The sequence below is a fragment of the Toxorhynchites rutilus genome, chromosome 3 (genome assembly GCF_029784135.1).
Source record: "Toxorhynchites rutilus septentrionalis strain SRP chromosome 3, ASM2978413v1, whole genome shotgun sequence".
NCBI classification, from domain to species: Eukaryota; Metazoa; Arthropoda; class Insecta; order Diptera; family Culicidae; genus Toxorhynchites; species Toxorhynchites rutilus.
Window position 1 is genome coordinate 189,546,286 of NC_073746.1, and position 144,179 is coordinate 189,690,464.

The 144,179-nt window shown below is 40.2% G+C and overlaps 11 protein-coding genes across 18 annotated transcripts in view; 8 read left to right on the forward strand and 3 right to left on the reverse strand.

Annotated features, from left to right (window-relative positions):
* Positions 1 to 7,263, forward strand: part of LOC129776391 (alpha-1,3-mannosyl-glycoprotein 4-beta-N-acetylglucosaminyltransferase B) — an 18,169-nt gene extending 10,906 nt beyond the window's left edge. For all 3 annotated transcript variants that reach the window (XM_055782013.1, XM_055782012.1, XM_055782014.1), the window contains exons 6-8: positions 6,298 to 6,511; positions 6,574 to 6,832; positions 6,900 to 7,263. In XM_055782013.1, coding sequence (XP_055637988.1) covers positions 6,298 to 6,511; positions 6,574 to 6,832; positions 6,900 to 6,929 — 503 coding nt within the window. In that variant the 3' untranslated portion in view covers positions 6,930 to 7,263. The remainder of the gene's footprint in view (positions 1 to 6,297; positions 6,512 to 6,573; positions 6,833 to 6,899) is intronic.
* Positions 7,264 to 30,385: 23,122 nt separating this feature from the next.
* Positions 30,386 to 47,146, forward strand: LOC129779593 (probable cytochrome P450 303a1). Its single transcript, XM_055787155.1, has 5 exons — positions 30,386 to 30,664; positions 44,252 to 44,293; positions 44,350 to 45,448; positions 45,968 to 46,085; positions 46,813 to 47,146. Exons 3-5 carry the CDS (start codon positions 44,385 to 44,387, stop codon positions 47,131 to 47,133), a joined length of 1,503 nt encoding a protein of 500 aa, XP_055643130.1. The 5' UTR covers positions 30,386 to 30,664; positions 44,252 to 44,293; positions 44,350 to 44,384; the 3' UTR covers positions 47,134 to 47,146.
* LOC129779594 (uncharacterized) lies at positions 38,882 to 39,733 on the forward strand. Its single transcript, XM_055787156.1, has 3 exons — positions 38,882 to 38,952; positions 39,014 to 39,321; positions 39,383 to 39,733. Exons 1-3 carry the CDS (start codon positions 38,916 to 38,918, stop codon positions 39,533 to 39,535), a joined length of 498 nt encoding a protein of 165 aa, XP_055643131.1. The 5' UTR covers positions 38,882 to 38,915; the 3' UTR covers positions 39,536 to 39,733.
* Positions 47,147 to 47,896: 750 nt separating the features above from the next.
* On the forward strand, positions 47,897 to 52,858 carry LOC129773746 (uncharacterized). Its single transcript, XM_055777392.1, has 2 exons — positions 47,897 to 48,104; positions 50,682 to 52,858. Exons 1-2 carry the CDS (start codon positions 47,897 to 47,899, stop codon positions 52,856 to 52,858), a joined length of 2,385 nt encoding a protein of 794 aa, XP_055633367.1.
* Positions 52,859 to 54,360: 1,502 nt separating this feature from the next.
* LOC129773747 (uncharacterized) lies at positions 54,361 to 55,014 on the forward strand. The gene has a single exon (XM_055777393.1). The coding sequence runs from the start codon at positions 54,361 to 54,363 to the stop codon at positions 55,012 to 55,014; it is 654 nt and encodes a 217-aa protein (XP_055633368.1).
* Positions 55,015 to 64,488: 9,474 nt separating this feature from the next.
* Positions 64,489 to 70,243, forward strand: LOC129773748 (uncharacterized). Its single transcript, XM_055777394.1, has 4 exons — positions 64,489 to 64,963; positions 65,544 to 67,231; positions 67,357 to 69,383; positions 69,460 to 70,243. Exons 1-4 carry the CDS (start codon positions 64,489 to 64,491, stop codon positions 70,241 to 70,243), a joined length of 4,974 nt encoding a protein of 1,657 aa, XP_055633369.1.
* A 4,843-nt stretch (positions 70,244 to 75,086) lies between these two features.
* LOC129773750 (uncharacterized) lies at positions 75,087 to 77,621 on the forward strand. The gene has a single exon (XM_055777395.1). It carries the CDS (start codon positions 75,087 to 75,089, stop codon positions 77,619 to 77,621), a length of 2,535 nt encoding a protein of 844 aa, XP_055633370.1.
* A 2,988-nt stretch (positions 77,622 to 80,609) lies between these two features.
* LOC129776805 (ubiquitin carboxyl-terminal hydrolase 38) lies at positions 80,610 to 113,479 on the forward strand. Of its 6 annotated transcripts, none has more exons than XM_055782666.1 (9): positions 80,610 to 80,819; positions 80,891 to 81,070; positions 81,120 to 81,495; positions 88,666 to 88,992; positions 89,376 to 89,575; positions 89,632 to 89,787; positions 89,851 to 89,997; positions 90,050 to 90,231; positions 111,880 to 113,479. In XM_055782666.1, exons 4-9 carry the CDS (start codon positions 88,674 to 88,676, stop codon positions 113,219 to 113,221), a joined length of 2,346 nt encoding a protein of 781 aa, XP_055638641.1. In that variant the 5' UTR covers positions 80,610 to 80,819; positions 80,891 to 81,070; positions 81,120 to 81,495; positions 88,666 to 88,673; the 3' UTR covers positions 113,222 to 113,479. The 6 variants fall into 6 exon arrangements, with proteins under 6 accessions (XP_055638641.1, XP_055638642.1, XP_055638643.1 ...); XM_055782667.1 differs by having other exon boundaries at positions 81,128 to 81,495; XM_055782663.1 differs by lacking the exons at positions 80,610 to 80,819; positions 80,891 to 81,070; positions 81,120 to 81,495 and adding exons at positions 84,408 to 84,583; positions 86,004 to 86,172; positions 86,238 to 86,425.
* A 10,181-nt stretch (positions 113,480 to 123,660) lies between these two features.
* On the reverse strand, positions 123,661 to 126,846 carry LOC129773751 (uncharacterized). Its single transcript, XM_055777396.1, has one exon. It carries the CDS (start codon positions 126,844 to 126,846, stop codon positions 123,661 to 123,663), a length of 3,186 nt encoding a protein of 1,061 aa, XP_055633371.1.
* Positions 126,847 to 128,403: 1,557 nt separating this feature from the next.
* On the reverse strand, positions 128,404 to 129,006 carry LOC129773752 (uncharacterized). Its single transcript, XM_055777397.1, has 2 exons — positions 128,886 to 129,006; positions 128,404 to 128,807 (listed from the first exon to the last, which is right to left on the reverse strand). The coding sequence occupies exons 1-2, from the start codon at positions 129,004 to 129,006 to the stop codon at positions 128,404 to 128,406; spliced, it is 525 nt and encodes a 174-aa protein (XP_055633372.1).
* Positions 129,007 to 143,827: 14,821 nt separating this feature from the next.
* The window catches only part of LOC129776808 (complement component 1 Q subcomponent-binding protein, mitochondrial), a 17,845-nt gene continuing 17,493 nt past the window's right edge, over positions 143,828 to 144,179 (reverse strand). Inside the window, exons 4-5 of the mRNA XM_055782674.1 lie at positions 144,095 to 144,179; positions 143,828 to 144,025 (exon numbers count right to left, since the gene is read on the reverse strand). The exon at positions 144,095 to 144,179 is cut by the window's right edge and continues 4 nt beyond it. Coding sequence (XP_055638649.1) covers positions 143,873 to 144,025; positions 144,095 to 144,179 — 238 coding nt within the window. The 3' untranslated portion in view covers positions 143,828 to 143,872. The remainder of the gene's footprint in view (positions 144,026 to 144,094) is intronic.

A 144,179-nucleotide genomic window follows, 5' to 3' on the forward strand; every position in this document is an offset into this window, starting at 1 on the left:
GATATCACGCGAATGAAATCACGACCTACATTCAATCCCTTGAACCATGCACTCGTCGACACCTTAGGGATAATCGTGTGTAACCAACGACCGAACTCATCACCACTCCACATGCGCTGCCAACTTACGAGCGTATACTGACGAGGAATGTGGAAAAATTCATTATAAGCAATTTGCCTTTCAAAAAGTGTGCCTTCTAAAGCGCCCACCTTAGCTAGCGAGTCCGCTTTCTCATTCCCCGGGTCCTTTTCAGGATCACAAAATTATCTTCAATCTAAAGAGTTTATTGTTTTGTTATCACTCGATATCCCCATCTTGTTCGGCTAAACCTTCCTGTTTAGCGATTTGTTGCCACTCGCCACAGCTTTCACAGTTGGAAAATTTCTTCCCATCCAGCTTTGTGACATGTTTTACAGTAAATTACATTCAATGCGACGTGCCGAAGCACCACTCATTGTCGCATTGGAGGCGATTTTAACCTGTAATTGAACATTTGCGATGACAGTGGTACAGTGTCGACTTTCAATGTGGGGTCATAATTTGGACCCCGAACTCTATGTTTACAAAAATGTCCAACTAAATATGTCGCATTACATGTCCGTCCAATTAGCTAAATGTCAAACTAATTGTAAATTACTGTACTTTCAATCTGGAAGCAATTTAAGAATTGGTGAAAATTGAATAATCAGGAAAGTCCCCAACTATCAATAAGCTCAGAACAACTGCCAAATTCACATACTCATCAGATCCTGGCAAACAAATTATGAAAAAATCAATTTATGTTTTATTATTATTTTGGATATTATTTTAGAAAGCATTGAACTGTATTTCGTAAACTCTTTTTTGAAAGGTTTAATGGCCCTGATAAGCGGCTTGTTTTATGGAATGGTTCCAATTTAGAAAACTTTGTACTCGTGGTTTTGAAAAAAACCACTTCGAACGCCCTCGATGCCGCCTTGTTCTGGATTTGCCACCAAAGTAAAAAGAATAAACTTTTTTATTCTGCTACCAGCTGCCGTTTTGCGATTGCGTTTGCCACTCGCCACTCACTGCAACTGCCTGTTGTCTTGATGTCCACCGAAGGTATAAAAAAGGTGCTGGCATACTATTACTGCTCGACTTTTCTAAGGCTTTCGATACTATTCCACATAGCAAATTGCTTGGCAAATTAGCTTCTCAGTTTAACTTCTCTTCTACTGCCGTAAACCTGTTGGAATCGTACCTGCGTGGGAGAAGACAGACAGTTTTCTGTGGTGACCGCTGTTCAAGCAGTGTCGAAGTGTCGTCAGGAGTACCTCAGGGCTCAGTTCTCGGTCCTCTGCTTTTCTGCTGCCATATCAACGACCTACCGACGGTGCTTACATACTGTTCCATCCAGATTTACGCCGACGATGTACAACTATACGTTGGTAGGCTTGGTCCATGTACTCGGGATTTAATCAGGATGATGAATGCTGATCTTGAACGGGTTTCGAATTGGTCGCGACGGAATGAACTCCAAGTGAATCCTGCTGGAAGCTTTATTTCCCCAGAATCTGAACTAAAACTGGACGGGCAGAGTATAGAATTGTCGGAAAGTGTCAACAACCTAGGATTTATCTTCCAACATGATCTCCAATGGGACGAACTCATAATTCAACAATGTGGAAAGATCTATGCTAGTCTTCGAATGCTTTACTGCTGTACCCGCACTGCCCCGACCGCCACCAGACTGAAACTGTTTAAATCACTGATCCTGCCGCATTTTTTGTTTGGCGACGTCCTCCACGTCCGCCCCAGCGCAACATCTTTCAACCGGCTGCGTGTCGCATTAAACTGCTGTGTGAGATATGTATATGGGCTGAACCGCCTTGATCACGTGAGTCACCTGCAACAGCACCTCATTGGGTGCTCTTTACAAAACTTTTACGCGCACCGATCCTGTGTTTTTTTATGGAATCTATTGAAGACAAAGTCTCCTGGCATACTTTATCGGAAACTTATCCAAACTCGTGGACGCCGCTTGCAGAACCTGGTAATACCTGCCAACAACACCGCATGCTATGCTAATTCATTGTTCGTTCGAGGTGTGGTAAACTGGAACTCATTACCCCCCGCTGTGAAGCGTTCCCCTTCGGAAGCAATCTTCAAGAGTGGCTGCATAAATTTTTGGAATCGAGTAAATTGAATTTTATTATAACGATAGTAAAGAATAGGATAGATTATAATTATGTCTGTGCCAATTTTAAAACCGGAGGTAGCAAATTATTCATAAGATTCATATCTTACGCTACTAGACAATAAACAAACAAACAAACAAACAAACAGGAAGGTTTAGCCGAACAAGATGGGGATATCGAGTGATAACAAAACAATAAACTCTTTAGATTGAAGATAATTTTGTGATCCTGAAAAGGACCCTTTTTAGCCTGTATGTGAATCCAACAAGCGAACAAATCGTAATGAATGTATTTTTTTGCCATCGCTGCCTTTTAACGCTCATTCGTTCGTCTCGTTGGACTCGCCCCTCTGGCTGAGTCTGCCGATTTTTCTCTATCCTGTGAGCGTGTACCGCTAAAGTACAAAACGTGCGGATCCGCTGAAAAATATATCATTCTCTTCCAAACCGTAAATCAGTGTGGTTGTATGGCATCGTTCCACATCACATCGCATCAACGGATTGGTGCCGGAGCACCAGTATACCTAATAGCGGTTATAGAATTTCGGCCGCCGGAGTGCTCGAGTTGGCTTGCAAAGCTGCTCACGACAACAAGAAAACTCGCCTACAGAACAGAGCACATTCGGTTCGGTGGCAACAACTAGTTTCAGCGAGTGGCAAACGCAATCGCAGAACGGCAGCAGGTAGATGAAGGAAAAAGTTTGTTTATACAGACTGCTTTGGTGACAAAACCAGCCACCGTAAAACACCGCGCTTTTCAGGGCCATTAAACCATTCAAAGAAGAGTTATTAAAAGTTATTCAAAATACCAATGCATTCTAAAGTGACATAATATGACATATAATATAAACTGATTTATTTTGTTTATGCTTGTTCTTGAACTTATTGGTGGTTGGGGCCTTTTAAATTGATCATTCAGTTTTCACAAACCCATGCTTGGTTTCCGAATTAAAAGTGGCTTCAAATTACAACACATTGTATGCAGGATGGCATTGACGAATTTTCTCGGTAGCAAGAACTGCTTTCTTTGGTTGATAACTGGTGTTGAAAATTGACTGACGTTACATCTGCATTGCATAGAAAATTAACTAAGGAGCAACATGATGAGCTATGTATTTCCTGCTGCTCTGTTCTTTTTGTAAAAGGACTTTAATCCGAAGGTCATCCGTCGCTGTATTCACTGTTGGTTTTTCAGAACGCTTCTAGCTCGTTTATTTCTCGACAGATCGTAGAGTTCGTCTCCAAAACCTCAGCTCTTTTTCATTTGTATTTACTTTGTTTGCGGAGACTACAAATCTTACAATTCATTCGTCTCCGAAACCACAGTTTAAGGTACGGTAATGTGCTCAATAGTGAAATATATGATAGTGAATGAGCTGATAACCACCTATGCATTCCCTATCACAGCCATCATTTTGATTGTACGATATGTGTATACGCCGAAAGATGCCCGGCGTTGAACATTTAATAAGTACAAAGCCTTCAGAAAAAAACAATAATCAAGTTTGTAAAAAAAACGCAAAAAACACAACACCAAAGGTTCTTTTCAGAACCCCCAACATGTTCATGAAGAGTAAACAGTAAACTAATCCATTTTTCAGGTAGATAGGTAGGTATTCACGTAGCAGAAAAAAATAAAAAAAATATATTCGAAATATATATTTAGCAATAGCTGTCCCCTTTGTATAGTCCTACGTCACTCCGGTTATGTCCCCGACATTACCCACCCGTCTTTTTTATTCTGCTACCAGCTGCCGTTTTGCGATTGCGTTTGCCACTCGCCACTCACTGCAACTGCCTGTTGTCTTGATGTCCACCGAATGTGTTCTGATCCGAATTCAGTTTTTCTTATTGTCGCGAGCAGCTTTGCCAGCTAACTCGATCACTTCGGCGGCCGAAACTAAACACGGTTCGAGCGGGATTTTGCCTTTCTCTTCACTTTTCCTCCTTTGCCATGTCCAGACATGTCTGCTTGGGTTGGTTTGTTGATGTGTTGAGATGCGAACCGATGTGGTGTACGGTTTGAATAAGAATGATCGTTACGGAAGGAAGGAAGGAAGGTATTGTATTATAGAGACTTTAAACTTTTGCAGTTCATTCGTCTCTAGCCTTAAAAAGGCCCTTTGAAAACTCTACTCTACTTTACTCCAGCGCTACCACCTCCGCCCTCTTGCCTTGAGAAAGGCACTCGATCCCTCGCCGTCCAGCCCGTCCAGCAACGATGTTGTCCAGTCGGTGTCCACACAAAGAATGATCGTTACGGCAGCGGAGCGGGGATTTTTAAGCTGACTGGCTGGCTCGAGAATTACGCATGTGTGAGACTGCGACCAATGTTTTGTTAATTTTTTTCTTTTTCCTTTCCAATCGTGCTTCATTCTATTTCGCTGCTGCTCTGGTTGCCCGTTTTGGTCGGTACGATTTGAGGAGCACAAAATGGACCAATCAAAAATGGGCACATAGTGCATTTGGACAATGCTTGATATTTCACAATTATTCAATTATTTATCTCAAGAAAAATGAAATGTTATTCGTTATGATAGATGCGTAGATATATTTCCTATCAATTGATGCAAAAACCTTTGCGATCTATTGAGAAACGTTCGAGTTATAAGCGTTCCAAATCTTGCATTTTTTCCTACTTGTTCAGTGCCTAGATTTCCATTTCACCCCCTATATCTTCCGGTTAGACGTAGTCCTACGTCAAAACTAGAATAGTTTAGGCATGATTTTACTATAGGAATATGAAACAATCGGATAATGTGTATGATAAAAATCATTACAGAACTTAACATTACAACTTAAAAATGTAGAACCCTAGATCGATCACTTGAAATGTAGTATTATATTATAATGTAAACTGAATTAAGAAATAAAAGGAGTTAAAGTAAAAAAAAGGAACAAAAGCATGTTGTCGCTGTTGTGGTGAAGCTAACATCGTTCATCATGAAAGCGCTGATGAACGGTGTCACCAAGAACCTGTTTGTGCCCCTCAGGTCAGACGGTAATCCATCAAGAGGAGTGTGATGCCACTGAGAAGGCAACCAAGAAAGTAACGGCATCGAAAATTGGTTCCGTTTGAGGCATCGGAGCAGCCGCCACACACATACACGCACGCAACTCTTTTCGTTTGGTAATTATCGAGCAATCGAGAAGATTCCGGAAAGATGTCATCTTTGCTGCAAAATAATCTGCCAGTTCCCCTTGGAATCGGAAATTACATTCAAGCGAAAGAGTTTATTTTAATGTTTTATATTCATATAATAATGCGACCAAATACATTTTGTTTTGTGATTTTTCAATCAAATGCAATTAGCAGGAAAGCTTCTGAAGATTATTTTTCTCTATCAGTATCCATTCGTATCCAATATTGGATGCGCGTGCAACGGAAAATGTTTCAAAAATCATATAATTTTCAATCGATCATTGCTCAGTCGCTAAAAGTTTCAAACTCAGAGAGTTCATTCGCCTTTAGTTTGCCTTTCAAATTGCCATAGTAAACCACACCTTCTCTCGATTCAATCATGAACAAAAGCATACGTAAGCGATATTCTGGTGGTGAAACATATTCAGTATGTTTCGAACTGCGAGGGAGCACAGAAAAGCCGATCCATCAGGAGGAGAAGAGAAGGCGACCAAGAGAGCACCAGCATCGAGAATTGGTTCTGGTCGAGGCATCGGAGCAGCCGCCACAGACAAATACACATACATGCGCGCAACTGTTCTTTTTGGTGGTTATCGAGTAATCGAGAAAAATTCGGAAAGATGTTATCGTTGCTGAAAAATAATTTGCCAGTTCCCCTTGAAATTGAAAATTATATTCAAGCGAAAGAGTTTATTTTAATATTTTCTATTCATATAATACTGCGATCAAATGCATTTCGTTTTGTGATTTTTCAATCAAGTGCAATTAACAGGAAAGCTTCTGAAGATTATTCTTCCCCATCAGTAGAATATTTTCGTATTCAAAATTGGATGCATAAAACCTTGTACCACCAACGTAACGCTCTCGTTTTCGAAGTCCCCCAAATATTCATTTATTCATCCATTCAGAATGGATTTCGATTCAACTTCAAACAAATGATAACTGAATCAACCACAGGTATAACCCACTTCCTGTTTTTAACACATAAATCCATCAGGTAAAGTGCAAAAGCTGAAGGATAAACAATTTGGAAAAATTCCCACATTCTATCCCCATAATAATCCACCCGCGTTAGTGAAAACTGGAATTCAGCATTACAGGACCTATACTATTCAGAAAGCATATACAGGGGAAAGCTTCTTTTGGGGTCTAATGCCACAACCAGGAGATTTGATTGAGTTCAAATTTAAACAACCAGTTACTCTTAAGAGGTGATATGATTGAGTTGACAGCACTACCATCAACATGTTCAGCCAACGAAATATTCTTGCAGATATTTGTTCCGAAGTGGTAACTTTGAACAGCCGTCAGACCGCTTCTATAATACGACAATCGAAGTACTACCATTCAACCTGCCCGAAGATTCACCATTGTGGAGCAGTTACAACACAACCAGTGATGGATTTTTAGTTTTAGGCACGTTCAACGATTTTGGAATTGCAGACGGTGTTGTTGATGCAAAAATAGGAGACCTTAAGGAACTTCGATTGCACGTTTACAGTGATAGCCAGAACTGGGTCATTTTACGTGAGGTGACATATAAGTGACATTATAAGCTTATTTATTGATTACATTAACAATGCGCATTTTATTTCACAGATATTATTGCAGGATAATACAGTTCGGTGACGAAAGCGTTATCGTATCATAGTTCATCCAAAGAGTCCTATTTCACAAAGAAAGTCGATAAACAAGTGAATCTCAAAACTATTGAACGTAAAATATCAACGCAGTACTCACAGAAAAGCAAGATCTTTAGAATTAACTAAACTATTATGAAACGAGTTTTTCATTGTTTTTGTACCATTTACATGACAGGTATTACTGCTTTAACGTTACCATGATTATTGTTTAGTAAATGTTTAAGGAAGGAGGGATTCAAACGTAAAAATAAGATAAGCCGTGTCTATGCAAAAAAGTTAAGATCGAAGAATATATGGTGTATACAAAATATCAAAAAATACCATGGTGAATGTTATTGTAATAAGAAAACATCTCAATTTGAGAGCACGAATATTTATTATGAAAAGGCTCCCCTTCGGCTATAGCAACTCAGGATGGAAAAAAAACATAATTGGAGAACAAAATACTCGCATGTATGGATTATTTGACGTCAACGATTTGGCGCTTGAGGAACTGTTCCAAGTGTTCTCTCTGGAGCTGAAACTGTATCGAAGACATTGCTGGAGTTGCTGAAGGTGCTGAACACAAAATAATATAATTTATTCTGAAACCAAAACCCAGAACTTCTTTGCGATGAAACACGCGCATCGGGCTTTACATCGAAATCTACCATTCCTACTATCCCAGCAAAAAAGCTATCACAAAAGAAGAAAACAATATTTCTTTGAAAAATTGACCCAATTCTTTGTTATGTACCTCTTATTCAATAAGTTTATTAACCGTTGATCACAAATATACATTTGTTATGCTTTTACCATACATTTTCCAATATTTCATACAACTTGAAAAGTTCTATAATCCGAAAAAAAATTTTTTTTTCTATGATGGCCCGCCTCATACCCATACACCCATACCCACGTTTGGAGTGTGGAAGGCTTACGAGCAGATCATCCCTATTCTGTATTTCGATCGATTCGAAATATTTCGACGAATTGATAAAATTTCATTCTGTATTCCGTTCGAGTAGTTTTTGCATTTCGTTCGATCTGTTTCTCTCCGAGCATTAAATGAGCAAAATGGAACGCAAAATTATAACTTCAACGAAATAACGGTTTCGAACGAAATGGAACTGGTTCCTTTTTTTTATCTCGCTTCACTTCCGTGTATTCCATCATTTTCTCTCAATCCAAGGTTCGCTGTGCAACAAACATTTCACCAATATTTTAAAATTCTCTTAAATTATGTGTCCGTTTTGTGGCTTCTGGAAGCTGGTTGAATAAGTGGTAACCCTTATAGAATAATGAATATTGTGTGCAGGTCTTTTTCAAATTTCGCAATCTTAGATCTCCAGCTTGTCTCGTTTCGTAGCGATGCACATCCCTTCCATACACTACCGTACTTCTCAAGTACTGTGGCGCCATTCCTTTTGTCAAACGATATACAAAAACTAATGTGTTAAATTCGACTAGTTGACGTACAGACATCCATTGAAGACAGTTCAACGTACTTATTCTTGGTGTCGCTGATCGCGACACAACATAAATCGCATCATCTTATTCTGGAGGATCTGCATCCGTCTCCTTTGTTGTTTCGTTGCGAGGAACAACATGGAAGCATAATAATCAAAATGGGGAGCGATAATTGATTTGTAAATCAAAATTTTCGCATCTGTTGTCAGGAAGCGATTGATTCTGCACAGTACACCAAACTTTCGGGCGGCCTTGCGCATTGTATAGTAAATTTTTTTTTTTATCCAAAATATATATTTTTATTAAGGCTCATATGGCGTCAACCTGACGGGGCCGGGAGTTCAATATTTCGACAATGTTTGCCTTATAACTATGTTAGTAATATGTAACCGATTACTCGCGGTTGGCTCGAGGTTAGTATTACAAGTGTTTTCGTAATTGTGATGTTGCTGTCTCCAATGCTCTGTACCTGTGCCCGACACGGGATACTTCCTTTTGGGATGCAGCTGACCATTAATCAGCAACGCCCCCTAGTCTGTACCCCATATCTAGCGTGGTGCGTCTTCTCGACTCGAGGAATCCAGGATAGCATGGTCACTAGCCGGCGCACACATCAGCTCGTGTAGAGTTGTCATGAGCGGTACAACCTTTTGCTCTTGTTGAATGATCAGTGGACTGCACAACCTTTGGCCCGTGTATCTGTAAAGAGTGTGTGTATGTATTGCCGCGACTAAGTAAAGGTTTATCGATCGGATAGGAGGGATATAAAACGGGGACACAACGAAGGAAACATCATTAAACGTTGACATCGGCGTTTCTGAGGAACAGGTATAGATGAAGCAGAAGATCAGGATCACGGCTACCTAAGATATCCCGGACGGGGATCTCCGATTGTCTGCCTTGTGCTCTCAGTACTCTAGAGAGCTGAGAGCGAGCAGTATGGAACCGGATACACGACCAGACAACATGCTCGATGTCGTGGTAGCCATCGCCACAATCACAAAGATTGTTTGCTGCGAGCCCAATGCGATAGAGATGCGCGTTTAGGTTGTAGTGATTGGACATGAGCCGAGATATCACGCGAATGAAATCACGACCTACATTCAATCCCTTAAACCAAGCACTCGTCGAGACCTTAGGGATAATCGTGTGTAACCAACGACCGAACTCATCTTCACTCCACATGCGCTGCCAACTAATGAGTGTGTGCTGACGAGGAATCTGAAAAAATTCACTATAGGCAATTTGCCTTTCAAAAAGTGTGCCTTCTGAAGCGCCCACCTTAGCTAGCGAGTCCGCTTTCTCATTCCCCGGAATCGAGCAATGAGAGGGAACCCATGCTAAGGTAATCTTGAATAATTTTTCGACCAAAACACTCAATAGATGTCTTATTCTTGTTAGGAAATAAGATGAGCGTTTATCAACTTTCATAGAACGAATTGCCTCTATTGAGCTGAGACTGTCTGAAAATATAATATAATGGTCGATGGGCAGTGTTTCAATGATCCCTAGTGCGTAGTATATCGCATCCAGTTCTGCGACATACACGGAACAAGGATCTTTGAGTTTGAAAGAGGCACTGGAATTTTCATTGAAGATGCCGAAGCCAGTGGACCCGTTTATGAATGAACCGTCAGTAAAGAACATTTTATCAGATCTAACTTTCCCATATTCTGCCGAAAATATCGGCGGAATAGAATCGGAGCGTAGATGATCTGGGATTCCATGGATTTTTTGTCGCATGGACAGATCAAAATTGACAGAGGAATTGCAAAAGTATGGGAAGCAAACTTGGTTGGAGATGCCCGGTGAAGGGTGCACTTCATGGGTAAGGAAATCATGGTCGAAGACATAAAACTTGACTGAGGAGTCAGTTGGAGTAGATTATTGAAGTTATCAATCACCAATGGATTCATGATCTTGCAACGGATGAGAAATCTGTAGGATAATTCTGTGAATCGAAGAGTAAGCGGGGGTACTCCTGCCAAGATTTCGAGACTCATCGTATGTGTCGAATGCAAACACCCCATTGCTATACGCAAGCAACGATATTGTATTCTCTCCAGCTTGAGAATATGAATCCTGGCAGCTGATCGGAAGCAAAAACTGCCATATTCTAACACTGATAATATCGTTGTTTTGTACAACTGAATGTGGTCTCCTGGATGGGCGCCCCACCATGTTCCGGTTATTGTTTGGAGAAAATTGATTCTTTGCTGGCATTTCTGTTTCAAATACGCAATGTGTATTCCCCAGGTACATTTAGAGTCAAAATATACTCCAAGGTATTTGAAAAACATCGAGTGCCTGATCGCTTTACCGGATAGGTGAAGCTGGAATTGGGCGGGTTCGTGCTTCCTAGAAAAAACGACCATTTCGGTTTTCTCCGTAGAGAATTCGATACCCAGCTTGAGAGCCCACGTGAACAGGTTGTTCAGGGTATCTTGCAAGGATTTTTGCAGAATGGGGGGATTAGTACCCGTGATGGAAATAACTCCATCGTCTGCAAGTTGTCTCAGCGTGCAGTTTCTAGTTAGACAATCATCCATATCATTGACGTAAAAACTATACAAGAGGGGGCTTAGGCAGGAGCCTTGTGGTAGGCCCATAAAACTGTATCGAGAAGATTTCAATCTGCCATGATTGAAAAACATGTGCTTTTCTGAGGGTAAATTGTACAGGAAATTATTCAGAATTGGCGAAAGTCCACGATTATGAAGTTTCTCTGAGAGAATTTCCATGGAAACTGAATCAAATGCCCCTTTGATATCGAAAAAAACGGAAGCCATTTGTTCTTTACGAGCAAATGCGATTTGGATTTCAGAAGATAGCAGCGCGAGACAATCGTTCGTCCCTTTACCTCGGCGGAAGCCAAACTGCGTATTTGACAGCAAATTGTTCGCTTCAACCCACTTGTCCAAACGAAGTAGAATCATTTTCTCCAACAATTTACGAATACAGGATAACATTGCAATCGGCCTATACGAGTTGTGATCGCAAGCCGGCTTGTTGGGTTTTTGTATGGCTATCACTCTCACTTGTCTCCAGTCATGCGGGACAATATTCAGCTCCAGAAACTTGTTGTACAAGTTCAGCAAACGCTGTTTCGCCAAGTCGGGAAGATTCTTCAACAAGTTGAATTTAATCTTGTCCGACCCCGGAGCTGAATTGTTACACGAGAGGAGGGCAATTGAGAATTCTACCATCGAAAAATTCTCATCGCATTGGAGCGGAATATCGCGTACGACGCTTTGTGCAGGAACAGAATCGGGACAAACCTTCCTTGCAAATTTGAAAATCCAACGGTCAGAGTATTCCTCACTTTCATTGGTATGGTTCCAGCCACGCATTCTTCTAGCCGTATTCCAAAGAGTACTCATAGCGGTCTCCCTTGACAAACCATTGACGAATTTCCGCCAATATCCACGCTTTTTTGCTTTAATCGGACCTTTTAGTTTGGCTTCTAGAGCTTGGTACTTTCGAAACCATTCCACTAATCCAATTTTCCTGAATTTTTTGAAAGCGGATGATTTTTCAAGGTAGACCTTTGAACACTCCCTGTCCCACCAAAGTGATGGAGGACGACGTCTATAGTAAATGTATAGTAAATATATAGATATATAGTATAGTAAATGTATAGTATAGTTAATTAAATTACTTCACATTTATTTAAAAAAAAGTATTTTTTATTATTCACTTTTCCCTACTACACAGTTTGAACTTAGAATTATAACTAACTGATGAACCGCTGCTCCCTGGTTTTATATTGTCAATTTGGAATGCGCCAGTTGGTTTCCCCGAAACGCAAGTGGCGCGCGTTGTCGCTCGTCGGTAGTGTTTTGTGTTTAATTTCTCCGGTATTGGCAGGTGTTTCTGGAACTGGTGCTGCATGTTTTGGCTGGCATCGCTGGGTGCATCGGTGGATTTTCTAGAATTAGATGTTGCGGCTGGAACTGGTGCTAGCTCTTGTTAACTCTTCCCCCTTCTAAATTCTTTGTCCTCAAAGATTGATTTTTCTCTCTGAAGTTACCATACTGAAGTAGTTATTTAATTCTTCCAATCTTTTGTCGGGAATATCTGGGTATGATTTTTTTTCTGCATTCGTAGGATTTTCTTCTGGTGCTGAAGGTTTTTGTTGATTTGGTAAGATGATCTGCATTTTTAATCTGAATATCGTTGATGTAACTAAATACATCGCTCCTATGATTATTATGATACATATCATGCCAATGCTTAGGGAACCAAACAGATTCAATCTCCATTTGAAGGATTCATTTTGTAAGTATACATGTTGTAACATATTTCTGTGTTTTAATGTTAAATTCGTTAGATATTCTGGTGACGGTACTTCGATGATATTCTTTTCTTGAACTGATAATCCAGTCGTTGGTCGATAAGAATTCTTATCAATTTCGATGATGAAGTTTGCGTAGATATTATGGTCCAGATGTATTTCACAATGCTCGAATTGTATTAGGAAAGATCCATTAAGGTTTTGTGTGTGATTGCTGCAATTAGATTGTAGTTTTGTATCGACGTTATTAAGTAGAATAGTAGCATCATTAATTCGTTTGATTATTCCGGTTGTATGAACTATTTCATAGTTGCAGTCTGCATGTTGAATATGAACCAAATTGTTGATACATTGGTTAGGTAATTGTAATACATCAGTATCACATATGAACATATTGGATTCTGCAGAACATTTCTTTGAAGTCTCGTATGAGAATCATTTTTAATAATATAGTTATTTTTCACTGATACTCTCTTTTTGTTCTGAATAAGGGGCTCTATGTATTCATAATCATATTGTTCATTTGATAATTGCGGTATTTTCAACATATACATTATGTGTGTTTTGTTCATAATGATATGTACGATTGATTTTGATAATAAGTCTTCATATGAATCAACATAGATATTTGCTTGTTCCAAAAATGTCTTTGTTTTTAAATAGTCTTTGATGGATAAAATTCGACTGCTCGGAATTCCATGTTTGGCTAGCAAAATGGCATCTTCTAGTATTTCAATTTGATGTTGGATGATATCAATATTCAGTATTATTGTCAAAAGATTCAATTCTATTACATGTTGTTGTTGAGATTTGTAGTCCAATTGCAGAAGATCATTAGTTATTTTACTGATGTGTTGTATTCTTCCATTAATAGCATGATTGATGAGTATTTGATCATTATTATTTGTAATCAAATCATTCATAGTTTTGTTAATCATTCGGAGGTCGCTCGCATCAGGGTTCCCTGCTATCCATTTCCAAAACGTTCCTATTTTGTCCCATCGTTTAGTGCGTTGTTTTTCTGGATTGATCTTCGAAAATGTTTGTTGTAACAATAGGTTTTTATTTCTAAGGAGTGCATACAATTGATTGTTATAAACTTTTTGGTTTACTAGTTTATCAAAGTTATCTATTATATCTTGGAATTGAAATAATTCAATGGGTTGTATTACTCTTACATATCCTAATTTTAATTTTACTTTTCCTAAACTAATAATTGCGATTGGATTATTATTTAAATCATGAATTTGAATATTTCCATATACGAAGGATAAACTAACATATCTGTAAAAAAAAACAAAAAAAAAATATATTGTTATTCATTGTTATTAATTTTTACATATTTTATTACCGGGAGTTCAATATTTCGACAATGTTTGCCTTATAACTATGTTAGTAATATGTAACCGATTACTCGCGGTTGGCTCGAGGTTAGTATTACAAGTGTTTTCGTAATTGTGATGTTGCTGTCTCCAATGCTCTGTACCTGTGCCCGACACGGGATACTTCCTTTTGGGATGCAGCTGACCATTAATCAGCAACGCCCCCTAGTCTGTACCCCATATCTAGCGTGGTGCGTCTTCTCGACTCGAGGAATCCAGGATAGCATGGTCACTAGCCGGCGCACACATCAGCTCGTGTAGAGTTGTCATGAGCGGTACAACCTTTTGCTCTTGTTGAATGATCAGTGGACTGCACAACCTTTGGCCCGTGTATCTGTAAAGAGTGTGTGTATGTATTGCCGCGACTAAGTAAAGGTTTATCGATCGGATAGGAGGGATATAAAACGGGGACACAACGAAGGAAACATCATTAAACGTTGACATCGGCGTTTCTGAGGAACAGGTATAGATGAAGCAGAAGATCAGGATCACGGCTACCTAAGATATCCCGGACGGGGATCTCCGATTGTCTGCCTTGTGCTCTCAGTACTCTAGAGAGCTGAGAGCGAGCAGTATGGAACCGGATACACGACCAGACAACATGCTCGATGTCGTGGTAGCCATCGCCACAATCACAAAGATTGTTTGCTGCGAGCCCAATGCGATAGAGATGCGCGTTTAGGTTGTAGTGATTGGACATGAGCCGAGATATCACGCGAATGAAATCACGACCTACATTCAATCCCTTAAACCAAGCACTCGTCGAGACCTTAGGGATAATCGTGTGTAACCAACGACCGAACTCATCTTCACTCCACATGCGCTGCCAACTAATGAGTGTGTGCTGACGAGGAATCTGAAAAAATTCACTATAGGCAATTTGCCTTTCAAAAAGTGTGCCTTCTGAAGCGCCCACCTTAGCTAGCGAGTCCGCTTTCTCATTCCCCGGAATCGAGCAATGAGAGGGAACCCATGCTAAGGTAATCTTGAATAATTTTTCGACCAAAACACTCAATAGATGTCTTATTCTTGTTAGGAAATAAGATGAGCGTTTATCAACTTTCATAGAACGAATTGCCTCTATTGAGCTGAGACTGTCTGAAAATATAATATAATGGTCGATGGGCAGTGTTTCAATGATCCCTAGTGCGTAGTATATCGCATCCAGTTCTGCGACATACACGGAACAAGGATCTTTGAGTTTGAAAGAGGCACTGGAATTTTCATTGAAGATGCCGAAGCCAGTGGACCCGTTTATGAATGAACCGTCAGTAAAGAACATTTTATCAGATCTAACTTTCCCATATTCTGCCGAAAATATCGGCGGAATAGAATCGGAGCGTAGATGATCTGGGATTCCATGGATTTTTTGTCGCATGGACAGATCAAAATTGACAGAGGAATTGCAAAAGTATGGGAAGCAAACTTGGTTGGAGATGCCCGGTGAAGGGTGCACTTCATGGGTAAGGAAATCATGGTCGAAGACATAAAACTTGACTGAGGAGTCAGTTGGAGTAGATTATTGAAGTTATCAATCACCAATGGATTCATGATCTTGCAACGGATGAGAAATCTGTAGGATAATTCTGTGAATCGAAGAGTAAGCGGGGGTACTCCTGCCAAGATTTCGAGACTCATCGTATGTGTCGAATGCAAACACCCCATTGCTATACGCAAGCAACGATATTGTATTCTCTCCAGCTTGAGAATATGAATCCTGGCAGCTGATCGGAAGCAAAAACTGCCATATTCTAACACTGATAATATCGTTGTTTTGTACAACTGAATGTGGTCTCCTGGATGGGCGCCCCACCATGTTCCGGTTATTGTTTGGAGAAAATTGATTCTTTGCTGGCATTTCTGTTTCAAATACGCAATGTGTATTCCCCAGGTACATTTAGAGTCAAAATATACTCCAAGGTATTTGAAAAACATCGAGTGCCTGATCGCTTTACCGGATAGGTGAAGCTGGAATTGGGCGGGTTCGTGCTTCCTAGAAAAAACGACCATTTCGGTTTTCTCCGTAGAGAATTCGATACCCAGCTTGAGAGCCCACGTGAACAGGTTGTTCAGGGTATCTTGCAAGGATTTTTGCAGAATGGGGGGATTAGTACCCGTGATGGAAATAACTCCATCGTCTGCAAGTTGTCTCAGCGTGCAGTTTCTAGTTAGACAATCATCCATATCATTGACGTAAAAACTATACAAGAGGGGGCTTAGGCAGGAGCCTTGTGGTAGGCCCATAAAACTGTATCGAGAAGATTTCAATCTGCCATGATTGAAAAACATGTGCTTTTCTGAGAGTAAATTGTACAGGAAATTATTCAGAATTGGCGAAAGTCCACGATTATGAAGTTTCTCTGAGAGAATTTCCATGGAAACTGAATCAAATGCCCCTTTGATATCGAAAAAAACGGAAGCCATTTGTTCTTTACGAGCAAATGCGATTTGGATTTCAGAAGATAGCAGCGCGAGACAATCGTTCGTCCCTTTACCTCGGCGGAAGCCAAACTGCGTATTTGACAGCAAATTGTTCGCTTCAACCCACTTGTCCAAACGAAGTAGAATCATTTTCTCCAACAATTTACGAATACAGGATAACATTGCAATCGGCCTATACGAGTTGTGATCGCAAGCCGGCTTGTTGGGTTTTTGTATGGCTATCACTCTCACTTGTCTCCAGTCATGCGGGACAATATTCAGCTCCAGAAACTTGTTGTACAAGTTCAGCAAACGCTGTTTCGCCAAGTCGGGAAGATTCTTCAACAAGTTGAATTTAATCTTGTCCGACCCCGGAGCTGAATTGTTACATGAGAGGAGGGCAATTGAGAATTCTACCATCGAAAAATTCTCATCGCATTGGAGCGGAATATCGCGTACGACGCTTTGTGCAGGAACAGAATCGGGACAAACCTTCCTTGCAAATTTGAAAATCCAACGGTCAGAGTATTCCTCACTTTCATTGGTATGGTTCCAGCCACGCATTCTTCTAGCCGTATTCCAAAGAGTACTCATAGCGGTCTCCCTTGACAAACCATTGACGAATTTCCGCCAATATCCACGCTTTTTTGCTTTAATCGGACCTTTTAGTTTGGCTTCTAGAGCTTGGTACTTTCGAAACCATTCCACTAATCCAATTTTCCTGAATTTTTTGAAAGCGGATGATTTTTCAAGGTAGACCTTTGAACACTCCCTGTCCCACCAAAGTGATGGAGGACGACGTCTATAGTAAATGTATAGTAAATATATAGATATATAGTATAGTAAATGTATAGTATAGTTAATTAAATTACTTCACATTTATTTAAAAAAAAGTATTTTTTATTATTCACTTTTCCCTACTACACAGTTTGAACTTAGAATTATAACTAACTGATGAACCGCTGCTCCCTGGTTTTATATTGTCAATTTGGAATGCGCCAGTTGGTTTCCCCGAAACGCAAGTGGCGCGCGTTGTCGCTCGTCGGTAGTGTTTTGTGTTTAATTTCTCCGGTATTGGCAGGTGTTTCTGGAACTGGTGCTGCATGTTTTGGCTGGCATCGCTGGGTGCATCGGTGGATTTTCTAGAATTAGATGTTGCGGCTGGAACTGGTGCTAGCTCTTGTTAACTCTTCCCCCTTCTAAATTCTTTGTCCTCAAAGATTGATTTTTCTCTCTGAAGTTACCATACTGAAGTAGCTATTTAATTCTTCCAATCTTTTGTCGGGAATATCTGGGTATGATTTTTTTTCTGCATTCGTAGGATTTTCTTCTGGTGCTGAAGGTTTTTGTTGATTTGGTACGATGATCTGCATTTTTAATCTGAATATCGTTGATGTAACTAAATACATCGCTCCTATGATTATTATGATACATATCATGCCAATGCTTAGGGAACCAAACAGATTCAATCTCCATTTGAAGGATTCATTTTGTAAGTATACATGTTGTAACATATTTCTGTGTTTTAATGTTAAATTCGTTAGATATTCTGGTGACGGTACTTCGATGATATTCTTTTCTTGAACTGATAATCCAGTCGTTGGTCGATAAGAATTCTTATCAATTTCGATGATGAAGTTTGCGTAGATATTATGGTCCAGATGTATTTCACAATGCTCGAATTGTATTAGGAAAGATCCATTAAGGTTTTGTGTGTGATTGCTGCAATTAGATTGTAGTTTTGTATCGACGTTATTAAGTAGAATAGTAGCATCATTAATTCGTTTGATTATTCCGGTTGTATGAACTATTTCATAGTTGCAGTCTGCATGTTGAATATGAACCAAATTGTTGATACATTGGTTAGGTAATTGTAATACATCAGTATCACATATGAACATATTGGATTCTGCAGAACATTTCTTTGAAGTCTCGTATGAGAATCATTTTTAATAATATAGTTATTTTTCACTGATACTCTCTTTTTGTTCTGAATAAGGGGCTCTATGTATTCATAATCATATTGTTCATTTGATAATTGCGGTATTTTCAACATATACATTATGTGTGTTTTGTTCATAATGATATGTACGATTGATTTTGATAATAAGTCTTCATATGAATCAACATAGATATTTGCTTGTTCCAAAAATGTCTTTGTTTTTAAATAGTCTTTGATGGATAAAATTCGACTGCTCGGAATTCCATGTTTGGCTAGCAAAATGGCATCTTCTAGTATTTCAATTTGATGTTGGATGATATCAATATTCAGTATTATTGTCAAAAGATTCAATTCTATTACATGTTGTTGTTGAGATTTGTAGTCCAATTGCAGAAGATCATTAGTTATTTTACTGATGTGTTGTATTCTTCCATTAATAGCATGATTGATGAGTATTTGATCATTATTATTTGTAATCAAATCATTCATAGTTTTGTTAATCATTCGGAGGTCGCTCGCATCAGGGTTCCCTGCTATCCATTTCCAAAACGTTCCTATTTTGTCCCATCGTTTAGTGCGTTGTTTTTCTGGATTGATCTTCGAAAATGTTTGTTGTAACAATAGGTTTTTATTTCTAAGGAGTGCATACAATTGATTGTTATAAACTTTTTGGTTTACTAGTTTATCAAAGTTATCTATTATATCTTGGAATTGAAATAATTCAATGGGTTGTATTACTCTTACATATCCTAATTTTAATTTTACTTTTCCTAAACTAATAATTGCGATTGGATTATTATTTAAATCATGAATTTGAATATTTCCATATACGAAGGATAAACTAACATATCTGTAAAAAAAACAAAAAAAAAATATATTGTTATTCATTGTTATTAATTTTTACATATTTTTCTTAAATTCGATTTATGAACTTTTCTTCCCTGTTCATCTATAATATATGTTTTATGATTTTCTAAAACTTTTATTAACTTGTAACGTGGTTCTCTTTTCGATATAGAATTGGTTTTTTCATACAGATAGCTTGATATAGGAAAATCTATATAAATTGGATCATTGATTTTATTATCTTTGTTCTCATATAATTTTATTATTCGATCTATATTCTTTTGTTTTTGTTTTGCGAAGTCTTGCATTGATAAATTCTCTATATTAACTCCTGTATATACATTTTTAGGAGTATCATTAATGAATGAATGAACTGTATTATTATATTTATGAACGGCTATTTGAACTAAATCATTAATTGGTAATTCATTAATTGTACTTGTATTTCTGATACATCTTATTATTTCTCTAATTGTAGAATGAACTCGTTCGACCTGACCATTCGTTTCTGTATGATTTACTGGAGTTTTGAATATTTGTATCCCTAGATTTCGTATTTGTTGTTCTATAATTTCAGATGTAAATGTTTTTTCATTATCTATTACAATAGTTGCTGGAACATCCCAGTCATATATTAAATCCATTAAAGGTTCTTGGACATCTAATATTGATCGTGATTTTATTGGTTTAACTTTAACAAATTTGGACAGTTTGTCTATTGATGGTAAAAATATATTATTTTGATTAAAAACAAAAATATCTATGTGTACTATCTCGGCTGGATAGGAAGGAATTGGTGTTTTCACTGGTAAATTTCTTTGAGGTTTCCTATCGTATTTTTCTATCTTACATATTTCACATGTATTGACAAATTGTTTTGTTTTTTTTGTTCATTTTAGGGAAATAACATATTTTAATTAATTGTGCAACATTTTCTTTAGCATTTCGATGAGCGAATTCATGTATAATTTTGATTTTTACAATTTGTTCATTTTCATCAGTAATATTTTCTACCTGTTTTTGTGAAAATCTAATTTTCATTCTTTGTGGATTATATGTATCTTTATAAATTTCTTGAATTAAACCCATTATTGGTTCTGTAGTCATTATTTCATTTAATATACTTGGTAAAAGAAATTCTTTTAATTTTATTTCTAAATATTGCCTTGAAAAGTGTGGTTCAGTAAAAGTATGTCTTTTATGGTTTCCAAAATATGTTGTGAAATTATAGTTTGATTGAGATCCAATTTTGAATGCAAGTTGATTTTTAAATACATTAATTGGAGATTCTGTAGATGGAATATAGCAATTATCATCGTTATCGGATGAGTGTAGTGTTGGAGTGAGTAAGTTTATTTGTGTAGAATGAATTAATACATTGTTTTCTGTAATTTTGTTATCAATTTTGACCCTTGATGAAGCATCAGCAACCACATTTGCTTTACCTTTTTTATAGAAAATTTCATGGTCGTGCTCTTCAATATAAGCTTTGCATCTTTTTAATTTGGCATTAACATTTCTAGGAGAAATAGCAAAAGTTAAAGGCATGTGATCTGTGTAGATAAGAATTTTTGCGCCATATATAAAATTTCGAAGTGAGTTCAAAGCCCATACTATAGCTAACATCTCTTTTTCATTGGTTGCATAATTTTCTTCGGTTTTAGATAGTGTTCGTGAAATGAATGAAATGGGTCTATCTCCATTATCTGTTTTTTGGGATAAAACTGCTCCAATTGCTTTATTTGAAGCATCAGTTGTTAATATAAATGGTTCTTTGAAATTTGGGAAAATTAATACATCATTTGAAGATAAGATATTTTTCAATGTTTCAAAAGCTTTAACTGCTTCTTCATTAAATGAAATAGGAAAATTTCTAGATTCATGTTTCGAAATTTTTCGATGACCATCTTCGCCTCTTAGAAGAATTGTTAATGGTTTTGCCAATTTTGCATAATCTTTAACAAAACGTCTATAATAGCCAGATAATCCTAAAAACATTCTTAACTCTTTCAAATTTGTTGGTTGGGGATATTTTTTTATTGCTTCAACTTTTTTGGGATTTGGCATTAAACCATTTTCTGAAACGATAAATCCTAAAAATTCTACTTTAGTTTTAAGAAATTCTGATTTATCAGGTTGTATGCTAAAATTTGCTTTTTTCAATGTTTCAAATATGGTTTCTAAATTTTTTAAATGTTCCTCAAAAGTTTTGCTGAAAATAATTATGTCATCAATATAGACATGACATATTTTACCAATATGTTCCCTAAGAACATCATCCATAACTCTTTGAAAAATGCTAGGTGCATTTTTTTAGGCCAAATGGCATACGAACGAACTCGTATTTACCATTATTAATTGAAAAAGCGGTTTTTTCTATATCTTTTTCACTCATGGGAATTTGATGAAAACCTGAAGCAAGGTCTAAAGTGGTGAAGTATTTATTTCTTCCTAAATTTGCAAGAACTGTTGATGTATCAGGTATAGGATACCGATCACTAATTGTTTTTGAATTAATTTTTCTATAATCAACTACTAAACGGTATTTTTTTGTATTAGAAGCATCGGATTTTTTTGGAACAATCCATATTGGTGAATTATAGGGAGATTTTGAAGGCCTTATAATTCCATCACTTAATAATTTTTCAATTTGTTTTTCCACTTCACCTCTAAGTGCCTGTGGATATGGATATGATTTTGAATAAATAGGATTGTCATCATTCATTCTTATTTCTGCTTTTATTCCTGTAGTGAAAGACAACTTACCATCCGGTTGTTGAAAAAGATCCTGAAATTTAAGTATTAGATTATTAATTTGACGTTTTTCTATCTCCGACAAGTGTTCATTTTTAATAAGCTGATTTACTTCCTGAATCCTGTGCTGTAATAAAGGAATAGTATATTTATTATTTATCAATAATTTTTCATTGGATATGTCAATTATGGCCTTTAGATCTTTCATAGTATCATGACCAATAATAGCATCAAAAGTTTTTAGGTTATTCATATGAAACAATTCTACCATTTTATCGGAATAAGGTTGAAATAATCGAGCTTGAGAATATTTTTCAATTTTAATATTTCCTCCAACAGATGACACTTCAAATGGTTTCTCTAAATTGTGTGAAATTGTGGTATACTTAGGATGAATATAATTTTTATTCGATCCTGTATCGATTAAAATTTTCAAAGGATTAACACATTTGCCATAATATAAAAAATATGGCAATGTAGATTTTACACTAAAAAATTAAGTTCGGCATTTTCAGTAGCACATTCTGGGGCTTCGTAATTTATATTGTCTAAATATCTATCGAAACTTGTACCATTAAATTCTTCATTGGCCAAATATGGCACTTGTTCAAAATATTGTTCAGTATCAATGTCGGGTTGGTCATTTGTTTGTATATTGAAATTTTTATTAGTCTATTCACATAATTTATGTGTTTAGATCTAAGAGATTGATCTACTTCCATTGGTACAGGTTTATCGAAATTATTAACTTGTTTTGGTATAAATGGATTTCTTGGGATTGGAGGTGGCATTATTGGATGTCTGGGTGTATTCCAATTAGGTTTAGGTATAAAATTTTGGCGAGGTATAAAATGTGGCTGATTGTTGCTTGGTACATAGTTCGGTTGAACATATCGTGGTTGACGAGTAAAATTTGGTCGAGGTGCAAAATTAGGATTAAAATAAGGTCGTGGTGTGAAATTAGAATGTGGCATAAATTTTTGCTGATTTGAAGGTTTAGCAGGCAAAGGAATTGAATTCTTTGGTCCAGTTGATTCATAGTGTCTTGGTTTAATTAAAGATTTTCTAAATTCGATATTCTGAAAAGTTATACAATATGCATACGCTGAGGCTAAAGAATCAGGATTATGATTCTTTAGGAATTTACCAACTTCTCCGTCAAGTCCCTTTATAAAGGAATCTATCGCTTTCTTATTAAACATATTGATCATTGCCTTTGATGCCTCTGGATGTTTATATTGCGAATCGTTTTTTATTTGTCCAGCAATGAGTGACAATAAATTATTAATTTCGTCGTAGAAAATTTCCAAACTTCTTCCTTTTTGAGTTGTATGAGATAGAATATCATCTAGCGTTGTTAGATCTCTTTTTTCTCCGTAGTATGTGATAAGTGTTCTTTTGATCGCATTCCAATTTAAATTGACGTTAGAGTCAACCAAAGCATTATTGGCTTCTCCCCTAATTTTTCGCCTGATTGTGGTGCATATTGCGTAAAATTTATTTTTTTGAGTTACAGTACTTGATAAATTCGGCTGATACGCCTTAACTAGCGCGTCAACGTCTCTTATCCAATTTGTGAGTTCGTCATTGTTTCCCGAAAAAATCGGAATTTCTTTAATTAAATCCGGAATTTTTTCAATTACAGATGGATCTGCTGGAGATCCATCACTATTTTGATATATTAAAATAGGATCTCTATAATCGATAATTTCCAAGTCCGTGGTCTGTCTGTTTTCCAAAGTTTCAATCCTTTCTAATATTTCTCGAATTTGTTCCGCCATACTGATATTTAAATTTCGAAAATTAGATATTAGGTCCTCAATTTTTAAATAATTTAATTTCCAAAGAATAAATTAAATCGATACAAAATATATATATTTCAAAAAATAGTTCACCTTTTTTATCACTTTATAATAAATGTTTATTTCTTTTTTTAAATAAATTAACTCATTTATTTTTTTCTTCACTTTATTTATACACTTTTATATAAAAAAATAATAATAAATATTAACTTACAATATTATCCTTATATACATGGAGATCCGTCGTGGTGTTACACTTTCCCGACACGGATGTATTCTTCACGTTCCTCCACGAGCGAGTTATTGGCTGTCGTGGTTACTGGTGTACAAATCGTGCGGCTGCTACTGCGGTCAAGTGTCCCTTTTTCGTGTTTAAATAACTTAGCACTCGCGAACTTTTTCGTGGCGATTTCACTTTGCTATTTTCAACACTACTTACACACGGCGGTCCCTATTCGGGCGCCAGTTAAATCAATTACTTCACATTTATTTAAAAAAAAAATTTTATTATTCACTTTACCCTACTACACAGTTTGAACTTAGAATTATAACTAACTGATGAACCGCTGCTCCCTGGTTTTATATTGTCAATTTGGAATGCGCCAGTTGGTTTCCCCGAAACGCAAGTGGCGCGCGTTGTCGCTCGTCGGTAGTGTTTTGTGTTTAATTTCTCCGGTATTGGCAGGTGTTTCTGGAACTGGTGCTGCATGTTTTGGCTGGCATCGCTGGGTGCATCGGTGGATTTTCTAGAATTAGATGTTGCGGCTGGAACTGGTGCTAGCTCTTGTTAACTGTATAGTAAATGTGCACGTTTAAATTCAATTTTTCGTCCAACGTTACCCCGAGGTACTTCATTGAATCTACTTTCTGAACTTCCTCATCGTCAATTCGGACCAATTCTCAACCGTCTAGTGACAACCATGTATTTTGTTTTGGTAACGTTTAGCTTAAGCCTCCTCCATTTTACTTACTCGGAAAACATATTTAGCTCATGATTTTTTATTGAAGCACTCGTCGAAACTATTTGCAACGACAAACAGCACAGTATCGTCGGCAAAAAGATTAATTTTAGCTCCTTGCAGGATTTGTTTCACATCGTTCATATATAGTACAAACAGCAATGGTCCAAGTACGCTACCCTGAGGAACACCAAGCTTCACTGTTGCTGCCAAGGGGTTGCTAAGATGGTCGCCTTTTTGTAGCAAGCATAGAAAATCTTGAGCATAGAAATCATAACCTAAAATTGAAAATGAAGTGCACCGCGCTATTCTCCAGCAGTGATTTTAATTGCAAATCGCAAAGAATGCTTCTGGGTGGGTATCCAAACATCGCTTGCCAAAGGAAAGTATCCAACGTAATCAAATATTAACATATATGACTCCAAACATTAAACAATACGTGAGCTCCCTAAGCGCGAGCACTGTTTTATGTTGCCTACGCTCAATTTGCATTGGTTAGGATAGGGTTGCCAGAGCCCCGGTTGCTGCAGGTGATACGCAACCGTTGTACTTCGTCACTTGTACACATCCGATGTATGTTTTAACACTAAACCTATCACGAGGTGTCAAATGACCCATTTTAAGCTTTTAGTCGAAAATTTCTTGCAAATCACATTGTCACATAGAACAAAAAGAGAATGCAATAGTTCAATATTCTTCCTTTCACTTTCCATCATGCATTGGATGTAATTATGGATGTGACTGTCCATTTCAACCCCTAGTGCAATTATTTCAATAATTTAAATTTACCACTTACGAATGCATTTACTTTTCCGTACATACCTAATATCGCTTCTCTGTCAACTCACAAACCGAAATATAACCATCAGCGAATTCAATTTTGCAATTAAACCACTCAAAATGCTTAATATCGAAGCCACGAAAGTTACATCCACACGCGGAATCATGTTCGATTTTCGGTTTTTGTTTCTCTATTCCACTTTTGATCAGTAATAGCATGTAGAAGGGTTTCCCATCAACAGAAATTTGTAATTCATAATGCAACTATACAAATCATCCACCTGTCCATTATACCCCCACTGTCCGTCTTACCCGCGGCTTCGGGTACGTTTCCATGTGCGACTTTCGTCCTTCGTAGGTTGGCTCAATACCAGCTCTGCAATCTTTCAAGTCTCAAATCGACTATATCTGTAAGTTGTTTTACCGCGGACACTAGTGAAACACTGAGTTGTTCAGCCGCATCGTGTACCGAAGCATTGGTCCTTGCTAGCGCCCTATCAGCTCGTAGAATAGCCTGTATGCGTTCTCTCGAATAACGCTTCCAAGATACGATCTGTTTCTTTCGCTCAGGCAGATTAACTCCAATTATATTACCAACCTGAATGCAAATGGTTTCATGTCAATTCGCTTGCACTTGAGTTGACTTTTGTCAAACAATTCTATCTTCTACTTCAACCGTCTTCTGTCGTCACTCGCCTTATTGATGGGTTCTGGTTGAAGATGGTGTACCGAATCGTTTGTTGATCACTATGTGTATAGGTATCGTAGACTCTCTAGTTCATATTTGATGTCAGTGCCGAGGTGCAGAACGCGACATCAACAATGGACTCCCGACCATCTCTGCGGAAGGTGCTGATGGAACATTTATTTACAAATTTTACATTCAGGTTTTCCTGGACGTCAACCAAGTTAAAGCCTCTTGCGTTGGTGAGTCTATTCCTCCACTCCACTCTACTGCCCAGGTGTTGAAGCCCCATCGATGACAAATGGGCCCCGTCCGACGAGTTGTTCGGTTGAATTAAATAGCATCTGGTCGAGCTGCTCTATCGTTCATCACGGAGGTGCATTACAATTGCAAATGAAGATTCCGGGGCAATCACGAACTCTTCATATGCATTAGATACCACTTCTTGCATGGGGTACCTCCCAATTATCATTAATGCGTTAATCTATGTATTTAAAAATGGATTTCTGTCTGTCTGTCTGATTCTTATGGACTCGGAAACTACTGAACCGATCGACATGAAAATTGGTATGTAGGGGTTTTTGAGGTCGGGGAAGGTTCTTATGATAGTTCGAGACCCCTCCCCCTTCTCTAAGGGGGGGGGGGTGGTGGACTGCCACACAAATGAAACACAAATTTCTGTATTATTCGAGAATTAATCAAGCAAACGAAACCAAATTTGGCATGTAGAAGTTTTAGTAGAAAAGAAACATTTTTAAGGTGATTCGAAACTTCTCCCCCCTCTTTAAGGGGGGCTGCCATACAAACGAAACACAAATTTCTGCATAACTCAAGAACTAACCAAGCAAACGAAACTAATTTCGGCATGTAGAGATTTTAGGAGGCAAGAAATGTTTTTATGGTGATTCGACACTCCTCTTTCCACTTTAAGGGGAGGCTGCCATATAAAAAAATACAAATTTTTGCATAACCCAAGAACTAAGCGAGCAAACGGAACCAAATTCGACATTAGAGATTTTAGGAGGCAAGAAATGTTTTTATGGTGATTCGACACTCCTCCCTCCTCTTTAAGGGGGGGCTGCCATACAAACGAAACACAAGTTTCTGCATAACTCAAGAACTAATCAAGCAAATGGAATCAAATATGTTATGTGGAGATTTTAGAGATCACGATACGTTTCTATGGTATTTCGACACTCTCCTAGGGAGCGGCTATGCATAACTCGAGAACTAATCAAGCAAATGGAACCAAATTTGACATGTGATAGTTTTAAGGGGCAAAAAATATTTCTATGGTGGTTCGACACTCCTTCCCCTCTCTAAAGTTGGGGGGGGGGGCTGGGGTCATTTGTATGACACAAATGAAATATGAAGTTCTGCATATCCCGAGAACTAATCAAGCAAAAGGGTAGGCGCAAAACTCGAGGAAGGAATCGTCGATTAAAATGTCATCATTTTATTATATTTTCTGTATTACATGTAAGGGAGAAACATGTTATTTGCAAGTGATTGGAAAATCTTGAATGAGTATTGTGTCTGAAAATAATTTGATATTACAAAGACGAGTTTAATATAGAAGTACTAGGAAATTTATAGTAAAAAAAAATTGTAAGGGGTCAATTAGAAGATCAGTTGGACCCATGACCGTTCGCTAAGCCAGGAAACGTGAATGTGAATAATATTGATAACAAAAAAAACCATTATGGGCAGAACGAAGTTTGCAGGGTCAGCTAGTTAAAAATAAGTTGACTTTATCGGCCAGCCAATTTCCATTGTATGACGGCACTTGGTACGGCTCTGCTATGATCGCTAAATTGCGTTTTGTTCCTACTGCAGTCTGTCATAGCAGTTTTTGTGCCGTGTCATAGTGATATAGAATAATTTCTGTTACCTTCAGCTAGCCATTGCCACCATCGCCCTTTTAGAAATCGGTCATCTGGGGCCTCCTGAAGTGTGATCGTTTTATGACTCCGTCGAGCAGAGCATGCATCTCGGTATCTCCAAACGCTTTTCTCAGTCGTGTATTCAACGAGATATCTCATAAAATATTAAATTTTATAATATTTTCTATTTAAGCTACGACTGATGTGATGTTCACAAGACTTTGTCTTGAAATTTTATTGATAATTTTATGAAATATTTCATAAAACGATCACGCTCACGATCACGATCAGTTTAAGCTAAAACTGATGTGATGTTCACGAGATTTTTTCATGAAAAAAACGAATCTTGGGCGGCAAACTTCGTCCCGCCCAAGATTTCTCGCGTAACTTTTGAAAAGGTCCAATGTAACATTTTCGCCAACTCGAGAAAAACGTAGTTGAAGACCCGAACATTATTTCGCGAATTGTCTTAAAAGCTATCAATTTTTATCACTGTTTTCACCACTAGCTGTCAAGAATAACTCCGTAAAACCAATCGTAACTATTGGTCCGTGATTTGAGATTAAGGTTGAAGCCTCGGAGCGAAAAATGTTACATTGGACGTTTTGACTGCCCGCGTTTGCACATTGGACATATTACGTTGCACTATAAAAATTTGAAACTAACTAATAAACAACAATCCACTTATCAGCATTTCGTTCTAAAGACTGATTATTATTGTTATCACTCGTTGAATTGCACTGAAATCGATAACAACACCTGTAAGAAACAAATTCCAAAACGACCGAAGTACGACTGCGAGTTGTTTTGACTGCTTTGTTACGTCGGACGTTTCAGCCATCGGAGGAAAGTGGCGTCCGAAGTAACAGCCGGGTGCTTAAAATTCGAATCTGTACATTGGATATTTTTTAAATAGATAGATAGATACGTGAACGATTGTTTTTGTAATACATTCAATGATTGAAAACTAATAGCGTGCATCCATTAACTCGATGTGTTTACATTTGTTACATAGGACCTTTTCAAAAGTTACGCGAGATTTGTTTTTTGTTATCAATACCTTCAAACATTCACGTTTTCTTACTATGAGCAAGTTCATGAGTCCAATCGCAGAACTGTTCATTGATTTATCTTTTAATCGATCCCGTTGAATTTACCTTTTACTATAAAATTCCTAGTGTTTCTAACAAAACTCATCATTATAATATCAGATTATTTTAAGACATAATTCTCGTTCAAGATTTTTCAACCACTTGCAAATAACATGTTTCTCCGTTACATGGAATGAATGTTTTATACAGAAAATATGATAGAATGAAGACAGCCCTAAATCGGACAATTCCTTCCTCGAGTTCTGCTCTTACACATCCGGCGATCCTTTTTTTTTGTATAGATAGAAGAAGATATATGCGTGCGTTTCATCACATTAAAATCCATTTCCAGTTTCGTACAAAGATCAATTTCGCTAGCGCAAACATCAAATGGACTAACAGCACTTGTCACTATGTAATTGTAGAACATATGGGAATTAAATTTTCCGAATTTTCCCTTTTTCCTTCAGAGTTTTCCGAAAATTTTCAATTGTCATGTTTGGAGGGGTGTCATACCACCATAGAAACATTTCTCGTACTCAAAAACCCTCACAACCCAAATTGTGCTTGATTAGTTCTCGAGTTATGCAGAAATTTGTGTTTCATTTGTATGACAGCACACCTTTAGAGAGCAGCAGGAGTGTCTAACCACCATAGAAACATTTATTGCATCCTAAAACCTCCACATGCCAAATTTGGTTTCGTTTGCATGATTAATTCTCGAGTAATTCAGAAATTTGTGTTTCATTTGTATGGCAGCCCCCCCTTAGAGAGGGGGATGGAGAGTCTGATCATCATAGAAACATCAAACATCATCACAGAAACATTTCACTTAGCAGAATCTAATTTCTGGAAAATGGGAATGAGTGAATACACTTCATCTTTATGAGAATTGTTATTTATAACAAGATTCCGTCTTGTATAATTAACACAAACTGTTAGGAATTCACCAATTGCTGATGTTAGAAGTAGCCAAAAAGAGATAGGTTATTTTGGCTGGTTCCACGCAACGACATATCAAATTAGAATGAAGACTATCCGATGGCTAAACTTGCATTTGCAATATATAGATACTCCTACAGCAGCTAAATCGTCACTCAACCGTTCCACAAGAAAAACTTGTCTATGCGGGTATCAATGCTTCGCCTGGAAAGTAAAAGTGGGGAAAACCTTATATTAGAAGAAACTAACCATTGAATTGGCTTAGTACATATTTGAAAATTGCAGGAACGAGTGAAAAACCGGGTAAACAATTACGCGCACAAGAAGTGAGTTACGTGAACTAAGTGTGGAAAAGAGCGGTTATTGATTAATGAATATATCAAGTGGCATTGCGGTAACCAACGGAGTAATATGAAATCACATATTGTGTTGTTACCAGCGTAAAAAAAGTGTTCTAGTGAAGCTTCTGATTCATATGAAAATTTCGGCAAGTATGTATTACAGATAGTATTTCCTGGTTTCAGGATGTTCCGAGATCCATTAAACTAATGTATTATGTAACGCACAATAATCATCACAATTACGAAACGTGTGAACCCGGGCCATATTGTTATGGCATTCTATGTATTGCTAACTGGAAATTCAAGTGAGCGAATAGTAACGATGCTATTCGTATTTAAGTTCAACAATTTACTAGAAGTATCATATTCAGTGACTAGCAGTATCTTCAATATTAGATTCTATCCGTTTAACTATAAAATTCATTTGGGAACGATGAAATTCGTCTAATGTCCATTTGGCAGTGGTTATGTTGCACCTATCCACCTATCCACAGTTATATTTAAATTGTGGTTATTATGATTCGTAATAGACTCACAATAGACCTCGTGATGAGATTAATAACTAATTTTAACTAACTTTAATTCAATTCAGTAAAGGTGTATTAGATTTTCACATCTCACAGTCTGAAAACTTTAGTCTGTGCAAACTTTTTGGATTTTCCTGATCGATCGTGGATTTTCCCGAATATGATGGTTAGTTATTCTGTTAGAATAAGTGTCCTTGTAAAAATCTAAAATAATAACTAGATTTATTTATTATGAATAACTTTCTTGTCTTTCTTGAAATCATTGGATAATAACATTTCATCACATCGATTGATTCATACGAATGGTAAACATTAACTGAACATCAAACGTGTTTGCACTTCCAAAGGTATCTTTACACATACGTAATAATTGCATCAGAGCCTAGTCGCGCTCCGTTCTGTCTGTTGGTATATACCTCCTCTCACCTACCATTTTTCAGCCTGCAATAAATTGTTCCGCGTGTTAACCGAGTGTATCGCTGCCTCTACTAGGTCGTTCAGAGGACTTGGTCAATGCCATCCGCATTGCTTGTTCTTTTTGAACCTTTATTTTCCCTAAACACATTTTCCAGCATCCAGTGGCATTCAACTGGAAGTTCCATGTTAGTATGTTAGGTTGATCATAAAATTCGCGGAGCAAGTTTATGGTACAAAAAATAACTTCATTCTCCAACATTTTTTGCTATAAGTTCAATACAATTTTGTCAGGGGATTCCAATTTCCATATCCCGTTTCTGAAAAGATTTTCCAAACTTTCGTACTTTAAATCGACAATTTCGCTGATTTGGGAATTGAAGATGTCATCATCGTGATCAAGGATTTTTTTTATTCTTAACTGCAGGTATTTTCCACGTTTTTAGAGCCTTTGAAAAGGGGTTTTAAAATATTCCTCTATTGTTTCATCGATTTCATTGTAATTCCTTAATAAAATTCATCATAATATAACCTTTTTGAACGATTTTAACGATTTTTTAAGGCTTGCTTCGAAGTTGAACAACAGAGTCCAGTCCCTGCATTTTGTGCAGTAATGCAAAATGCACTCGAATCGTAGTGGTAAACAGAAATTTCACCCATAGTTACAAGCTCACGACGAAATCAGTTTTATTTTTTCGATACAATACGGTTCTGATCCAAAGTTCACCCTCTACCGCCCAAGTTTTTATGTGTCTAGAAAAACCTACTCCACCTTTATCTCGAATTTCCGACTTTCAACTTAAAATACTCCTAGCAGAAAGCTGCCAGCATAAAAACAATGTGTATATGTGATAGATGAAAATATTCTGAAGACGTTCTAGTGGGGGTGAACATTGAAAATAATGGTTGAATAATTTCGAATAGAGAATCCGCAAAGCCCGTCTAAAGGCGGACTTGGGCTGTAGAGGGTTAATGGAGACGGCACTCATATTGTAATTAGCTTTCTCGGATCTCATATGACTTATCTTTAGATTTTTAACCAGCTTAGTATGTGAACTAATATGGTACGAACTGATTCTCAATCGATAATTACAACAGATTCTCTCCCCTTTGTACTAACTTATTGTGGTACAAATAGCTGGCGGTTTTATCGACCATGATTCAAGTATTCTTCAAATAGTGTTGCCATAGGCGTGATCGAATTGCCTATGATTACTCGCAGCTTTCTGAAAGCCAAAGATCCAGCAATTAATTTGTTTCGAGATGCCATAAAAAACACGTGCAAGCAAAGCAGCTGTCGAAATGTAAACTGTATATTCAAAATGATTCAAAGTGAGAGACATGAATACCAACATAACGTCACGAAAATGAAAATCGAATATAAGCGGAAACCCGCGGAAATCCGAAATTCGCGATACTTCATGTACAGACCTCATATTATTCATGCCTTTTTTCAATTGACAATAACTGATAGTAGGGTAAGTGGGGGCAATTTGGACCCCCTAAAAAATGGTCACGCGTTTTCTAGAGCTTGCCACTCAGAATGCATTCAAGGCGTGATATTTGGCATAGAAATCTCAACTAAGTACTTATAAAAATGACGCAAGTAATACTACGTTGAGACGGCGAAGTTCCTCTAGGATCGTTAGTGCCATTTAAGAAGAAGAAGAAGAAGAAGAAGAAGAAGCAAATCGTCTAATTCCAAACCAATACGGTCTAAATAAAAAATGTCACATTGAACACTAAGCTACACTTGTTTTCTCTAAATCAATAATGTTTTACCATTATATCAAGCTTCAAACTACCAAATCTCTCTCTATATATAAAAATAATCTGTTCGTTTGTATACGCGTCAAAAACTCGAAAAGTCCGGAACCGATGAGCTCAATATTGGACAAAAATATACGATTCACTTCAAGGAATGTTGTTACATGGCCATAGTGCCATATGCCATAGTTATATTTGTTATATGGTCATAGTGCATTTCTGAAATTAAGTGTTTGGTCCAGTGTGTGCTTCATCGGAATAAAACGTACTTATGATTGTGTAAAGTAATTTGAGATAAAATTACAATCAGTAAGTGTGTTCTGGGGTCGATACCAGATGTCTTGGCAAGATTTCAGAACAGAAAAACTGCATTGAGACCATTTCGAATTCTGCATGGATTTTGCACTGTTATTCGAGTATTTTCAAACTCTTTCGATGCTTACTCAAAGGAATTCCGTCCTCGATGACATGCGTTGCTCTTTCAAGCTCCTCCTTCTTCCAACATTGTTTGTCCATCCTTTTTTTGTAATCCTCTGTAAATCTGGAATCAATTAGATCAAAAACCTTAAAACCGATATCGAAAAAGTTATATTTTCTTACAATCGAAGTGCTTGCTTTGTTCATGCTTCCGTTTCCCTCCAGGTACATACGGTTCAACAATAAAAGGAGATGAAATTATAAAAATTCAAGTCAAATCGTACTTTTCGAGATAAAGGGATGGTCCGAATCACCCACTATGTCCAAATCACCCCAACTTACCCGATATATGGATGCTTCAATTGCCAAATCGATTAACTCCATAAAAGCTTCTTAGGTTTCACACAGTTAACTGCGCCATGTGACATATGAGAGTTTCCGATTTTTTTGCTCCGTCGAGTGGTCGATAGTTCGCCTTTACATAATCACATCACTAAACTCAGTGAATCTTGATTCTTACCTCTCCCCACTAACAACTATCCCTCCCATGATAAATGCTAGGGAACCACTCTATAGAGGCGACCCTTCTGGCCTTCGGGTGGCGAATATCATACTGACATTCCTTCCCTTCCCCTGGTGACTGTAAGGACGTGGCCTGCGTCGTTATTGACTATTTAAAGTTCGAATCACCGAAACTTGCACAATGAGAATGATTCGCTACTCCCAAGCGTCATTCGGTGTGTTTTTTGTGCAATTTCAATACTTGGTAAGTTTAAAGCCCCTTTAAAACAAAGAAGAAGAAGAAGAATAAACTTGGAGTATTTGTTATTATTTCTACAATTTTCATTCATTATGTTATGCTTTTGGACATTTCGGTCCCATTTATCAGGATTATGGCTTCTTTTTCGTCCAGTCGAATTTTTTGCTGCGATTTTTTCATTGTTGTGATCAGATGACGTTTCCGAAAAAAAAGGCGTGTTATTTGGCTTAAGAAATCTCAACTAAGTATTAGGCTGTCAAAAAAGTCCTGCGGTATTTCCGCAAGGTGTCGTTGTAAGCGCGTAGTTCTAGTTGTATTCATTGTATCGAGTCATACTATAGCTTGTTGGAAAAAAAAACCTTTCGCGCTATAATATAGTCTTTGAAAGTGTTTTGTTTGGTAAAGTCGTTCGTGAGTTATAGTGTCGCAATTATGGAGCAAAATAAAGAGAAAATCCGACATATTTTACAGTACTACTATGACAAAGGCAAAAATGCATCTCAAGCTGCCAATAAAATTTGTGCAGTTTATGGACCCGATACAGTTTTCATTTCCACCGCACAACGATGGTTTCAACGTTTTCGTTCTGGTGTAGAGGTCGTCGAAGATGCGCCACGCTCCGGAAGGCCTGTCGTCGAAAATTGCGACAAAATCGCTGAATTAGCCGAGAAAGACCGGCATAGTAGCAGCCGTAGTATCGACCAAGAGCTGGGGATAAGTCATCAAACCGTTATTAACCATTTGAAGAAGCTTGGATTCACAAAGAAGCTCGATGTATGGGTGCTACACACGTTGACGCAAAAAAACATCTTTGACCGTATCGACGCATGTGAATCGCTGCTGAATCGCAACAAAATCGACCCGTTTCTGAAGCGGATGGTGACTGGCGATGAAAAGTGGGTCACTTACGACAACGTGAAGTGCAAACGGTCGTGGTCGAAGCCCGCTGAAGCGGCTCAGACGGTGGCCAAGCCCTCATTAACGGCCAGGAAGGTTCTGCTGTGTGTTTGGTGGGATTGTCAAGGAATAATCTATTATGAGCTGCTTCCCTATGGCCAAACGCTCAATTCGGACCTGTACTGCCAACAACTGGACCGCTTGAAGGTAGCACTCATGAAGAAGAGGCCATCTTTGATAAACAGAGGCCGCATTGTCTTCCATCAGGACAACGCCAGGCCACACACTTCTTTGGTGACGCGCCAGAAGCTCCGGGAGCTCGGATGGGAGGTTCTTTTACATCCGCCGTATAGTCCGGACCTTGCACCAAGTGACCTGTTTTTGTCCATGGCGAACGAGCTAGGTAGTCAGAAGTTAGCCACAAAAGAGGCCTGTGAAAATTGGCTATCCGAGTTTTTTGCCAATAAGGAAGCGAGCTTCTATAACAGGGGTATTATGAAGTTGGCATCTCGTTGGGAACAAGTCATCGAACAAAACGGCGCATATAATTGTAACTAATTTTATGAACAAATGAAAATTAAAAAAAAATACCGCAGGACTTTTTTGACAGCCTAATATTAATAAATGACGCTAGTTAATGCATACGTTGAGACGGCAAAAGTTCCACAGGGAACGTTAACGCCATCCAAGAAGAAGGCAAAAAAGATTTTCATTCACATAGAGTACTAATTTGATTTGGGAAAAATAATTTTCATTCAAAAATAACTAGATTTTCATTATGATACAAACACATTATACAGGGTTTTCCATTTCGGGCTCCCGAAAGTATACAGCCCTGCGCTGACAACCGTTTGACATAGCTGTCAACCAAAGCGTCATATCGTTAGTTGAATGTCTGCCATTTTACAATATGGATCGTTTCAGCATCGCACAACGTGTCAATTTTGTTAAATTATACTATAAAAATGATGAAAAACCGGCAAATGTTTTTCGATCATTACGGACGGATTTTGGTCGTCATGGAGGGCCTCAGAGCACACAATCGCTAATGTACTGCGTAAATTCGAACAAACTGGATCCGTAGCGGATATTGTGAAACCTGTGCATCATCGTAATGTGCGTTCGGCCGAAAATATTGCTGCTGTTGCTGCCAGTGTGGAGGATGACCCGAATGTTTCGATTCCACGGCATGCTCAGCAATTGGGCTTGTCAAACACATCATTGTGGCGAATTTTGCATTTGGACTTGCACCTACATCCATATAAAGTTCAACTGGTACAAAAATTAGAGCGTGGTGACCATGGAATGCGTCGGGCATACGTCGATTGGGTGAACTAACAACAGCAGCAAAATGCTGAATTTTCGCATCAAATTTTCTTCAGCGATGAGGCACATTTCGAGCTCGTTGGCTATGTGAACACCCAAAATTTCCGTATATGGGGCTCAGAAAATCCACACGTGATTGTTGAGAGGCCATTGCATCCGCCAAAAGTCACTGTTTGGTGCGCATTATGGTCTGGTGGAGTCATCGGGCCGTATTTATTTGAAAATGAGGACGGCGAGACGGTAATTGTGAATGGTGAGCGCTATGGCCGCATGTTAACCGTTTTTTTTGCTCTCGAACATTTGAAAGACATTCGTGAAGTTATGACCCCATATGTGCCGAAAAGTCATCAAAAATTATATTGCATACGCGACGAGATTGTCATTCGGACGTTGGGTAAGATTTTGTTTGAGTACATAGCTACACAAACAAAATCTTACCGTTAAAGAAAAGCTTCATATTATAGGCATACTTGAGATCAAAGAGAGTCAGACTGCCAACATACTGAAACAAAAAACAATGGATACGTTGACAAGCTACGGAATGACCCTCGACCAAGTATTTTCAATGGTAGTAGATAACGGTGCCAATATGTTGGGAGCCGTCAGAAAACTGAAGGAGGAGTTGGTCATGTTATATTTGCGAGAAGTTGATGATAGCGAAGAAAATTTCGAGACAAACGACACACTTACGGCCAGCCTGTGCGAGGCGTTCAGAGAGCGATTAAATCTCATCAGGTGTGCGGCACACACGTTGCAGCTAGCTGTTCTGGACGTAGTAAATAAAAACAACGATTCTATTAAGGAAATAACGGAAATAGCGAAAAAATGCAAAACATCAAATACACAACAAGTTTCGGTCATCACAATGCCTCTTATCCGCCAACCTGGTGCCAGACGCGGTGGGGCGGTATTTATGAAATGGTAAGCAGCTTTCTAAAGCAGAAACAGTTTTTTTTATCCAAAATATATATTTTTATTAGGGCTCATATGGCGTTTTATTAAGGCTCATATGGCGTCAACCGTTCAATATTTCGACAATGTTTGCCTTATAACTATGTTAGTACTATGTAACCGATTACTCGCGGTTGGCTCGAGGTTAGTATTACAAGTGTTTTCGTAATTGTGATGTTGCTGTCTCCAATGCTCTGTGCGTGTGCCCGACACGGGATACTTCCTATTGGGATACAGCTGATCATTAATCAGCAACGCCCCCTAGTATGTACCCCATATCTAGCGTGGTGCGTCTTCTTGACTCGAGTAATCCAGGATAAAATGGTCACTAGCCGGCACAAACATCAGCTCGTGTAGAGTTGTCATGAGTGGTACAACCTTTGGCTCTTGTTGAATGATCAGTGGACTGCACAACCTTTGGCCCGTGTATCTGTAAAGAGGATGTGTATGTATTGCCGCGACTAAGTAAAAGTTTATAGATCGGATAGGAGGGATATGAAATAGGGACACAACGAAGGAAACATCATTAAACGTTGACATCGGCGTTTCTGAGGAACAGGTATAGATGAAGCAGAAGATCAGGATCACGGCTACCTAAGATATCCCGGACGGGGATATCCGATTGTCTGCCTTTTGCTCTCAGTGCTCTAGAGAGCTGAGAGCGAGCAGCATGGAACCGGATACACGACCAGACAATATGCTCGATGTCGTGGTAGCCATCGCCACAATCACAAAGATTGTTTGCTGCGAGCCCAATGCGATAGAGATGCGCGTTTAGGTTGTAGTGATTGGACATAAGCCGAGATATCACACGAATGAAATCACGACCTACATTCAATCCCTTAAACCAAGCTTTCGTCAAAACCTTAGGGATAATCGTGTGTTACCAGCGACCGAACTCATCTTCACTCCACATGCGCTGCCAACTAACAAGTGTGTCCTGACGAGGAATGTGAAAAAAATCGTTATAAGCAATTTGCCTTTCAAAAAGTGTGCCTTCAGAAGCGCCCACCTTAGCTAGCGAGTCCGCTTTCTCATTCCCCGGAATCGAGCAATGAGAGGGAACCCATGCTAAGGTAATCTTGAATAATTATTCGACCAAAACACTCAATAGTTGTCTTATTCTTTGTTAGGAAATAAGATGAGCGTTTATCAACTTTCATTGAGCGGACTGCCTCTATTGAGCTGAGACTGTCTGAAAAAATAAAATAATGGTCGATGGGCAGTGTTTCAATGATCCCTAGAGCATAGTATATCGCACCCATTTCAGCGACATACACGGGACAAGGATCTTTGAGTTTGAAAGAGGCACTGGAATTTTCATTGAAGATCCCGTTTGTGCATGAACCGTCAGTTGGCTGAACAGTTTGCTGAACTAGGTATTATCAGGTTCGCTACTGAAATATTTGTAATTTACCTGCAAGATTTTATTCGTTACAGATCTTTCTAGCCATTGGGAGTTTATTCAAAATTATACAGAAGCGTTCAAGCCAGTGTACATATGTTCTCAAAATCTGCAGGGCTCACATGTGTCACTTTCAGATTTTTACATAACATGGTTGATTGCCATAGGCAAAGTTCGTCGATTTCATAAAAATCCGTTGGCTATCAAACTCGCTGAAACTCTCCAGAGCAGGTTTTCCAAACTACGACTGTCTCAAGCTTTCAGAATGGCTCTGTACATGGATCCAAGACTGAATTTTGTCAATTCAGCTATTTTCAATGTCGAAGAGAAGGAGCTCATTCAGGTAAGTCAAAATGAATAATAAATTATATGCAAAATTGTACTGATGCATTCGATTATTCTAGGGTTTCATTACAGAAACATGGAACCGTATATGTCGACTCAACAACGCTGACGCTAATGCTGCCTCTTCAACTACTACGTCATCATCATCTGATGCCATGGATGAAAGCGATAGCTACATCACCGAGCTTTTCGGGGGGTTCAATTACTACTGAACTCGACACTCAATCAGCGAATGAGCGATTAATCGGTTGATAGCGAAAATAGACACTTGGTTTTTTGTACACATTTTATATTTACAGCAAATTTACAAAATCAAACATTACCACTTTCTTTTTAGCTTCTTGCTTTCCAATGTTTTAGCACGCGAAATAAACCTCTTCCTTTGGCGGTTGAAATAGAAGTCCTTTCTCCCTGCACGCAGTGCAGGTTGCTTGCGTTCGCAATGCACTCTCCACACGGGTGGGGCGTATGTTGGTATTTGTATCCTTTGCTTGTATCCTTATTCTCGTCGTTCCTCTCGTTGTTTTCCTTCCTCCGCCATGCTGTCGCTCGTCCCTTCAGTGCGCTGCGCTGAGCGGTGGACTGAACATACTCCCACGGCAGATGGAAGGCTAATGATCAACATCATTTTTGTCTCCAATCGATGCGTTGTCCAAAATTTGTAGTGGCGCTAGTTTATGTATCGGTCTTCTAAAAGTTGAATCGCCAACACCTATATCCACGACTTGAACTAGGCCTTCAAATCAAAGGTCGGTTTGTGCGACTCGGCCTATCTCTCTTTGTTGAATTGGAACCATGTATTTCTTTAGGAGGACGACTGTATTAATAACCACGTTGAATTCCTTTCTTGTCCATTTTGCTCTCAATAGGAGCTCTACCAAATGTTCATGAGACCAGCGATTCCAGAGATGCTCTTTCAGCTGATGGATGCGTTGCAATCGGTACAATGGATTTATGGAGAAGTCTTTAGAAGAGAGTTCGGGTATGACTATTAGAAGCCTGTCAATTATCATGTGTCTAGAGATCAAAACTTCTGGATCTTTTAGGTCAGAACAATGGAAAAATAGGGGTCTTGAACTCCAAACTACTTCATTTTTACATAAAAAAAAATCGCAAATTCCATTTTTGTAAGGTGAGTTGGTTTATAAACGTGATTAAGAATGATCTTAACCAGCCTCTCAATGAGGTTCACTTGAGACAGATTGTCCACTTCAATTCTTTCGTTTGAAAGGAAGTCCTTTCTCCCTGCACGCAGTGCAAGTTGCTTGCGCTCGCAATGCACTCTCCCCACGAGTGGGGCGTATGTTGGCATTTGTATCCTTTGCTTGTATCCTTATTCTCGTCGTTCCTCTCGTTGTCTTCCTTCCTCCGCCATGCTGTCGCTCGTCCCTTCAGTGCGCTGCGCTGAGCGGTGGCCTGAACAACTTCAATTCTCATCCTCAAATTGAAATAAAATCGATTTATATTTAATTTAATTGTTTCGCAAATATTTTCATTTCAATTGTTACTGAATTCACTTTTTGTTTAGTTACGTGATCTTACACCGCTGGTCTTTTTTAAACTGTTGTTCAATTGTCATCATAAAACTAAAAAAAATAACTTTTCACAAAAGAATTGGAGTGTTTTCTAAGACATGTGGATTTGGAATTGTATAAGCACTATGTAAAATGAAATCACTTTAACTGAAACGGAGATCTTGTTTGCTTGAACTATATAAAATCCTCTTCCTCGGCTTACGCTGTCGATTTCTTCACATTTCGCAACGAAAGTGTTTTCGTTTTGAACTTAATTCTTCATTTTTATTCAAAAGAGGTGGATCTCGTTTTTCAATTTCTTGTTCTAATATCCAAAGAGGTGATGGTGATAGTACAAAGTACACATACTATAAATATTATGGTTATTAAGAAAACACAGCTCTAACATGACCACCGAGTTTTCCAATAACCTTTTCATCCCAGTCGATTTCTCCCAATGAGTACCCCATGAATCCGCCTAAATCAGCCATTATTGTGAAAGTAGACAATCCTCTTGAATGGTCTTCAGATAAAGTCACATCTCTAGAAGGACTTTGACAGACATCGACATCAAAATCCAGAAGTACTGTTCTTTATATTGCGAAAAAATATTCCCCACGGATACCCTAGTGGCAGTGTTATATTCGAAGCCACATATCGCTTATAAATTTCTACCTGACCAATTGATTTGTACGGGAGAGTGATATATGTTTCGTTCATATAAGGATTTGGATCACCAACCATGTAGCCTAGATCTTCATTCTTCCGAACAAGTAATACTTTTACTGGGTGTATTACCCAGAAATAGAAAAATTATGCAAGGTCTCCGACGTCCAAAGTTGTTCCTCCATTTCACTAATGGAACCAAGAACGGAGAAAAATTCCTATCATACACCAAACTAATGTCAACGTCATGTTTTTACATCCACACTGTATTTCTTTAAACTTGTCACCCATAAATATTAGGCTGTCAAAAAAGTCCTCCGGTATTTTTTTTGAATTTTCATTTGTTCATAAAATTAGTTACAATCATCTGTTTTAAGTCAAATATGCGCCGTTTTGTTCGATGACTTGTTCCCAACGAGATGCCAACTTCATAATACCCCTGTTATAGAAGCTCGCTTCCTTATTGGCAAAAAACTCGGATAGCCAATTTTCACAGGCCTCTTTTGTGGCTAACTTCTGACTACCTAGCTCGTTCGCCATGGACAAAAACAGGTCACTTGGTGCAAGGTCCGGACTATACGGCGGATGTAAAAGAACCTCCCATCCGAGCTCCCGGAGCTTCTGGCGCGTCACCAAAGAAGTGTGTGGCCTGGCGTTGTCCTGATGGAAGACAATGCGGCCTCTGTTTATCAAAGATGGCCTCTTCTTCATGAGTGCTACCTTCAAGCGGTCCAGTTGTTGGCAGTACAGGTCCGAATTGAGCGTTTGGCCATAGGGAAGCAGCTCATAATAGATTATTCCTTGACAATCCCACCAAACACACAGCAGAACCTTCCTGGCCGTTAATGAGGGCTTGGCCACCGTCTGAGCCGCTTCAGCGGGCTTCGACCACGACCGTTTGCACTTCACGTTGTCGTAAGTGACCCACTTTTCATCGCCAGTCACCATCCGCTTCAGAAACGGGTCGATTTTGTTGCGATTCAGCAGCGATTCACATGCGTCGATACGGTCAAAGATGTTTTTTTGCGTCAACGTGTGTGGCACCCATACATCGAGCTTCTTTGTGAATCCAAGCTTCTTCAAATGGTTAATAACGGTTTGATGACTTATCCCCAGCTCTTGGCCGATGCTACGGCTGCTACTATGCCGGTCTTTCTCGGCTAATTCAAAACCATCGTTGTGCGGTGGAAATGGAAACTGTATCGGGTCCATAAACTGCACAAATTTTATTGGCAGCTTGAGATGCATTTTTGCCTTTGTCATAGTAGTACTGTAAAATATGTCGGATTTTCTCTTTATTTTGCTCCATATTTACGACACTATAACTTACGAACGACTTAACCAAACAAATCACTGTCAAGGACTATATTATAGCGCGCAAAAATACATTTCCAACAAGCTATAGTATGACTCGATACAATGAATACAACTAGAACTACGCGCTTACAACGACACCTCGTGGAAATACTGCAGGACTTTTTTGACAGCCTAATATTACAGTGAAGTTCAACTATATCTTATTCTATTCAGATAGTCTTTAAGCATTGACCTTGACATGGTTACATCAATTATTTCACTGTGTTCGTTACAGTGGCTCATCATACGATTAATAGGACTATATTTGGCATTATTCGTTCTTCGGTAATCTATGTAGAAAATGTTAGGGTTTCTCAGGTGCCTAATCGGTGCGTAAAAATTTAGTTTTCCTAATATTTCTTCTGAGTACAATCGTTGTGATATGATGTCAATAATAAATAGAATCATGGCAGAGTTCTTTTAGGCTTCTAATATTGATTAGCATACAGCGTGCCGCATATGGAGGGGGATGATATGAAGACCAGCATAGTTTACGAAGTGCAAATAATAAAAATTGTTTTTGTACAAATTCAATGCTGTCTTTTTATTGTGTAGGGATCGTGGAAATGGTAAGTAAGGAGTTTGATGAAGCTCAGCATATTATTTGCTTTATGGATAATTGTATGATAATGATCAACGAAGGTTAGTTTCGAATCTAAGACCACGCCTAAGTCTCATACACGTTGACATCTATTGATGGGTTGATTTCCCAGCTTAACAGTATTGTTCAAGTGTGCTCTTTTTCTTGTAAAAGTCAACAAAGTGCATTTCCCAACATTGAGCTGTAAGATTTATTCCTACTCTTGAAGCAGGTGACGTCCACGATGTGCAAAATTACAGAGGAATATTTATTCTGAGCTGCATGCCGAAAGTTTTTGAAAGTATGCTGCTGGATCTCATATACCCATCTGTCCGCTACATCATCGTGAACGAACAACATGGGTTTGTTGAAAAACGGTCTACTACAAAAAAATCTCATGAGCTACGTGTCTCTGCTGATTGACAAAATTGAGAAAAGGCAGCAGGTTGACGCCATTTACGTGGACTTTTCGAAAGCTTTCGACCGTGTTCCTCACGCCCTTGCTGTGGAAATAATCCCTTGGATGTTTGTTGCCAACGTTTCAATGAAGTGTATTATTTGTTTGAATTCGATATATCTAGAAATGTATTTGTTATAAGGATTCAAAAATTGAATTTTAGTCTGTCCGACAATTTTTTGGCGAAGACTGGATAAATAAAATAAATAAATAAATTAGAAAATAGTATAGTTTCAGAAATTTATAATTCCAGTGATGGATAAGTTACTTGATCGAATGAGAAAACTAAATATACTAACTATAACCTGATAATTTGGATTAATTCCGTCAAAACTAATCTTATTTTTCGTTTCAGAAACACTTCCCACGCTACAAACTGCCTTCAAGAGTTCAATGCGTAGGTCTGAATTATTAATGTGTGAACACAAATGAAAATATTTCCTCTATTTACAGATACATCCTTTCTTCAATTCAAGAGTTGAAAATCAATGTTTTGGTACTACTTTGTATGTTGCGTTGTATTATTTGTTATAATTTTATACCGTGACTGTAAAAAGCCGGAAAACTTTCCACCTGGACCAAAATGGTACCCTTTCATTGGCAGTGCATTGGAAATAGCTATTGTTCGTCAGAAAAAAGGCATGTTATGCAAAGCAATAGAATCAATAGCATCCCGTTACAAACACAATGGCTTGATCGGTTTCAAATTTGGCAAAGACAAGACCGTGATTGCCGTTTCTGGCGCTTCATTACGTGAAATGATGAGTAACGAATACTTAGATGGCAGACCAACGGGAATCTTCTATGAAACGAGAACCTGGGGATTGCGGAGGGGCGTTCTTTTAACTGACGAGGAGTTTTGGCAAGAACAAAGACGATTCATTGTACGTCATTTGAAGGAATTTGGATTCGCCCGGAAAGGGATGGCCGCCATAATCGAAAATGAAGCAGTGTGTTTACGTGAAGAGTTTCACAATTTGGTCAATCATGGAAATGGAACTGCAATCGTCCAGATGCAGAGCGTATTTTCGGTATACATCCTGAATACGCTATGGCTGATGATGGCTGGTATAAGATATAATAAGAATAATAAAGATCTGAAATGCCTTCAAGGTTTATTGCATGAGCTGTTCACGAAAATTGATATGATGGGAGCCCTTTTTAGTCACTTCCCATTCCTGCGATTCATCGCTCCCGAATTCTCTGGTTATAAACAATTTGTCGAAATACACGAACATATGCATAAATTTGTGGGGAAAGAGGTAGAAAATCACAAAAAGACATTCAATATCAATGATGAACCAAGAGATTTAATGGACGTGTATCTGAAAATACTGCAGTCAGATCAACCGAAAGGAGAAAGTTTTTCTCAAGAGCAACTATTAGCTGTTTGCCTCGACATGTTTATAGCCGGATCGGAAACAACTACCAAAACCCTTGGTTTCGCATTCCTTTATCTAATAAGACAACCTGGAACGCAAAGGAAGGTACAAACTGAAATAGATGAAGTAATTGGCCGAGATCGTTGCCCAACTTTAGAAGACCGAACAAGGTAAAATGTATAAGATGTGGGAAAAAGTTCTTAGCGTTTGTTATACTGAATGTTCACTAGTTTGTTCTATCCTATGAAAAGATACAATCCTTCATAATTTAGTCGTTCATCGAATACATTTCAGTGACTTATGTAAGAAGATTAGATCACACTTCCAAAGACTTAATTTTTTCCTGAATCCTGGCTTCGGAAACCGTTGAGAAGGATTTGCAGTCTGGCCATATTCTTTTATGTATCCTTGAAATTCCAAAATTGCAAACAGATTCTATGCACTGATATTTATGTTTACCATAGAGAGTATATTTTTCACAAGCTACCTGAACGTTAATAACTCGATTGAAACCGGAAAAACTCTATGAACTTTATCTCTCATATATATAAATGCCTCATATATATATAATAATAATAATAATAATATATATATATATATATATATATATATATATATATATATATATATATATCTTACGTTAGCTATTATAATGTATAACGTATAATGAACACATTGTTTATTTCCAGCATGCCGTTTACTGAAGCCGTGGTTCTCGAAGCCCTGCGCATGTTCATGTCAAATACTTTCGGTATTCCTCATCGAGCGCTGCGTAACACCAAATTATGTGGATACGACATCCCCAAAGTAATAATAACATAATTAACATGACACATGATTTTTCATTTTAGCCTAGCATTGTGCACACATGTGGTTCTCAATGAGAATGAGTTATACAGGTTTAATTACTAATCATTTGCGCCTGATATAGCAGTATTTCTTCTAAACCAGCTTCGTTGTGAAATGGGTTCATGCAACGCCAGAGGCATATGTATAAATTTTGCAAGACCTTTTCTAAGCAATCTATCCGTTCTCTCAATTCTCGTAACTTAGGAAGACAAACGTCTCAGCTCTGGTATATTCGATATGAGCTCCGTACAAAATCGCTATGAGCTCTGTACTAAATCGCTTCTGTGAGCTTGCACTGACGCGCAGAAGTAACGCACGAGAGAAATTTTGGCCTTTATTTTGTATGGTGATTGATTTCAGATGGGTCGTAACTATAGTTTGTCATTGGATTGTAATTGTGCCTCGCCATTGCGTTAGGTGCTCATTATTGACGGCGCTGATCCACATCAAAAAAGGTTATTAATGTTAGTCACTACTTCGTAGAAACGTGACATATTTCCTAATTTGGCACCATTAGACACAGACGTAGTCCTACGTAGTCAAAATAATTCAGATTGGATCTGAAACCGCTTGGATTACCGTTCGTATGGATTACCCTAAGAGAATTTACATTTTTATCAATGTTTTATTGTTTATTTTGCATTTCGTTATTTATAATTCATTCATATTTTGTGTTTATTTTCAGGATACAATGCTAGTGGGAATGTTTCGCGGAATGATGTTAAATGAGTGGGACGATCCCCATACATTTAAGCCCGAGCGTTTTCTCAAGGACGGAAAAATTATAACACCACCCCATTTCCAACCATTCGGCGTAGGTAGACACCGTTGCATGGGAGAGATGATGGGCAGAGCGAATCTTTTCCTGTTCATTACCATACTGTTGCAATCGTTCTATTTTCTCGTCCCGGAAGGTGATCCAATACCATTAGACGAACCTATAGATGGAGCAACACCGAGTGTGCGACAATACGCTGCTCTTGTAGTCCCTAGATGCGCTTCGTAATATAAGTTATCTGCTAACAGTATAACTAATCTTTTAGTTTTTTACATATGATGACTTCCTTGCTGATCAGTCGTTCCTCATTCCTAGTATTACTTTACACAAATTCATATTCATTGGGCACCAATCGTTTGGTTCAGTGCTTCAGAAAATAAAGTAAAAAGCCGTAATTAACTTAATTATCGTCAGGAATTATTTTTACACATTTTATACACTCCGTTCTATAACTATAGAACCATCGTTTTTTGTGCTGATTGATCACAACAAAAATATGCCATCAGGGACAAGCGTAACGCTTATTGTTCAGAGCTTTTGACGTAGGCTGAAGTACTTTGGTGTTCCCAACCATTGCTGCTGCTCTACATCATCATTCACGTTGCTGAATATTGGAGGTGTTCCTAACCATCCATTGTTGTTGCTGGACATTCTACTGCTGCATATTACGAGTGGTGTTCCAGGCTACCTGAGCCACTAGCGTCGCTGGAACAATCGCATTGAGTTTCCCTAGGCTTAGGAATATACTAGGACGAATATTTGATTGCTGAGGATAATTGATAATTTTCAAGGCTCATTTTTTTTCCCGGCCCCGTGAGGCTAACGCCATATGAGCCTTTATAAAAATATATATATTGGAAAAAAAAGGCTCATTTTGCCTTGGAATAGGTGAGTACCATTCCAAGTTGCTAAGCATCGTCTGGTCGGGTCTATCGTGGTCTTTTTTGGTAGGATTGATTCTCATCGTTCATCGTTCATCGATCGTCGGAACATGGCGGAAGAGCTTGAAAAGGAGCGATTGCAGTCACGAAGGAGGACTCTTCTCACGACACTGGGTCGGGCAGAGGCATTTGTGGAAAATTATGATGCGGAACGGGATCAAGCACAGGTGCAAATGCGAATAACACATCTGGACAACATGTATTCGAATTTGGAAAGCATACAACAGGATTTGGAAGACCTAGAGGATGAGGGTGAAGGTATGGCACTGCATGACGAAACTCGGGCACAATTTGAGACGAAGTTTTTTCAAATAAAATCAAAACTTTTAACTATACTACCGCTTCCTGATAACGCTCAACTCCCTCAACACTCTCAATCTAACTCTGCTCTCTCTGGTATAAAGCTTCCAACAATCGCTCTTCCCGAATTTGATGGGGACTATAAAGAATGGCTCGCATTCCACGATACATTTCTGGCTCTTATACACTCGAACATCGACGTACCAAATATTCAAAAATTTCATTATTTAAGGGCAGCTCTCAAGGGGGAGGCTGCTCAGTCTATAGAGTCGATTTCTCTTAGCTCAGCGAACTACTCTGTGGCTTGGCAAGCCCTTGTGAATAGATACTCCAATGAATATCTTTTGAAAAAGAGGCACATACAGGCTCTGTTTGACATTCTACCGATGAAAAGAGGAAGCGCATCAACTCTACATTTGTTGGTGGACGAATTTGAACGTCATATAAAGATTTTGAAACAACTAGGTGAGCCAACGGATCAATGAAGCAGCATCCTCGAACATCTTATGTGTACACGTTTAAATAATGACACTCTGAAAGCGTGGGAGGACCATGCATCAACGGTGGAAGATCCGAACTATTTCTGTTTAATTGAGTTTCTCAATCGGCGGACACGGGTCTTAGAGTCGATATCTTTTTTTTTTTTTTTTTTTTTTTATAGAGGTGAGGAACGCTCTTCCAGCCTTATCTGGGAAAGGAATAACCCAGACGTCGAGTGGGGATCGCACCCACAAAAACCAAGCCCTCTAGCGTTGATCCTTCCCTTTTTCTCTATATTCTTATTCACCATTCGTTGCTCTCCACTGCGCTTATGACCATTTTGCAGGCATCCATTTACCCGTCGAGACGTGCACCGATTAGGAAATGCCCTCCAACTTGACGCGCGCCCCGTCACAGCCACCCTCGCAGGATTTCGCTTCCCAACGGAGCGCCGATTAGGTAGTGCCCTCCAACATGACGCGCACTCCGTCACAGCTACTCTCGTGGGGTATGCACCAGTTTGTCGATGGCTTCCTCCATGATGCTCGCTCCTTCGAAATGTTCGCAGTGTTCCTCCATCCAGGCCACGATAAGGCGTTGACAGGCAGGCATTTTTCTGTTCTTCGCGACAGTATCCGTTTACCTGTCGAGACGTGCACCGATTACGAAATGCCCTCCAACTTGACGCGCGCCCCGTCACAGCCACCCTCGCAGGATTTCGCTTCCCAACGGAGCGCCGATTAGGTAGTGCCCTCCAACATAACGCGCACTCCGTCACAGCAACTCTCGTGAGGCACACACCGATTTGGTGACGCCTTCCTAGGCGTTCGCTTCGTCGAAGTCCTCGCAGTATTCTTCTTTACAATCCACCATGAGGCATTGCCAGCAATTTGTCAATCCTTCTTGCCAGATTCCGCTTACCCGTCGAGACGTGTACCGATTAGGAATTGCCCTCCAACTTGACGTGCAACCCGTCACAGCCACCCTCGCGGGATTTCTCACCTGTCGAGACGTGAACCGATTAGGAAGCGCCCTCCAACGTAACGCGCGCCCCGTCACAATCACCTTCGCAGGATTTCTCTTCCCAGCGGAGCGCCGATTAGGTAGTGCGCTCCAACATAACGCGCACTCCGTCACGGCCGCTCTCGTGGGGTACTCCGGTGCTTCAGATCTCACTGTGGTTCATCTTTTATAGTCAGGCGTTATCCGCACGCTGGTCGGCCCTCCACTTCCGCTGTAGCTCGGACATGATGTGGACGATTGCACTGTTCACTGCGTTCCAGGTGCCCTCGTCACGACACATTTCCTCTACGATGTTCCCAGCATGAAGGGTAGGCAGCCCCTCGCGCCTTGTGGTGAATCTTGGACATACAGATACGACGTGTTCCGGTGTTTCCTCCACATCTCCACACTCCGGACAAAGAGGCGATCTTGCATGTCCAAACCGGTGCAGATACTGCCTGAAGCAGCCATGCCCAGACAGAAACTGCGTTAGGTGAAAATTCACCTCTCCATGTTTCCTGTTTACCCAGCCCATTAGTGTCGGTATGAGCCTGTGCGTCCATCTGCCGTTTTGAGCCGCACTCCACTCTTGCTGCCACCTAGCCATCGACTCTGCCCTCATTAGCTTCCGGATTCCTCTGGTTCCCCTCCTCATATAGCACTCTTCCGCCTTCCGTCTTCCGCCAAGATGATATTGATAGGGACCAACCTGGCTATGACGCAGACCGCTTCTGTTGATATGGTTCTGTACGCACTCGCGACTCGCATCGCCATGAGCCGGTACGTACTATTCAGCCTCCTCGTTTTCCGCTGAGTTTCTAACGCCGCGATCCAGGCTGGACCCCCGTATCGTAATGTCGATGAGGAGACACTAGCCAAAAGGTGCCTCTTGCTGCTGCTTGGGCCAAAGTTGTTGAGCATGATTCGTGTCAGTGCATTGATTGTCTTCGTTGCTTTTTTACAGGCGTAGTCGACGTGACTGTTGAAGTTCAGTCGATCATCGATCTGCACCCCCAGAGTCGATATCTGTAAATCATCATAATGATCAAGCAGGCTCCGGCAGTTCCATCAATCATTCGAAGAAACCATATCGCCTCCAGCTTTCATGTTCGACGACATCAGGCTCTAACGACAAATGTCCCGCGTGTAATCAACAACATCTTTTAATGAAATGCTTAAAATTCAATCGCCTTTCGCTTGTCGGACGTCAGCAATTGGTCAATTCCAAACGCTTGTGCAGCAATTGTTTGAAGAGAGACCACTTTGTGCGCGAATGTCCATCCACATTCAATTGTAAATTCTGTAACCGCCGTCATCATACGCTTCTTCACCAGGCCAATGCTAATGGAGTTCGGACAACAGCAAACACCAGTCGAATTTCTGGGCCCACTGCTACACCATCAACGGTTCGTCGATTCGATAATTCGAATGAATATTCGCAGCAAGCACTAGTTACCGCGACGGAGATTGCCCCTCTAGTTGAAGTCAGTACACCACTCCATCAACCTACCGAAAACGTTTTCATGTTGACTGCTGTAGTACAGATCGTCGATGCATATGGTCAGACCCATCTTGCACGGGCCCTTCTAGATAGTGCCTCGCAGCCGAATTTAATCACCGTGCGCATGGCACATATGCTGAGATTGAAGAGAAACAACGTAAATGTTACCATCCAGGGGGCAGGTCAAATGTCTAAACTTGTCCGTGAATCGGTTTTCACACAAATAAAGTCAAGGAAAGAAAACTTCTGCTGTGGAGTAAACTTCTTAGTTATGGATAAGGTCACTGCGAACCTCCCATCACAAAATATATCTACTACAGGATGGAAAATTCCCAGCGAGCTATTTTTAGCTGACTCCTCGTTCAATGAATCTCAACCCATCGACATGGTGTTAGGTGCAAAACACTTCCACACATTTTTCCCTAAAGCAACCCGCGTTCAGTTGGGAAGTCAACTTCCAATGCTAATAGATAGCGTATTCGGATGGATTGTTGCCGGTTCCGCCAGCTCAACTATGTGTACAGATTCAACCCCACATTCCTATAGGGTTGTTGCTGTATCTATGTTATCATTAGAAGAGAGCCTAGAACGTTTTTGGAAAACGGAAGAACTGGCTGTTAGAGACAAATATTCAGTCCAAGAACGACAATGTGAGTCGTTTTACAAATTGACCACCACGAGAAACAATGAAGGGAGATACATCGTTCGTTTGCCGCGTGTACCAGACTTCGAAGTTATGCTGGGGGAATCCAAATCTTCCGCTTTAAGGAGATTCGAGCAGCTAGAAGGAAAGCTTGAGCGAGAACCAAAATTGAAAGAGGGCTACCATGAGTTCATGCGAGAATATATCGACCTTGGTCACATGCGACAAATTGAGAATTCCAAAAACGATGATTTTCCGGTGTACTATCTCCCCCATCACCCCGTTATTAAAGATTCGAGTAGTACAACCAAGCTTCGGGTTGTGTTTGATGCATCGGCAAAGACGTCAACTGGGTTTTCCCTAAACGATGCCCTCCGCGTGGGTCCTGTGGTACAGGACGAATTGCTCACACTCATCCTTCGCTTTCGCACATATCAAGTCGCTTTGGTTAGCGATATTGCGAAGATGTATCGCCAAATACTAGTTCATCGAGACGATATATCATTGCAACGCATTTTATGGCGATTTTCACCTCATTCTCCGATACAGATTTTCGAGCTTTTAACCGTCACTTATGGTCTCGCGCCGTCATCATTCCTGGCAACGCGAACGCTTCAGCAGCTAGCATTGGATGGCATGAATCATTTTCCTATCGCCGCTACTGCTTTGCAGAACAATTTTTATATGGACGACTTCATAGGAGGAACTCAGTCCATTGAAGACGCAATTCATTTACGAAAACAACTAACCAAATTACTCGCTAAGGGGGGTTTCGAGCTACGAAAGTGGACCTCCAACAAACTAGCCGTTCTATCCGGTTTAAGAGGTGACCAAATTGGCACACAATCTGTTCTCACATTTAGTCCCAACGAAACTATAAAAACTCTCGGTATCTGTTGGGAACCAGAACCAGATTCTCTACGTTTCGATTCGGAAATAATTAGCAACGATGAACAGGCAACGAAACGTACGATTTTGTCAACCATTGCGAAACTTTTTGATCCCTTGGGATTGATCGCCCCGGTCGTAATAAAAGCGAAAATTATTATGCAAGAATTATGGAGAATTATGGAAAACGTATTGTAGAGAGTTACCGAACATTTCTGCATACCGTGTGGATCGCTATGCATTTTTGCCCAACGCCACTGTGATGTTGCATACATTTGCTGACGCCTCAGAAGCCGCCTACAGAGCGTGCACATATGCCCGAAGTGAAGACGCTGAAGGAAATATAAAGGTACAATTGCTTGCCTCAAAATCCAGAGTTGCACCGCTGAAACGATTGTCAGTAGCCCGTCTGGAATTATGTGCTGCTGTATTAGCTGCTCATCTACATGTCCGTATAAAAGAAGCCATTAATGTGAATATTGGTGCCTCTTTCTTCTGGTCGGATTCGGCTGTCACTCTTCAATGGCTGCGGTCGTCGCCGAACACATGGAAGACTTTTGTGGCGAACAGAGTATCCGAGATACAGTACCACACACACGGCTGCCGCTGGAACCATATTTCGGGTCGAGAAAATCCAGCTGACCTAGTATCTCGTGGTATGTCAGTGACAGAATTCCTTCACAGCGAGCTTTGGAAACATGGTCCTCCCTGGTTAATACGCCCTGAAACAGACTGGCCCATCTTTACTCCATCAGGTGTCTCAGAGGAACATTTGGAGTTAAAAGTCATCGTAGCATCAGTTCAAACGACTTCCACCATCCACCCTTGGTTTCTTCGTTGGTCTTCCTATACAAGATTGGTCCATGTCGTCGGATACTGTATGCGCTTCATTGCTAACGTGCGCATGTAGAAGTCTGTCTATCGAGCAATTGAACAAAGCCAAATTATTTCTGATACGCTTGGTACAGAAGGAAGTGTTTAACAATGAAATCAACGAATTAGAAAAGGGAAAGATATTGTCCAGAAAATCACCAATTCGTCAAATGAGCCCATTCCTAGATACAGAGAGAGTCTTGAGAGTTGGCGGTCGTCTAAATCTGTCACAGTTGCCCTATCAATCTAAACACCCCGCTTTACTACCTGGATTCCATCCTTTCACCCGACTTCTAATCGAATACTACCAGAAAACACCTTCATGGCGGCGGGCGTCTCCTGCTGACCGCAATTCGCGAGGAATTTTGGCCACTGAATGGCCGTAGAATGGTACGAAGCGTGGTGCGCAGTTGTTTCAGGTGCGCACGATACAATCCAGTCCCTACATAACAACAAATTGGTCAGTTGCCAGCCCACCGAATTATTCCAAATCGCCCGTTTAATGTCACAGGGATCGATTATGCTGGCCCAATCTATCTCAAACCGATACATAAACGTGCCGCTCCCACAAAAGCTTATTTCAGCGTATTTGTGTGCTTTACGACGAAAGCTGTACACCTAGAGCTGGTTAGTGACCTGTCCACCCCCGCTTTCCTTAATGCACTTCGTCGCTTTATTGCTCGGAGAGGCCGGCCCTCTCACATTTATTCTGATAATGGAAAAAACTCCGTGGGTGCTAGAAATGAAATAAAAGAACTTTTCCACATCCTACAAGATCAGATCGAGCAACAACAAATCTATTCTTGGAGCACTGAGGAAGGCATATCATGGCACTTTTCACCACCAATGGCCCCTCACTTCGGTGGCTTGTGGGAGGCAGCGGTAAAAGTGGCCGAGAAGCATTTGTTCCGTCAGCTAGGCGCTTCTCGTCTTTCCTTCGAGGATTGACGCAGATCGAGTCCCAAATGAACTCGCGACCATTAGTGCCACTTTCAGAAGACCCCAACGATCTGTCCGCACTAACACCCGCCCATTTCCTCATCGGTACTACGATGAATGCTCTGCCCGACCCAGATCTACATCACATTCCTACCAATCGTCTTGACCACTATCAACAGCTTCAAATGCACACACAAAAATTCTGGGATCATTGGAAACGCGAGTATATTCAGGAGCTCCAGAAAGATACGAAGCGGTGTAACCTGAATAACGAGATCCAGCCAGGTCGGATGGTCGTAATCGTCGACGAGTTCCAAGCACCGATTCGTTGGCCGCTGGCCCGCATTGCTGAAATTCATCCCGGAAAAGACAACATAACTCGGGTTGTCTCTCTACGCACATCGAAAGGTATCATAACTCGTCCCATCACAAAAATAGCTCTCTTGCCGTTGATTGACGCTACAAATTCGAATGAGGACTCATCCATGGTGAACAATCAGCAAACTGTCCAACCTCCAGCGCACTATCATCATAGGGAATGAAAATTGAAGATAAATTAAATTATAAGAATTGTAATTAGTTAGTTAGCACTCTGTTATTCTGTAGCTATGTAATGTTGTAATGTTATTCTGTAGCTATGTAATGTTTGAAGTTAATTCAAGGCGGCGGGTATAATTGATCACAACAAAAATATGCCATCAGGGACAAGCGTAACGCTTATTGTTCAGAGCTTTTTGAACACACTATTGACCCAGCCTGTCACGTTCTCAAACTCACAGAACACAGTCCAGTTTAATAGTTCGTGGTATCATAATATACAGTGCAGAGCACAAAAATTTGAACTAGTTAGTTCTATTGCGGAATTTAATTTCGCTGGAAAACCAGGAATCCGAAACGGAAAACATCTCGGTCACAACAGTGCAATTCATGATTTTTGCGACTCTCTACGTGCGAATTCATTATTAAACGAACAAATCAATAATAAAATCATTCCAAAAAAATCACACAAAAAAAGGTTTGACTGTATAAAAAATATCTTCGTTTATAAAACTAGCTTTACAATGCTCATTGTTTAATCAAGTGCGACAAAGATGCATCATTTATATCTGAAATCGTATAAAATGCAGAAACACGATTTTCTATAGCATTGATGGATTAAGTCGTATATCAGTATGATAGTCATCCTTATATCGCGATGTGCGGTATTATATATATACATATATTATACATACATTATATGGTATTGTCAGGTCAAATTGCATAACAGCGTAATAAGTATCGTATATCGCCTTCACTTGTGCATGTATATGCCAGTTACACGCATCATATATCATTTTTTTGTATTGTTCTTCAACTTCTTTCGAATTCCAGATGACCTTGCCAAAATAACGTACGTTACGATACTGATTTACGATGTCAACTCCTTTACACAAAATATATAACATTTAAAATTTTTTTTTTCTCCGAATCGGCGTCGAAAAAGCGGAAATCATGGAAAGCCGAAACTGTGAATAAAACCCGTACCTTCTGAGTTTTCCAGTTAAGGGAGTATTCTAGTCCAGAAATTTGAAAAAAATAAAAAAAAAATCCTTCATATTTCTTTAGTTTAGGCATTCAAGAATATACTCTAGAAAGGACTTATCGAAAATTCTATTATTTACCGAGTTAGAGCCATTTGAGTGATGTGGTATCTAACCTGTTACGGCCATAACAATGAACTTCAAACACGTTTTTCTCGGAACTAGTTTTTTTCAAACTGGCGTACCCGATATCTCAAGTTCTACTGAACCGATTAATGTCGAAATTATATGGATACAATCTGCAGGCATCTCTCTATTGCATGTACCTCTAAACAATAATATTTTGTAAGTTTAATCATTTTTAAAAAATCGGGAAACGTAAAAAAAACGTTTTATACCGCATTTTGTTTTTCAAACGGCCGTCATTTTGGCAAAAAACATGTTTTTGATTTGTCCGGGCTTAATGCGATAGTGACATCTTTACTGATTCAGAATCTGTTCGATTTTTTTTTGATTCAGATAACCAGAAGGGCTGGAATCGTGTACGCCATGGCACAACTTATTTTGAACCCTCTCACTTCATCAGCTTTTAACTATTAAAGTTATGAATATTTTAATTCAGTTCAATTTTTGTTTTATTGTTAAAAGATAGATGCACAAATAATGATATAATGGATAGTAAAAATATTCTTTGTTTTATTTTACGGAGCTCGAAAAAACGTCCGAAATTCGTGTCTCTGTCACTAGAATACCCCCTTAAAGCTTTGTTTTGCAAAATTTCCAGTACCGCTGTATACACTTGCCATTTCTTATGTTTTGAGTCACTCTATAGCTGTTGAAACACACTTTCAATGAAAAAAATAATTAATTGCTGACATTTCTAGACCGGAATCCAAATCATTCGTTCCTCAAAACTAAAACTAATAGAAGCACCGGTAAGTTTCTTCATTTTTTTTTTCAAAAAATAATGCTTTATTCTTCAAAAATGGTTACAAATTTAATATTCACAGTATTGCCCATCGCTAGTCACAACTTTTTCCCATCTTTCTGGCAATTCACGGATCCCTTTACGGAAATAATCGGCCGGTTTGTCGGCCAACCAAGAATCGAACCATTTTTTGACTTCATCAGAATGGGAGAAGTGCTGGTCAAACAAATGTTGAATAGATCAAAAAAGGTGGTAATCGGACGGAGTAATGTCTGGAGAATACGGTGGGTGGGATAGGACCTCCCATTTCTAAGTATGTCTTGACCGGTTTCGTGACATGCGGCCGAGCATTGTCGTGCTGCAAAATAACTTTATCTTGTCTTTGCTCGTATTGTGGCCGTTTTCCCTTCAGTGCACGGTTCTTCCCTTCAGTGCACGGCTCAAACGTATCAATTGTCGTCGGTAGAGGTTCCCCGTAATGGTTTCATTCGGTTTCAGCAGCTCATAGTACACCACACCTAGCTGGTCCAACCAAATAGACAGCTTCTAGCCGAGAATATTCCGCGCGGCCTTCGATGTTGATGCATGGTCGGGGTATCCATCCGTTGTCCGACGTTTAGGATTTAGGTAATGGACCCACTTTTCATCGCCTGTAACGATTCGATGCAAAAAACCTTTTCTTTTAGGTCGTTGGAGCAGTTGTTCACACGTGAAAAAGCGGCGTTCGACGTCTCGTGGCTTCAATTCATACGACACCCAATGTTCTATCTTTCGGATTATTCCGATTGCTTTGAAACGATCGGATATGGTTTGCTAAGCTATTCCAAGTGTTTCTGCAAGTTCTTGTTGCGTTTGTGACGGATCTTGATCGAGTAAAGCCTCCAATTCTTCATCTTCAAACTTTTTTGACGGTCCGGAACGTTATTCGTCTTCCAAGTCAAAATTATCACTTTTAAACCGTGCAAATCACGTCTGACACTTTCGCTCAGTTGGAGCACAAGTCACAAACGCCAGCGGCGTAATAAGGGTAGACAGCCCTTCGGCAAACTATGAAAATGACGCCCCAAAAAGTACCACTTTTTTTTGTTTTTTTTTATTTGCGCGCTTTAGCTGAAGCGAAATGATCTACAATTGCATCTAAATCAAGGTCTTAGCGAATGTCGATCGAACGAATTACCACGACATTGAGTCGGGCTTGGTTCATTTAAAAACGCAAATATTTTTTAATCAATTTAAATTTGCTGAAACTGCGTTCACACGATGCCACTGTAACTGGAAGCGTCAGTAAAATTCGTAGCGTCGTCTCAATGTTAGAATTAAAAGCTTCGAGAGAATATCTAAGAATAATGTTCAAGATGCCTAAAGACATCGAAGAGTTCAGGTAAGGGAATAGGTCGTTTATCAGCGTCTTGACCACTTCCACCCCTGATATAAGTTCCTTTGTTTCAACATCTCATGAATACTTCCGTCCGAAATTTGACAAAACTTGTTCAATTGATTCATGCTCATAGATGTTAGTTCGTCTCGCGTTATAAATGAAAAATCTGATGCTCCTGAGTCCTGAGATTTTTAATGAAAATAATCATGTTTTGGGCAAAGTTGTATTTATTCCTCAACATAGTTTCCTTCGAGGGCAATACACTTGGTATAGCGAGTTTCCAACATTTTGATTCTCTTTCTGTAGTACGAAACGCCTAAGTTTTCGAAATATGCCATATAATAATTGCTGGGGGCCAAGTCTGGAGAATATGGTGAGTGAGCAGCCAATTAGAATTATTATTTGTCCAACTTTGCTATTCCATTAAAGGATGTATGCGACGGTGCGTTGTCGTGATGGTACAGAACTTTGTTCTTCACCATATAGGGCCGTTTTTTTATTTATTTCGACGTTCAGTTTTTTCAATAACGCTGCGTAATACTCTTCGGTAATTGCTTTTCCCTTCTGTAGGTAATTGATGAAAACTATGTCATGCACATCCCAAATCCCGGCTGCTTTGGCCGGCTTTCGTGACCTGTCAGCCACTCTGCAGTCTGCCACGTTTCATCCATTATCACAAACGGTCGAAAGTAGTTCACTCGATTACGCTTCAACAACGCCAAACCGGCTGTTGAATCATCAACCCGCCGCTGTTTCTGGTCGACGGTCAGCAAACGTGGCACCCATCGCGCGGATAGTTTTTTCATGTCTAAAATGTCGTGCAAAATGTATCCCACTTTTGAAATGCCTACGGCCTCAGCTAACTCGCGTAACTTCACTTTACGATCGTTTAAAACGAGTCGATGCACTTGTTTTACGATTTCTGGATTCGTAGCCTCTTTTTACCTTCCAGAGCGAGGTGCATCTTCGATGCTGTCCCATTTAAATTTCACTAAACCACCGATAAACTGTTGTTCTCGATGGAGCAGAAGTATTACCGACATAGACAGATTCCATGCCAACTCGTCCTATGAAATTGTTTCAATTTTCATAAAAAAATATAAAAACTTCACTGAATCAATTATTTTTAAAATTGAAATTCATTCCTCCCAAAAACCAATTTTTTAAATAAAAAAAATATGTGAATAGCCCTTACAATTTCCAACGATGCATTGGAAGATGGGCACTTTTACAGAGAAAAAGTTTTTCTCACAACAACTCTTTCATGTTTTTTTTTGAAAAAACCACTACGAATCCTAATTTTGTTTGAAGTTAAGATAGCGATTTGGCGTATTTGACAAAGTTTTAGATCTTTTTAAAATATGAACTTTTGTCGAAGACATTAGCTTTTTTTCTTGTATAGTTTTTAGAATACATGTCATTTTTTATGGAAACTACTTAACAAATAATGTTCGACTCATAACATTGTTGTGTGTTCTACATGTTCTTGACATTTATTTATTTATTGTTGTTTATCTTTGACATAAAGATCGTACAGATATTATTACATACTAAGTCTAAGCCTAAACACATTTTTTGATATATTAAAGTCAAACATAAAAGATACTTCGTTGAACTTGTTGTAGCAGACGTTCAGTGATTTATTCATACCATAGGTGGTGGCGGTGATTCGATCGGCGGAAAAAGTCTTATTGCCGAGTTACTCGAAAATGTGTGTTGAAGCGAAGTTTTGATAAAAAGTCTGCACAGTCGATGTGATCTGTCAGGACATCAAAGACAAGTAATCGTTGAAGAAGCGCTCGTCTGCTTGCTAATGTTGGCAAGTCAATCAGCATGCAACGGCTTTCATACACTGGTAAATTTGTCCTATCGCTCCAGTTGAGATTCCGAAGAGCATATCGAATAAAATGCTTCTGGACACGCTCCACCCGATTTATGTGGACTACATGGAACGGGGCCCAAACTTGTACCCCGTACTCCAACACACTACGCACCAATGAGCAGTACAACGTTTATAAACAATATATATATCATCAAAGTATTTCGTGTTTCGTTTTAAGAAGCCTAGCATGGAATATGCTTTCGCAGTGACTGAAGCGATATGTTCCGTGAACTCAATCGGTGTACGTAAGCGGCTGAATGAAATCATTTGCTGCATTTGCTGACATTCACTTCCACCCCGTTCAAACAGCACCATTCCAAAATCATGTCGGTGTCAGATTGCAACGCACAGCAGTCCACTAGCGTTGAGACCACTCGAAAAATTTTAAGATCGTCAGCATACAACGATTTTGATGATTTCAATATTGTGCAGAGGTCGTTTATAAAGAGAACGAAGAGCAGCGGCCCCAAAACACTGCCTTGTGGTACTCCGGAATGCATCTGGAACGGGGTAGAATAGGCATCTCCAACTTTCACCGAGGAACTGCGTCCAGTAAGGTAAGACAAAATCCATCGTGTCAGCCACTCCGGAAGTCCCATCCTCTTGAACTTCTCAACGGCTAGTATGTGCGGTACTTTATCGAAAGCCTTGGCAAAGTCAACATACACAGCGTCGACTTGTTGCCGTTTCTCTATTTTATCCACCAGAGTCGATACGAAGCTTAGCAAGTTGGTTGTGGTCGAGCATTTTTTCATAAAACCATGTTGGTCGTCAGAGATTATGTATTTCGTAGACTGGTAGAGTACATTGTGTACCATTCCTTCGAAGACCTTCGGCAGACAGCTAAGAATGGAGATCCCACGATAGTTCTCCACATCATTGAGCGACCCACACTTATGGATTGGTGTGGTTGAGGCGGATTTCCAGATCATGGAAAAGCATTTCTCACTAAGAGAACGGTTGAGCAAAATAGTTGCTGGAAAAGCAAGAGAGCTCGCACAATGTTTGATGAAAAACGGCGGAAATTGATCTGGCCAGGTCCTTTTGATCCGTCAATAAATTGCAGCTTAAGCAGGACTTCGTGTGTTAAAAAATTTACTTGAGGTACGTTCACATCGAAATGCGGAATACTGTTCAGGTAACTTTCAATCAAAGGTGGTGAGTTATTACTTGACACACTTTGAAAGAAGGACGAAAACATATTCGCTGAATCCTGTGACGTGATGGCAGCACTTCCCCGGTAATGCATGTTTTGAGGTATAACTTTCGTCGTTTTTCGATCGTTAACATAGTTCCAAAAAGATTTCGGGTCCGCCTTCACTTTATCTTGGATACGATGAATGTAGTCGCGAAAACATATTGCGTTCAGAGAGTTGTAATGGGCCTTAGCATCCCGCATTTCAGTTTTTTGTTGCTCACTCTTGTATTTTAAAAACCGTTTCCTTGCTTTGCGAAGTCGATTTCGAAGATTGCGAAGCTCCCCATTCCACCAGGGTTGGGTTTTGTGACACTTTCTCACTATTCTTAACAACGGTACACTTGTTCGAATAATTTAGAAGATCTCATCGTAAAAGCGGGCAACTGCTTTGTCCACTGATCCTATTCGAAGAAATTGCTCCCAATCGACTTGTTTTTTTTCCAAAATATATATTTTTATCAAGGCTCATATGGCGTTAGCCTGACGGGGCCGGAGTTCAATATTTTGACAGTTTTTCTTATTATCTATGTTAGTAATATTTATTTATTTATTTATTTATTTATTTATTTAAATCTGATTCATCTGACATCTGTGGTCTTAATGAATAAATATATAATAATATAGTACAATTATTTATACAATCGATGAGCTAGTTAATCTGTGTTTAAAGCGGCTGGATGTCTCGCCGAAATCAAATAGATCCTCCACCAATGTGAAAGTTCGAATCATCGACGACAGCGGTTCGTTGTATCCGAATAAAGTACGATGAAATCTGTTCTGTAGCAAAGATCGCTGTCGGAGAAGTCGTTGAGCAGCACGAAGGTCCAGTAATGAAAGTAGCCGAGGAGAATCAACTTCCCCATTGAACAGCTTTGATACGAAAATTGCCTGTTGTATTCTGCGTCTTCTCTCAAGAGTGTTCAGGCTCAAAAGTCTGCATCGATCCGGGTAAGCAGGAAGATTCAATGGATCGCGCCAAGGTAGATGACGCAAGGCCAACCGGATGAATCTTCGCTGTACACGCTCAATCCTCAAATTCCAGAAAATCACATTTGGAGTCCAAACAACGGCTACAGTTTCGAGAATTGGTCGTACTAAAGCGCAATATAAGGACTTCAAGCAGTATGGGTCAGTGATATCCTTCGCAATATTCGAAATAAATCCGAGCTGTCGGTTTGCCTTAGCAATGATTGAGGTGTAATGAGCGTTGAAGTTCAATTTCTGATCCAGCACTACTCCAAGGTCAGTAACTTTTTCAACTCTTTCAAGCAAAGCACCGTCGATGCAGTAATCAAACTGTAACAGACTTTTGGAACGATGGAACGTCATGACGGAGCACTTCGGTACGCTGATAATCAGTTTGTTTAGATGGCACCAGTCAACAAACACATTCAGCAAATGTTGCAAGCGTTGGCAGTCTTCAGCTGAACGGATCATGCAGAATATTTTCAAAACATCATGAAAGACTCCTTCCAAATTTCAGGAAATACTCCATCAATGAGTGATCGGGTAAAGATGACAGAAATTGGCTCGGCTAGATCAGCAGCGCAGCGGCAGAACAATACCGATGGTATGCCGTCAGGACCCGGCGAAAGCGAACTTTTCAATTTTTTTGCAGCGGAGATCACCATGGCAGGAGTGACCACGAACGTCGTCAAACTTATGACGTCCGAAGGAACACCTAAGGAGGCAAACTTAACTTGAGCTTCACTGGCTGGTATATGGTCAAACACGGATGTAAAGAACTTGGCGAAAAGCTCACAGCATTCAGTATGAGTATTCGCTTCGACGTCGTTATAGAGCACGTTGCTTGGGAGGGTTGAGTTTTTCCTCTTACTGTTGACAAACGCGTTTAGGTTGTAGTGATTGGACATGAGCCGAGATATCACGCGAATGAAATCACGACCTACATTCAATCCCTTAAACCAAGCACTCGTCGAAACCTTAGGGATAATCGTGTGTAACCAACGACCGAACTCATCTTCACTCCACATGCGCTGCCAACTAACGAGTGTGTCCTGACGAGGAATGTGAAAAAATTCATTATAGGCAATTTGCCTTTCAAAAAGTGTGCCTTCTGAAGCGCCCACCTTAGCTAGCGAGTCTGCTTTCTCATTCCCCGGAATCGAGCAATGAGAGGGAACCCATGCTAAGGTAATCTTGAATAATTATTCGACCAAAACACTCAATAGATGTCTTATTCTTGTTAGGAAATAAGATGAGCGTTTATCAACTTTCATTGAGCGGATTGCCTCTATTGAGCTGAGACTGTCTGAAAAAATAAAATAATGGTCGATGGGCAGTGTTTCAATGATCCCTAGAGCATAGTATATCGCACCCATTTCTGCGACATACACGGAACAAGGATCTTTGAGTTTGAAAGAGGCACTGGAATTTTCATTGAAGATGCCGAAGCCAGTGGACCCGTTTATGTATGAACCGTCAGTAAAGAACATTTTATCAGATCCAACTTTCCCATATTTTTCTGAAAATATCGACGAAATAACATTGGAGCGTAGGTGTTGCGTACACCCTGTAAGTGACGCCGCACACAACCACACGGCACGTTGATTTCCGACCTACCAAGGCGAAGGTGGCTGCCATTGGCAGTGACAGATGAGAAACAAAAAAAAACAACATTCCATCACCAGAAAGTAAAACGTGGATTGGTAAAAAAGGCTAGCTGATTAATTCGTTAAAATTCTACCTAAAATTTATTTTATTGTTATTAAAAATAGTTTGATTTAAAACTTAATTCTATTGTGCTAAAACCGAATGCTTAAAAGGGTTAGCGCTACAGGAACCTATCAAACATAATAAATCGCACGACAGATAGGAAACGTATAAACGTAAGTTTCAAATGAACTTGTAAAACCATTATCCAAAACTGTTATTATTATAGGAAAATTTTAATCTCTCTCTCTCTCGCTGTGAAATAAAGAGGATTGAATTTCGGAAAAAGTGTTTCCATCGTTGCATTTTCAACATTTTAAAATTTTCGTTTTATCAAACGATCTACGATGCCAAGAGGGAATCTTCGACAGCGTCAAACGCCAGAGGAAAGCTCTATGCAAACGTGCCTGCTTTGCAATCATTCGATCAACGATGAGATGGTGTGCTGCGATAGATGTGCCTGCTGGTTTCACTTCGTCTGCGTCGGAGTCAACGAGGACGTGGCCAATCGTTCTTGGAACTGCCCGGATTGCTCGCCAGCTGAAGATCCGGCTCCACAATTGCCACAATCATCGACCCAACCAGGAAATACAAGGGAACCATCCAATCTTCCGGCACAACCATCACCGCAATTGCCGATTCTGCCACCGCCGGGACTGTCATCCGTGCCTCCTCGTCAAATTCCAACCCCTCGTCCTCGCACGTCAAGATTAGGTAGTGTAACACCACCGACACCACTGCCCCGCACTCCACGTCCATTGGATCAGCTTCTTCCGGTTGTTGAGGTCCAGGAAGAACGGGCAACTAATCATGTCGCGCACATCGAAGCTGATCTGCTTAATGAATTGTCGGCAGACCTTCGCATTCAGCTTTTGGAGGAACAAGAAGCAATCGAACAGCGATATTTACTGCGTAGGTTTCAGTTATTGTTGGGTTCGTCACATAACATTAATTCATCGAATCCTCGAGCACCTGTTAGGACCAATCGTATCGCTGGTCCCGCTCCTGTAAGTCATTCTTCGCCAATGAATGCGAAACAACCCTCTTTACTTACAACCACTCAAAATCGAATTGAATCACAATTTGTCCCGATTTCTCACGCTCAACGAACGGAACATACTCTGACTTTTCCCGTCGTTGAAAATCGATCGAATTTCGTAGAATTCCGTCCACCTCGATCTTTAAGGGGTCCTATTGCTTCGACGCTGGTTCCACCTCAGACAAATCCACCTGCGTTCCAACGATAATCAGCGTATGCGATCTTCTGCTTTCGCACCGTTTGTTAGTAACGCTCCAACCGGTCTGGAATATCACCCATCGGTCTTTCATGATGATCCTACTGCAGTAGGGGGTACGGTTTTGTTCAACAGATGTCAAATCGCTGCTCGTCATGCAGTATCGAAGGAGTTACCAGTGTTTACTGGCGAACCGGAAGAGTGGCCCTTATTTTTTGCGTCTTTTGAAAACACAACGCACCTTTGCGGATTCACAGCAGAGGAAAATATGGTTCGGCTTCAAAAGTGCCTAAGAGGGAAAGCGCTGGAAGCGGTAAAGTGTCAACTGTTGCACCCTAGCAATCTGGATCAAGTTCTGGCTACACTGAAGATGCTCTTCGGCCGTCCAGAAATCATTGTACATTCGTTAATACAGAAAGTAAATAATCTGCCAGCCCCTAAAGCAGATCGTCTCGGAACGCTCGTTGATTTTGCTCTTGCTGTACGTAACATGGTAGCTACAGTTCAGGCTTGTGAATTAGAGGAACATTTGTGTAACCTCACTCTTCTGCACAGTTTAACCAAGCGACTTCCTCCAATGATTCGATTGAATTGGGCGACTCACCGACAGTCTCTCCGGTCCGTGACATTGGTTGAGTTTAGCGATTGGCTATACAAGTTAGCGGAAGCAGCTAACGCCGTAACAATGCCACAGTTTTCATGTGTCGCTGACAATAAATATCGTCGTACCCGAAAAGAAGATGGATTCTTGAACACCCACGCTGAAGCGCAGAAAGTGAAGCAGTTTGGTTCAAGCAATAGTTGTGTCGTTTGCAAGGGAAGTTGTGTTGCAGTAGAGAAGTGTAAGCAATTTGTTTCATACAGTCTTTCCGCGCGTTGGGACGCACTACGGGAGCATAAACTATGTCGTAGTTGCTTAACAAACCATCGAGGCTCGTGCAAATCCGCAAAACCGTGTGGCAAGAACGGTTGTGAATACAAGCATAACCGACTACTGCACAATGACGCAAAGGATAAGCGAGATACGCCAATGGCTAATTCGAGCAACCACACCAACGGTCAAAGGCCAGCGGTTCATGATATTGAGTCGTGTAACATGCATCGGGGAGGAAGCAATTATGTACTGTTTCAGTACATTCCCATTATTCTTTATAACCAAGGAATCGAGATTCGTACGTACGCGTTTTTGGACAGTGGATCGTCTCTGACGTTGATGGAGGAAGGTCTAGCGAAACAGTTACACCTGAGCGGAGAGAAGCATCCATTGTGTCTGCGGTGGACTGCTGATACTTGCCGCTATGAGATGGACGCCACTAAATGTTCTTTGAACGTATCCGGCACGCTAGACGGAAGTAGTCAACACAACTTGATGGAGGTCTACACGGTGAAAGATTTGAAGCTACCTTCTCAATCGTTATCAGCTGGAAAACTGTCCGCCAAGTACGCGCATCTAAAAGGGCTGCCGATAGAATCTTACAACAACGTTCAACCGAAGCTACTGATAGGTGTGAGTAACGCTAGAGTGATGCAAGCCCTGGACAGCCGTGAGGGAATGTTAGATGAACCCGTTGCAGTTAAAACGCGTCTTGGCTGGACGGTTTATGGTACGATGATGAACAGTTTTCTATCAAGTGTCGTTCCACACAGTTTCCACATCTGTTCTCACTCTCTCGGATCGGACGAAAACCTTCATGAGGCAGTGAAGAACTACTTCACTCTCGACAGTTTAGGAATTGGATCTCCACAAAACCAGCTTCTCTCCAAAGAAGACGAACGGGCCCTAGCAAAGTTGCATAAAGTTACCACATTCCAAGATGGACGGTACCAAGTGCGACTTCTTTGGAAATACGATGACATACGACTGCCTAATAATCGAACCATGGCCCTCAGGCGTCACCATTGTCTGATCAAGAGGATGGAACGCGAACCCATGTTGGCTGAAACGGTACGGACGAAAATGGAAGATTATGAAAAAAGGGATATATACGCAAATTGACAACGGAGGAGAATCGAGAAACCGGCGATCGTACGTGGTACTTACCGATTTTCCCGGTCTTTAACCCCAACAAGCCGGGTAAAGTCCGGATAGTCTTTTATGCTGCCGCATCCTTCGGAGGTGTCTCGTTAAATTCCGTGTTGATGAAAGGCCCGGATCAGCTGAACGCTCTTCCACCAGTATTATACAAATTTCGTGAGCGGTTGATAGGCCTTGGAGGTGACATCGCTGAGATGTTTCACCAGTTGCGGATGAACCCTGAAGACGCAGACAGCCAGCGGATTTTATGGTGTGCTAATGCTCAAACAACGGAGCCATGCGACTACGTCATGCAGGTGGTAACCTTTGGGGCTACCTGCTCCCCGAGTACAGCACTTCACGTTCTGAAAGAGAACGCGTCCCGATTTGAAATACAATATCCTGTGGTGGTTGAGGCTATCTTTCGTCGCCACTATGTCGACGATATGTTGACAAGCGTTAACACTGATGAGGAGGCGATCAAATTGGCCAACGATGTCCAACACATACACAACCAGGGAGGATTTCTAATGCGAAACTGGGTTTCGAACTCGCCTGTGGTACTAGAAGCCCTAGGAGTAAGTCCAAAGCATGAGAAATCACTAGAGATGAACGCTGAGCTCGCTATGGAAAAAGTCCTTGGTATGTGGTGGAGTACGACTACTGATGTCTTCCGCTACAAGCTCTGTACGGATCGCAACCAGGAGCTATTATCTGGCTCCAAATACCCTACTAAGCGAGATGTGCTGCGAACTCTCATGGCTATCTATGATCCTTTAGGGCTTATCGCGCACTACCTGATGTATCTGAAGGTACTTCTTCAGGAAATCTGGAGAGCCAAAACTGGATGGGATGATACTATTGAACACAAACATCTGGAGAAATGGCTGCTCTGGTTGCGCATATTACCCGAGCTGGAAACTGTTGAGGTACCTCGTTGTTATTTTCGTCATGAAGCAGGTATCGACAATGCTACCGTGGAACTTCACACCTTTGTGGACGCCAGTGAGAATGGTTTCGCTGCTGTGTCATTTTTCCGCTTCGAGGTAGACGGCCACATCGAGTGTTCTCTCATCGGGAGCAAAACAAGAGTAGCACCTATAAAATTTGTTTCCATCCCTCGTCTCGAACTGCAAGCAGCTGTTGTCGGCGCGCGTTTGGCCCAAACACAGACAGATGCACGAGACATTATATGTTGGCTGCAATCTGACCATCGTCGCTATTCTCAGTTCGTAGCTTTCCGCGTCGGCGAAATATTGGAAACAACAAACGTTAACGAGTGGAGGTGGCTGGGTACCAAGTACAACGTTGCCGACGACGGCACAAAATGGAAATTTAGGCCGGATCTCAGACCTACAAGCCGTTGGTTCATCGGTCCTCCATTCCTGTGGAAGCCGAAGAGTGAATGGCCGGTTTCAACTCTATGCGGAGAAGTAACATCCACGGAGATCCGAACCAGTCTACTGCACCATACCGAAGCTAAAAACGAGGCCGTTCTACAACCGGATAACTACTCTTCTTGGCAGCGGTTGAGACGTGTGATCGCCTTTGTTCAACGCTTCGTCGGAAACATCAAAAGGAAACAAAATAGTCAACCTGTGAATTTGGGGCCCCTAGAACACGAAGAACTTTCTGCCGCAGAGATGTTTCTATTCCGGCAAGCCCAGAGAGATGACGGCGAAGAACTGGCGGCTATATCAGTAGGGAACCGTCAGCTCAACAAGAAGAGCCGCTTATACAAGCAGAGCCCTTTCATTGATGACTGTGGCGTAATGCGAATCCACAGCCGTCTAGGAGAGTGTGATTTTTTGGACGAAAGCGATTCCCATCCCATCATTCTCCCTCGGGATCACAAAATTACCCGTCTCGTGGTAGCCAACGTACATCAGCGTTATCATCATCAGTGCCACGAAACTTGTGTGAACGAAGTGCGGAAAGCATTTTACATTCCACGAGTGCGTAGAGTCTGTAACCATGTTCGCCGAAGTTGCCAGATGTGTAAAATATTCACTGCAAGACCAATGCCACCGTCGATGGGTCCACTTCCGAAAGCACGAGTAGCGGCCTTCGTACGACCATTTTCGTACGTTGGCGTGGAGCTCCTGCATCATTGCTTTAAGGAACTGCTTCGCGCGTCGTGGAACTCCTGTCGAAATTAGAAGTGACTGCGGAACCAATTTTGTCGGCGCAGATGAAGAACTTAAGGCTGCTGTGGCGAATTTGGACCGGGACAAGCTAGTGACTGAATTCACCACTCCAACTACTTCATGGATTTTCAACCCTCCCGCCTCACCTCACATGGGTGGGTGCTGGGAACGTCTTATCCAGTCAATAAAGAAGATCCTTGTCGTCATTAAACCTCAGCGAGTAACTACAGAGGAAGTCTTGCGAAGCTACCTTATTCAGGTGGAAAACATCGTTAATAGCCGACCTCTGACTCACGTTCCTGTGGATAGTTGTTCTTCACCAGCTCTCACCCCGAACCACTTCCTAGTGGGTTCGTCAAACGGGTCCAAACCTCTCGTCCCATACAAGGACTGTCCTCTAGCACTTCAGAGGTCTTGGAAGGCATCAGACGCTTTAGCTAATCGTTTCTGGCAACGATGGATTACAGAGTATTTGCCCACGATCACTCGTCGCACTAAATGGTTCAATCAAGTGAAGCCTATTGCGGTGGGCGACGTCGTCATTGTGGTAGATCCAGATCTGGCACGGAGTTGCTGGCCTAAAGGACGAGTGGTGTCAGTTACAACCTCCTCTGACGGTCAAGTTCGTTCTGCGGTAATGCAGACCGCTTCAGGACTCTACAACAGACCCGCAGTTAAGTTAGCCGTGTTGGATGTAGGTGCAAACGACAGTAGATCGGACCAGGGTCCAACTACCGGGGGGGATTGTTGCGTACACCCTGTAAGTGACGCCGCACACAACCACACGGCACGTTGATTTCCGACCTACCAAGGCGAAGGTGGCTGCCATTGGCAGTGACAGATGAGAAACAAAAAAAACAACATTCCATCACCAGAAAGTAAAACGTGGATTGGTAAAAAAGGCTAGCTGATTAATTCGTTAAAATTCTACCTAAAATTTATTTTATTGTTATTAAAAATAGTTTGATTTAAAACTTAATTCTATTGTGCTAAAACCGAATGCTAAAAAGGGTTAGCGCTACAGGAACCTATCAAACATAATAAATCGCACGACAGATAGGAAACGTACAAACGTAAGTTTCAAATGAACTTGTAAAACCATTATCCAAAACTGTTATTATTATAGGAAAATTTTAATCTCTCTCTCTCTCTCGCTGTGAAATAAAGAGGATTGAATTTCGGAAAAAGTGTTTCCATCGTTGCATTTTCAACAGTAGGTGATCTGGTATTCCATGGATTTTTTGTCGCATGGACAGATCAAAAATGACAGAGGAATTGCAAAAGTATGGGAAGCAAACTTGGTTGGAGATGCCTGGTGAAGGGTGCACGTCGTGGGTAAGGTACTCATGGTATAAAGACATAAAACTTGACTGAGGAGTCAGTTGTAGTAGATTTTCGAAGTTATCAATCACCAATGGATTCATGATCTTGCAACGGATGAGAAATCTGTAGGATAATTCTGTGAACCGAAGAGTAAGCGGGGGTACTCCTGCCAAAACTTCGAGACTCATCGTATGTGTCGAATGCAAACACCCCATGGCTATACGCAAGCAACGATATTGTATCCTCTCCAGCTTGAGAATATGAATCCTGGCAGCTGATCGGAAGCAAAAACTGCCATATTCTAACACTGACAATATCGTTGTTTTGTACAACTGAATGAGGTCTCCTGGATGGGCACCCCACCATGTTCCGGTTATTGTTTGGAGAAAATTGATTCTTTGCTGGCATTTCTGTTTCAAATACGCAATGTGTCTCCCCCAGGTACATTTAGAATCAAAATATACACCCAGGTATTTGAAAAACATAGAGTGTTGGATCGTTTTGCCGGATAGGTAAAGCTAGAATTGGGTGGGTTCGTGCTTCCTAGAAAAAACGACCATTTCAGTTTTCTCCGTAGAGAATTCGATACCCAGCTTGAGGGCCCACGTGAACAGATTGTTCATGGTATCTTGCAACGACTTTTGCAGAGCGACGGGATTAGTACCCGTGATGGAAATAACTCCATCGTCTGCAAGTTGTCTCAGCGTGCAGTCTCTAGTTAGACAATCATCCATATCATTGACGTAAAAACTGTACAAGAGTGGGCTTAGGCAGGAGCCTTGCGGTAGGCCCATAAAACTTTAACGAGAAGATTTTGAGTTGCCATGAGAGAAATTCATGTGATTTTCTGACAGTAAATTGTATAGGAAATTATTCAGAATTGGTGAAAGTCCACGATTATGAAGCTTCTCTGAGAGAATTTCCATGGAAACTGAATCAAATGCCCCTTTGATATCGAGGAAAACGGAAGCCATTTGTTCTTTGCGAGCAAATGCGATTTGGATTTCAGAAGATAGCAGCGCGAGACAATCATTCGTCCCTTTACCTCGGCGGAAGCCAAACTGCGTATTTGACAGCAAATTGTTCGTTTCGACCCACTTGTCCAAACGAAGTAGAATCATTTTCTCTAACAATTTGCGAATATTGAACTCCCGGCCCCGTCAGGTTGACGCCATATGAGCCTTAATAAAAATATATATTTTGGATAGAAAAAAAAATTTGCGAATACAGGAAAACATTGCAATCGGCCTATACGAGTTGTGATCGCAAGCCGGCTTGTTGGGTTTTCGTATGGCTATCACTCTCACTTGTCTCCAGTCATGCGGGACAATATTCAGCTCCAGAAACTTGTTGAACAAGTTCAGCAAACACTGTTTTGCCAAGTCGGGAAGTTTCTTCAACAAGTTGAATTTAATCTTGTCCGACCCCGGAGCTGAATTGTTACATGAGAGAAGGGCAATTGAGAATTCCACCATCGAAAAATTCTCATAATCGCATTGGAGCGGAATATCGCGTACGACGCTTTGTGCAGGAACAGAATCGGGACAAACCTTCCTTGCAAATTTGAAAATCCAACGGTCAGAGTATTCCTCACTTTCATTGGTATGGTTCCAGCCACGCATTCTCCTAATCGTATTCCAAAGAGTACTCATAGCGGTCTCCCTTGACAAACCATTGTCGAATTTCCGCCAATATCCACGCTTTTTTGCTTTAATCAGACCTTTTAGTTTGGCTTCTAGAGCTTGGTACTTTCGAAACCATTCCACTAATCCAGTTTTCCTGAATTTTTTGAAAGCGGATGATTTTTCAAGGTAGACCTTTGAACACTCCCTGTCCCACCAAAGTGATGGAGGACGACGTCGGAAAGTGGTAGCCGGTACACGTTTCTTTTGAACTTGAAGTGCGCTATCGTAAATCAAACTTGGTTCCACCTCAGACAAATCCACCTGCGTTCCAACGATAATCAGCGTATGCGATCTTCTGCTTTCGCACCGTTTGTTAGTAACGCTCCAACCGGTCTGGAATATCACCCGTCGGTCTTTCATGATGATCCTACTGCAGTAGGGGGTACGGTTTTGTTCAACAGATGTCAGATCGCTGCTCGTTATGCAGTATCGAAGGAGTTACCAGTGTTTACTGGCGAACCGGAAGAGTGGCCCTTATTTTTTGCGTCTTTTGAAAACACAACGCACCTTTGCGGATTCACAGCAGAGGAAAATATGGTTCGGCTTCAAAAGTGCCTAAGAGGGAAAGCGCTGGAAGCGGTAAAGTGTCAACTGTTGCACCCTAGCAATCTGGATCAAGTTCTGGCTACACTGAAGATGCTCTTCGGCCGTCCAGAAATCATTGTACATTCGTTAATACAGAAAGTAAATAATCTGCCAGCCCCTAAAGCAGATCGTCTCGGAACGCTCGTTGATTTTGCTCTTGCTGTACGTAACATGGTAGCTACAGTTCAGGCTTGTGAATTAGAGGAACATTTGTGTAACCTCACTCTTCTGCACAGTTTAACTAAGCGACTTCCTCCAATGATTCGATTGAATTGGGCGACTCACCGACAGTCTCTCCGGTCCGTGACATTGGTTGAGTTTAGCGATTGGCTATACAAGTTAGCGGAAGCAGCTAACGCCGTAACAATGCCACAGTTTTCATGTGTCGCTGACAATAAATATCGTCGTACCCGAAAAGAAGATGGATTCTTGAACACCCACGCTGAAGCGCAGAAAGTGAAGCAGTTTGGTTCAAGCAATAGTTGTGTCGTTTGCAAGGGAAGTTGTGTTGCAGTAGAGAAGTGTAAGCAATTTGTTTCATACAGTCTTTCCGCGCGTTGGGACGCACTACGGGAGCATAAACTATGTCGTAGTTGCTTAACAAACCATCGAGGCTCGTGCAAATCCGCAAAACCGTGTGGCAAGAACGGTTGTGAATATAAGCATAACCGACTACTGCACAATGACGCAAAGGATAAGCGAGATACGCCAATGGCTAATTCGAGCAACCACTTGCGAAACAGTTACACCTGAGCGGAGAGAAGCATCCATTGTGTCTGCGGTGGACTGCTGATACTTGCCGCTATGAGATGGACGCCACTAAATGTTCTTTGAACGTATCCGGCACGCTAGACGGAAGTAGTCAACACAACTTGATGGAGGTCTACACGGTGAAAGATTTGAAGCTACCTTCTCAATCGTTATCAGCTGGAAAACTGTCCGCCAAGTACGCGCACCTAAAAGGGCTGCCGATAGAATCTTACAACAACGTTCAACCGAAGCTACTGATAGGTGTGAGTAACGCTAGAGTGATGCAAGCCCTGGACAGCCGTGAGGGAATGTTAGATGAACCCGTTGCAGTTAAAACGCGTCTTGGCTGGACGGTTTATGGTACGATGATGAACAGTTTTCTATCAAGTGTCGTTCCACACAGTTTCCACATCTGTTCTCACTCTCTCGGATCGGACGAAAACCTTCATGAGGCAGTGAAGAACTACTTCACTCTCGACAGTTTAGGAATTGGATCTCCACAAAACCAGCTTCTCTCCAAAGAAGACGAACGGGCCCTAGCAAAGTTGCATAAAGTTACCACATTCCAAGATGGACGGTACCAAGTGGGACTTCTTTGGAAATACGATGACATACGACTGCCTAATAATCGAACCATGGCGCTCAGGCGTCACCATTGTCTGATCAAGAGGATGGAACGCGAACCCATGTTGGCTGAAACGGTACGGACGAAAATGGAAGATTATGAAAAAAGGGATATATACGCAAATTGACAACGGAGGAGAATCGAGAAACCGGCGATCGTACGTGGTACTTACCGATTTTCCCGGTCTTTAACCCCAACAAGCCGGGTAAAGTCCGGATAGTCTTTTATGCTGCCGCATCCTTCGGAGGTGTCTCGTTAAATTCCGTGTTGATGAAAGGCCCGGATCAGCTGAACGCTCTTCCACCAGTATTATACAAATTTCGTGAGCGGTTGATAGGCCTTGGAGGTGACATCGCTGAGATGTTTCACCAGTTGCGGATGAACCCTGAAGACGTAGACAGCCAGCGGATTTTATGGTGTGCTAATGCTCAAACAACGGAGCCATGCGACTACGTCATGCAGGTGGTAACCTTTGGGGCTACCTGCTCCCCGAGTACAGCACTTCACGTTCTGAAAGAGAACGCGTCCCGATTTGAAATACAATATCCTGTGGCGGTTGAGGCTATCTTTCGTCGCCACTATGTCGACGATATGTTGACAAGCGTTAACACTGATGAGGAGGCGATCAAATTGGCCAACGATGTCCAACACATACACAACCAGGGAGGATAATGCGAAACTGGGTTTCGAACTCGCCTGTGGTACTAGAAGCCCTAGGAGTAAGTCCAAAGCATGAGAAATCACTAGAGATGAACGCTGAGCTCGCTATGGAAAAAGTCCTTGGTATGTGGTGGAGTACGACTACTGATGTCTTCCGCTACAAGCTCTGTACGGATCGCAACCAGGAGCTATTATCTGGCTCCAAATACCCTACTAAGCGAGATGTGCTGCGAACTCTCATGGCTATCTATGATCCTTTAGGGCTTATCGCGCACTACCTGATGTATCTGAAGGTACTTCTTCAGGAAATCTGGAGAGCCAAAACTGGATGGGATGATACTATTGAACACAAACATCTGGAGAAATGGCTGCTCTGGTTGCGCATACTACCCGAGCTGGAAACTGTTGAGGTACCTCGTTGTTATTTTCGTCATGAAGCAGGTATCGACAATTCTACCGTGGAACTTCACACCTTTGTGGACGCCAGTGAGAATGGTTTCGCTGCTGTGTCATTTTTCCGCTTCGAGGTAGACGGCCACATCGAGTGTTCTCTCATCGGGAGCAAAACAAGGGTAGCACCTATAAAATTTGTTTCCATCCCTCGTCTCGAACTGCAAGCAGCTGTTGTCGGCGCGCGTTTGGCCCAAACACAGACAGATGCACGAGACGTTATATGTTGGCTGCAATCTGACCATCGTCGCTATTCTCAGTTCGTAGCTTTCCGCGTCGGCGAAATATTGGAAACAACAAACGTTAACGAGTGGAGGTGGCTGGGTACCAAGTACAACGTTGCCGACGACGGCACAAAATGGAAATTTAGGCCGGATCTCAGACCTACAAGCCGTTGGTTCATCGGTCCTCCATTCCTGTGGAAGCCGAAGAGTGAATGGCCGGTTTCAACTCTATGCGGAGAAGTAACATCCACGGAGATCCGAACCAGTCTACTGCACCATACCGAAGCTAAAAACGAGGCCGTTCTACAACCGGATAACTACTCTTCTTGGCAGCGGTTGAGACGTGTGATCGCCTTTGTTCAACGCTTCGTCGGAAACATCAAAAGGAAACAAAATAGTCAACCTGTGAATTTGGGGCCCCTAGAACACGAAGAACTTTCTGCCGCAGAGATGTTTCTATTCCGGCAAGCCCAGAGAGATGGCTACGGCGAAGAACTGGCGGCTATATCAGTAGGGAACCGTCAGCTCAACAAGAAGAGCCGCTTATACAAGCAGAGCCCTTTCATTGATGACTGTGGCGTAATGCGAATCCACAGCCGTCTAGGAGAGTGTGATTTTTTGGACGAAAGCGATTCCCATCCCATCATTCTCCCTCGGGATCACCCAATTACCCGTCTCGTGGTAGCCAACGTACATCAGCGTTATCATCATCAGTGCCACGAAACTTGTGTGAACGAAGTGCGGAAAGCATTTTACATTCCACGAGTGCGTAGAGTCTGTAACCATGTTCGCCGAAGTTGCCAGATGTGTAAAATATTCACTGCAAGACCAATGCCACCGTCGATGGGTCCACTTCCGAAAGCACGAGTAGCGGCCTTCGTACGACCATTTTCGTACGTTGGCGTGGATTTTTTTGGTCCGTTTCTCGTCCTCGTTGGTCGTCACCACGAGAAGTGCTGGGGTATGATTGTCACATGCCTAACCGTTCGGGCAATACATATCGAATTAGCAGCATCATTGACTACAAGCTCCTGCATCATTGCTTTAAGGAACTGCTTCGCGCGTCGTGGAACTCCTGTCGAAATTAGAAGTGACTGCGGAACCAATTTTGTCGGCGCAGATAAAGAACTTAAGGCTGCTGTGGCGAATTTGGACCGGGACAAGCTAGTGACTGAATTCACCACTCCAACTACTTCATGGGTTTTCAACCCTCCCGCCTCACCTCACATGGGTGGGTGCTGGGAACGTCTTATCCAGTCAATAAAGAAGATCCTTGTCGTCGTTAAACCTCAGCGAGTAACTACAGAGGAAGTCTTGCGAAGCTACCTTATTCAGGTGGAAAACATCGTTAATAGCCGACCTCTGACTCACGTTCCTGTGGATAGTTGTTCTTCACCAGCTCTCACCCCGAACCACTTCCTAGTGGGTTCGTCAAACGGGTCCAAACCTCTCGTCCCATACAAGGACTGTCCTCTAGCACTTCAGAGGTCTTGGAAGTCATCAGACGCTTTAGCTAATCGTTTCTGGCAACGATGGATTACAGAGTATTTGCCCACGATCACTCGTCGCACTAAATGGTTCAATCAAGTGAAGCCTATTGCGGTGGGCGACGTCGTCATTGTGGTAGATCCAGATCTGGCACGGAGTTGCTGGCCTAAAGGACGAGTGGTGTCAGTTACAACCTCCTCTGACGGTCAAGTTCGTTCTGCGGTAATGCAGACCGCTTCAGGACTCTACAACAGACCCGCAGTTAAGTTAGCCGTGTTGGATGTAGGTGCAAACGACAGTAGTTCGGACCAGGGTCCAACTACCGGGGGGGATTGTTGCGTACACCCTGTAAGTGACGCCGCACACAACCACACGGCACGTTGATTTCCGACCTACCAAGGCGAAGGTGGCTGCCATTGGCAGTGACAGATGAGAAACAAAAAAAAACAACATTCCATCACCAGAAAGTAAAACGTGGATTGGTAAAAAAGGCTAGCTGATTAATTCGTTAAAATTCTACCTAAAATTTATTTTATTGTTATTAAAAATAGTTTGATTTAAAACTTAATTCTATTGTGCTAAAACCGAATGCTAAAAAGGGTTAGCGCTACAGGAACCTATCAAACATAATAAATCGCACGACAGATAGGAAACGTACAAACGTAAGTTTCAAATGAACTTGTAAAACCATTATCCAAAACTGTTATTATTATAGGAAAATTTTAATCTCTCTCTCTCTCTCGCTGTGAAATAAAGAGGATTGAATTTCGGAAAAAGTGTTTCGATCGTTGCATTTTCAACAGTAGGTGATCTGGTATTCCATGGATTTTTTGTCGCATGGACAGATCAAAAATGACAGAGGAATTGCAAAAGTATGGGAAGCAAACTTGGTTGGAGATGCCTGGTGAAGGGTGCACGTCGTGGGTAAGGTACTCATGGTATAAAGACATAAAACTTGACTGAGGAGTCAGTTGTAGTAGATTTTCGAAGTTATCAATCACCAATGGATTCATGATCTTGCAACGGATGAGAAATCTGTAGGATAATTCTGTGAACCGAAGAGTAAGCGGGGGTACTCCTGCCAAAACTTCGAGACTCATCGTATGTGTCGAATGCAAACACCCCATGGCTATACGCAAGCAACGATATTGTATCCTCTCCAGCTTGAGAATATGAATCCTGGCAGCTGATCGGAAGCAAAAACTGCCATATTCTAACACTGACAATATCGTTGTTTTGTACAACTGAATGAGGTCTCCTGGATGGGCACCCCACCATGTTCCGGTTATTGTTTGGAGAAAATTGATTCTTTGCTGGCATTTCTGTTTCAAATACGCAATGTGTCTCCCCCAGGTACATTTAGAATCAAAATATACACCCAGGTATTTGAAAAACATAGAGTGTTGAATCGTTTTGCCGGATAGGTAAAGCTAGAATTGGGTGGGTTCGTGCTTCCTAGAAAAAACGACCATTTCAGTTTTCTCCGTAGAGAATTCGATACCCAGCTTGAGGGCCCACGTGAACAGATTGTTCATGGTATCTTGCAACGACTTTTGCAGAGCGACGGGATTAGTACCCGTGATGGAAATAACTCCATCGTCTGCAAGTTGTCTCAGCGTGCAGTCTCTAGTTAGACAATCATCCATATCATTGACGTAAAAACTGTACAAGAGTGGGCTTAGGCAGGAGCCTTGCGGTAGGCCCATAAAACTTTAACGAGAAGATTTTGAGTTGCCATGAGAGAAATTCATGTGATTTTCTGACAGTAAATTGTATAGGAAATTATTCAGAATTGGTGAAAGTCCACGATTATGAAGCTTCTCTGAGAGAATTTCCATGGAAACTGAATCAAATGCCCCTTTGATATCGAGGAAAACGGAAGCCATTTGTTCTTTGCGAGCAAATGCGATTTGGATTTCAGAAGATAGCAGCGCGAGACAATCATTCGTCCCTTTACCTCGGCGGAAGCCAAACTGCGTATTTGACAGCAAATTGTTCGTTTCGACCCACTTGTCCAAACGAAGTAGAATCATTTTCTCTAACAATTTGCGAATATTGAACTCCCGGCCCCGTCAGGTTGACGCCATATGAGCCTTAATAAAAATATATATTTTGGATAGAAAAAAAAAATTTGCGAATACAGGAAAACATTGCAATCGGCCTATACGAGTTGTGATCGCAAGCCGGCTTGTTGGGTTTTCGTATGGCTATCACTCTCACTTGTCTCCAGTCATGCGGGACAATATTCAGCTCCAGAAACTTGTTGAACAAGTTCAGCAAACGCTGTTTTGCCAAGTCGGGAAGTTTCTTCAACAAGTTGAATTTAATCTTGTCCGACCCCGGAGCTGAATTGTTACATGAGAGAAGGGCAATTGAGAATTCCACCATCGAAAAATTCTCATAATCGCATTGGAGCGGAATATCGCGTACGACGCTTTGTGCAGGAACAGAATCGGGACAAACCTTCCTTGCAAATTTGAAAATCCACTTGGTACTTTCGAAACCATTCCACTAATCCAGTTTTCCTGAATTTTTTGAAAGCGGATGATTTTTCAAGGTAGACCTTTGAACACTCCCTGTCCCACCAAAGTGATGGAGGACGACATCGGAAAGTGGTAGCCGGTACACGTTTCTTTTGAACTTGAAGTGCGCTATCGTAAATCAAACTTGATATAAAATTATACTCTTCAAGGGGAGGAAGTTCATGCATCGAAATGATTGCTTCAGATATTAATTTTCTCATTGAGTACAGTCAGATCACATCGATGAGAATCAAAGCGTTCAATTTTTTGTTCAGTAAAAATGTGCGCAACATCGAGTCTCAAAACGATCGGTTTGTGATGTCGATCCACATTCAACAACGACAACGATGGTTCGAAAATATCTGCGCTGGCTACACTACTACCCTTAGAAAAATCCTGGGTCGAAAACTACTAAATACATTTGGTAATGCAAAATTAGTAGAATGTACAATTTTTTTTGTACATATTGTCAACAAACCCGCATCCCTACCAGAGATTAGTATATTTTACTCGATAACATTAGTAAGCTTGGATATTGTCATATCTGAAAACTGGTGAGAAAAGCGCGTATTAACCATTTTCATTGTTCCCATAAGGCAATACGGAGGTATAATAAGGATATAATTCTGATACGTGCATTTTCGGCGAGAAAATGTAGCCGATATTGGGCTTCCGAATCATGGTTCTGCTTGACATATGTGTTTATTAGTACGGTCGAAAATGACTATAGATTGGTAGTATTTACCAAAAAATTCGTTATATTTACTAATTATTTCTCTCAGTGTAGTAAACACCAGGTCTAGTAGCCTGCCATTGTCATTAACGATAGAATTTTGCTGCTGCAGTCCGGTAACCAGCATAGATTCAACTAACGCCAATTCCGGCTCCGTAGACGCATTTATTGGCAGAAAGCAGCTCATGTCCTCATCATATTGCCAGCATAAGATAGGCAAATTGTAATCACCTACTACAATCAACTTATCATGCTCCCGAGCCATCGAAACAATTTGCTGCATACAAGTTGAATGCATCTCGTAGAGCGAGGTGTGAGTATTCGGAGGTAAGTGGACGGTAGCGGCAAAAATATTTACTCTCAACAAAAATATTTATCTCTCAACACAATGCAAACAGCTGTTTGCTCCAGTGCGCCGTCTCCAGTGAGAGAAACGGACGAGCACTTAAAATCGGTTTTAACACCAATCAGTACACCACCACCTCGACGATGTTGACGTCACTTCGATCGCAACGATAGAGTGTGTAATCGTTGGTTAGCTCCGAATCAAAAATATCATTTTTCAGCCAGGAAGGAAGGTATTGAATTAGAGAGACTTTAAACTCTGAGAGTTCATTCGTCTCTAAGCTTTTCAGCCAGTTCTCTGTAAAAACTATCACGTCATAATCGCACGAAGCGAGAGCGTCAAAAAGATCATTTGTTTTGGTTCGAAGTCCTCTAACGTTTTGGTAGTAAATAGTCAACGAACGTGGATGAGGGGAAACGGGAACATGGTGATCAGCTGTGATCGAATTACAGTTTCGGATTTGATCGGATACACTTTTGCTTGGTAGAGTGACGTCACTGTGATGGGCTGGTCGATGCGGTTGGTGGGCGAAAGATGCTTCGTGGTATTGATTGCCCGGAATCGAATTCGCAAAAAACTATTCCCTTCTGCCACGGTGAACGTTGAAGGGCCAAATCTCTCAGATGTAAACCAATGCCGACTTTGAACGACACAAAGGTGAGTTCGCTAAGATTTTTACCTTTAGGAACCAACTTCGTCACGTCAATAGTCTCATCAGTGTTGAGATTCTTCTTCACAAGGCCAGCAATTTCATTCACTGTTGCTTCAGGAGCAAAACCAGACAAATACAAATGGAATTTTTCCTCTCGTCTTGCTAGTGGTACAGCAATCTCTGCATCCATTTCTCTCGTTCCTTCGACTTTTTTTGCAACGGGACCGTCATTGCCGTCTTCTCCTTCTTGCATACGGTGGCGCTTCCGTGTGATATTTAATTCAGAAAGCTGCTTGTAGGGACTCAGTGATTGTGCGACCGGTATAAAACTGTGTTGTACGATGGATTTTATTTATGCTGTATTCAGATCAATTTCCCTCCTAAGCTCTTGCAGCACTTTGTTATGTTCCTCATTGACAGCTTGAATTACTGTGTTGATGGACGAAATCGTTTGCCGGAAATTGACGATCGACATCATTTTAGTGCATCCCTTGCACATCCAAAACAGTTGAAAGGAACTATTGACTTTGTCACGGACGGTACAGGTCTGGTTGACGCATTTCAAGTGGAACGAAGACTTGCAGAAGCCGTTGCAAACAATTGCCTAGGTATCCTGCAGAGCTCTCGTGCAAGAGAAGCAGATGTTGTTCATCTCCACTGCAGTGTTTGTAAACAATAGAGCTGAAACGATGAAATTCGTCGATTTTGGTGCCACAGCTCAGAAATATAGCTCCAACGTATTCCGAAGCAGCAGTAATCCCCAGCAAACATTAAGTCGTATGAATAGCTATAATTGGAGGCGATATACATACAACCAAGACACATTTGTATGATATATGATGCAGATAACTAGCATATACACACAAAAGTGGAGGCGATATACGTATATGCCATATTTTGCCCGCATATAAAGCCGTATATAACGATATGCGATGCTTTTTGGACTGATATGCGATTTGATACGACAACGTTACCACTCAATCCATCGATGACATGGAAAATCGTGTTTTTGCATTTTATGCGATTTTAGATATATATGATCGATATTTTGATTGATATTTTATGCGATTGTGATTTGATACGAAATTATATGTGACTTATCATGTGCAAAGTTATACGATTTAATGTTTGCTGGGTCGTTGCGTATGATGAGGTGAGTTAAGTTGATAATACGGTGATAAAAACGTGAAAAAACACAAATAGGCACATAACAAAAAACTAACGACAGATTTGTTTACCTTTTCAGAATAAATGACATGTTTCTAAATAAAAATTAAATAATTTTTATTTTCAAAGTGCGTTCAATCCACCAAACCATTGTCATTATCCCTTCCCGTAAACAAAGCACAAAGTTTAATGCAGTCAATACTAATACAATGCGAATAGTAAACTAATTTTATTCTAAATCTTCGGATCATTTAAATGAACAGCAAAAGAAATTGGACACTATACCCAGCAAACATTAAATCGTATAATTTTGCACGTGCCAAGTCTTACAAGAAATCCGAATAAATCATAATCGCATATAATATCAATCAAAGTATGTACCGTGTATATTTGAAATCGCATAAAATGTAAAAACTCGATTTTATATACCATTATCAAATTAAGTCGCATATCGGTATAATAAACATCAATTTTATGATGTACATTGTCGTAAAATATATTTAATCCGCATCATATGCGTATATTACGCTGATGCAGTTTGTGTGTCGTATAAGCGTATAATTTAAATCGATTCAGTACTGTAGTAAATCGTGTTGCATGTTGAAGAAAATCATGAAACAGTAAATCATATTAGATCCTAATAAAGGACATATTACATCATATTGAATGAAATGCTGATGCACTCGAAAGTTATAACCGCTGTTGAATTAAATTGCAGATAGCCGCGCGAGATAGTTGGTGGATGATAATCCAGACGACCGGAGTTCGAACCCATATCGGAACAGTTTTCACCAAACATCAATCTGTGCCATTTTAAACATTCAATTCCACTCCCAACACAAGTCAATCAAACAATTATTATTTCTACAAACATAAATACTCATATATAAAAATGGCGATTCGTGAGGCTGTAATAAACATTTCACGAAAATATTCTGCGCAATTTGTTTTTTTCTATGTCTGTAATAAATCGTATATGAGTATGGCACAAGTCGCTATTATAGCCGGTCAAAGTTGCATATTCATCCAAACAAATTCGGTAAGCATTTGCCATGTATGTATATGGCCTCCACTTTTGCATGCATATGCCAGTTAGGCGCATTATATGCCAACCAAATTTTAGGGCATATGATGTTATATATACGCTTGTTATGCGGGAGAGGGGTGTCCAAAATGATGCTTTTTCTGTCCACGTTGTATGTGGACGGCCCCTTTGTGTAAATTACGCACCACGGCTTACAGAGACAAGGCTAGCTACTCCGGATCAGTCATTTTTTTAGTGACGTCATCTGAGTCGTTAAAGTAAACAATGTGTTCTTATTTTTTTATTTTTCGTGCTTTGTAAGTTTGTGCGTTGATAATATATTTGATTATATTTAACACCATGAATAATTTGATAAAACATTTATCCACAAAGAACATAATTCTCGGTTTTTCGGAAAGCGAAAGAATCTCTTTTTTGGCCCGATAATGTCATTTTCATAATTTATACACCCGCTCACAGCGCAATGAGCCATTTTCGATTTCATTTCAGGAACATTTACGCGTAAGTCGGAAAACAAAATACAACTGGCGACTGTTTACACTGACAATTCGAATGACGATGATCAAAAAAAATGTTTACTCGCTAAAGAACTAGCCTTGTCTCTGTAAGCCGTGTTACGCACCACCTGTCAATTCCATCATCTTGGTCTTTTCATTTGCAGGTTTGAATCCACCCGGGATATAACACTCTAGTCATTTATGTCAAAATAAAGAAAGAGTCAATTTTGTACGTTTTCTGGTGCTCAATTGCAAAATTAGTGCGAGAATCAGTAAAAAACATTCAAACAGTTTTTGAATTCAAGGATTATCAATATAAACTAATTGTAGACAAAAACCTTGTTTCATATCCAGACAAAAAATTTGCTTCGGTACAGATTTGAGGTAATTTGTATTGTAAATTTGTATTGAGCAAATCATTTCAATCGTAGTCAGCACTGGATTTTATATAGACAAATAGTATGTGGATTGAATCATATAACAACTTATGTTTGTATTGCTATGAAATTTCAATGTTCTAGCGAAAAATCGTAAAAAAATGATAGATTATTGACATTAATTGCTCAATATTTCACTAGAAAAATATTCGGTTCATCTTCCTCAGTTTCACAGCAAAATTGAGAACAACAATGGATCAAAATTTCCAGTAGTTGATGTTATATCCTTGAAAGCGTATACCAATATCGTTGCAGAAGCTCTGATCACAGATTGTTTACGTAAAAATATGAAGCCACTCAACACAACATTATTCCGGAATGTAAAATTTAAACTAACAGAGTGTTTTAATCCCGTATATATATATATATATATATATATATATATATATATATCCATTAGAGTATCGTTGGAACACCTGAGAATTTGCGCTTTTGTCGAACTGGTACCGATGCTGCTAAACGACAACCATAGCAACAGGAACAACATTGGATGTTACGGAACCGAAATTTTCGTTCAATTATATGTTCGGCATTCCCGGAAAACAACTGCAACAGAAACGACTGCTTCAGATATTGGTGCAATAGTTTTGAATTGCAACGAATGATATATTTCAAAACAAAAATTAACCGGGCAAACGTATGCCGTCCGACGATAGCTAATATTCGTCAAACCGTACCAAAGGATCGTATCCTATATTTCAAACTAACCGGGCAATCAGTGGAACACAGGTTTGCGTGCGGAAGATCGTCGCTTCTGTTAGCGGGTCGGCGGTCGACTCGGAACACGTCACCTTGGTAGCTTGGGTCGCCTCGAGTCCTTATCCTCGTTGAATGAGAACTTCGCCCCCATCATATTGACCTCAGAATAAATTTCGAAAAAAATAATCTATAATAGAAATTAAAAGCGTAATTTCTATTATAAATTATTTTTTTTCGAAATTTATGATTCATGATTTTTTCCCGCACCACAATATCACCCTTAAGTGCGATTCACATACAACATCCACGTCACGTTCACGTTCCGTCACGTCACGTTGCGTCAATTATTCTATGGAATTCCTATTGAAACATTCACATACACCAGCAGTTCCCGTTGCCGGTGTATGTGAATGGTTGGAAAAAGAACTGCTTGGAAGAATAATTAACGCAACGTGACGGGACGGAACGTGAACGTGACGTGGATGTTGTATGTGAATCGCACTTTATTCTTGTTAACGGCCGTATCTGCTTTCGTTCGAACGCTTTGATTCGAACACGTTCGTAGAAGGTATCGTTGGTTTCGTTCGAACCTGGCTGAACGAATACACATTCTAATGTAATCAATGTTAGTGTTACCTGATGTGTTTCGAAATTTCAAACCTATCTAGAGAAGTTGAATTGTCAAAATGCAGTAAACAATAAAGTCGCCGTCTACAAAATTATCGCAGTCTATTAAAATTTATAGAGCAAAATTAGTGCAATGAAACGATTGCAATTTGTGGTGAAGACAGTGAAAGTGGAATACAGCTGGAGTCCGATGAATACATGGAAATTGAGGTAGGTTCAGTTTGCATTAATAAATGCACTGTGTGGTTATTGAAAAGCATGATGATATATTGCAGGAATTCAACGATGATCAACATGAGCATGTTGCATGGAAAAAAATTCGATCTGTAGGAGTTTATAACCATTTTCCGTGAGGCTCTCGAGAAGGTTTCGATGCTGTTTAAAGTATTCTATTTACTGCCTCGAAGCGAGTGTATGCCGATAAGTTTCTAAATCTGCTGGATCCTGAACGACAGTTGATACAGTAAGTTGTACTTTTGCTCATTCAATTATTCAACATAACAAAATTTACTAGCTACTGAAATTCGTAGATATCGTTTATTTCTCGAACATTGAGTGCTAGTCAATGGCAACTCGCTAACCCTCGCTAGGACCTTATTAAAGGATGGTCTCGTACGTTTCGAACTAAGCGGGCAATCAAAGGACCACAAGTTTGCTTGCGAGAGACCATCGCCCCCGGAGGCGGGTCGAATCCGACTCGTATTGCGTCACCTCGGCGACTTGGAACCGCCTCGGTTCCTTAGTCTCGTTAGATGTGGACTTCGCCCTCATTTCATTGACTTCAGTATAAATTTCATCACGAAAAAAATAATTTATAATAAAAATTGCGCTTTTTCTGTGTGACATTTATACCCATGAGTTCTCTTTTTGAAAATGAATGAATAGAAACTATTGCTACATGATCTTTACAAGTATTATCCAAAGAGCTAAATGTTTCCACCAGAAGCTATGATAAATGGACCTGAAAAGTTAGACGAATTGGTATGAAAGTATGGAGAAATTTACGTTGGTCATACTAAAGCCTATGATCAAAACGCGAAATCCAACAGTCACATAATTGGCGTGGTTTCCTATTATAAGGAGAGATGTCGACCAGGATAACCATTCCATAATTAAGAGGGATAAAACGCGGTACTTGGAATGGATTCAACGGTTTAGGATAAGAATTGAAAATCATCCGTCTATGCAGTTTGAATTTCAGCGTGTCGATATTCTACTAAGTAATCATCAATTACAACGTATTTTTTCTCAGAAACTAAACGATCAATTTGAATGGCCAGAAACTTGGCGATGATGGTTGGGGACACTAAAAAAAAAAAACACTAAAGCCATCATTGTTCACCTGTTCAGCACAAACGAGCAGCAATTCATTTAATCCTCGTTGACCAAACGATTTTCCCCGGTAGCGAAATTGAAAGTATCGGCAGATGATGAAACCATGTCTATTTATTTTTTTCTGCTCCTATAGAAATTTCCCACTTGAAATAAACATTAGAGAAAATCAATTTGAGTATTTTATACACATCACATCGCCTGTATAAACCATAAAAACGTAAACATCGATTGAATTTTTTTCCACGCTTCATCTGATTTGCTACTCAAAAGTAGCGTTTGTCTGACCGATGAAAAAACACGTTCGTACCAAAGCGAGGATAGGGCAATTCTTTCGAACGAACGATGTTCGAATGTTCGAATTGATAGATTTTCTTCGTACGAAATCAAAGATAAGAATAAGGGATACTTTCGAACGTTTTGTATTCGTTCCAAAACAAGAATAAGGGTGTATATCTGGTCTACTTGTAAATTTATACTTTTCCTGAGCGGTTGTTTCGGGGCAATTTTTCACAGTCACAATCTCGAGTAAATCCGCGTAAATCCCGAAATCCGCGTAAAAATAAACCGCGTTAATTCCAAAAACCGCGTAAAAAGCGACTGCAGTGTATATCTGTCCAATAAGACATGTTCTAAAACATCAATGGGTGGTCCAACCCAAGGCGCTTATATCAATGTATAATATATGTATGTATAATGTATATATAGAGGCGCCTTGGTCCAACCTAAATGCTTTAACCTTTACCGTCTCTGGATGAACCATTCAATCATAGCAAAAATTGTAGGTCTGCGATTTGGTTTGCGATGAATACTACTAGTGACTTCTGAATTAGAGGCGAATGAATTCTTCGAGTTTAAAGCCTCTATAATTCAATGCAACAACATGACTTCTGCACCCGTGGCCGAGTGGTTAGCGTCTCACATTATCATGACTGGTGTTCGGGTTCGATTCCCGTTCTGGCCGGAGGATTTTTCGTCAAAGAAATTTCCTTCGACTTGCACTGTGGTCACGCGTATTCTAGAGCTTGCCCCTCGGAATACATTCAAGGCGTGTTATTTGGCTTAAGGAATCTCAACTAAGTATTAATAAATGACGCTAGTTAATGCATACGTTGAGACGGCAAAAGTTGTTAAAGAACTGATCGTTGTGTCTTTGTTTTTCGCGTCGATACAATATTGGCTCATAACATTGGCATCTTAACATGTTCTATCGTTTTTGAAGTTTTAGTAGAACATCGGTAAACAATATATGGTTTCAAAGGGTAATCTTCATAGGTTTGGTGCAAATAAAATGCGTTACGTGTGCATTGAAATCATATAAACGTTGTTTTCTTTTTTTTGTACTCATATATTCTGCGATTTTTTTTGCAGAGATCACGATGGCGGTAAAGCAACACGTTACGGAAACGACTAACAACCAACCTAAATGTGATATGAATAAAATGATTCAGCTCATAGAAGCACTCTTGGCAAAACCAGAGATCCTTTCGTCGCCCAATATGCAGAAAGAGGTTTGTGAATATATCGTACAGCAACTGGCACACACACCCGTTGAAAGAGAAGCGTTGGAAATTAAAGCGATGAAAACTGAGATTGGAAAAGTTTGTCATTTTTTCCAAAAGTTACGTGATATGACTAAACATGACAATGACATTGTTAGTACATGTTTAAAGGCACTCTACAAGGCAATAATATCCGGTAAGTAGGACAACTTGAAATATGATAACTGATAACTGGAAAAATTCACACGAGATTGAGAATATTTTATACAATAGATGTTTGATACCTATTCGTACATCACGATCCTTCATTCTAAATTTGATGATTCGCAATTTGAAATAATCATTTTTGCGTTCACGTCTACGTTCATTTCCTCAATTACAAATAATCACAAATTCTGTTCTTCAGCTTTAAGCATTTGAGGGTCCCATTTAAACATAATTATATTGCTCCAACAAACTACGAAATAACCTTTCAATATTGATGCTTCCTAAGTCTTTTGGTTTTATTCATTCTTGTATCATTGGCAAACATGCATTTTGTATAATTTGTGCTGTTAATTAATACTAGATCTTTTCCAGATAAAGAAACATCGAACTATGCGTCAGCGGTATTGGTATTGGTAGACAAAGATAGTATAAAAGAAGGCGTTAGGTTTCTGATTGATGCCGATAATACTGCTATAGAGAAGATATTCAGAACACTATCGCATTGGCTTGAAACTAACGACTACGCGCCGGATTTATCCATTTGGGTAACAGAAATTCTTATTGGTCTTCGAGTAAGTACGATAGTAAGTTCCCAATTCAAAATCTGAACTAATTCTCGCTTTTCCAGAATAAACAAAAACACGAGCTATTATTGCAATTATGTCAAGGTATTGTCGAATCTTATTGGAGCAAGCTAGCTATTCCAATCTTCCTATCGAAGTTAGGTCCCGTCGTGTTATGTATTTTGAAAATAACTCGACATCAACCCAAGATATTAGATTTAGTACGTAACTGCAGCGCCTGATAAAATACCATGAGCATAACTGTAGGAATTACTTTGTTCTAGATCGTACAAAAAATACCTAAAATACTCTTCTTAATCAATCAACGAGAGAAGACATGCGAAAATACCTCAATTCTGTTTCAAGAGCTGGTGGACACTATATCAGCTTTAACACTGCCTTTTTTGCGTGATCAACGTTACAAGGAATTGGTATGTTTCAATATTAGTAGTGATTTCAGAATCATCAGTATAATTGTTACAGGAAGAGAGTTTACATGGATATCCCAGATCAAAGAATTATTCCCAATTATTTGATGTGCCACCTTGGCAGGATACCTTACAAAACGTCAAAATTACATCATCGAACGCTAGAGTTGGACTGGTCAATCTAGGAAACACATGCTACATGAACAGCGTTTTACAAGCCTTAGTCATGACTAAACAGTAAGTTGTGTATTATTAGGTATTTTTCTTTATTCTACAGAAATCTAAAAAAAGAGATGTATGTTTTCGCCGTGTAGCTGAAAAGTTAACCAAAATTCCTCTGAAAATCGGTTTGATCAACAAGCCATAGAAGACACAGTGAAATGATTGTTCCTAAAGGTGGCCGAACACTGTTTGTCCCGTTTTTCCAGAGGTCAAATATTTGACACTTTGACAGATAAAGTTTGGTTTGATATTTGTACAAACACTATTTTGTTTGCCATTCTTCAGTTATCGACAGTGGCAAACAATGTCAAATATCGAACATGGAAAAAAATGAGTGAAATATTTAAGGTAATGTACCGACAGAACGGTTATTTAAGGTTTGAAGAACAGAACGAAAAGCGTGAACTTCTATAATGAATATACTCATATTTTCGGTGAATTTATTCACCTGAAGTAGAACCGCATCCAACTTTAGTGATTTCTCCCCAGTGAGAAATTCACAAGCGTTTACATATGCTGAATTTATTCAAGTTATATATACCTCGAATAGTGCTCCCGTGGCCGAGTGGTTAGCGTCCCACACTATCATGCCGGGGGTTCGGGTTCGATTCCCGTTCTGACCGGGGGATTTTTTGTCAAAGAAAATTTTTCCGGCTTGCACTGTGGTCACGCGTATTCTAGAGCTTGCCACTCCAGAGTACATTTGAGGCGTGTTATTCGGCATAGAAATCTCAAACAAGTATTACTAATAAAAATGACACAAGTAATGCTACGTTGAGAAGGCAAAAGTTCCACTGCAACGTTAGAGCCATCCAAGAAGAAGATACCTCGAATAAGTGTATCATATTTATTCTCACCCGTTTCGCCTATTTTCACGTGAATAAATCCATCTATAGCTATAGATCTCCCTAATGTAAACCCGCCATTAGACATCCAATAATTGTATATTTGCTTGTCGTGCTTTGTGTCGAACAGTGCACGTTGATCTAATTTTATCTGTCAAAAAAAGTCAAATATTTGGCTTTGGTCAAACACAGTGTATGAGCCCTCTAACAGGTATGGTTAAAATTCTACTACTGTCAAAATTCTGTTTTTTTTTTCAATTGAGTCTTGGTGGCGAGTCAGAGGGGACCAAGTCGCCAAATTGAAAAAAAGTTATCGAGTTATTTATTGCATTAGATTGAGCTTTTTAAAGCTTCACCCCACATTTTTGAGAGCGTTGCTGTATTTGGAAGATCATGAGTACAGCAGGAATAACGCAATCAGTTGTACCGTGAAGTACCCATATAACGCTCAGCTAAGACAATATTTAACGTTTGTGTACTCTAAAACTTACTGCTTACCCGTATATAATGTTATTAACCCTTTCCCTTACAACATCGAGTCTCACTCGTGGGTACTTGAATAACATAGAGCGCTAGAACGCTCAGCAGGATAGTGAAATAACTTGATGTGTGACGTATTAAATAATACGGGAAGAGGTTAAATGTGCTACTTGCGTGGTATTCGTTCCACTACTGATAAACATACGGATGAGAGCATTGCTGTATTCGGTGACCGGAATAAATCGCCACAGTAAACAACTGCAACAGAAACAACCGCTTAGAAAAAGTGTAGTAGGCTAGAAATATTTGGCGCGGGAAAAACATCATGTGCCTCACATTTCTATTATAAATTTATTCTCTTGTTCTCGTTTTTCGAAATTTATTCTGAGGACAATGTAATGGGGACGAAGTCCCCATTTGGCGAGGATAAGGAATCGAGGCGGCCCATGCCGCCAAGATGACGCAATCCGAGTCCACCGCCGACCCGCCGTCGGAAGCGGCGGTGTCTCGCACGCAAACCTGGGATCCACTGATTGCCCGGTTAGTTTGAAACATAGGATACGATCCTTTAGCAATGTCCGACCGAGCTCTAGCGAGCGTCGGACGGTATACGTCTGCCCGGGGCGTTACGTTTGCCTGGGGCGATACGTTTGCCCGGTTAATTCTTGTTTTGAAATACAATACCGCGCCACAATATTTATAGCCTACTACACATTTTATAAGCGGTGGTTTCTGTTGCAGTCGTTTTCTGTGGCGATTTATTCCGGGAACCGCTGTATTCATATCTATATATATAAAAATGGATTTCTGTCTGTCTGTCTGTCTGATTCTTATAGACTCGGAACGAACGAACGTGATGAATTATAGAGGTTTTAAACTTTTCAGTTCATTCGCCTCTAAATATAGACTCAGAAACTACTGAACCGATCAACATAAAAATTGGTATGTAGGGGTTTTTGGGCCCGGGGAAGGTTTTCGTGATAGTTTGAGACCCCTCCCCCCTCTCTAAGGGGGGGCTGCTATATAAATTAAACATAAATTTCTACATTACTCAGGAATTAATCAAATGAAACCAAATTAGGCATATGGAGGTTTTAGGGTGCAATAAATGATTCTATGGTAGTTAGACCCTCTACCCCACTCTCTAGGGGAGAGGGGTTTGCCATACAAATGAAACACACATTTCTGCATAACTCGAGCATTAATCAAGCGAATGGAACCAAATTAAGCATATGGAGGTTTTAGTTTTAGGGTGCAATAAATTTTTCTATGATTGTTAGACTCTCCACCCCCCCCCCCCTCTCTAAGGGGGGGCTGCCATACAACTAAATACAAATTTCAGCCAGCATTACTCGAGAATTAATCAAGCAAACGTAATCAAATTTGGCATGTGGGGGTTGTGGAGGCAATTAAAAATTTTCGGAGAACTCTGAAGGAATAAGGGAAAATTCAGAAAATTAAATTCCCATATGTTCTACAATTATATAGTGACAAGTGCTGTTAGTCCATTTGATGTTTGCGCTAGCGAAATTGATCTTTGTTCGAAACTGGAAGTGGATTTTAATGTGAAACGCACTTCTATATCTTCTTCTATCTATACTAAAAAAAGGATTATCAGATGTGTTGATAAAAACAGAATTCGAGGAAGGGATTGTCTGATTTAGGGCTGTCTTTATTCTATCATATTTTCTGTATAAAACATTTATTCCAGGTAACGGATAAACATGTTATTGACAAGTGGTTGAAAAATCTTGAACGAGAATTGTGCCTGAAAATTATCTGATATTATTATGAGTTTTGTTAGAAATACTAGGAATTTTATAGTAAAAAGTAAATTCAACGGAGTCGAATAGAAGAGCAATCAATGAACAGTTCTGCGATTGGACCCATGAACTTGCTCAGAATAAGAAAACGTGAATGTTTAAAGCTATTGATAACAAAAAACAAATTTTGGGCGGGACGAAGTTTGCCGGGTCAGCTAGTCACCTTTTGCACCTTTTGGCTCTAATTCCAACCGACAAAAACATAATTTTCCTAATTCCGTTAATTGGTGGTCCTAATTCCAATAATCAAATAGTTATAATAATGAATCGTTTTAAATAGAATAATTTTATGTTGTAAACAAGTTGAATGAGTGGAAATCAATCATGGAATGTATTACACTTGTAATATGTCGTTTAATTATTGGAAGAAGATGCTCCACAGAATTTTCCAATATAACCTGGATCAGGATATAACGGATACAATCCACATCGCCGGAAACCGTTTAACAATATCGATTGTAGGTTCGTCATTCTATCCACAGTTTTGAATGGTCGAAAATAGCTGATGTCCAGCAGCTAAGTGATTTGAGTGGAATGTTGTGGAAGACTCACCAGGATTATGTTTTTTTCCGTGCATAGCAGCATCGTTTCTTGAGAGACATGTGACTTATGTCCATTTCAAAGAGAGTATAGTATAGGGAACGATATTTTCTGCTGGACAAGCCAAGGGTAAAACCATCCTTGAGAAACAGGAACAATCCGGGACAGCTAACCCGATTCCCTTCTCGCTGGTTTCGCCCAATCTCTGCCAGATCTCTTTTGGCATCCTGGATTTGTATTTGTACCTTGCCGCTAACTGCAAGGTGGCATTGTAAGATTCTCGATCGGTGTTAACTACTTTTGCCTGGACTTTTTTTTTGCCGGAACCAGCTAAAACCAGATCTTTTGTAGGTATTGTACGTACTGCTGTTCCGTCCAAATTAATCATCTGTTCCGGAAATTACATCACATTGGACAGCGCTTCTTCCTCGAAATACTCATAGATTTCGTTAAACCAGCTCCAGATTTGTTGCTTGGAAACAGCTACACGATGCTTTGACAATACCCTTGGGACTCGTTTGAATATTCCTAGATGCCGTTTAATGAACCCATTGATCCATTTATGAGCTGGTATCCCGGTAAAATATTCCTGATTTTCACACTTGATGTGCTACGCTTAACTGATTCAAAGTAGAATAAACTTTTATGGGACTATGGTAAATATATCTATAACCGTTCAAAATATCCTAAAAATTAGAAAAAAATCAACAATCTTTTCACTGCTGATATGCTTTCCTCATTTGTTGGGTAAAGATTTATTCCAAACCATGGATGATGGTTATATGGAATTTGAATATCGATTTCTCTGCAAGTTACTGTAGTTATGTTGTAGGTTTTTCGGAAAAAATATAAACGATCAGAAAGTCAGGCGAAACACTAGCATTTCCGCTTATGTGAGGATCTATACCATGCTTATTAATTCTTTTACATATCCGGTCTTCGCCCAAAGGAAGACATACTCTGTTTCTGATGGGATTTAGAATGGTTTTCGACGAGGAAGCAAACATGTTCTAGGGGGATGGGATATTTAAGCTGTAAGGATGGCGAAAGATTGTGAAACAGAACTATGGATATAAAATTAAATTATAATGCTTTGATTGAAAATGATGTTTTTGTTTTCCCGAAAATCAACGTTAGCTTTTCGGACAACCCAATATGAGCTATCCTGATTTATCCTGATTTTTTCAAATTATAGTTGGTAACCCTGGGTGTCCTTGTTCCAGCCATGTTTATTTTGGTGATAACCGATCGAATTTGCAATGAAAAGATGTGAAAAAAACTATTAAATCAATGCAGAGTATCTGTATCGTTCAGTTTTTATTACTTTTTGGAGATTTTCAATCATTGTTAAAGAAAACAAAAAATATGGTAAATGACAGTGCGACGAACGGTTTTGGCTGAAATTTATACAGTTAAGCATAACTAATAGTACTTGGTCGCCAATTTTTCGAATAGTTATAGTTTACGGGTAAATACAAATATAATTTATCAGAAAAAATAAGATATCTAGTGAGAAAAACAGTACTTTATGTCAAGTGAGCGGAATTATGCACTGGCTGGTATAAGGGAGCTCCACGGTAATCCATTTATTTATTTCCTATGAATTGGCTAACTGATGGATTTTCTCCGATTCCGATCAAATTGCTTATAAACATATTTTACTTCTTCGCAGAGCATTCAGGTACTCGTAAATCATAACTTTAGAATTGATTTCAACGGCCTTAAAATGTCTACGAAATCTTGGTATAACTAGCAAAAGCTGCCTTTCCCAAAGTTCATAGTTGCCAATTTGTCAAATCGACTTTTTCATTTCGCTGTTAGGTACTCATAACATATTTATAGAATTCCCGATGAAAATGACTAATGCACTCCAACATTCCCTCCAATCGAAACTGAAATGAAATTTCTAGAAGCTATCGTTAAATATAATGATTGAAATAGTTTGCTTTCGAAGCAGTTTTGAAGCAATTGAAACAATTTTTTTATGGCCAATATGCGAAAAACATCTTTCGCAGATCTTTTATCTTACGAATAATGTTATTTTCATACCACAACCTTGTACTTCGAACGTCACCCCCTCGTTTTCGAGACTTTGAATTTACACCCAAGCAAAGAAATGAAAGATGTAGTATGACGAAATAGTGAACATAAAAACCCAGAAATATACTATAACATGAACTTTTCCATAGTGACTTATATTGTTATATAATACCATAAGTAATAACCGGTTACCTTCATTCATGGGTTGGCAATCATGGGTTTTTTACAATATAATATACTTGTCATGTCCATGGGTGTCACCCCTCTGAGGGTGACACCCGGGGCGGGTCGCCCCCTCCGCCCCTCTACACTACGCCACTGGACAGAGTGTATATCGCACTGGACCATTCGGGAGTTGGTACTCTGTATTGATGCGCCGACCGAGGAGTTGTAACAGTTGGGAATAAACGAAGGGTCACTCTGCATGGAGAAGTATTAATTATAAAAACTCATGAATCCAGAAAGAAAATTTAGAAGCTCGACTGTGACGTTGAACATGAATGTTCTCGAACGCTCACAGAAAAAATGTAGAGTGCAATGAAATGCAGACCCAGAAAGAGGTTTTACAGACAAGGACATGATGAAATAGTGAATTTTGTGTTTGTGTTAGAAATGTCTTATTTCTGATTGAAATTTGACGCTTTATTTAACATACTTAAAATTATCCAATTTAAGTCAAATACGCGCCGTTTTGTTCGCAAACTTGTTGCCATTTAGAAGGCAACTTTATTATCCCCCTTTATAAACCCCCCCTTCAAACGGTCAAGCATTCATTCGTTCGATAACTCGCAAGTAGATCGGACAGGTTTTCGAAACGATCCAACAAAGGTGTTTTTTTTCCATATCGAATCAGACTGTGTTTTTTTTCATCGGTTGCGCTTGCGAGTAGAGCGAAGCTCAAAGTGGTGCGCAACCGAGACGCAGAGGATACAATTCAGACAGATTCATCACACACGCCACACAGCAGCGGCAAGTATAAGTTTATTTTTCTTTTGTCCTCCTATCATTCCTTCTACCATCTGTGCTCGATTTACACCATTTTTCATCTGTGTGTTTACCAAATCGGCATACGTTGGCATTAGGGGTGTCTATTTTTTCTTGGTTACATTACCGTTGAAATTTTATTGGAACTTTTTTTCATTTTAGAATTTTATATAAATAAAATAAATTAATATAAATATTATCCGCAGCATAACCTTATAATATTTTTTTTTACTTATTCATTTTGATAATTATTATATTCTGTTCATATCGAACAGTTGGCCGATTTTTCTAATATTGAATATTTCTGATACCGCAATTGAATATTTCTGATACCGAACCTCCACCTGAAGAGCAGGAGGATGAAGCAGAAATTGAGGTAGAAAATTCTGTTTACGAAGTTGATAGTTCCGAAGATGAGGAAATCGACGAGAAACAGGATTTTCGTCCTAAAGAATACCCTGAAGGCTCCAAAGGCCCATTCATTGTGTACTTTAGACGAAAATCCAAACCTCTCAATGTCATTCGCATCTCGAAGGAACTAACTCAACATTTTTCTGACGTTACCAAAATTACACGGATGGGGCCAGACAAACTACGAGTTGTCGTCTCAAGCAGGACCCAAGCGAACAAAATAACGCGCTGCGACCTCTTTGCGATTGAGTATCGTGTATACGTACCCTGTTGCAACGTCGAAATAGACGGCGTAATAACCGAAAAGGGTTTGACCCGAAAAGAGATAATCGATGGTGTCGGTCGCTTCAAGAACTCCACACTAAAAACTGTGAAGATTCTTGCATGCGATCGACTGAAATCTGTGTCCCATAAAAATGACAAAAGAATCCTCAATCGGACAAACTCTTTTCGTGTGACTTTTGAGGGTTTCGCCCTTCCAAATTACGTTGCAATAAGGGCACTTCGTTTACCTGTTCGATTGTTTGTACCCCGGGTAATGAAATGCAACAAATATATGCAACTCGGTCACACGGCCGCCTATTGTTGCAATAAATAACGTTGCGCAGATTGTGGAGAGAGCCATGATGAGAATCCTTGCGCGAAAGAGCACAAATGTCTTCATTGCGGCGGGACTCCTCATGATCTTATTCAATGCCCGGTGTACAAACAACGAGGGGAAAAACTCAAGCGTTCCTTAAAGGAACGTTCCAAGCGGACTTTTGCAGAAATGCCTAAGAGTTCCGTGCCAACGACACAGGACAATCCCTACTCCATTCTGCAGAACGACGAGCCTGTTGCTGACGCTCCCAATGCCGGATGTTCCGGTACATCGCAGGGTGCCATCAGGAAAAGAAAAATTACTTCTTTTCCATCAGAATACCGAAACTTCCCAAGTTGGAATGAAGCCTCGAACTGAACGTGCTGAGAATAGGCCGAAGCAAGTACCTCCCGGTTTACGTGGTCATGCTACCAAGCAGGGGTCCTCAGCACTTCCCGGAACAACAACGAACACGTCTGTTCCATTTTCGCGGTCGAAGCAACAGCCACTACCTGGCCTGCTTGCGCTTTCAGACCTTGTGGATAACATTTTAAATGCTTTAAATATAAATGATCCTCTTAAAAGCATAGTATTATGTTTGCTTCCGGTTATGAGAACATTTTTGAAAGAAAAATGTGGCTTTTTAGCAGCGTTCATTTCGATGCCTAATTCAGCGCAAGAGGTCAAGGATTTGACCACTGTCATACAGTGGAATTGCAGAAGCATCATCCCTAAACTAGACCAATTTAAATTTTTAGTTCACAGTTCTAACTGTGATGTATTTTCTCTCTGTGAAACATGGCTTTGTTCAGCCGACGAGCTGAATTTTCACAATTTCAACATTATTCGCCTAGATCGTAACGACTCGTTTGGTGGCGTACTATTGGGGATCAAAAAACGTCACTCCTTCTATAGAGTCACTATCCCATCGATTACAGGCATTGAAGTTGTCGCTTGCCAGATACAAATCAATGGCAAAGAACTCTGCATTGCTTCGATATATATTCCTCCCAGGACTACGGTAGGCCGCCATCAGTTCTTTGATATTATCGAGGCATTGCCGGAGCCGCGGTTAATCTTAGGTGACTTCAACTCCCATGGAACAGCATGGGGGTCACTCTACGATGACAACCGTGCCACGTTGATTTATGATCTGTGCGACAACTTCAACATGACAGTTTTAAATACTGGGGAAGCAACTAGGATAGCCAACCCTCCTGCACGGGCAAGCATGCTAGACATATCTCTCTGCTCTTCTTCATTATCCCTGGATTTCACATGGAAGGTAATCCAAGATCCCCACGGTAGTGATCACCTACCAATAAATTTATCGATCGCCAATGAATCAAAATCTAGTGAGTCAGTCGATATTGCGTATGACCTGGAGAAAATTTGCAGAATTAATATCTGAAGCAATCATTTCGATGCATGAACTTCCTCCCCTTGAAGAGTATAACTTTATATCAAGTTTGATTTACGATAGCGCACTTCAAGCTCAAAAGAAACGTGTACCGGCTACCACTTTCCGACGTCGTCCTCCATCACTTTGGTGGGACAGGGAGTGTTCAAAGGTCTACCTTGAAAAATCATCCGCTTTCAAAAAATTCAGGAAAACTGGATTAGTGGAATGGTTTCGAAATTACCAAGCTCTAGAAGCCAAACTAAAAGGTCTGATTAAAGCAAAAAAGCGTGGATATTGGCGGAAATTCGTCAATGGTTTGTCAAGGGAGACCGCTATGAGTACTCTTTGGAATACGGCTAGGAGAATGCGTGGCTGGAACCATACAAACGAAAGTGAGGAATACTCTGACCGTTGGATTTTCAAATTTGCAAGGAAGGTCTGTCCCGATTCTGTTCCTGCACAAAGCGTCGTACGCGATATTCCGCTCCAATGCGATTATGAGAATTTTTCGATCATAGAATTCTCAATTGCCCTCCTCTCATGTAACAATTCAGCTCCGGGGTCGGACAAGATTAAATTCAACTTGTTGAAGAATCTTCCCGACTTGGCAAAACAGCGTTTGCTGAACTTGTTCAACAAGTTTCTGGAGCTGAATATTGTCCCGTATGACTGGAGACAAGTGAGAGTGATAGCCATACGAAAACCCAACAAGCCGGCTTGCTATCACAACTCGTATAGGCCGATTGCAATGTTATCCTGTATTCGCAAATTGTTAGAGAAAATGATTCTACTTCGTTTGGACAAGTGGGTCGAAACGAACAATTTGCTGTCAAATACGCAGTTTGGCTTCCGCCGAGGTAAAGGGACGAATGATTGTCTCGCGCTGCTATCTTCTGAAATCCAAATCGCATTTGCTCGCAAAGAACAAATGGCTTCCGTTTTTCTCGATATCAAAGGGGCATTTGATTCAGTTTACATGGAAATTCTCTCAGAGAAGCTTCATAATCGTGGACGTTCACCAATTCTGAATAATTTCCTGTACAATTTACTGTCAGAAAAGCACATGAATTTCTCTCATGGCAACTCAAAATCTTCTCGTTACAGTTTTATGGGCCTACCGCAAGGCTCCTGCCTAAGCCCACTCTTGTACAGTTTTTACGTCAATGATATGGATGATTGTCTAACTAGAGACTGCACGCTGAGACAATTTGCAGACGATGGAGTTATTTCCAACACGGGTACTAATCCCGTCGCTCTGCAAAAGTCGTTGCAAGATACCATGAACAATCTGTTCACGTGGGCTCTCAAGCTGGGTATCGAATTCTCTACAGAGAAAACTAAAATGGTCGTTTTTTCTAGGAAGCATGAACCCGCCCAATTCCAGCTTTACCTATCCGGCAAAACGATCCAACACTCTATGTTTTTCAAATACCTGGGTGTATATTTTGATTCTAAATGTACCTGGGGGAGACACGTTGCGTATTTGAAACAGAAATGCCAGCAAAGAATCAATTTTCTCCAAACAATAACCGGAACATGGTGGGGTGCCCATCCAGGAGACCTCATTCAGTTGTACAAAACAACGATATTGTCAGTGTTAGAATATGGCAGTTTTTGCTTCCGATCAGCTGCCAGGATTCATATTCTCAAGCTGGAGAGGATACAATATCGTTGCTTGCGTATAGCCATGGGGTGTTTGCATTCGACACATACGATGAGTCTCGAAGTTTTGGCAGGAGTACCCCCGCTTACTCTTCGGTTCACAGAATTATCCTACAGATTTCTCATCCTTTGCAAGATCATGAATCCATTGGTGATTTATAACTTCGAAAATCTACTACAACTGACTCCTCAGTCAAGTTTTATGTCTTTATACCATGAGTACCTTACCCTCGACGTGCACCCTTCACCAGGCATCTCCAACCAAGTTTGCTTCCCATACTTTTGCAATTCCTCTGTCATTTTTGATCTGTCCATGCGACAAAAAATCCATGGAATACCAGATCACCTACGCTCCAATGTTATTCCGTCGATATTTTCGGAAAAATATGGGAAAGTTGGATCTGACAAAATGTTCTTTACTGACGGTTCATACATAAACGGGTCCACTGGCTTCGGCATCTTCAATGAAAATTCCAGTGCCTCTTTCAAACTCAAAGATCCTTGTTCCGTGTATGTCGCAGAAATGGGTGCGATATACTATGCTCTAGGGATCATTGAAACACTGCCAATCGACCATTATTTTATTTTTTCAGACAGTCTCAGCTCAATAGAGGCAATCCGCTCAATGAAAGTTGATAAACGCTCATCTTATTTCCTAACAAGAATAAGACATCTATTGAGTGTTTTGGTCGAAAAATTATTCAAGATTACCTTAGCATGGGTTCCCTCTCATTGCTCGATTCCGGGGAATGAGAAAGCGGACTCGCTAGCTAAGGTGGGCGCTTCAGAAGGCACACTTTTTGAAAGGCAAATTGCCTATAATGAATTTTTTCACATTCCTCGTCAGGACACACTCGTTAGTTGGCAGCGCATGTGGAGTGAAGATGAGTTCGGTCGTTGGTTACACACGATTATCCCTAAGGTTTCGACGAGTGCTTGGTTTAAGGGATTGAATGTAGGTCGTGATTTCATTCGCGTGATATCTCGGCTCATGTCCAATCACTACAACCTAAACGCGCATCTCTATCGCATTGGGCTCGCAGCAAACAATCTTTGTGATTGTGGCGATGGCTACCACGACATCGAGCATGTTGTCTGGTCGTGTATCCGGTTCCATGCTGCTCGCTCTCAGCTCTCTAGAGCACTGAGAGCACAAGGCAGACAATCGGATATCACCGTCCGGGATATCTTAGGTAGCCGTGATCCTGATCTTCTGCTTCATCTATACCTGTTCCTCCGAAACGCCGATGTCAACGTTTAATGATGTTTCCTACTACTGTGTCCCTGTTACATATCCCTCCTATCCGATCTATAAACTTTTACTTAGTCGCGGCAATACATACACACACTCTTTACAGATACACGGGCCAAAGGTTGTGCAGTCCACTGATGATTCAACAAGAGCCAAGACGCACCACGCTAGATATGGGGTACATACTAGGGGGGGCGTTGCTGATTAATGGTCAGCTGCATCCCAATAGGAAGTATCCCGTGTCGGGCACACGTACAGAGCATTGGAGACAGCAACATCCCAATTACGAGAACACTTGTAATACTAACCTCGAGCCGACCGCGAGTAATCGGTTACATATTACTAACATAGATAATAAGAAAAACTGTCAAAGTATTGAACTCCGGCCCCGTCAGGCTAACGCCATATGAGCCTTGATAAAAATATATATTTTGGAAAAAAAAACGGTCAAGCTGCTCACAGTAGAGAACCGAGCTGAGGGTCTGGCCATAGTTGAGCAGCTCATAGTGGATGATTCCCTTCCAATCCCACCGCGCTTCGATAATGACTTTTTTCGCTCTAGGTTGTCGTACGTGATCCACTTTTCATCACCAGTCACCATCTTCTTCAAAAATGGGTCGAGTTCATTCCGTTTCAGCAGTGCATCGCAGGCGTTGATTCGGTCTAAATGATGCGTCAACTCGTGTGGCACCCATACATCCAGCTTTTTTGGAATCCAATCTTCTGCAAATGGTTCCAAACGGTTTTATGGTATATACCCAGTTCCTGACCAATCGAGCGAGTGCTCACATGCCGGTCTACTTGTATGATTTCAACGATTTTATCAGTTTCCACGACGATTGGCCCACCAGTACGGGGTGTATCTTCGACAGCCACTCCATCAGAACGAAATCGATCAAACCAACGCTGTGCTGTGCGAATCGTTACAGTATCGGGTCCATAAACTACACGAATTTTTTCGGTCGCCTTCGTTGCAGTTTTACCTCGCAGGTAGTAAAAACGTAAAATATGACAAATTTCTTGCTTGGTGACGCGCTATAACTTGAGACTGAAAAGAACAATCACAACACTGTCAAAGCGACACATGTAGTACAGATTGTCGTCTTTAAATAGTCGTATTATATGACCCGATGCGATAAGTACAACACAAGATATGTTTAAGTGTTGCCATATATTGACAATATACGACATTTCTTTTTCCCCAACCCAATATAAATCGAATCAAGGATTCGATACAATCACTACCACTATCACACCGAGCAAAATCTCGTATTTTGTAAATCGAGATAATCTCGCACCGAGCTCGAATCTCATGTGATGCGATTGCATATATTTAGGCGTTTCTGAAATGTTTCTCAAAGGCAAATATCATGAACGCAAAAAAACAAAATAATTCTCTGAAGCAGTGGCGTAGTGGAGGGAAGGGCGGAGGAGCGGTCCGCCCCGGGTGTCACCCATAGAGGGGTGATTTGAAAGCATACTATTTAAATCAAAACAAATTATGTAAATAGCGATAGCTTTTATGAAATTTCATATCAATCTCGATTGGTCTGCGGTTGATGTATCGGCTGGCCAACTCTGTCCGTTTTTCGTTCGCTGCTGTGAAAAAGGGAAGGGGAAAACGAAATATCCATTCATCCATTTCGTGATGGCCGGCACGGTAAACGGGCAGGTTTACCTTAAGGAGTACCTACAGAAGCGCTTACTAAAGGGTGTGTCACATCAAATTGCATCACGGAAAAAACGCTGTAGAAATTCGCCCAGTAGACCGATCCTTTTGAAAATTTTAGACAGTAAAATAAAAATTTTCATTTTCTTTTTCTTTTTCTTTTTATTCATACTTCGAGCCCAAGCCCGTATGCTCGCACCTTCCGCTTTACCCCGTCCATAAGATTCTGTACAACGTCAGGTTGTAGTTTTTTTGAACAGAAATCCATTTTCTCTTGAAGTACGCCGAGGGCCGAGAGGAGTGTCGAACCCCCATAGAAACATTTATTGCATCCTAAAACCTCCACATGCCAAATTAGGTTTCATTTGCTTGATAGTTCTCGAGTTATGCAGAAATTTGTGTTTCATTTGTATGGGAGACCCCCTTGGCAGCTAATCTAGCTAATCTACTAAGAATCTAAGAATCTACTGTGTGTGACCTCCTCCTAACAGAAGTTTATCATTTAATACTTCTGCGTAGTCTGTACCCAGTGGCGTCGAATGAAGTTTCTGCACGTTGATTTGCACCCCTCTTCCGTCAGAAAAGTAAAAACATTTGCACCCAGGAAAGAGTCTGCGTCGTACCCGGACGGAAGAGTCGGTTTGCACCCCCACCCCCCGTCAGAAATCATATTTAGCCAATTTCATCATATAAATTTTGTTCATTCTGCACCCCTAAAAGCGTGCACCCGGGGGCGATCTCGACTCCGGCGGCAAGAGACTCAGAATGAAGTGATACTATCGACTCCTATAGCCAAATTTCTTTAAATATTAGGAGTACCGGTAAGTTTCTTTGTTTTTTTTCGAAAATAAAGCATAATCCTACAAAAATGGTTACAAATTTGTCAAAAATTGTAACGTCGTAATTTTTTGCAAAATTTGTTAAAAATTGTCGTAATGGACCCACTTTTCATCGCCAGTAACGATACGATGCAAAAAAACCCTTTCTTTGATACGTGGCTTCAATTCATTCGGCACCCAATGTCCTATCTTTCGGATCGTTCCCATTGCTTTTGAACGATCGGATATGGTTTGCTGAACTACTCCAAGTATATCTGCAAGTTCTTGTTGCGTTTGTGACGGATCTTGGTCGAGTAAAGCCTCCAATTCTTCATCTTCAAACTTTGTTTGCGGTCCGGTACGTTCTTCGTCTTCCAAGTCAAAATTACCACTTTTAAACCGTGCAAACCACGTCTGACACGTTCGCTCAGTTGGAGCATTGTGACCATAAACTTCCACCAAAATGCGATGACTTTCCGCAGCTTTTTTCTTCAGGGTTGCCGTAATAAAATCTGTCTTTTTGGTCTCAAAAAATCTTTTTATCTGTGTTTTATCTCAGAAAATCTGTATTAACTCTTTGCGGCCATTTGTCTGCTCTCAGCCACCATGTTGATGTTGATGGTATCCACGTAAAAATTCGCATTTACTGTGCTTTAGTAGGAAAAAGATAAACAGTGATATTTATCTATTGTAAAGCTAGCCGATGACGCAGACTTTGCCAACTTTTCGCCTTAGATTGAACATGAGAATGCAGTATTACACGGTACACATGAATGCCAAAATTCCTCTCCTGAATCTAATGCTATAGGAATAAAATTGGTGAGTTGAGAAAAATATTATTGTGATCAAGCTAGGATTGGGCGATCTCGGATCGATTTTTTTAGAAGATCGATCTTCTCCATTCCGATTTCCGATTTTTTGGATCGATCTTGTGTACTCGAGAAAATCGTGAATCGGTCCAAAGACCAGCTAACATTTTTTTAATGATAATAACAACATTTGGATCGCTTTTACGATTTACTTCCGTACAAATGCTGACAGAGACAGAAGTAGCGGTAGCTACTGAGGGGTGTACTGTAACCAGTGGCTCATAGGCTCATCACTGAACTAGAAGTTGACATCAATTTTAGGCGAAAGGTTGTTTTTTAGAACTGGCGTCAACATCAAAAATCGGCTTCGACAACAGACGTATGTTACAATTGGCTCCTGTAGAATAAGCAGATAAATTAGAAAAAAAGCTTTTGATTTTTCAAACATCGATTCGGCAAAGATCGATTCTTTGGTAGCGATTTAATCAGTGGATCGATCCCTACGCTGTTTGGAAAATCGATCCGACAAGATCGATCTTTTGATGAAGATCGCCCAATCCTAGATCAAGCCATAACTAATATTGGTTCGTTATTTTGAAAAATCTGTAAATGTGTATGGAAACCCAAAAAACTGTAATATGTATCTACAGATTCTTGGTTTCAAAAAGACTGAAAAATCTGTATAAATTCAGATTATTCTGTAGAGATGGTAACCCTGCTCGTTGGTACGAAATTCGACATATTCTAAGTGGAAAAAACTATGTTGTTTACCAGTTACGCCCTCTGTTGTACAACCGAAGAATCTTACCGATACACCTAATTTATTTATTAATTTTATCATTAACTTATTAGATCTCAGCTCCCAAAGATATTTATTTGGGTCACATTTCGACATCCACAGATAACCTATATTTTATTTATTTTCTTATTTTGTAACTGTTTGATTTTCAATTCGAAAACGAAAACTAAGTATTACAGAGGGGTGACAGCCTAGTAACCGCCTCGGGTGTCACCCGGTCACGCTACGCCACTGCTCTGAAGGTATGCGACAAGCAAACCAAACAACTCGAGAAATTCTTAATCCCGATAGCTATCGCTCGCTTGATGCTATCGAATTGCTCGGTATCTATAATAGTAAAACAGGGCTAACGTGCAAAATTCTTATCGCCTCGATTTCTATGATAGGGTCCATCAAATCAATTCGCAAAAAAGAATTGCTGTGGCCCTACTGTTTTTTTACACTCTGAATTTAAATATTGTTGCAGGCGAGTTTCAATCGAGCAGTCATCGTATGTAAACGCATTTTTTGCAGCTCCGCGCATGGTTTCGTTTTAGTTTACCTGTTTGCGTGCGATTCGAACGAACATATTTCGTTCCATTCTCGTTTGTTATTCTTATGCGAAGTTTTAAAATTATAATCGCAAATATACGTGAAAGTGTGAAAATTGAAAAAGTGTTTTGATTTTCAATCGCACCGTTGAACATTGGTTCGAATTCGCTGTTTGCATGTTACAACAATTTTTTTTTCTTTCGTCGCGTGTGTTAACATAATTGATTTTTTTTCTGCGCTGAAGATGCTGAAACATAATACGAGATTCGAAATTTAAGTGCTTCTCGCGTTTCAAGATCACATGCAAATAGATTTTCAAAAAAATAAATAAATAATGAACCATGAAAGAGAAAAGTTTTTGTTGTTTTCAAGATATATGTGAATTTCGTCCCGCCAAAAAATTTATTTTTTGTTATCACATCCACATTTTCCTACTAAGCGCACGTTCATGGGTCCAATCGCAGAAATGTTCATTGATTGATCTTCTAATCTACCCTTTAAAATTATTTTTTACTATAAAATTTCAGTACTTCTACCAAAATTCGACATTATAATAACAGATTATTTTCAGACACAATTCTCTTGCAAGATTTTTCACCCACTTGCAAATAACATATTTCTCCGTTACATTATTATTATTATTCTTATTTATTTCTTTGTTCATCTGACAAATGTCTTAATGAATATAAACATAAAAAACAAAATTTTAAAATACAAACATTAAAAACAAAACAAAACATTAAAAAACATGAATGCGTCCAATCCTTTGACGAAATCTGGTAGATGACTCTCCAAACTCGAACAGATCTTCTACTATCGAGAAAGTACGAATCATTCCCGTTACGGGTTCATTATGACCAAAACTAGAACGGTGTGTCGCGGGCTGTAAAAGGCTTGTTGAGCGAAGAACTCTGGATGGCGCACGCATATTGATGCGGGAGAGCAGCACTGGTGAGTCAATTTCATCGTTGAGTATCTTGGCGACGAGCGTACATTGTTGATGTTTCCGTCTTCGCTCAAGAGTATCCAACCCTAGCAAGAGACATCTGTCAGGATAAGGCGGAAGATTCTGAGGACAGCGCCGTGGCAGGGAGCTGAGAGCACGACGAATAAACATTTTCTGTACTCGTTCAATACGTAGGATCCACGATAGTTGATAGGGCATCCACACTACAGAAGCATTTTCCAAAATAGGGCGCACTAATGAACAATATAGCGCCTTCAAACAATAAGGATCCGTGAATTCTCGGGAGATCCTCAAGATGAATCCAAGTTGACGGTAGGCCTTGGAAGCTAACGTAGAGCGATGTATGCTGAAAGTAAGCTTCGGATCCAGTATCACACCGAGGTCGTTCACCTGATTGACACGGGCCAGCACATGGTTTTCCAGAGAGTAGTCAAAGGATATTGGTTCCTTCTTGCGATGAAATGTCATGATAACACATTTGGCAATGCTTACTGTCATTTTGTTCAATTGACACCACACCCAGAAGCTGTTAAGCAAGCTTTGTAACTGACGACAATCCTCAATGCATTTAACGGTGAGAAAAATTTTCAAGTCATCTGCGTAGATGAGAACACAACCTGGTTTCAAAAATGTGGTGACGTCATTGTAAAAAATGGCAAACAATAGAGGTCCCAAGTTACTGCCTTGAGGAACTCCGGAAGCGGCGGTGAACGGTATTGAAAGATGGCTTCCAAGCTTCACTCGAAGTGATCTCCCGGAAAGATACGACGACAACCACGAAACAAAACGGTCTGAAGCACCCAGGCGACGCATTTTTCCAAGTAGAATCTGATGGTCGATGCAATCAAACGCGGCTTTTATGTCAGTATACACTGCATCAACCTGAACCTTGTTCTCCAACTGATTGATGCACGTAGAGGTAAATTCCAACAAGTTTGTTGTCACAGAGCGCCCGGGCATAAAACCGTGCTGTGCTGGCGATATATAATGTTTAACGTGGAAGAATACCGCATCCTTTACGATCATCTCAAAAATTTTCGAAGCTGCAGATAGGCTAGTTATTCCACGATAGTTAGTTACATTGCGGTTGTCTCCTTTCTTGTAAACATGAATGAGTGTTTCCAGATCACTGGAAAGGAACCGTTTTCCAGCGAAGCGGTAAATATTCGCGATAGCGGTACTGCAAAACTAGCCGCACAACGGCGAAACACTAGCGCCGGAATTCCATCAGGGCCAGGAGAAGTGGAACATTTTAAATTGTTTATTGCTTTTTCGACCATCAGCGGACTGACAACAAAGGTGCGCAGATCAATCAAATCCTGAGGAACGTGTGCTGCAGCAGCGTCAACTTCAGATGCAGTAGCCACATTGGAGGCGAAAACAGATACAAAGTGTTTAGAAAACAATTCACATGCGTCAGGTACGGTAGTCGATTCACTCTCACCAAGAAAAACCGTTGAAGGGATGCTGGTCGATTTTCTTTTGGAGTTGACGAAATTCCAAAAACTTTTGGGGTTACGCTTTAGGTTAGTTTGGACACGCAGCACGTATGACCGATAGAGACCAGCATTCAACTGACGATATGTGTTGCTGGCACGATGGAAGTTTTGCTTCGATTCATTAGTACAGTGTTGACGCAGCTTGCGTTGGCATGCATTCTTAGCACGTCTTAATATTTTTAGAAGTGGCGTACTCCAGGCTGGCGTTACAGATGGTATTCGTCTAGGCGTGTTCTCAACAATCCAATCACGTACGATACTGCAGAATCTAGACGCCATTTCGTCAACATCATCTAACGCCAAAGTGCTGTTCCAATCAATGCTGCTCAAGAAGTCAATGAGGGCGATACAGTCAATTTTCGCATAATTGATAGAAAGTTCGGCGACACTTAAGCTTCCAGCTGGATCAACTACAGTCGGTAAGACTGGTAACTCAATCACCAAAGGAGGATGATGTGCGTCAACCGTCAGCATTGGCGATGCCGAGGCACGAATAATCGCGTCAACATTCGGACTACAGAGAACAAGATCCAAAATACGACCCCGGTTATTTGAAATGAAGTTCGACTGCTTAAGATTGAGGAGGTTTAAACCATCGACCAGAGCCGAGCTAGCGATGGAGGTCAGAGATGGATCAAGCTGAATAATCTCGTCATTTTGCGTTTTCCACGGGATGTGTGGCTGGTTGTAGTCACCACAAACTAACACTACATCATCATCTGATGCCATGTCGCATAATTCACGCAAAGAATCTAGATGGGAATCATAAACGCTAATGTCCCTACTACGGTCAGGTGGGATATACACTGCACATAAAAACATTCGCTTGCCATGAATTGATGCAGACACGCAAACCTGCTCAATATTCCCTCCATTCATGGTTTGGAATAAATGTTTGATACAGAAAATATGATAGAATTAAGACAACCCTAAATCGGACAATTCCTTTCTCCTGTTTTGCTCTTACCAACACATTCGGCGATCCATTTTTATTTATATAGATAGAAGACGATATAGGAGTGCGTTTTATCACATTAAACCCCATTTCCACTTTCGAACGAAGATCAATTTCATTACAGCAAACATCAAATGGACTAACAACGCTTGTCAATATATAATTGTAGAGCACATGCGAATTAATTTTTTCGAACTTTCCCATTTTCCTTCAGAGTTTTCCGAAGATTTTCAATTGTCATGTTTGGTTGAAATATGTGCATTATTTTTATGGGACCCCTCTCTTCTTTCCAGAGGAGGAAAGGGTGTCATACCATCATAGAAACAATTTGGCATTGGCATTGGAAAACATTGGCTCCATTTGCTTGATTAGTTCTCGAGTTATGCAGAAGTTTGTGTTTTATTTGTATGGAACCCCCTTTAGATAGGGGGAGAAGTGTCGAACTACCATAGAAACGTTTATCGATTCCTAAAACCTCTATATGCTAAATTTAATTCCGTTTGTTTAATTAGTTCTCGCATTGTTCAGCACCTCCCCCCTCCCTCTCTTTAGAGAAGGGAAAGGAATGTCAAACCACCATAAAAACATTTATTGCTCCCTGAAACCTCCATTTGCAAAATTTGGTTCCATTTGCTTGATTAGTTCTCGAGTTCTGCAGAAATTTGTGTTTGATTTGTATGGTAGCCCCCCCCTTAGAAAGGTGGGAGGAGTATTGAACCACCTTAAAAATGTTCCCTGCCCCCTGAAACCTCCACATGCCAAATTTGGTTCCGTTTGTTTGATTAGTTCTTGAATTATCCAGAAATGTATGCTTCATTTGTATAGCAACCCCCCACCCTCAGAGAGAGGGGAGGATTGTTTATTCACCATAGAAACCTTTCGTGACCCCTAAAACCTTCCCATGTCAAATTTGGCTCCATTAGCTTGATTAGTTTTCGAGTTATGCAGAAATTTGTCTTTCATTTGTACCATAGAATAACCATAATTTCTTGTACCCTAAAACTTCCACACGCCAAATTTCGTTTCATTTGCTTGATTAATTCTCGAGTAATGCAGAAATTTGTATTTCATTTGTATGGCAGCCCTTCTTAGGAGAGGAGGGAGGAGTATCTAACCACCATAGAATAATTTAATGTACCCTAAAACTTTCACATGCCAAATTTCGTTCCATTTGCTTGATTAATTCTCGAGTAATGTAAAAAATTGTATTTCATTTGTATGGCCATTCCCACTAACAACTATCCCTTCCTTGATAAACGCTAGAGAACCACGCTATAGAAGCGACCCTTCTGGCCATCGGGCGGCGAATATCATACTAACATTCCTTCTCTTCCGCTGGTGACTGTAAGGACGTGGCCGGCGTCGTTATTGATCATTTAAAGCTCGAATCACCGAAAATTGCACAATGAGAATGATTTGCTAGTCCCAAGCGTCATTCTGTGTGTTTTTTGTGCTATTTGGTTGGTTCAGGTCTATCACGGAGAGCAACTACGAATTGTACAGTCTACCCAAGTTCAAGCTCTGAATTTAAATATTGTTGCATTCAATTAAATTATACATCGCATTATCTCTAATTTCATTTTTTCGATTTTCCCAGATTTTGTCGCGAGATCCTGCTGTCAAAAATCGAAGCTCCGTTGTTTTTTCAAATACAAAAACTTCTGGCTTTATTGCTACATTCAACTCGTCCCGAGTTGACACCACGAGCCTTGCTTGCAGCTGCCCGTCCACCAGATTTTGCTCCTGGATATCAACAGGATTCGTCAGAATTTCTTGGCTATCTCTTGGAAAAATTACACGAGCAAGAGAAAAATTTGCTTAAACATCAGTGCTGCGACAGAGCTGTGGAAGTAATTGGTCTGCCCACAAAAATTGATAATCGGCTGACATCAACAGTCCTCGAAGCAAACCAAACAATTTACTCTGGTGCGAAACAGCTACAACAAACTAATGATCATCCATTCGACGAATCGTTGCTTCCGCCTACGTTAATACAAAAAACCTTCGATGGGAAGCTTTATGTAACATACGAATGTGGAAGATGTGGTTCAAAGAGCACTAATAATGACGCATTCCGATCGTTTGAGCTATCCTTCCCGGCTCCTAACAATTATGAAACAGGCTACTCTGTACAAAAATTACTTGATTTTTATTGTTCATCGGAAAAGTTGATAGGCGAAAATCGATATTACTGTGACCAATGCAAGCAGCTTTGTGATGGTGAGCGTTCAATCCAGATCCTGAAATCGCCGAAGAATTTAATTCTTACGCTTAAGCATTTTCGGTATGACCAACAGAAACATACCAGAGCAAAATTGATGAATAAAGTGCGACACGATGAAGTGATATCATTACCAGTGATTACAGAGTTGGGAAATTCAATAGTAGTGCAGTATTCACTATACGCAGCGGTAGTACATGCAGGAACTAGTATGGACTCTGGTCATTACTACACGTATGCACAAGATGAACCGGACAGTTGGTATAAGTTCAATGATAATTATGTTACTAAATGTTCTGTGGATGAATTACACGCACTTTCTAGTCCAAATACCCCTTACATCTTATTCTATCAAATGCTGTTTTCCCCATTTGATAATAATTTCACTACTAGTAGTTTAGAAATAGACGACGAGGTTATGGATAAAGCAACTGATATATTGAAAACAGCTCACAATGTTCCATTAGCCTCACCATTACCTACATCAGAGTGTCAGTTACCTCAGCTAGAAGAACTTCCACCACATTTGAAGGGTTTAGTGCTCAATGATAATCAATCGTACAGAGAAGAAATTCAAAGTGAAAGTCGCAAAAGAACTCAACGCCATAACGACACCAGGGATTCAGTATTACCGAAGAATCATGACTCAGACAGCGATGAGCCTCCCAGTTCATATACGGATAATTCTATCAAGTATAGCAATCGCTTCATTTATTGAGATTGCCCGAATGAGTTTCGTGAATTATATCGAATGCATGCAGTGTTGTCTGTGAAGGATTGGACAGTTAAATTCAATGTGGATGTAATATTAGTTGTAGCTTAAAACAAACCGATTATACTTTTTAAAACAAAATGTGTGTTCCATGAGGAAAGAAATCCCTCATTCCGTGTCTTTTGTAGATTGGGTAACATAAAAATGTTGAACGTTGAACTAACTTTCGAAAGTGCTATTTGATTTTCGCGGTGCAAAAAAAATACTGTAACTCCGTCTGACTCGCAGAGTATTTTCACTTTCGTATGTTTTGGACTGAATATACCACAACTGATGATTGGTTGTGTGCATTAATACTGTTGAACTACGTATGCAAACGAACAAATATAATTCAATGGACCAAATTTTACATTATTTCTACATTTTTTAACCCATTTTATGCTAAGCGTTCGAAAAATCGAACCTTCGAAGTACCACAGTTGAGTCTGTCCAAAATGTAGCACGGGCGGCGACGAATTCGGTGGTCCGTAATTTCTGCATCAGCTTACTTCCGCGAACCGCAGCACATAACTCTAGGCGCGGTATTAATAAGCCACGTAACGGAGCGACACGTGACATAGTGATCAAAAGGTAACTTTCGATTTGTCCACTGGCGTTTTGTCCTACAACATAGATACAGGAACCATACTCTCGCTGGGATGAATCACAGAAACAATGGAGTTGATATTAGTGTTGTTGATTGGGAAGCACACACCGAGGCATTGTGAGCTTCGCAATAATGGGTAATTCCCTACGAAAATTCTGCCACCAATTGCTATTTTCGTCAGATAACTCTTCGTCCCAGGGTAGACACTTCATCCATAGCTTCTGAATGAACATTTTGAAGCTAAAAAGCTGGGACATCTCCGGCATCACGATACGCTTGGTCACTCCGTTCAATTCCAGCAGCGAAGGAAGTTTAATTCTCAATCAATCTGAGCTGGCCTCTCCGAGAGTTTTCGTAAGATGGGACTGACCGATTTCGATTTGCGAAGAATTTTCCCACAGCTCGGTAGGGATGTGTTGCAACACTCTCGAATCATTTGTGCACCGCTTCCGTAATGTGAATCTTCCTTCTGCTAGTAGAGTCTGCAACTATTGACAAGTTTCCGCCATATCCCCTGGATAATCTCCTCCGTCCAAAACATCGTCAACGTAGGAACGTTTTGTTACGACGGGTGCAGTACTATCCAGTAGGGAGGTGGGGGGTGCTGCATGATGTTTTATGGGCGGAGATGAGTGGGTGTTATCGTCGAACATACCACGTGGAATTTTTTGGGAGGGAGGAGACTAACAATATGAGGTAACTGAGAATGTCCAACATTTGAAACAGAATTCGTTTTATTGACCAACTAGCTGACCCAGCAAACTTCGTCCTACCCACAATTGATATACTGATATAAATCATTTCGAGCACTCAAGTTCTCATAGAAATTATTTTTATGTATATAATCTATACTCGCGGTGTATAATTTCTTTTTTGACATATAAACCTGATGCAGACTAAGACGCATCAATCCTGATACTGACTGTTAAAATCCGTTGCTCCGTTCTTGAGTTAAATCGCGAGGAACGGACACCATTTTTATGAATATAGATTAAGTTTATAAATACATAGTTACCCTCACTTGATTTATTTGAAGCTCATTGTTGAAAAAAAAACAATATATATTTGAAGTTCATTGTGAAAACATAAACACAAACGGAACATAACCGTTATTGAATTGAATGCATGGTGAGAATAAAAACATTTTTCATTTGAAATTCATTTCGAATTATTTTTAAGCAATTGTCTATTTTTCTTCCTCATCTCGGATTTCAGTTCTGAGGATTTCGACGCTTTGTCTTAGAACACTGTTGTGGGGTTCGAAGAGACAGACGTTGGTTCTTCATAAAGCTAGAATCCCAATCTCTTCCTATCAGTTTTGCAACTTGGCTGAATTTGTGCTGGAGGTTATTGGCTTCCGCAAAATCAAACGCCAGACGACGTATATCTTTGAGCGTCATACCATAGAAAGCTTTGTCCAGTGCTCTGCAGTGGTCCGTCAGATCCTCAGACCGCTCACTCGCAAATACTTGTCTGCACCGCCCTAGGTGCTCGCTGGCACATCCCAACAGACGTAGAAATGTCAATAAAAGAAGATTCAAATCATAAATCACTCACTGATATGAGCCTCTTCCTCAGAGTTGATTCAGAAATATCGAGGTCTGCCGCAATCCAACTCTTCGAGACTCCCCCCGAAGCCTCCGTCGAGCCATTTGAACATTTCTGGAGTGCATTTTTTCAAATCAGTTTTCTTCTGGTGGATCCCGTTAAAAATTTGGTTGGAAAACATTTCATAATTTTTTTTTCAGAGCAAAACGCTGATGTGAGCTTTGGCCCCACAGCCACTGCGCACCTTTGCTCCACAAGCAAATTTTTGAACTAATCGAATTTTTAAAAAAAGCTCTTGAACTATTTTACAAAAGCAAATACGCACTATCATCTACTGTAAAAGTTGCCCAATACGCAAACTCGGTTGAGCGAAGGAATCAACCTTTCTGAGTCTGGATTGGCAATTTACAAAGTTGAAGTAGAAGAAAAGCGTCACGAGAAATAACCTATTCCTGGAATAAACTGAATTGTCTGCCTTCGCACTAATTCCCTACGGAACGAGCCACGAACGGAAGCTAATCAGACTTATTCCTTTCAATAAATTGAACTGACTGCCTTCGCACTAATTCCGTACGGAACGAGCAACGAACGGGAGCTGATCAAAATATCGAACATCAACTAAGCGGGAGGATCAACGAGTACAAGATCTTCACGAACTCCGAGCGCAAATTATGCAACTATTGCTGCGAACGTTGGAAGACTTGAATCTGAAGAACTCTCGTCAGTCGATTCAATGGAGGTGGTTTCGGACTACTTAATCGTAAGACACGATTCCAAAGACTACTTACTTTATTCAGAGAACCTTGGGTTTTTATACAATTTTAGTTTATCCTAAATCTACCCTAAATTTAAGTCTAACGTGCGAAAGAAAGAGAAGACTATAAACGTCCTTGCTTCTTTTCATACAAGTCCTTTACCTATCGCTATCTGTATTTCAAAACATACGATATCCATAACTGCATTCTAAGAGCAACGGAGCCTAACGCGATAAGAAATGTGTGCGATTGTTTTCGGTTCCTTTCCTTTCTACTAGGTTTTATTGCACCAGGTTTTATTGCACCCGCTCCCGATAGGATTGTTATTTTAGGATCTTACACACGGTTCGCTCTTATCGTATAGTGTTTTTTCTTCTGTCCTTCTTTCGATCGTTTACGATATTGAAATTAAATTGCTAAATTCTTTCGATTTCTTACATTTCCCCTTCCGTAAATCTACCTGCTCGAATTTACACTTCAAAGAATTAGCAATTGTATAAGTATTCAGTTGTTTTTTTTTTTTATAAATTTTTGTTAGCTATTATCTAATTCACTTTTAATTATTTTAATTCACTAATTCACATTATTTATACTCTTGGTAAAATTCGTCCACAAATGGGTTGTGTTGTCGTATCTTCCATAGGTATTGCCGTCTCCCTAGTCGTAGCAATATTGATGTCATCAGATGGTTCAGTCTTCCTTGAATTGATTGATGTTTCACGTAAATGTCGTACTGCATTCCGGTGAGAAAGAAACGTTGTGAGTGAATCCCAGCAAGATGCCATCAATTGCCAGCCGAATCCATATATGTCGTATAGAATTCTGCCGTGCATGATTGTATCGACGATAAACTTTATCATCCTGCCCATCATATATAGACCAATCGCCGTTGATGTGATGTTTCCGAGCCATGTAGACCAAGACATAAGCCGCATCCAATACCTTGTTATTGCATCGTCGATTACATCTCCAGATACTAAGGCTCCGAAGTTGAATCCTTGATCATTGGGTCGTTGTCCAATCAGCACCTTGTGTATTACATTCGTTGCCACTCTACGATCTCCTTGTTCATAAATCATATCCCTCATCTTTTTAAGATTGTCTGCATCATAGACACCACTTTGCATTAGATTTGGAAGAGGTGTGTAGGACCATGTTGTAACTATGTCCGACACTAATTTCTCTGGTGGAGTTGTTTCACGTAATCGTCCATCAGTTGTATACCATTTTCCTCCGAACATGAATTTTGCTGGTATTAAAGGTGTGCAATCTATTTCAATCCCGCGGTTCTGGAGTATTCTTGTCACAGGTGCCAAAAACATCGACCTGTTGTTAAATTCAACTGGAATTTCTTGGAAGCATCGCGCTTCGGATCTTGGCGTAACAAATACTGGTTTGCATTCAATAACATGAAGCACTTCCCCAGCAACAACTGCTGTATATCCTGACCTCTTCATTATGCTCGATACAAACTCCGTTGGATTGATTCTTGCTAATGTCAATTTAGTTTCCAGTAGAGCCTTATCTAGTTTGCACATCTCTGTCATAACCGAATTGTATACGTCGTCTAATTTCTGACCAATGTAGTTTTCGACGAATGTTATTTTCGAATTGAAGTAAGTAAATAGATCATTATTTGAACCTGACGTAGGTTTTCTAACAAATGGCGATCTCATGTTGGATAACTCCAAAACTAATATTCTGGGATGGTCTGTTTTAAACCCAACGTGTCCACATATATATGTCCTTGCTGTAGTTTTTATCGAAAATAAATGTCGTTCCGATATTGTGCTGTACACTACAACCTCTCCAATGGTTTTCATTTGGTTATTCGTTGTTTTGTTGACAACTCCTTCAAAAATAACTTCAAACTCGCTTTCTTCACATCTACGGTTCATGTCGATGTCCCAAGTTAGATAGCCTTCTTCAGCGTCCAAACAACGTCCATGTGTGTATGTACACGTTAAACCTCCTTTCAACATTATCTGGCTACTTTCAATGTCTACAGAGGCGACATAATCTTGAAGTGTAATCGTATATTCATAATATACTAAGGCGTTTGTCCACGTGTATAACGGCGTTTTGTACACTCCTCCACTGCAGGAACTGCCAGTTATTGATCCTACCACCAATACTTGACCTCTATTTGTGCTGTTGAGATTCAATTCCTGAATAACAGTGTTATCGGCTAGTGTAACTGCTCCACTATAGTGAGCTTTTCGACATTCCTCGGATGAAAACTCCTTCACGATGTAGGCAAAGCCGTGTTGATAATCAGAAGTGTGGGAGTGCATACCACAGTGTCGAATCGACCTCTTGATGATGACTTTACATTGAAATACCTTTGTTTGAATTTTCGAATTTCTTTGTAACATTTGTATCCGAAGTTCCGTTGTTGTCAGGTTAGTTGTTGGCGGTAAGCAAGATGCCACATCCAACAAAGAATATGAAGTCATATTTACATCTGCATTGGCACAGTCGTATGCGATCAATCCATGAGATGTTGAGCCTAGTACACTGCATCCCACGAATAACATTGCAGCAATCAACAGTTGCATGAGCGTTAACCGGTTAACTGTATCTGATTTCCATCTTATTTTCCTTCTAGATTCGCCTTTTTGAGAGTAATCCGATTGTACCAAAACTTTTGAAGTTTCCGCTGTTAATACAGTTGTAGTACAAGGATTGATTCGTCGTTTCTTTTTCTTCGGCTCAAATTTCTCACAATTCACACTGCTGTTTCTTTCAATAACTTGATGGAGTGCGGTAAATGAGGTGTTCATTTTGTTTACTTCTTTAGACGTTATGTCTTTCAGAGCGGCATCCTTGCGTATATTCAATACTGCTAGCTTATGTGCTGCTCGTTTAAAGGTCCCTTTGGGTGTTTTAACGAACGCTGTACGTACTTGGCCGTCTTTTCCTTTTATAACTCCAGTTACTCGTCCTCTCAACCATAGGCCCCAACGTATAGTACTGTCTGTTATCAATACTATGTCGTCTATTTCAATGGGCTGAACTTTATGCGTCCATTTTTGTCGCGATATTAATGTTGGTATATATTGTTTCTTGAATCGATCCCAAAACTGTTGACTGTAGTGGTTCACTAGTTCCCATTGAACTCGAGTGAGGTTGTTGCTGTCCAAATTTTGAGGTGGAACGTATTCACCTGCCCGTCCAATTAGGAAATGGAACGGTGTTAGAGCCTCTTCCACATCATTATTGCACGGTATGTGTGTTAGTGGGCGACAGTTTAAGATAAACTCTACTTGTATTAGAGCTGCTCGTAACGTTTCAGGATAAGGTGTCCGACTACAACCTATCATATAATATAAATTGTCTTTAATAGTTCTGATGAGTCGCTCCCAAACTCCTCCAAAGTGCGGTGATGCTGGTGGGTTAAAGGTCCATTCTATCTTCAGTTTTACAGCTTCAGATTTCGACATCCTTTCGTCGATTTCGTGGATTAGTTTGTTTAGTTGTTTTTCAGCTCCAACAAAATTTGTGCCATTATCGCTGTATACATGTTTGATCTTTCCACGGCGGTTTTGAAAGTTTTTAAAACACATTAGGAAGTGATCTGTATCTAACTTCTCAGCCATTTCAATATGCACGGCTCTCGTAGTCATGCATGTAAAGAGCACGCCCCATCTTTTCTCTATTGATCGTCTTACCAATACTTCAAAAGGACCGAAGTAGTCCACTCCAGTATTCGTGAATGGATGAGCATACAAATCTACTCTAGCTGCCGGTAATGGTGCCATTTGAGGTGGCAAAGGTTTAGCTTTCATTATAATGCATTTAGAGCAGTCCGTTTTTATTTTGTTGAGAACTGTACGCATGTGTGGTATATAATACCGTAATTGTAATGCTCCAAGTACTACGTTATCCGAACGATGAAAGTATTTTTGATGATATTCAGCAACGATCAAACGTGTTCCATGGTCTTCAGCAGGTAAAATCACAGGATGTATTGTATTCATTTGCAATTTAGTTGCATTTTCGAGACGACCTCCAACTCTCATTACGTTATATTCATCTAGTATTGGAGTAACCGCTGATAACTGTTTATTTCTAATATCAACATAACCGTTTAATTCAATGTCATGAATTTCCTTAGCGAAATGTGTCATTTGTATTTTACGAAACACAACTCTTTCTGCAATTTTTCGATCCTCATATGTTATATTGCGATTAAAATTAGATTGTATATTCAATCGTTGGTTTTTCTTGTATTGCAGCCAATCAACATATTTTTTCACAACACATACATGGTGTATCAACACATTCCAACTGGAGTATCGTTTGATTCCGATGAATATAGAACTTGTTTGGTGCAATCCCACTACTTGTCTCAACTCTTCCGTTGACTCCTTAATCTTCCTGTTAGGATATTCGATCACTGGCTTCTTAAGGAATTGAGGTCCTTTTGTCCATATAGATTGCCCTTTGAAATCTTTTGTAGCTTCGTCGGCGGGATTTAATTCAGACGGTATATAACGCCATTGCTGTATATTGGTTGTATCTAAAACCTCAGCAACTCGATGAGTGACGAATATTTTATATCTTCTATTCTTCGGTTGTAACCATGACAAAACATTTTCCGAGTCTGTCCAGTAGGTAATACTATCTATTTTAATTCGTTGCTCGTTCTGAATGGTATTTGTCAATCTGGTTCCTAGTAAGGCTGCTTGTAGTTCCATTTTTGGAATAGACAACTGATGAATAGGTCCGACTTTTGCCTTTGCTGCCAATAATCGTATATAAACCGAGCCGTTTGCAATACAACGTAAGTATATAACTGCAGCGTATGCTCGTTCAGATGTATCTACGAATGTATGTAGCTCCAATTTTCCTGCTCCATCCGGTATTATACACCTGGGTATTTTTACGTTAGAGGCTTGTTGAATTTTCGCAAGCCAATTTTGCCACTGTTTGCTCAAATGTTTGGGTACTTCATCATCCCAGTCTAACTCGTCTTTGTGCAGCTCTTGAAGCAAAATCTTTCCCATTATCGTATAATTTGATATCAATCCTAATGGATCATACAAACTCATAACAAATGCTAACACCTCTCTTTTCGTGGGTAATCGTAGCGTTTGTCTTACTTCATTGCTCAGCTTCTTCAACGATAATCGATACCCGATCAAATCCAGTTTCGTGTTCCAATAGACACCAAGAACTTTTTCAGCACATGAATCCTTATCCTCTATTACCTTAATGTCGGTAGATTGGATCCGATCGCTGGATAAATTGCTCAGTAATTCCTTACTGTTCGATATAAAGTTTCGAATGAAGAATCCGCCATGTTGGTGTATATCGATGACGTCTTTGGTAATAGCGGTTGCCTCTCGAATGTTTGTAAAACTATCCAGATAGTCATCCACATAGTGTTGTTTTTCAATTGCCAGGGCTGCTTTCGGTTTCGATTCCATAAATGCTGCAGCGTTTTTATTTTTCACTGCTTGCGCGCATGATGGTGAACATGTCGATCCAAAAATCATTACCTCCATAATGTATACATCAGGTTCTCGATTGTTTTCACAATCTCGCCATAAAAATCGTTGAGCATGCTGATCCTCCGGTTTTATTTTGACTTGGTGGAACATCTCTTGAATATCTCCACAAACTGCAATACGTCCCTCTCTGAATCGCAGCAATACTCCAACGAGTGATGTAGTAGCATCAGGTCCAGACAAAAGATTAGAGTTAAACGATACGCCATTTATTTTTGAAGCTGCATCAAATACCAATCTTGGTTTTGGAGGTATTTTATTCTGGTTGTGAACTATAAAATGCGGGAGATAGTATGTTCTCGGAACCGCGTTAATTAGCTCTGAATGTGCTAGTTTTCTAGCATATCCCTTTTTCACATAATCAGCGAAGGTATTGATAGCCCAATCCTTCAATTTTTCATCTTGTTTCAATTTATTCTCCATAATCACCAATCTCCGTAAGGCTGTATGATAGCTGTCCGGAAATTGTACATCTTTGGTTTTCCATAGCAGACCGACCTCGTAACGGTTGTCTTTTAGCTTGATGGTGTTGTCGAGAATCTGTTGTGCTCTTTCTTCCTCTGGTGATCTTGGCAGTTTTTCCACTAATTTCACTCCAAAATCGTCGATTGAGAAGTATCGCGCATCATTTTGCTCATCTCCTGTTCTTCCTGGATGACCATTGTATAATCTTGACGGTTTATGTTATACTCCTTTCCGTATATCACCCATCCGAGTCGCGTTTTTACTGCCATAGGACCATTTCCTTTTACCGTTTTGATGGCACTCAGTAATTCGCTGTTGTCCAATCCAATTAACAATGTAGGCTGAGCTTCCTTATAATCTTGAAGCGGAATGTCCTTCAAGTAGGGATAATTCTTGGCAATTTGTTCCATGTCAACTGTTTGGATAGGAAGATTTAGATCATGCATAGTCCGGGCCATCACTGGTTTTCCTATGCCCTTTATCCAGAATTTTACCCTCTTGCTTGAGCAGGATTTTAAACAATCCTGTGTCCATTTTAATGTAAGCGGGTCAACTTTTCCTTCCAACTCTAACATGTTAGCCATTCTCTCGTCCAATAGTGTTACTGATGATCCTGTGTCCAGGAAGGCGTAGGTGTCTATCATTCTTTCGCCGTTTTGGACTGTTATAGGAACTATTTGATAGTAAAGGTGTTCCTTGCGTTGTCGATGAATATTCGTGGTTTCTTCGGGACCTCGTCGTACGTCAGCAGCCGTATCCTGATTTCTTTTATACTCCGATCTTTGATGAAGTAAGCGATTGTGCTCCTTGTTGCACCCATCGATTCCACATATTCCTTTCATGCTACAATTTCTCATAATGTGGTCATTGGAGTTTAGGCACTTGAAACAAATTCCTTTTTTAGCCAAAAACTCTCTACGTTCCAATGTTTTCATTTGTTTGAAATTCTTACATTGGAATAGCCTATGACTGGCTGAACAAAGTGCACATTTCATAGTTTGATGAACATTAACTCGAGGTTTCCTTTCCGTAGTCGACACACTGTTATTAGACTTTTGCATCATACGGGCTATTCTTGAATGTGGCAATAACCACTTATTCAAATCGTTGAGTGTTGGGATCGAAGTGTTGCTTTGGATCACTTCAACCCATTTCACTTGTATCGTGTATGGCAGCTTCTCTATGATTTCCTCTATTAAACGATGATCACGTAGATATTCCTTTTGGCCCAGCGCCTCCATATTCACCACCATGTTATCTAGTGCGTCTGATATATCCGGAACTACGGTTCGGCTGTCCTTTTTGATACGTCTCAGGTCGTTCAGAAGTTCTTTATATACAAGATCCTTCCTTCCAAAGCATTCTTCCAGCTTTTCGATTATTTTCGGAACATTCTCTGAGTTAATCATCAATTGTTGGACGGTTTTATACGCGTCCCCTTTCAGAACTTGTTCCAGGCGGTTGAGGTTCTCTAAATTTGAGAAACCTCCCTCTGCCGTTGTATCATGGAATGTTTTCTTAAATTTTGGCCAATCCTTTGATGCGCCAGAAAATCTGGGTAGGGTCGTCAATGATTGCCTCAGATGTATCTACGAATGTATGTAGCTCCAATTTTCCTGCTCCATCCGGTATTATACACCTGGGTATTTTTACGTTAGAGGCTTGTTGAATTTTCGCAAGCCAATTTTGCCACTGTTTGCTCAAATGTTTGGGTACTTCATCATCCCAGTCTAACTCGTCTTTGTGCAGCTCTTGAAGCAAAATCTTTCCCATTATCGTATAATTTGATATCAATCCTAATGGATCATACAAACTCATAACAAATGCTAACACCTCTCTTTTCGTGGGTAATCGTAGCGTTTGTCTTACTTCATTGCTCAGCTTCTTCAACGATAATCGATACCCGATCAAATCCAGTTTCGTGTTCCAATAGACACCAAGAACTTTTTCAGCACATGAATCCTTATCCTCTATTACCTTAATGTCGGTAGATTGGATCCGATCGCTGGATAAATTGCTCAGTAATTCCTTACTGTTCGATATAAAGTTTCGAATGAAGAATCCGCCATGTTGGTGTATATCGATGACGTCTTTGGTAATAGCGGTTGCCTCTCGAATGTTTGTAAAACTATCCAGATAGTCATCCACATAGTGTTGTTTTTCAATTGCCAGGGCTGCTTTCGGTTTCGATTCCATAAATGCTGCAGCATTTTTATTTTTCACTGCTTGCGCGCATGATGGTGAACATGTCGATCCAAAAATCATTACCTCCATAATGTATACATCAGGTTCTCGATTGTTTTCACAATCTCGCCATAAAAATCGTTGAGCATGCTGATCCTCCGGTTTTATTTTGACTTGGTGGAACATCTCTTGAATATCTCCACAAACTGCAATACGTCCCTCTCTGAATCGCAGCAATACTCCAACGAGTGATGTAGTAGCATCAGGTCCAGACAAAAGATTAGAGTTAAACGATACGCCATTTATTTTTGAAGCTGCATCAAATACCAATCTTGGTTTTGGAGGTATTTTATTCTGGTTGTGAACTATAAAATGCGGGAGATAGTATGTTCTCGGAACCGCGTTAATTAGCTCTGAATGTGCTAGTTTTCTAGCATATCCCTTTTTCACATAATCAGCGAAGGTATTGATAGCCCAATCCTTCAATTTTTCATCTTGTTTCAATTTATTCTCCATAATCACCAATCTCCGTAAGGCTGTATGATAGCTGTCCGGAAATTGTACATCTTTGGTTTTCCATAGCAGACCGACCTCGTAACGGTTGTCTTTTAGCTTGATGGTGTTGTCGAGAATCTGTTGTGCTCTTTCTTCCTCTGGTGATCTTGGCAGTTTTTCCACTAATTTCACTCCAAAATCGTCGATTGAGAAGTATCGCTGCATCATTTTGCTCATCTCCTGTTCTTCCTGGATGACCATTGTATAATCTTGACGGTTTATGTTATACTCCTTTCCGTATATCACCCATCCGAGTCGCGTTTTTACTGCCATAGGACCATTTCCTTTTACCGTTTTGATGGCACTCAGTAATTCGCTGTTGTCCAATCCAATTAACAATGTAGGCTGAGCTTCCTTATAATCTTGAAGCGGAATGTCCTTCAAGTAGGGATAATTCTTGGCAATTTGTTCCATGTCAACTGTTTGGATAGGAAGATTTAGATCATGCATAGTCCGGGCCATCACTGGTTTTCCTATGCCCTTTATCCAGAATTTTACCCTCTTGCTTGAGCAGGATTTTAAACAATCCTGTGTCCATTTTAATGTAAGCGGGTCAACTTTTCCTTCCAACTCTAACATGTTAGCCATTCTCTCGTCCAATAGTGTTACTGATGATCCTGTGTCCAGGAAGGCGTAGGTGTCTATCATTCTTTCGCCGTTTTGGACTGTTATAGGAACTATTTGATAGTAAAGGTGTTCCTTGCGTTGTCGATGAATATTCGTGGTTTCTTCGGGACCTCGTCGTACGTCAGCAGCCGTATCCTGATTTCTTTTATACTCCGATCTTTGATGAAGTAAGCGATTGTGCTCCTTGTTGCACCCATCGATTCCACATATTCCTTTCATGCTACAATTTCTCATAATGTGGTCATTGGAGTTTAGGCACTTGAAACAAATTCCTTTTTTAGCCAAAAACTCTCTACGTTCCAATGTTTTCATTTGTTTGAAATTCTTACATTGGAATAGCCTATGACTGGCTGAACAAAGTGCACATTTCATAGTTTGATGAACATTAACTCGAGGTTTCCTTTCCGTAGTCGACACACTGTTATTAGACTTTTGCATCATACGGGCTATTCTTGAATGTGGCAATAACCACTTATTCAAATCGTTGAGTGTTGGGATCGAAGTGTTGCTTTGGATCACTTCAACCCATTTCACTTGTATCGTGTATGGCAGCTTCTCTATGATTTCCTCTATTAAACGATGATCACGTAGATATTCCTTTTGGCCCAGCGCCTCCATATTCACCACCATGTTATCTAGTGCGTCTGATATATCCGGAACTACGGTTCGGCTGTCCTTTTTGATACGTCTCAGGTCGTTCAGAAGTTCTTTATATACAAGATCCTTCCTTCCAAAGCATTCTTCCAGCTTTTCGATTATTTTCGGAACATTCTCTGAGTTAATCATCAATTGTTGGACGGTTTTATACGCGTCCCCTTTCAGAACTTGTTCCAGGCGGTTGAGGTTCTCTAAATTTGAGAAACCTCCCTCTGCCGTTGTATCATGGAATGTTTTCTTAAATTTTGGCCAATCCTTTGATGCGCCAGAAAATCTGGGTAGGGTCGTCAATGATTGCCTCTTTAAATATATAGTCCAGTCACTAGACATACTCACTGTTTGGGTAAATGATCGATCCGTGGGCTGATTTGTTACTTGGCCCGAGGATGACGTTGAGCATTGGCCTTTCATAGTCGCCATTAATTTGTCCATTGCATCCAGTTGTTGTTTTATCTGCTCATCTTTCTTCCGAGCAGATATTTCCAATGATGCTAATCTTTGTTGGATCTGCACGCATTTCGGGCAGATCCATTTTTCTTCCGCTGTCGGCGCGACCGTTAAGTTAACACAACCGATGTGGAACCATCGGTCACAATCGTCGCATTCAACCATATCCTGTTTATGGTCTGGTTCCGAGCACAAACGGCAATTTCCGTTTTGATTTTCCACGAAACGTATCATGGTGTTGCTTTCAAGATACTCAGCCGTTGAAATAATGTATAATTCTCAGGATCCGTTTCCAGTTGTTTGTAATTACACTTTGCTCACTTCTCAAGGCGTTGAGCCTTTTTAAGCTTTCTTAAGCTTGAGAGATTTATTTTCTCGCTTTCAGGTTAGCACACTTTCAGAAAGCTTTTTAAACTTTTAGTCCTGTTGGAATTCTTTATCCAACTTATTCACTTCAAGGTGATTTGCACTTTCACAAGGCCTTTTAAACTTTTAGTCCTGTTGGATTTGTTTATCCAACTTGCTCACTCTTATGGCGTTGAGCACGCGCATAAGCTTCTATTAAGCTTTTAATCCTGTTGGGTTCTCTATCCAACTGGCCCTTTGCTCATTCTTATGGCGATGAGCACGCACTTATGAGTTCGTTGGTAATGAAAGGCTCCTCCTCTCTGGAGCCACCAAATGTAAAAGTTGCCCAATACGCAAACTCGGTTGAGCGAAGGAATCAACCTTTCTGAGTCTGGATTGGCAATTTACAAAGTTGAAGTAGAAGAAAAGCGTCACGAGAAATAACCTATTCCTGGAATAAACTGAATTGTCTGCCTTCGCACTAATTCCCTACGGAACGAGCCACGAACGGAAGCTAATCAGACTTATTCCTTTCAATAAATTGAACTGACTGCCTTCGCACTAATTCCGTACGGAACGAGCAACGAACGGGAGCTGATCAAAATATCGAACATCAACTAAGCGGGAGGATCAACGAGTACAAGATCTTCACGAACTCCGAGCGCAAATTATGCAACTATTGCTGCGAACGTTGGAAGACTTGAATCTGAAGAACTCTCGTCAGTCGATTCAATGGAGGTGGTTTCGGACTACTTAATCGTAAGACACGATTCCAAAGACTACTTACTTTATTCAGAGAACCTTGGGTTTTTATACAATTTTAGTTTATCCTAAATCTACCCTAAATTTAAGTCTAACGTGCGAAAGAAAGAGAAGACTATAAACGTCCTTGCTTCTTTTCATACAAGTCCTTTACCTATCGTTATCTGTATTTCAAAACATACGATATCCATAACTGCATTCTAAGAGCAACGGAGCCTAACGCGATAAGAAATGTGTGCGATTGTTTTCGGTTCCTTTCCTTTCTACTAGGTTTTATTGCACCAGGTTTTATTGCACCCGCTCCCGATAGGATTGTTATTTTAGGATCTTACACACGGTTCGCTCTTATCGTATAGTGTTTTTTCTTCTGTCCTTCTTTCGATCGTTTACGATATTGAAATTAAATTGCTAAATTCTTTCGATTTCTTACATCTACTATAGAATGAAGGTTTCCATGACAGTGTAGTTTCGAACTTTCCAGTTATTTTAGGTAAGTTAATCATCATCTCCAAAACTGAAAAAAATATCAAAACATCGCAAAGCTCTTTTGTATCTTGTTTATATGTGTGAGCTGCTGGTGTAATAATGTATCAAACGAATACACTGTTGTCGAAATTTTATGCTCGTATGCTTCAAAATGGCCAAGGCACACTTTTGCCCGGTGCGCACCTTTGCCCCGCATTACTCTATGTTGAGCACTGCAACTGCCTGGTAAGAAGAACTAGTGAGCCCGTACGTGACCGTTTTGAGTTGATATGTTTGTACTGGCTGCAAAGGGTCTCGGCGCCAGATGATCTGCTGAAACTCGTCCGTGAAAACAAATATGGGCATCCGGAAATTGATGACCGTCGAGACCAGTGGTGGTTGTACGATGGGGCCAGTCTGCAACAATTTGTTCAGTGAGATCGTGTAGTTTAGGTGAACAGTTGCTTTGCTGTTGGCATCTAAAACGATACGGGCCTTAGTGGTGCTGCTTTCCGGACGATGGATGACGTGATGCGGCAAGAAGAACTGCGCGCCCGCGACGCGTAAGGCCACTTCCATATGTCCCAAATTGACGTACTCGTCCATAAACTTGATGTACTCTTCTCGAAGGGTTGAGTTTTTTACGAAACGTCTCTCGATCATCAAAAGGCGGTGAAGGGCAAAGCTTTAAGAGTCACCAAGTGGGAGACGAACAGTGTAGCGACCATCACCGCTCCTTGCGACGTTTCTTGTGAAGTGATGTTTCACTTCCTTTTCCTTCAGGGCCTTCCCAACATCGAAGTCATCAACCTCCCACATTCGAGCTAGCTAGTCATTGAGATCTTGGTCAGTTACTACGTGGTTGTGGAACTAAGCCTTACCAGAGGAAAAGTCTAAGAGTAATAGAGGGTAATTATCAGCGATTGTGATCTGATGAGATTCGATAAGAGTGTACAATAATTCCGCTCCGATAATTAGATCGACTCTTTAAGTTATGTTAAATTTTGGATCGGCTAGCTGCAAATTATGAGGCGTTGGGAAATAAGCTAACCGTTAGTCTTGGTAACACCAAACAGTCGAATAGATGCTCGAAGTTTCTAAACCGAGAAGCTATCATAACATCGACCTTGTAATGAACGCTTACTGTTGCTTGGTCGATTCTACTGATGGGAAGATTGATTCGAGAACATTCTAGACCCAATTTTTGTGCAAGGGATTCGGACACAAAATTCGATTGTGTACCACTATCAAGTAGTGCGCTGGCATAATGATAGGCACCGTTGATATCTCGAAATCGTACCATGGCTGTTAAGAGGAATATGGTTGCTCGATGAGTCTCATTTGATTGTGTTAACGATGCGGGGGAACATGGGAACTATATGGAAGCGGCTCTGATTCGAAAAAAACCGTACGAAACCACGATCGACATTATTGTTGGTAGATGATGTAGGCTTTGGTGCCTTTTGCCGCAGATTCTGCAAAGACCGCTAAGGCATTCCTTGGCCATATGGCCACCTGTTAAGCAATTGATGCATAGGCGATGACTTTTCGCAAAATCGAAAAGGTTGTTTGGAGTCAGCTTCTGGAACATAGCGCACTGTGTTAGAGTATGAGAGTTTTTACATCCCGGACACTTCGACACAATTTTGGAAGCAACATGGGAAGAGGAAGCTTTGCCTTTCACAGGTTTAGAATTGATTTTAACGGGACTATTGACGAATGCAGAGCACTTCCGTAAAGTACGAGACCTTTTATGCATAAAGTCGAGTAAGTCATCGTATTTCGGAGTTTCTTCCTCCTTGTCCTGAGTCTCCCATTCCAGAAGGGATTTTCCATCAAGCAAGCTACTTAAACGTTCCACAAGGAATGAATTCCAGTTTGTGGTTTGTTTGTCGTTTGTTCGGAGTTTGTCGAGAATTCTAACGTGTCGGTTGAATTCATATGACAGCTCGTCCAAGGCAGCAGCTGAGCCCTTCTTGACGGAAGGGGTTTTGAAAAGAGCTGTCATACGTTGCTTGACTAGGTAATTTTGATTCTCATATCGGTCGGTGATGATCTTCCAGGCTATAGGAAAGATTCCGCAGTGAGGGCGGTAGACGAGATTAAACGTGACCCGTCTCCTGCTAGCGAACTTCGAGTTCTGGAAGCTTAACGGACATAGTAGGGTTCACATGCACGGGCAGAGTCTTAACTAGAGGCGCAGACTGAAGAACGGGGGCTATTTGCGGAAGTTTACCCAAGGCGACCAAGAGAGTGCCAGCATCGAAAATTGGTTCCGCTTGAGGTATCGGAGAAGCCGCCACACACACACACACACGCAACTCTTTCTGTTTGGTGGTTATCGAGTTAGCATTAACCAATGGTGAACTTCGAGAAGAAATAAGAAGAATCCGGAAAGATGTCATCGTTTCTGAAAAAAATCTGCCAGTTCCCCTTGGAATTGAATAATACATTCAAGCGAAAGAGTTTATTTTAATGTTTTCTATCCATATAATACTGCGACCAAATACATTTGGTTTTGTAATTTTTCAATCAAGTGCCAGTAGCAGGAAACCTACAGATGATTATTCTTCCCCATCAGTAGAATATTTTCGTAGGGTAAATGATCTTGGTTTGTCCAATTTGGGGTGTTTTTATGCAACTAGTAAATGCAAATCGGTGTTTCTTCATGAAAACCACACATAATCGATACGAGTTTGGGTTTGTTGAAAAGCCCCAAGTCTCTAGTTGCTAATTCAACAACACCATAAGGTGTTGAAATTATTCAAATTTTCATGTTTTTTAACGATTTTCCTTGAAGAGGAATTATGATAATGTTTTGACCACCTCTGATTATGGTTTGTCCTGTTTTAGAAATCACCATTTTTGAATGAAAACATTCGAATTCTCAAGTAGATGTTGCATTTATCAGTGCTCAACACAGAGAAACTTTATTGCTGCTATGCGCAAAGGACACAATAAACAAACTGCAGCCAAGCGGTTGTCATAGAAATCATGTGGACAAAATAACATTATTGAATTGGACAACTCATGATCAGAATTGCAGAATGCGTTAATTTAATGGTTTAGCTATGTAAATCTGATACAAATGGTGTACAAGCATGATGTTTACAATAGTTGTAACTGTTATAATCCAGAAAAGGTCTGAGTTCGTGCCAAATAAACATCTGGTGATCGATTAAAGGTTAGCTCGAATGAGGGGCGCATTGACACAAAGAGAAGGTGTATTTTATAAACCTTTAAAACATGTAATTCCGTAAAAATATACTATAAAACTACTGTAAATAATGAAAAAGACAATTTTATTTATATGTTTTGAGACATTCGAATACCTTATTTGACACAGGAGTGCTGAATTAGAGCATTCAAAAAAGTGGGCAAACCATGATCATATTTTGGACTGGACAAAACAAAATTATTTACCTTATCCAATATTGGATGCGCACGCAACGGAAAATTTTTGGCATCGCGAAAATCATATAATTTTCAATCGATTATTGCTCAGCCGCTGAAAGTTTCAAACTCAGAGAATTCATTCACCTCTAGTTTGCCTTCCAAATTGCCATAGTAAACCACACCTTCTCTCGATTCAATCACGGATAAAAAGCATACTTAAGCGATATTCGCACAAGCGCATTCAATATGTGCGAGAGCGCAGAAGAACCGATCCATTAAGAGTAGAAGAGAACGTGACCAAGAGAGTACCAGCATCGAAATTGGTTCCGTTTGATGCATCGGAGCAGCCGCCACACACCCACATACACGCGCGCAACTCTTTTCGTTTGGTGGTTATCGAACATCGAGAAGAATCCGGAAAGATGTCATCGTTGCTGAAAAATAATCTTCCGATTCCCCTTGGAATTGAAAATTACGTTCAAGCTGAAGAGTTTATTTTAATGTTTTCTATTCATATAATACTGTGACCAAATACATTTTGTTTTGTGATTTTTCAATCAAGTGGAATTAACAGGAAAGCTTCTGAAGATTATTCTCCCCCTTCAGTAGAATATTTTCGTATCCCATATTGGATGCATAAAACCTTGTGCCTCCAACGTAACGCTCTCGTTTTCGAAGTCACCCAAATATTCATTTATTCATTCAGAATGGATTCAGATTCAACTTCAAACAAATGATCACTAAACCAACGATAGTGCTACGTCAATCTTGCGGTTATACCACATATGTAATCCACTTCCTGTTTTTATCTTGGAACTGTTCACTGTTATCAAGAAAATCTTCTTCCTTATCCTCCATCAATTCTATTTCATTCTGCACACTCTCAAATTTCCTGCGTTTGTAATATAATATAAAGACTATTTTTCTCAGCTATTCGCGAATGATTATGACTCCGAAGTTTGGAACTAAGAGATATGTTGGAAAAAATAGACCCAAAAACAAAACAAAAGCCGAGACACAAAGTTCAGACAAAAATCCAACGAGCCGTCCCTATCCGTCAATTATTCGTTTCTTAAAATCTTGCCGGTCGTTTTCGTTGAACGTATGCTGACGGGTCGTTACTTTGCCAGTGTATGTGAGTTTCATAAGAATTGCATAGTAGAATAACTGACGTAACGTGACGTGACGCGACGTGAACGCGACGTGGATGTTGTGTGTGAATCGCACTTAACTCATCGAGCCGTTCGATCCGTAGCGCTACCTAATTCATTTGCGAAACCTCGAAATTTTCATCGAACGTTTGTATCAACTCAGCCGAAGCAATAATAGATTCTCTCCGACGCAAAAGTGTTTTCAGGTTGAGAGCACCCTTTCGCAGAGCCGGTTTCCTCATCTTGCGGTTAAATAGTTATTTCAACCACCTGCAGATACGGCTTATCTAAAATTACTCCTCTTCGGCCACGTGTTCTGTATAACCTCACTCCCAAGTACTGGAAAGCAATTTGGCAGCCTCGAGGATCGGTACTGTTGGAACGGTTACCTCTTGATTACTGCTTCAATCCGCCGGAAGTCTCCTTCGTGATTCCCTCGAGAGATAGTAGTGATGTGGCCACTGGAGCCACCGACGACAGGATGGTGTAACGGGTTACCGGAGCATGTGGTATCAGGATCCTTTGATCCACGAGACGTCGACAGAACGGGATTTCCTTCCGGGTTTCGGCATCAGAATGTTACGAGCGAAGACCTTCCAACGAACGAGGGACTGGTATTGCTGTCTCAACTCCACGACCGACTGCCAACTAGCACCAACCGAATAATTCGACCAAATTATTTCGGATTACTTTTTGGTAAAATACTGTTGCTTCTTCGACACTTGTATTAAGACTGGCAAATGTTTGAGTTCATTTAATTCAACTTTAAATCCAACTTAATTAAATCTAATCGACGACAGCACCTTTTTCATGGCTTTGGAAAGCAACCATACGGTAAGGTTTTGGCATCAAATGATAGCATAGTTTGTTAGCTACCACTTACCGTCAATTTTATTCAATTTTGTATAACTTTATTGTACAAAAAATCGGGTTAAACCGGTTTAACCTAACGAAAAACAAAACCTACTAAAAAGGCAAAAATATGTAAACTTTTCTAAAGTATTACTTTGATAAAAGAACACAATTTTGATGTAGGAAAAAAACCATTGGATTAAATCTCCTACAGGATGAAAAATGTAGGTTTTGGCTTTGTTTGGTGATTTTTACGATTTTTTGTCATTTTCCGGAAAACTGAAGAACGGAAAAAAATAGTTCTAGGATATTGAAGTTTCTGTAACGCCAATGATTCGACGCCCGGTCGGTCAGCTTTACGGTACTTGACCGGGACTTTAGCCATGATCGATGAAAAGATAAATATCAGTATTGTTCTTCAGATCTTTCGTGGCCTTGGCGATTAGCTGCTTCAGTTTCTCAAAATTATTGGAGTAGATCCTCCGTTTGTGGTTCGCCCAGCAATTTTCTATCGCAGCTGAGGGACTTTCAAGGGTTGGCGGACTTCGGAACAACACTTATCATCAGCCGCTCTTTCTGCGTGATTGCCCAGACACGGGCGGCCTAGACTAGTGCTTTTTAAGCCATGTACTCATTCACAGTTTGGTCGGTTGCTTCGACATGCCGACCCAAGGCGTGGGAAGATGAGGTTACCTTGTCACCCTCTTCAGCTACTGCTGCACTTTACGGTTGCGCAGCACTATCGGACGGTCAGAACCAGGCTTCCTTTCGACGCTCTCGCCATTCGTCTGAAAAAAGACAACATTGTCGGCTATATCCGGCGGACACGGAATGCCTCGCGATATCCAACTTTATTTGCGTCCTGGAAAGAAACTGGCAGTACGAGCAAAGTATAGGACGTAGTTGTTCCACAGTTTTCGCCAAGGTTGCTGCAAATAAACTGATTAGGGCGTCGATACATTTTTGTTACACATCAGAAAACAGGCCACGTTTTTTATGAAATAAAGTTAACGTTAAAAAATATTTTTGCCGCGAACGGATTTTGACGATTACAAACCAAACGAATCGGAAATTCACTATGATTTGTTTTTTTATGCTATATACACTGTGTTTCACAACTATAAAAACACTCATTTTTTATGAGTTTCCAGAGATATTCGTTTCCGTTTCCGCGGAGCTGACTTTGCGCGAGCCCCGTTGTATTGCTAACTTGAATTTCTTATTTACTAACTTAAATTTAGGGCGCGCTCAAATCGTACACACACGTTTCCGTGGTGCTAATTTTTCGCGAGCCCCGTTATGGAATCAAACCGAACAAAATTAAACACCGCGTTGTTGAACTTGTCACCCGGAAATTTGACGAATAAACAAAAACTAAATTGGGGCCGGTTCGACATAAGCTTGTTATATCCTACACTACACCCATACCTCGCTATACGGCCGCTCTTTATGCGGCATTTTGCTATAACGGTCCTCTTCAATTCAGGCTCGTTTTCGATTAACGGCCTAAAATGTTTCGTTATAATGGCAAACAAAAATGAGGATTGGTTCAAAAATCACTTTTGTACAGAAGTGAAAAAAATATTTGCGAGACAATAATTTAAGCAACATACAGATTAGGTATGTATACATACACATATTCCATGTAACATGAAGTTGTTTCATTTTTGTTTATAGATTATTGTTGGTTTTTATGTATTATGTTGTATGTATTGTATGTTTCATGTTTATGTTATGTATGTATTTTTGATTTAAATGAATTTAATTTTTGATTTTATTTAGTTATACTAATTTGCCAACAGGCTTGGGGTAACCTAATATATCCAATGGTAACCTAATATCTATTTTTCTTATATTCTAACATAAATTAATTTGCATTGCCTAAATATGTTGTTCTAGATCTAAAAAACATTCAAAACTTACGCTTAATACAATCACGAGACAAATGAAAATCAAACATAGAAGCTACACTGTTGAATATACGCAGCAGTCCAGTAATAGCACCATAGGCACCGTAGTTCGTTCGCCGCATTGGAATCCAGAGAGGTGCAGAATTCCGAAGCTGTCTTGGGCGAGCCAGCATATTCGTCCTTGGAGAATTTCAGGGCAGTCGATTCTTGATGTGATTACATCAGATATCACCATGGCTCGAGCAGTATTCCTTCGCGCTTCCAATGTGTCTAAATTAATAAGCTGGCACCGGCTTTCATGGCTACACTTAGAGAAATAATTAGTAAATATAACGAATTTTTTGGTAAATACTACCACTCTATAGTTATTTTCGACCGTACTAATAAACACATATGTCAAGCAGAACCATGATTCGGAAGCCCAATATCGGCTACATTTTCTCGCCGAAAATGCACGTATCAGAATTATATCCTTATTATACCTCTGTATTGCCTTATGGGAACAATGAAAGTGGTTAATACGCGCTTTTCTCACCATTTTTCAGATATGACAATATCCAAACTTACTAATGTTATCGAGTAAAATATACTAATCTCTGGTAGGGATGCGGGTTTGTTGACAATATGTACAAAAAATTTGTACATTCTACTAATTTTGCATCACCAAATGTATTTGGTAGTTTTCGACCGAGGATTTTTCTAAGTGTAGGTAGACGATACGGGTATCGACACGGCAGTAGGCGTAGAGCGAAGCGAATGAATCGTCGTTGCACGCTTTCGATACGATAAACACTGTTCTGATAATACGGGTTCCAGACAGCAGAGCAGTACTCTAGTACTCAGCGAACGAGGCCACAGTAGAGTCTTCAGACAGTAAATATCGGTAAAAGATTTCGTCATGCGAAAGGTAAAGCCTAGTTGTCTCGATGCCTTATTAACAATGTATGCGATATGGTTCATGTATGTGAGCTTTGAGTCCAGAAGCACACCAAGGTCGTTAACGCAATTCGGACGAGGTATAACGACGTTTGAAAGTCGGTAGTCAAAGTAGATAGCACTCCGTTTCCTTGTGAACGACATTACCGAGCATTACTGGGATTCAGAATCATCCTATTCGCCTCGCACCAAGCTGCGAAGGAATCCAGTTGTCGTTGCAGAAATATAGCGTCCGCGTAAATTAATCGAGGACCCTCTAATGAATAATTGCAGTCGTTGAGGTGACATACAAAAATAAGTGGACCGAGGTGGCTGCCCTGTGGTATTCCTTAAGACGATGCAAAGTACGAAGACAGAAGCTCTCCAATTTTCACGCAATTTGTTCGGTCAGTCAAATCAGACTGGAACCATTGGAGCAGACTACCGCAGACTCCCATGCGTTCCAGCTTGGCCACTGCGATTGCGTGGTTTAATTTGTCGAAGGCAGCTGACATGTCGGTATAGATGGCGTCTGTCTGGCATCCTTGCGAGAAGCTGTCGGTGTTATGCGATGTAAAGACGAGCAGGTTCGTAGTATAAGAGCAACCGGGCATGAATCCGTGTTGATTGTTACTAATTTGTTGCTTACAATGAAACAACATAGGCGGCAGAACTAAGAGTTCGGAAAGCTTTGAAGTGGCGCATAAGGTAGAAATGCCCCTGTAGTTGTCGATGCTTGATTTTTCCCCTTTCTTGTGCACCGGAAACATATACGCCGTTTTCCAAAGGACAGGAAATTTACTGGTGGACAATGGTAGTCCAAACAAGAGACGAAGTGGAGCAAGTAGCGGTTGAGCGCCCTTTTTTAGTACCAGTGACGGAATACCATCGGGGCCGGCTGACATTGATGACTTCAATTTGGCCACAGCCTCGAGGACACAATCATCGTTGACAAGATTAAAATGGCTACGGCTACGGCTTAGGCTACGGGGTCTCCGTAGCCTAATTGGTTGCGTGTCCGCTACTAAGCGAACGATCATGAGCTCATAATTAAGGCCCCTCAACTGACCATCTTAGTGTGTTAATATAGCTACTATGTCCACGCAACAATCATCATGTGTCGGTAATCCCAGTCCCTTACCGCTCATATTTTCGGTCTGCTGCATCGGTAATTGGCACTATTAATAACGCAACAAAGGAAGCCTCATATCAACAGTCCCGCTGTGAACAGCCCAACTGTGAACATTCGAACAATAGCAATATTCTTACGCCGAAAAAAGGCGACATGTGTTGTGCATCGATAGAATAGGAATTCTCTTGCGCCTAAAACGGCTACTGTGTTATAGATAAAACAAATGTTTATCGATAGATAGCGATACTCTTACACCTCAAAATGGTAACAGTGTAATATACAACAAAAGTTATCTTAAGATAAAAAATGTACACGAATAAATTCGGCTCTGTTACAGCTGAATTGCTAAATGAGCCTGATTAAATAAACTGTTCGGATGTAAAAAAAAGATTAAAATTAAATAAAAATAAAAGGATACAATGCATTTTGAATGATAAACAATGTTACATATTTAACAAATTTGAAACTGACCTGATTGAATTTGTATAAATTTGTATTAAAATAATTGATTCCTTATACGGCTTTTCGCTTTGCGGCCGAATTTCGTGGAACGTATCTAGGCCGTAAAGCGAGGTATGGGTGTATATACTTCAATTCAAACCACTTCTTACATATCTCTGGAAACTCAGAAAAAATGAGTGGTTCTAGAGTTGTGAAACGCAGTATATGACAATCGCCTGGCGTGTAAATGGTTGAAATTGATGAAAACTAGAAGCATTTCCATTTTCTCATCTTCTTCTTCTTCTTCAATGGCACTAACGTTCCTAGAGGAACTTCGCCGTCTCAACGTAGTATTACTTGCGTCATTTTTATTAGTACTTAGTTAAGATTTCTATGCCAAATAACACGCCTTGAATGCATTCTGAGTGGCAAGCTCTAGAATACGCGTGATCACAGTGCAAGTCGGAGGAAATTTCTTTGACGAAAAATTCCCCCGACCAGAACGGGAATCGAACCCGAACACCCGGCATGTTAGTTATGACGCTAACCACTCGGCCACGGGTGCACTAACATTTTCTCATACATTTGTCATATATGAACTTCCCAACCCATGCCGTCAATAACGAGCATCTTATCGGCGATCAACGAAGGGGAATGATTTAAAGTTTCCGTGATAAAAGAGAAGAAGAAGAAAAACGAAGGGGAATATTTGCCTAGAGCATAAATGTTGGATCTCGCTGAGGCAAATTTAGAGGCGAATGAACTTCAAAGTTTAAAGCCTCTTAAAAACAAAGAAAGAAAGAAAGGCAAACTTTCAGTATCGTTCTAGATACGAAGCAACATCGCTTGTTTTTCCTTGTTTTGCGTCATCACATGTCTTCGTTTCGGATTGAGCTGTGAACGCCACCAAATTACTTACTCGCTGATGTCTCTAGCATAATTACATCAAACTGACGCCATTCCAGTAAGGTTCTGAACTACACAATTGTATGGGGAATCATCAAACTAGTGTTACATGCCGGGTTTTGGGTCTCAGGGATTTCGGATCTCGATGAACAACACGTGAAGTGAAATCTAAAAACAGGAAGTGGGTTATATCTATGGTATAACCGCAAGGGTGACGTAGGACTATCGTTGATTTAGAGATCATTTGTTTGATGTTGAATCTGAATTCATTCAGAATGAATGAATATTTGGAGAACTTCGAAAACGAGAGCGTTACGTTGGAGGCACAAGGTTTTATGCATACAATATTGGATACGGAAATATCCTACTGATGGGGAAGAATAATCTTCAGAAGCTATCCTGTTAATTGCGATTGATTGAAAAATCACAAAACCAAATGTATTTGGTCACAGTGTTACATGGATAGAAAACATTAAAATAAACTCTTTCATATGAATGTAATTTTAAATTCCCAGAGGAACTGGCAGATTATTTTCAGTAACGATTAGATATTTCCACATTTTCCTCGATACTGGAAGCCCACCAGTGGTTAATGCTAACTCGATAACCACCTGTTAATAGCACTTGATTGAAACATATTTGGTCACAGTGTCACATGAATAGAAAACATTCAAATAAACTCTTTCACATGAATGTATTTTTAAATTCCTAGAGGAACTGGCAGATTATTTTCCGGATCTTTCTCGATGCTGAACGGCATCCAAACGGAAAGAATTCCGTGCGTGTATGTATGTGTGCAGCGGCTGCTTCAATGGTCACCTTCTCTTCTCCTGAAGGATCTGCTTCTCTGTGCTCCCTCACAGTTTCAAACAAACTGTTTGCGTTTCAGGGCAGATCTCGATCCTTCGCCGTCCAGCACCCTCAGCAACGATGTTGTCTTGTCGATGTCCTCACGAAAAATGAATGCGTCTAAGGAAGGAAGGTATTGTATTATAGAGACTTTAAACTTTTGCAGTTCATTCGTCTCTAGCCTTGAGAAAGGCCCTTTGAAAACTCTACTCTATTCTACTCCAGCGCTACCACCTCCGCCCTCTTGCCTTGAGAAAGGCACTCGATCCCTCGCCGTCCAGCTCGTCCAGCAAAGATGTTGTCCAGTCGGTGTCCACACAAAGAATGTGGAATGCGTCTAACCACCAGAATATTGCTTAAGTATGCTTTTTGTGCGTGATTGAATCGAGAGAAGGCGTGGTTTACGATGGCAATTTGGAAGGCAAACTAGAGGGGAATGAACTTTCTGAGCTCGGAACTTTCGGCGACTGAGCAATAATCGATTGCGGGCGCATACAATATTGGATACGGAAATATCCTACTGATGGGGAAGAATAATCTTCAGAAGCTATCCTGTTAATTACGGCGATTGATTAAAAAATCACAAAACCAAATGTATTTGGTCACAGTGTTACATGGATAGAAAACATTAAAATAATTTTTTTCACATGAATGTAATTTAAAATTCCCAGAGGTACTGGCAGATTATTTTCAGTAACGATTGGATATTTCCACATTTTCCTCGATACTGGAAGCCCATCAGTGGTTAATGCTAACTCGATAACCATCTGTTAATAGCACTTGATTGAAACATATTTGGTCACAGTGTTACATGGATAGAAAACATTCAAATAAACTCTTTCACATGAACGTATTTTTAAATTCCTAGAGGAACTGGCAGATTATTTTCCGGATCTTTCTCGATGCTGAATGGCATCCAAAAGGAAAGTATTCCGTGCGTGTATGTGTGTGTGTGTAGCGGCTGCTTCGAGATCTTCCCGGGTAACTGTTGTGGCATCACTCTCCTCCTGATGGATTCCCTTCTGGCCTAAGGTGCACAAACAGGCTCTTGGTGACACCGTTCATCCGCGCTTTCATGATAAATGAAGAGCTTCACCACAACAGCGACAACATGCTCCAATCACTGTTCAATTAGAACTGAGTGGATTTCCGAGCGGCGCTCGCTTATATACCGATTGGTGATTTCAATAACCTGTTTTGAAAGCAAATTTAAGACTATTGAAACAAGTTTTTGGATCAGAAAGTAACAAGTATAGAACGCGTAGACATTTTATCTTTCGAATGAAGTGTTTATCATACCATTTCGTTCAGTTGTTTAGGAGCTATTAACACTCAAAATCTCGGTCTCCGGCGTAACGCTTTCGTTTTCGAAACATTGATTTTACACCCCGGTATAGAAATGAAAGACGTAGTCCTACGTCAAAACCGAATGTATTTTTCTTACTTACTGACTTACAAGCTAAGTTCTCGTGACAGTTTATTTTCTCTACCCGTGTACATTTATTGTGGGTTCGGGTATGTTTTATGTTTACATGTTTATTATTATTGTTTTACAACTTTACGCCAAGCGCCGAGCGGGGTGAGGTTTTGTTGTTGTTAATTCTTGAAGGTCGCATACTGGAAAATGTCGGGACAGCTGGCGCATCGTAATTAACGTTCAGCCGGGGTTAGTTTGAGGGTCGTCAGCAGAAATTCTATAAGGCCGAGGACATAGTAAAGGCGGTGCGATGCGATGCGATGCCATTAATTGGAGTTCATCACATGCTATAACATACTGATCACTTTAGATCGCGCGTTTTTTTATGTTTCATTCCACTTCATTCTACATGTAAACAACCCAGCACAAGGATGCCAGATATGATAACATGTCTTCATTTTGTAAACAGTTGAATTGTAAGATCGTTTTTATCTGTGCACATGGTGAATGGAAAGCCCTTAACGTAACGTTTTCATTATATGCATTATGTAAATTAGAATAAAGCTATATAATTCATCGAATAAAACGAAAATAATAAATTAACAACTCAATCTTTATTTTAGTTCGATGAATTCGATTGTGAACATATTTATCCACGTCTGGCAACCACCATTTGCGTTCACTGTGTCAGATCCGGGCGGTTTGCATCTAATTTGCTTTTTGCGTGAACAAAAGAGCTTTCCCGCAAACGAGCCCGCGCCCGCATCGCATCGCATTCACTATGTCCTCGACCGTGAACGTGAACGAGGACAAACACTTTTTTGTTAATAATTCATCAGTCCATATATAAAACACGAGGAAACATCTTGAAACGATAGAAAGAAACATTTTCCAGTTGAAAACATGTTTAAACACAATTCATATTGATAAAAGTGGATTGATTCAATATTTCACAACGATTCTGAATTTCCACCGTGGAATCGAGATGTTGACTATGGTGAACTCACCATAGTTAAAGGTAGGTTTAGAGTTCCCGTGAACGTGAACGCGGACAAACACTTTTTTGTTAATAATTCATCAGTCCATATATAAAACGAGAGGAAAACATCTTAAAACGATAGGAATGAATACTTTCTAGTTGAAAAACATGTTTAAACATAATGTATATTGATAAAAGTGGATTAATTCAATATTTCACAACGATTCTAAATTTCCACCGTGGAATCGAGATGTTGGTGAACTCACCATAGTTCACCGACTTCGGTGAACGTGAACGTGAAAACAGTGGTGAATATAGACGTCAAAATATTTCCCCGTTCATGTTCACGTTCGAATGTCCCAAGGCATTCTGAAAATTATTTCACCGTGAACTGTAAAAGGATACGTTTAGAAATTTTCAAGTTTCCAATGAAAATTTTGATATGGATGCCATTTCATTCAATCGGATCTCTGCGCGGGTTGAAAAACTTCGTTGCTTCGAGTTGATCGTGAACAACTGTTTATTTTATCCGAATAACTTTATTGAAGATCGTTGTTTATTTACTTCACGTTTACTGCCGAACTTTTAATATGAACGTGAACGTGAACAAAATCATTCTATTCACCACGATTTTTTGAGTCGTTTGTTCGCAATGTATTTATGGATTTATGTTAGATGCTGATGTTAATGTGGTATGCGGAAAGTGGCTATGATTAAACGGGAAATAAGTAAGAATGTGGAATTGAGATTGGGTCAGGATGTTTTTAGTTGGAGAGAGGAATTTGGGTTAGTTAGTGATGGGAAATGAATTTGAGTTAGCTTGTGATGCTGCACTAGGCTATATAATTGTTCAGGAACTATGTGTGTGATTTGATTTCTCATGACAGTAGCAAAACTATCTCCACCAAGGATGACAGCTAAGCTCATCGAGACCAGAAATATTAATAGAAATGGATTTTGTCACTTTATTCCTACAGTCATATCGAATGTCGTGAGAGGTTCATTTTATGCATGTGAGAGGGTGAACGGCTCGGACGGAAAAAAAGAAGGTCCATCGCCCAATAGGCTGCGCTTACATGTCACAGTATACCACGAAGACATTCAAGCATGGTGGAGGGAACATTATGGTGCGGTACGGGGTGGGCTCTGGGTGGATAAAATCATGGATCAGTATCTCTACGCCCAAATCCTAAGGGATGTTATGCTGCCACACGCCGAGTGGGAGATGTTCCTGGGATGGCAGTCCATGCAGGATAACGATCCGAAGCACACCACCAAGACCGTTAAAAAGTGGTTCCAGGATAACAAAATCGACGTCATGGAGTGGCCAGCAGTCACCCGATCTGAACTCTATGGGAGATGAAAAGGTCGGTTTACACAGAGAAGTCGAAGAATAAGCAGCAACTGTGGGATAGGCCCCAAGCTTGTTGGTACGCCATCCCGATCACCACGTGCCAGAGGCTGGTGGAATTCATGCCGAACCGGATGCGTGAAGCAATGCGTAACAAAGGTTACACGACCAAGTACTGGCCCTAAAAGCTTTCCACGGTATGAATTTTCTTGTTTACATATTTTTTTACTATTTTATTCTATTTAGAATCTGTTATATTCAGCAATAATACAATGAGCTCAAAGCAAATCTGCAATTCTTCGCTATGAGCTTGAAACATCACAATTAAAACGAACACATCATATTTTCGGTATTTCGATTTATTCTATACTTTTTTTTATTGCACATTACTTCTTATCTATGGCAAATTTCGAAATTTTTTCAAGTAAATTTATGTATATAGAATGTTCATACGAAGTGCTGAAGTCTGATAATTTTTGAACAAATTCATTATTTATTCCTTTTTCTTCTAGATAGTTCATCAATAAATCGTATAGATACTAAAAATTAAATGAAATGTTAGAACTTTCAGTTGACAATTTACACAATCTTTTTTGAAAGAAACTTACCCCATCGAGAACATCTCCAGCGACTGCATATACTTTATCGTTCCATTCGCCTTCAAATATAGTTATTTCGTCTATACCGAATACA

What these genes read in the sequence shown, in the direction of transcription:
- LOC129779594 (XM_055787156.1), top strand. Translation starts at nt 38,916, where the DNA reads ATGAACCGTCAGTTGGCTGAACAGTTTGCTGAACTAG. An exon ending in TGAACAGTTTGCTGAACTAG is followed by an intron (nt 38,953 to 39,013) that starts GTATTATCAGGT and finishes TATTCGTTACAG; the next exon opens with ATCTTTCTAGCCATTGGGAG. An exon ending in AAGAGAAGGAGCTCATTCAG is followed by an intron (nt 39,322 to 39,382) that starts GTAAGTCAAAAT and finishes CGATTATTCTAG; the next exon opens with GGTTTCATTACAGAAACATG.
- LOC129779593 (XM_055787155.1), top strand. Translation starts at nt 44,385, where the DNA reads ATGTTTTGGTACTACTTTGTATGTTGCGTTGTATTATTTGTTATAATT. An exon ending in ACTTTAGAAGACCGAACAAG is followed by an intron (nt 45,449 to 45,967) that starts GTAAAATGTATA and finishes GTTTATTTCCAG; the next exon opens with CATGCCGTTTACTGAAGCCG. An exon ending in GTGGATACGACATCCCCAAA is followed by an intron (nt 46,086 to 46,812) that starts GTAATAATAACA and finishes GTTTATTTTCAG; the next exon opens with GATACAATGCTAGTGGGAAT.
- LOC129773746 (XM_055777392.1), top strand. Translation starts at nt 47,897, where the DNA reads ATGGCGGAAGAGCTTGAAAAGGAGCGATTGCAGTCACGAAGGAGGACT. An exon ending in CCTAGAGGATGAGGGTGAAG is followed by an intron (nt 48,105 to 50,681) that starts GTATGGCACTGC and finishes ATGATCAAGCAG; the next exon opens with GCTCCGGCAGTTCCATCAAT.
- LOC129773747 (XM_055777393.1), top strand. Translation starts at nt 54,361, where the DNA reads ATGGCACTTTTCACCACCAATGGCCCCTCACTTCGGTGGCTTGTGGGA.
- LOC129773748 (XM_055777394.1), top strand. Translation starts at nt 64,489, where the DNA reads ATGGTGTGCTGCGATAGATGTGCCTGCTGGTTTCACTTCGTCTGCGTC. An exon ending in AACCCATGTTGGCTGAAACG is followed by an intron (nt 67,232 to 67,356) that starts GTACGGACGAAA and finishes AACCCCAACAAG; the next exon opens with CCGGGTAAAGTCCGGATAGT. An exon ending in GCCTTCGTACGACCATTTTC is followed by an intron (nt 69,384 to 69,459) that starts GTACGTTGGCGT and finishes TGTCGAAATTAG; the next exon opens with AAGTGACTGCGGAACCAATT.
- LOC129773750 (XM_055777395.1), top strand. Translation starts at nt 75,087, where the DNA reads ATGCGAAACTGGGTTTCGAACTCGCCTGTGGTACTAGAAGCCCTAGGA.
- LOC129776805 (XM_055782666.1), top strand. Translation starts at nt 88,674, where the DNA reads ATGGCGGTAAAGCAACACGTTACGGAAACGACTAACAACCAACCTAAA. An exon ending in CTACAAGGCAATAATATCCG is followed by an intron (nt 88,993 to 89,375) that starts GTAAGTAGGACA and finishes GATCTTTTCCAG; the next exon opens with ATAAAGAAACATCGAACTAT. An exon ending in AACCCAAGATATTAGATTTA is followed by an intron (nt 89,788 to 89,850) that starts GTACGTAACTGC and finishes ACTTTGTTCTAG; the next exon opens with ATCGTACAAAAAATACCTAA.
- LOC129773751 (XM_055777396.1), bottom strand. Translation starts at nt 126,846, where the DNA reads ATGATACGTTTCGTGGAAAATCAAAACGGAAATTGCCGTTTGTGCTCG.
- LOC129773752 (XM_055777397.1), bottom strand. Translation starts at nt 129,006, where the DNA reads ATGTGGGAGGTTGATGACTTCGATGTTGGGAAGGCCCTGAAGGAAAAG. An exon ending in CACTGTTCGTCTCCCACTTG is followed by an intron (nt 128,808 to 128,885) that starts GTGACTCTTAAA and finishes CCCTTCGAGAAG; the next exon opens with AGTACATCAAGTTTATGGAC.